Here is a 144179-nt window from a genome sequence, read left to right as displayed (position 1 = left end):
TGATCCCTGTATTACCTGTACACTGACATTAGCTATAGAGCTCCTGTGTATAATGTCACTGGTGATCCCTGTATTACCTGTACACTGACATTAGATACAGAGCTCATGTATATAATGTCACTGGTGATCACTGTATTACCTGTACACTGACACTATATACAGAGCTCCTATGTTTAATGTCACTGGTGATCCCTGTATTACCTGTACACTGACACTATATACAGAGCTCCTGTGTATAATGTCACTGGTGATCACTGTATTACCTGTACACTGACACTATATACAGAGCTCCTATGTTTAATGTCACTGGTGAGCCCTTTATTACCTGTACACTGACATTAGCTACAGAGCTCCTGTGTATAATGTCACTGGTGATCCCTGTATTACCTGTACACTGACACTATATACAGAGTTCCTGTGTATAATGTCACTGGTGATCACTGTATTACCTGTACACTGACACTATATACAGAGCTCCTATGTTTAATGTCACTGGTGAGCCCTTTATTACCTGTACACTGACATTAGCTACAGAGCTCCTGTGTATAATGTCACTGGTGATCACTGTATTTACCTGTACACTGACAATAAATATACAGAGCTGCTGTGTATAATGGCCTTAGTATTGCGTTTTTTTTTTTTTTTACTAATGATCAGTATTGTAATTATCGGTCACTATGTGGTGATAATATGTGGTTTGGTCATGGTGTGGCGGTATTTCTTCCTTGTATGTGGTAACATTCAGTCACTATGTGGTGGTAATATATGGTCTGGTCATGGTATTTGTCTCTTGTATGTGGTATTAATGGTCATTCTAATAAATATATGTGACTCATTTCCTTAAAGAAAAACACATAAAAATATACATAAAAAGAGTATTGGATATTTTAAGAACTGTTTAGTAGGATAGAGTAGAGTGGGGACTGGCCAAAAGAGTCTGCCTTGTCGTAGTGGCGGCTTAAAAATTCTTTTGGCCTAAACAAAAGCTGCTTGCTATGTATGTGATATGGTGCCTGCTGGGAACTGTTCATATCTGATTTGTGAGGACATGGTACAGAAGATGAGTTTTTCAAAGAGTGGACGGTGGGACTGTGAAAGGTTCGCGATGTGGAGGCGCCTTGCATGGCTCACATCCTCAACCTGGTGGTACAGTGTTTTCTCTGCCACTATCCTGGCATGGGTGAGCTGCTGCAGAAAGCACGAAAGATGTGTGCTCACGTTCCCCGTTCGCACTCCTCAGGTCATCAACTGGCATCGATACAGAGGTCTTTGTCCATGCCAGTTGCAGCGACTGTGGCAGCAGTAATGAGCCCTGACACAGTATGTCATGTGGTATAATCTGGGCTAACGCAGTACAGATCTGGCACATATCACGTGCCCACCCCTACTCCCTTTTTTGATATATTTATTTTTTATATACTTATTTGTGACATTCAAGTAGTGTAGATTTTTTAATCGTATGGTATCTATTCTAAATAAACAACAAAAAGCAACCATCAGATCTGTGACTTGTGGCCATCAGTCCCCTAATCCCGGTGTACTACTGGTATTTACTCCACACAATAGCCTACTGCTAGTGCTTCGGGTTGTATGCTACAGTGAGTTATTGAAATTGGTTTTCAAGCGCCATAGGATTCTATGTAGTATCTTGGCCATTATTATTTCTCAACAACAGGTGGTTATTGTCTTCCTAATAGGCTGCTGAAAGCCAGTACTTCATATACTGAGTATAGTGCCAGTGGATCTTTGATTTATATGTGGAATTGCGCGATGACACTGATATGGATTGGGGGGAGATCTCCCACCATCACTGATTGAAAAAAGTTTGTTAATGACATAATACCATATGAAAATATAGTATATATAGGAATAGAGGGTGTCCCCAAAAATTCCATAAAATTTGGGAGAAATGGTGAGATTCACCTCTAACACACTTATCTCCCAACGCACTGACTTACTCATTCTGCATTACATTCCCTGATGTGCTCCAGGTTCCTAAATACATGGGATGAGATTCCTGATATAAAACGGATGAAGACAAGTGTACTGTTTCCCTGAATTAATGCATAATTTGATCTCTGCCACATTAACCCCTTAATCTCCTGGTCATTTTCCGCTTTTTTCCAGAGCCATAACTGTTTTTATTTTTCAGTCAAAATGGCCATATGAGTGCTTGTGGTTTGCGGGACAAGTTGTACTTTTGAACACCACCATGGGTTTTAACATCACATGCACTGGAAATCATGAAAAAATTACAAGGGCAGAGAAATTGCAAAAAAATTTTTTTTTTTTTTTTTTTAATACTATGTTCACTAAATGCTAAAACTGACCTGTCATTATGATTCTCAAGGTCATTATGAGTTCACAGACACCAAATATTTATAGGTTCTTTATTATTCAAGTGGTGAAAAAAATAAAACATTTGTTTAAAAAATGCCATTTTTCGAGGCCTAGATGAGGACTTATTTTTTTTGCGTGCCGAGCTGACATTTTTATTGACACAATTTTGATGTACATACAATATTTCGATCGCCCGTTATTGCATTTTATTTCAAAACGTAATTCTGGTGTTTGAATTTTTTTAGCAATCGGGTTAATATTTTTTTTATATTGATAGGTCTGGCAATTCTGAACACAGCGATACAAAATATGTCTATATTTGATTTTTTTGTTGTTTTACTTTGAATGGGGGGAAAGAGGGTGATATGAACTTTTATATATTTTTTTTGTTAATATTTTTAAAAACATTTTTTTCAATTTTGCATGCCTTGATCGCCTCTGCTACATACAGGCAATGAGCACCGACCACGGCAATGACAACCACAGAGGCTGTTGCAGGGAAATGTCAGCTGTATAGATTAGCTGTCATGTGTCCGGAAAGGTGTGTGCTGATCATCGGAACCTGCACCAAACAGGAGGAGTCCGACATGTGCGTACTATTATGGCACATGTCGGAAAGGGGTTAACATAAATCCGATACTTCAGATGAGTGCAATATCCTACATATTAATGCATTTTACTGTATATGCAGTTACTATTGTTAAATGTACAATACAATACCTGCAGCATTGTTTTAAAACAGATATTTACAGATGTTTGTAATAGTATCTGGATTTATATCGCTGTTTGTTATATTACTGTTTGTTTGTAACGTTTATTATAAAGAATTCTTCATTAAAATAAGTTTTCAAACAAAACATTCTGCACACAGATATTCTCTTAAGAAACACAAAACCTCACTTTTATACTTATAAATAGTCAGAGCTGAGGTTTATTAACCTTTTGGGTTGACTGACAGCACTAGTTTTTCGATAATAAAACAAATAATCAAAAATACAAATTGTACACATATATACACATCAGTAAAAGTTTTCTTCAGCATCCTTCAAATTCGCTTTCTGTCTCTGTCATCTCTCTCATTGTGACATCATAATAAGACCGATGTTACAAGTGATGTGATGACATCATCACATTCTATATTCCAGTGTTACAGACTAAGGGAATCACTGCCTTACAGACTCCCAAGGGTGAGGTAGCCCCTTTTGTTTTTCGTGACGAACGAAGCAAAAATTGATTACAAAATGGATAAAGAGAGAAGAAGAGCCCAAAGAGATCGGGTTCTGAGAGAGAGGAGAGGAATAAATGAAGAGCAGGTACCATTGTTCGCTTTAGGGCGAAAAGACTTTACTCTACCGGACATGGACACTGACGCCTCAGAAATGGCGTCCAAACGTCAAACTCTGGAAAAAATGAGAATGACCAAAAGACATGAGATCCTTACAAAGAAAAGGAATATGGAGAACCTCATGGAGTCTCACTCTGCAGCCTCCGCTGAGCTTCAGAGGGCCATTCTTATCTCCTTGAAAAAAATTGGAGATCTGGTCCCTGAAATACGGAGGAGGAACAAAGATGCCATCCTCAATAAGCGGAGAAACATCAGCTCAGAGTTAGAGCTGGACGAGGTTCTCCAAGAAACACCGAGACATGTCACATCCTCCAGATCTGAACGTCTGGAGACACCAAACCTACAAAGAGCAGCATCCCAGAAGAGGATCATTATCAATGGGAATGATGCATTACAGAGGTCCAGGACATCAGCTGAGAACATCTCCATCCCAGAGAACAAACAGCTGAGTGATTCTCCACCTAAAACATCCCTGGATAAAGAGGAACCAGGTAAGATGGAAACTGCTCTGTATAATAAGACTGGGGTGAGGGGGATTATACTCCTAATATTATGTTCTGGCCTCAGTTATCAAAAGTGCAGAAAAACTGTCTTTGTCGTCCTTAGCAACCAATCACTATGCGGCTTTCATTGTTCCATAGAATGTTAATAAATGAAATCTGTGCTGTGATTCGTTGCTATGGGCAACATCGATGTTTTTGCTATTGTATAGTTTTGATAAATTGGAGCCAAAATATCAGACATTTCCTGCTCATTTACATAATTCTGTTTAAAATTGTAATATTTGCTCTGAAGCTATGTTTGTTAACCCCTTCTTGACCTTGAAACCTTCGGTTGTTTTTCTTCCCTCCTTTGAAAATCCATAACTATTTATTGCTTAACTTTTCTGCCAATTTAGCAGTATGTGGACTTGTGTTTTTTAGTGGACAGAGCTGTAGTTTTGTACACTATTCAATGTTCTGGAAAATGGAGAAAAATATTCAAAAAGTGGTAAAATTGTGGAAAAAAAGTCATTCTGCCATTGTTTTTTTTTTTACTGTGTTCATTGAGTGGTAAAAACGACCTCTCAAAATGTTTCTCGATGTCAGGTACAACTATGGTAATAATGAACACATCTATCGGGAGTTTTTTTAATTAAGTAGTGAAAGGAATTAAAGAATTTTATGTAAAAAAATGGTTTGTGTCCCCATATTGTGAGGCATTGTATCTTGGTGATTTTGATGGAGCTGTGTGAGGGTTTGTTTTTTGCGTGTCGAGTTGCAGCTTTCGTTGATACCTTTCCTGGGTAGAGCGGACATTGTGATATCTTTTTATTGCAATTATTTAGGTGGATACAGCGCCCTCAAAGAAATACAATTCTGATGTTTCAATTTTATTTTTCTCACTTTAGAGTTTACTGTTTGCATTAATTAATGTTATGTTTTAATACATCAAATTTATGAGGATGGGGTGATAATAGATATGCAAATTATTAGATAGAACTGTTTACAGCTAAATAAACGTTCTCATATGAAATTAAGCCAGACTGGTCTTAACAGAAGGAGATATGAAAGACAGGGGCTTCCAGCAGGCCCAGGTAGTCATTTCCAACAATTGTCCCTTTGCAGCCATGTTTTGGGGGAGGAGTAATGGGTGCTGGTCACACAAATCAGTAACGACTTCATTTAAATACCACTATGAGCACTGAAATGGTTAAGCAGCAATAATTGTAGAAAGTTCTGGTGGCTGCAGTTATAGGCAGATGGCCGCTATGTAATACAGCAGGCATATACCTGGCATGGTGCATGCTCAGCTCCTGAGCCCGCTCCATACATTTGCTGCACAACGTGACAAACATTTCCATTAGGTGTTCACTAAGGGTTAATAAATCTTGTATTATCTCTACAGATGGACTGGAGAAGACACTCCACGACACATCAGACATGCCGGCACAAGGCCTTGGTGATGCCAGTGTACAGTTTTCTCCACAAAGAGAACTGGTCTACATAGACCCACCTATGGACCTTTACAGTCTCGAGTTCTGGGAAGATCTTGGAAAAGGAAGCTATGGAAAAGTAAGTGTCAATTTATATTTGTCCATGTTCCTCAATGTATCCTGCACAGATACACAGGAGGGATGTACTTATTCATTACAGGATGTTCATATGTAATGATACTTGGGATAAACTAGTGACATATTACACAGAAATAGATGGGAGTTTGGTCTGATCTGTGGTGATTTTTCTACAGGTCATCTTGGCATCAGATCTGGTCAATGAAGGACTGCTGGCCGTGAAGTTCATGGACAAGAGTTCTTGTGAGGACATCATCTCCACAGAGCTAGAAGTCCTGAGAATGGCTGACGGGTGCCCCTACCTAATGTCCATGCGGGCGTTTATGGAGACACCGACGGAGTATGCAATAGCCATGGACTATATGGCCGGAGGAGACCTGCTTCACCACATGAAAGATTCAGTGCTGTTTAACTCAAAGACAATAAGGTAAATGTCTTAGGGTATGTTCACACGTTCCTGATTTCCATCCTTTTTTTTTCAGGACTGTTTTTTAAAAAACTGCAGCTCTTGGCAGGAAACGCAGGTCCTTTTTTTGGTCCTTTTTTTGTCCTTTTTTGATGCGTTTTTTTATCCTTTTTTTTATCCTTTTTTTTATCCTTTATTTATGTAGTTTTCTATGCAGTTAAAATGGCTGAAAATACCCTAACCCTACCCCTAACCCTAACCCTACCCCTACCCCTAACCCTACCCCTACCCCTAACCCTACCCCTAACCCTACCCCTAACCCTAACCCTACCCCTACCCCTAACCCTACCCCTAACCCTAACCCTACCCCTAACCCTACCCCTAACCCTATTCTAACCTTAGTGGAAAAAAAAAAATTTCTTAATTTTTTTTTATTGTCCCTACCTATGGGGGTGACAAAGGGGGGGGGGGGGTGTCATTTACTATTTTTTTTTATTTTGATCACTGAGATAGGTTATATCTCAGTGAGCAAAATGCACTTTGGAACGAATCTGCCGGCCGGCAGATTCAGCGGGCGCACTGTGCATGCGCCCGCCATTTTGCAAGATGGCTGCGCCCAGGGAGAAGACGGCCGGACGGACACCGGGACGCCGGGTAAGTATAAGGGGGAGAGATTAGGGCACGGGGGGGGCATCGGAGCACTGGGGGGGGGCATCGGAGCACGGGGCGGTGGGATTGGAGCACGGGGGGGCGGGATCGGAGCACGGGGGGGCAGCCACACTCCGCCCACACACTTCCGCCCGCTTCCCCGCACTTCCTGCTGCAGCGGTTCTGCACCACAAACCGCAGTAAAACCCGCAGATATTTTTTTCATCTGCGGGTTTTACTGCGGGTTTGACCTCACAATGGAGGTCAATGGGTGCAGAACCGCTGCGGCTCCGAAAAAAGAAGTGACATGGTACTTCTTTTTTCCCGCAGCTATTCAGCGCGTTTTTTTTTTTTTTTTCCGCATTGTGGGCACAGCAGTTCCTGTTTTCCATAGGGTACAATGTAATGTACCCTGCATGGAAAACAGCTGCGGACCCGCAGCGGGAAAATCGCGGCAATTCCGCATGAAAAAAAGGATCGTGTGAACATGGCCTTATACTGAATCTTAATAATCCGCTGCCCGCACATTGTAGTCCTAGAGCAGTGTTCCCCAACTCCAGTCCTCAAGAGCCACCAACAGGTCGTGTTTTTAGGATTTCCTTAGCATGGCCCAGGTGATGGAATTGATGCCTGTCTAGATTATGGAGTTCTCACCTGGGCATTACTAAGGAAATCCTGAAAACATGACCTGTTGATGGCTCTTGAGGACCGAACTTGGGGAACACTGTCCTAGAGCAATGGACAAAGACACAGGAGAAAATAATGACGTGAAAAGGACACGTGTGATCTCCTCATGTTCTCTGTATGATTGTGTATGTAACCACTGATCCACCCTTTACTTTCTACTCCACAGACTCTTTGCGGCAGAGATGGTGTGCGGACTCCAATATCTGCATGAACACGGCGTCATACATAGGTAATCATTTCACCTCCATAAATCTGTCACCTGTGACTCTCGCTTGTCTCCTTGCATATCTATTGTAGAAAGTTCTTGTCATGAATTATCCTCACAATCAGCGTCTGCTCCTTCTCCCTGCAGTGACCTGAAGCCAGATAACATCCTCATCCAAGACACCGGACACATCAAAATCTCAGACTTTGGCCTATCAGCCATTAATGTGTCTGAGGATGATATAGTGAAATACATTATTGGCACTAATTGTTACATGGCGCCTGAGGTAAGGAACATCTCTGTGTGATTGGTGCCGATAGTAGGACTGAGGGATAATCTGAGAACCAATGTATCCTGCTAACATCTAATCACAGACCGGTCCTCATAGTCTCTGTGTGTAATTCCCCTTCCTGGTATATTCAGCTTCTCTCCAACCTCATGTTCCCACAGATAATGGACGATAAAGGATACAACCATCTGGCAGACTCCTTTGCCTTTGGCGTCATCCTGTATATGATGAGTGTAGGGGACTATCCATTTTACAGCAGAGGCACACTGGACGAATACCACCAGTCTCTGTATGAAGACATACCTTATTTTCCACCAGGGATGTGTATTAATACCAAGGCCATCATTGAAGGGGTGAGTAACATCAGATGGATAAGGATGATGAGGGATTACAAGAATACCTAGAAGATAAGATGTGGACAGTCCATAGACATTGTGTAATGACTTCAGTAATAATATATGATATAATGACTAATGGTCTCTTTCATTTTTCAGCTTCTCTGCAAAACTCCATCTGCCCGATTGGCCATAAAATCATCTATCAGATCCCACCAGTTCTTCCACTCCATAGACTGGAATGATGTGGAGTGTGGCAGATCCGAGCCACCATTCCCATATTACTATGTAAGTACAACACATACAGACATCCATAGTGTTGTCACTACCCAGTAACACACTTACCCACTATACCCCTTATTGTTATATCCCCCCAGTACACTGTATATACTGAATGTGAGGAGCTGATTCTCAGACGTGTGTATTTCTCTTCTTACAGCAGGAGTATTAGGCTGATAACAATCAGCCCCATTCCAGTAACATCCAGGAATGAAGATTTACTTTAATCGGATAAGACAACGTAACTGGACTTTCTTATTTACCGGACTGTGACAAACCTACCGAGCTTCCACCACATAACATCCACGTAGATTTGAGCACCAAACATCCAGGGATTTATTCCGATCGCCATATTTGGGGTCAGGAAGGAATTTTTTTCCCTTAATATGAGGATAATCCAACAACGAGTCCTCAGGGTTATTTTTCGCCTTCCTCTGGAGCAACATAGCAAGTAATTAAAGGCTGAAATTGAAGGACTTCTTTCAGCCATACTTGCTATGTGACCATCTGGACGACTCATCTACAATGTGGTGGTAAGGAGAAGACTACAGGATATGGATGGAAAGAAGGCAGCGGCTGCTCCTTCACCCACCAGATATTTACAGAGAAAAGGAAGCGACTGCTCCTTCACCTACCGGATATGGACACAATGAAGGCAGCGGCTGCTCCTTCACCTACCGGATATGGACACAAAGAAGGCAGCGGCTGCTCCTTCACCTACCGGATATGGACACAAAGAAGGCAGCGGCTGCTCCTTCACCTACCGGATATTTACAGAGAAAAGGAAGCGACTGCTCATTCACCTACCGGATATGGACCACCTACTGGATATGGACACAAAGAAGGCAGCGGCTGCTCCTTCACCTACCGGATATGGACACAAAGAAGGCAGCGCCTGCTCCTTTATCTACTGGATATTTACAGGAAGGAGGCAGCGGCTGCTCCTTCACCCACCAGATATTTACAGAGAAAAGGAAGCGACTGCTCCTTCACCTTACGGATATGGACACAAAGAAGGCAGCGGCTGCTCCTTCACCTACCGGATATGGACACAAAGAAGGCAGCGGCTGCTCCTTCACCTACCGGATATGGACACAAAGAAGGCAGCGGCTGCTCCTTCACCTACCGGATATTTACAGAGAAAAGGTTCGACTGCTCCTTCACCTACCGGATATGGACACAAAGAAGGCAGCGCCTGCTCCTTTATCTACTGGGTATTTACAGAAAGGAGGAAGCGGATGCTCCTTCTCCTATTTGGCCATGTACATACAGGAGAAAGCGGCTGCTCCTTCTCCTACGTGGCCATGTACATACAGAAGGAAGCAGCTGCTCCTTCACCTACTCGGCCATGGACAGACAGAAGGAAGCGGCTGCTCCTTCACCTTCCTGCCCATGGTCAGACAGAAGGCCATACGGTTGATTGCAATGCTGTCAGAATCCAGGAAAACTCCAACTAAACAAATCACACATCACACATTCCTGCTCTTCTCACTGTCATGTGTGATCCAGACCTGGATGTCCAAAAACAGCACAAGTGCAAGCCAAGGCCCGAGGAGTGGAATCATCATCTGCTCCTTTTTACAGAAAGTCACTGTATCTACACACTTTCTTGCACAAATAAATTTATAAAGCATCTATGTTCCTTTTGGTTAGATTCTTCTCATATACAGACCTACATTTCAGTATTTTTATAAAGATCCCGATCAGGGTCAGGACAAGGTATTTGGTGCCTTAAGCAGATGGAGATAATGGTGCCCCCGAGCAAAGGAATGGGTTGTGTATTAGGGGTGAGACTTACCAGAGAGCACAATTTCAAAGTTATATGACAAATCATTCATTGTTTGTGAATCATTTACACATTACAACTGAAAATTTTGTCCCTGACAGCCTATATTTTAAATGTCAAAGAATGGTCTTGGAAACTAATATAGTTTAACTATAATCGGGGGCTGGTTGGATTCAATTAAGGTCATGAGACAGATGCAACTTGCAACAAAACTGATACTGGGGAGTGGATAGCATACTACACTCCCCATAGTCCTCCACATGGTATAATACACTCTCCATAGACCTCCATACAGTATAATACACTCCATATAGTCCTCCATACAGCATAATGCACTCCCCATGGTTCTCCATACAGCATAATGCACTCCACAGTCTTCCAAAAAGTATAATATACTCTCTACAGTCCTCCATATACTGTAGTATATGCACTCACCATAGTCTTCAATAGAATGGGCCCTGTAGTCTTCCATATAGTATAATGCACCCATAGCCCTCTGTATAGCATAATGCACTCCCCATAGTCCTCCATAAAGCATAATGCACTCCTCACAGTAATCTGCATAGTATAATGCATGCCATAGTCCTCCATATAGCATAATGCACATCATGTCCCTCCATATATTATAATGGACTCCATAGAACACCATATACAGTAGGTACAGAAAGTATTCATACCCCTTTACATTTTTCACTCTTTGTTTCATTGCAGCCATTTGGTAAATTTAAAAAAGTTCATTTTTTTTCTCATTAATGTGCACTCTGCACCCCAACTAGACTGGAAAAAAAAACAGATTATTTTTGCAAATTTATTAAAAAAGAAAAACTGAAATATCACATGGTCCTAATATGCAAATTGCCTCTTCTGAAAAAAAGAGGACTTAAACACATGGTCCTAAGCATTCAGACCCTTTGCTCAGCATTGAGTAGAAGCACCCTTTTGAGCTAGTATAGCCATGAGTCTTCTTGGGAATGATGCAAAAAGTTTTTCACACCTGGATTTGGGGATCCTCTGCCATTCTTCCTTGCAGATCCTCTCCAGTTCCGTCAGGTTGGATGGTGAACGTTGGTGGACAGCCATTTTCAGGTCTCTCCAGAGATGATCAATTGGGTTTAGGTCAAGGCTCTGGCTGGGCCAGTCAAGAATGGTCACATAGTTGTTCTGAAACCACTCTTTTGTTATTTTAGCAGTGTGCTTAGGGTCATTGTCTTGTTGGAAGGTGAACCTTCGGCCAAGTCTGAGGTCCAGAGCACTCTGGAAGAGGTTTTCATCCAGGATATCTCTGTACTTGGCCGCATTCATGTATCCTTCAGTGACAACCAGTCATCCTGTCCCTGCAGCTGAAAAACACCCCCATAGCATGATGCCGCCACCACCATGTTTCACTGTTAGTATTGTATTAGGCAGATGATGAGCAGTGCCTTGTTTTCTCCACACATACCGCTTAGGCTACGTTCACATTGGCGTTCCGCCAATGTGCGTCGCTGTTGCGCCGGCGACGCAGCGGCGACGCAGCGGCGACGCGCCCCTATGTTTAACATAGGGGACGCGTGCGTTTTTTGGGTGGCGTTTTTTGACACTTGCGTCGTTTACGACGCTAGCGTCGGACGCAAGAAAATGCAACAAGTTGCATTTTCTGTGCGTCCGATTCTCGTCAAAAAACGACGCACGCATCGCAAAACGCGCACGTTTTTGCGTGCGTTTGTGCGTGTTTTTTCGTGCGTCGCGCGTTGCGTCGCCGACGCAGGGCGGCGCAACACTAGTGTGAACGTAGCCTTAGAATTATCACCAAAAAGGTCTATCTTCATCTCATCAGACCAGAGAATCTTATTTCTCATAGTCTGGAAGTCCTTCATGTGTTTTTTTTTTAGCAAACTCCATGTGGGCTCTCATATGTCTTGCACTGAGGAGAGGCTTCCGTTGAGCCACTCTGCCATAAAGGCCCGACTGGTGGAGGGCTGCAGTGATAGTTGACTTTGTGCAACTTTCTCCCATCTCCCTACTGCATCTCTGGAGCTCAGCCACAGTGATCTTGGGGTTCTTGTTTACTTCTCCCACCAAGGTTCTTCTCCCACGATTGCTCAGTTTGGCAGGACGGCCAGGACTAGGAAGACTTCTGGTGGTCCCAAACTTCTTCTATTTAAGGCCTCTTTTACTCTTCCGTTTTTTGCCATCGGTCGCAATCCCTCGTTTTGGTAAAAAAACGGATCCTGCAAATGTGCCTGCAGGATGCGTTTTTTTGCCATAGACTTTTATTGACGACGGATTGCGATGGATGGCCACACGTCGCATCCATCGTGCAACGGATGTGTCGTGTTTTTGTGGTCCGTCGTGTCGAAAAAACGTTCAATGTAACGTTTTTTATTCCGTCGGATCCGCCATTTCCGACCGCGCATGCGTGGCCGGAACTCCGCCCCCTCCTCCCTGGACTTGATAATGCACAGCGGATGCGTCGGAAAACTGCATCCGCTGCCCACGTTGTGCACAATTTTGCACAACGTCCGTCGGTACGTCGGGCCGACGATTTGCGACAGCCCCGTTGACGGATATGTGAAAGAGGCCTAAGGATTATGGAGGCCACTGTGCTCTTAGGAATCTTGAGTACTGCAGAAATTCTGTTGTAACCATGGCCAGATCTGTGCCTTGCCACAATTCTGTCCCTGAGCTCCTTGGCGAGCTCAATTGACCTTATGATTCTCATTTGGTCTGACATGCACTGTGAGCAGTGAGGTCTTATATAGACAGGTGTGCGCCTTTCCAAATCAAGTCCTATCAGTTTAATTAAACACAGCTGGACTCCAATGAAGGAGTAGAAATATCTCAAGGAGGATCACAAGAAAATGGACAGCATGTGACTTAAATATGAGTGTCTGAGCAAAGGGTCTAAATACTTATGACCATGTGATATTTCACTTTTTCTTTTTAATTAAATATGCAAACATTTCTACATTTCAGTGCTTTTTCATTCAAGATCGGATGCAGTGTACATTAAAGGGGCACTGTCACCTGAATTTGGAGGGAACAATCTTCAGCCATGGAGGCGGGATTTTGGGGTTTTTGATTCACCCTTTCCTTACCCGCTGGCTGCATGCTGGCTGCAATATTGGATTGAAGTTCATTCTCTGTCCTTCATAGTACACGCCTGGGCAAGGCAAGATTGCCATGTGCAGGCATGTACTACGGAGGACAGAGAATGAACTTCAATCCAATATTGCAGCCAGCATGCAGCCAGCGGGTAAGGAAAAGGTGAATCAAAACCCCCAAAACCCCGCCTCCATGGCTGAAGATTGTTCCCTCCGAATTCAGGTGACAGTGTCCCTTTAATTTGAAAAAAAAACAAAACTTTTTTTTTAAATTAACCAAATGGCTGCAATGAAACAAAGAGTGAAAAATTTAAAGGGGTCTAAATACTTTCCTTACCCACTGTAAAGACACGGAATACAAAACAGGCAAAGTATAGCATCCCCTCTACACATGATGTCCAAACGCAATGTATGTGAGGGATAACTCACGCCTGTATGCGGAATAACACAGGACACACCAAAAATAGCTAAAGCAACAAACTACAAAAGAATAGGTGCAACAGATGTCCAAATATAACAAAATCTTTATTAAATATATACATAACAACACAAGGAGTACAAGAATAGTGGGTTAAAAATAGCAGATGTCATGTACTGAACGCACGGAGCATGACCACAAACCCAGACACATCAGCAGACTGGCAGAAGTACAGTAAAGGTGCCGGATACTCCGTAGTTTTTACATGCTCCATGCAAAAGTTCATGGAGCTACCTAATAAAATCATGCTCCATGTCAAAGATCTCGGGGCATGCTATATATACCACATAATACACACAGGAGCCCGTACCAGCCAATGGCAAAAAAGGGAGATATATCAATAAGCAGGAAAAAGCCAAATACACAGGGTATCTTACCAGCTGCTGACGGGGGAGAGTGTGTATACTCTGAACCCACCCCAACGCGCGTTTCGGAGATGTCCTTCCTCAGGGGGCGTGTCCTGTCAGTCACCAAGAGGGGTTTTTATATATGAAGCGTGGTCCCAAATAGCCAATGCGCACAAGCGCTAGATAATACGGGCGTCAGACCGACACCGGAAGGCACGGGCCCATGCGATCCGGCGCCAGGCCGCGACCCGGAAATATCAGGTAAACTAACTGCGCATGACCGGAAGTATGCGCGCGGCCATATTGAAACCAGGGACGCCGCAACATGGGCAGGATTACAACGCTATCCAGGACCGGAAATGCAGGTGCGGCCATATTACAGAAGGGAAAATGCTGCCCATACATAACGATACAATATAGCACCCTGTGCATACATAAAGTGAGGAGAACAAGAGTCAAAGAGTGCTATAGGACTCCACATAATGCCACCAATGACACCGGTAGCTAGATAATTACTATATCGCCGCCAATCTTATATGACATTCATTAATAAATGCAGAAAGAGCATACATTGTATGTACCTTACATATTGAACAATATCACGCACCCCAAGGATCATAGACCCCTGGTAAAAGATAACAGTATTACTACATAGTCCATTAATCCATACAGTGCGTAATATCCCCACCAACCAGAAATACAAAACACATCATAAATAGTAATCATATATACAGTATCTATCTGGTTGGTAACCAAACAGCAAGAGGGTTTTAGATGATACATATACAATGCAGCTGGAACAAAACGACACAGATATATACGATATGTAGATATAGCATACACACTGTACCTAACTATATCTAAGTACACACAAGGGATAATAATGAAACATCAGGTACAGGGTACAGAAAAAGCCACACACGAAGTCGATCCAACGTTGTTCATGCATCCCACTGGAACCGGATAGCAGATGAATGACAGGGCAACAAGCGTAATGGTGCTATAAAAATTAAAAAGCAAAATGAAAATATAATAGAACACAAATAAAAAACAGAATAAAAACCAGTACAGAGTTCCGCATATATAGCCAGCCCAAACAACCGATTCACAGAAAAGGGACAAATGAGAGACACTCATTAAGGCCATGTGGATGGACGGTGTTCAGCTGCCAGATCCATCTGATCTCCATCTGACTCAAACGTTTCGATAGATTACCATCACGTATATCGATCTTAATGCAATCAATCCCGCGTACTCGTAAAAGAGCACTATTGCAGTTATGTAATTGCTTGAAATGGCGGGGAATGGTTTTAAGAGTGGCCGGTTCCGCGTGGGTGGCCGCTGCCTCAATGCCCAAAACGTGTTCCCTGATGCGGACTTTGAGCTGTCTCGATGTGAGACCTATATATATAAGGCCGCACGGACATGTAGCAAAATATACAACATATCTAGTTGTGCATGTCATATGATGGTTAATTTTATAGGTCTTAGTCCCATCAGAATTACTGAACGTATCAGCTCGGTCCACGTTGGGGCAAGCGACGCAGCCCCCACACGGAACACAGCCAACCCTCCTGGGGAATCTATCAAGAAATGTTGTTTTATGATATTTGTCATAATGACTGGAGACCAGAAGATCACGCAGATTCCTACCTCGTCTATAAGCCACAGATGGTTTGTCTGAAATAATTTTGGCAAGTGTGGCATCCACTTTAAGTATAGGCCAAGCATTGAGAAGTAAAAGTAGTAACAAAGCGTGTCACTTGTTTATTTGAAGAGGATCGAGACCGTGAATTACCATATAGAAGGTCATGCCTGGAGGAGTGTTTGGCCCTATGATAAGCCCTTTTAAGCACACGACGGCTGTATCCCCTAGCAAGAAAGCGTTGTTTAAGTTCCTCCGCCCTATACTCAAAATCAGCCTCCGTTGTTATGACCTGGTGGTTAGGAGCACCCGACCTGATAGTTAAACTCATACAGGACGAGCTCTGGGATGTGGGAGCTCTGCTGACCGCAAGCCCTAATCCTATCGCACGCACTAAAAATAGCCGTGGAGCGCTCCTAACGCTTCCTAGGCGCCTCGTCACAGCCTCAGAGCTAGCTAGCCCTAGAGATAGAAAATAAAGCCTACCTTGCCTCAGAGAAATTCCCCAAAGGAATAGGCAGCCCCCCACATATCATGACTGTGAGTAAAGATGAAAGTCACAAAAGCAGAAATGAAATAGGTTTCAGCAAAGGGAGGCCAGACTTACTAAACAGACAGAGGATAGGAAAGGAATCTTTGCGGTCAGCACAAAAACCTACAAAAGACCACGCAGAGTGTGCAAAAGGGTCCTCCGCTCCGACTCACGGTGCGGGGTGCCACTCTGCATCCCAGAGCTTCCAGCTAGCAAGACAAAATCAGGATAACCAGCTGGACAAAGAAACAATGAGCAAAAATAACAATAAGGAACTTAGCTTCTGCAGGAGAAGACAGGTCACCAGGCAGATCCAGGAGCGAACTGAACCAATGCTAAAACATTGACAGCTGGCATGGAGTAACGATCTGAGTGGAGTTAAATAGAGAAGCCAACCAAAGGATAAACCACGTCACCTGTGTAAGGAACCTCAGAAGCAGCAGCTTCACTCATAGCCACCAGAGGCAGCCCATAGACAGAACTCGCCGAAGTACCATTCACGACCACAGGAGGGAGTTCAACAACAGAATTCACAACAGTACCCCCCCCTTGAGGAGGGGTCACCGAACCCTCACCAGAGCCCCCAGGCCGATCAGGATGAGCCAAATGAAAGGCACGAACAAGATCGGCAGCATGAACATCAGAGGCAAAAACCCAGGAATTATCTTCTTGACCATAACCCTTCCACTTGACCAGGTACTGGAGTTTCCGTCTCGAAACACAAGAATCCAAAATCTTCTCCACCACATACTCCAACTCCCCCTCGACCAACACCGGGACAGGAGGATCAACGGAGGGAACCATAGGCGCCACGTATCTCCGCAACAACGACCTATGGAACACATTATGGATGGCAAAAGAAGCTGGAAGGTCCAAACGAAATGACACAGGATTAAGAACCTCAGAAATCTTATATGGTCCAATGAAACGAGGCTTAAACTTAGGAGAGGAAACCTTCATAGGAACGTGAGGAGATGACAACCAAACTAAATCCCCAACACGAAGTCGGGGACCAACACAACGCCGGCGGTTAGCGAAACGTTGAGCCTTCTCCTGGGACAATGTCAAATTGTCCACCACATGAGTCCAAATCTGCTGCAACCTGTCCACCACCGCATCCACACCAGGACAGTCCGAAGGCTCAACCTGCCCTGAAGAGAAACGAGGATGGAAACCAGAATTGCAGAAAAAAGGAGAAACTAAAGTAGCCAAGCTGGCCCGATTATTAAGGGCGAACTCAGCCAAAGGCAAGAAGGACACCCAATCATCCTGATCAGCAGAAACAAAGCATCTCAGATATGTCTCCAAAGTCTGATTAGTTCGTTCGGTTTGGCCATTAGTCTGAGGATGGAAAGCCGAAGAAAAAGACAAATCAATGCCCATCTTAGCGCAAAAGGACCGCCAAAACCTCGAAACAAACTGGGAACCTCTGTCCGAGACGATGTTCTCCGGAATGCCATGCAAACGAACCACATGCTGGAAAAACAATGGCACCAAATCAGAGGAGGAAGGCAGTTTAGATAAGGGTACCAAATGGACCATCTTAGAGAAGCGATCACAAACCACCCAAATGACCGACATCTTTTGAGAAACAGGGAGATCAGAAATAAAATCCATGGAAATATGCGTCCAGGGCCTCTTCGGAATCAGCAAGGGCAAAAGCAACCCACTGGCACGAGAACAGCAGGGCTTAGCCCGAGCACAAATCCCACAGGACTGCACAAAAGAACGCACATCCCGTGACAAAGAAGGCCACCAAAAAGATCTAGCCACCAAATCTCTGGTACCAAAGATTCCAGGATGACCAGCCAATACTGAACAATGAATCTCCGAGATGACTCTACCAGTCCATCTATCAGGGACAAACAGTTTCTCCGTAGGACAACGGTCAGGTCTATCAGCCTGAAACTTTTGCAGCACACGCCGCAAATCAGGGGAAATGGCAGACAAAATTACCCCTTTTTTAAGAATACCCGCCGGCTCCGGAACACCCGGAGAGTCAGGCACAAAACTCCTTGACAGGGCATCCGCCTTCACATTCTTAGATCCCGGAAGGTATGAAACCACAAAATCAAAACGGGAGAAAAAGAGCGACCATCGAGCCTGTCTAGGATTCAACCGTTTGGCAGACTCGAGATAAGTCAAATTCTTGTGATCCGTCAAGACCACCACGCGATGTTTAGCTCCTTCAAGCCAATGTCGCCACTCCTCGAATACCCACTTCATGGCCAACAACTCCCGATTGCCCACATCATAATTGCGCTCAGCAGGCGAGAATTTTCTAGAAAAGAAGGCACAGGGTTTCATCACCGAGCCATCAGAACTTCTTTGCGACAAAACAGCCCCTGCTCCAATTTCAGAAGCATCAACCTCCACCTGAAAAGGGAGCGAAACATCTGGCTGGCACAACACAGGGGCAGAAGCAAAACGACGCTTCAACTCCTGAAAAGCCGCTACAGCCGCAGAGGACCAATTGACCACATCAGCACCTTTCTTGGTGAAATCAGTCAACGGTTTAGCAATACTGGAAAAGTTAGCGATGAAGCGACGATAAAAATTAGCAAAGCCCAGGAACTTCTGCAAGCTCTTCACAGATGTCGGCTGAGTCCAATCGTAAATGGCCTGAACTTTAACAGGGTCCATCTCGATAGTAGAAGGGGAAAAAATGAAACCCAAAAATGAAACCTTCTGAACTCCAAAGAGACACTTTGACCCCTTCACAAACAAGGAATTCGCACGAAGGACCTGGAACACCATTCTGACCTGCTTCACATGAGACTCCCAATCATCCGAAAAGACCAAAATGTCATCCAAATATACAATCATGAATCTATCCAGGTACTCTCGGAAGATGTCATGCATAAAGGACTGAAACACAGATGGAGCATTAGAAAGCCCGAATGGCATAACCAGGTACTCAAAATGGCCCTCGGGCGTATTAAATGCTGTTTTCCATTCATCGCCCTGTTTAATTCGCACAAGATTATACGCCCCTCGAAGATCTATCTTGGTGAACCAACTAGCCCCCTTAATCCGAGCAAATAAATCAGACAGCAGCGGCAAAGGATACTGAAATTTGACTGTGATCTTATTAAGAAGGCGGTAATCAATACAAGGTCTCAAAGAGCCATCCTTCTTGGCCACAAAAAAGAACCCTGCTCCCAATGGTGACGACGACGGGCGAATATGACCCTTCTCCAAGGATTCCTTTATATAACTCCACATAGCAGCGTGCTCTGGCACAGATAAATTAAACAGACGGCCCTTAGGAAACTTACTACCAGGAATCAAATTAATAGCACAATCGCAATCCCTATGAGGAGGTAGGGCACCGGATTTGGGCTCTTCAAATACATCCCGGTAATCTGATAAAAACTCAGGGACTTCAGAAGGAGTGGAAGGCGAAATTGACAACAATGGAACATCACCATGTACCCCCTGACAACCCCAGCCGGACACAGACATAGATTTCCAATCCAACACTGGATTATGGACCTGTAGCCATGGCAACCCCAAAACGACCACATCATGCAGATTATGCAACACCAAAAAGCGAATATCCTCCTGATGTGCAGGAGCCGTGCACATGGTCAATTGAGTCCAGTACTGAGGCTTATTCTTGGCCAAAGGCGTAGCATCGGGGGCGTGGCTTGAGCCTGAAGCATGAGGATGTAGTTTCAGGAGGTCCAGAGACAATCATCCCAATCCGACTAAAAAAGCGACATTAATCAAGCCATCCAGCCCCAAAAGTATGTGGGATTGATCCAAGACACAGTCTAGCCCCTTTTGGGCTGTTTATTTTTCATTTGTGAGGACTTTGGAAGCTGAGGCCTACAAAGCTGATGCAACACTGAGGCCGGGACCTAGATTTCCCCAGCCGGCCGGCTGCAGCGAAACCACGCCGCCTCACACACAGCAAGGCACTTCCAGAACTGAGAAGGTGCAAGCAGCCTAACCGGATCCCCCCCCTGGCACCGGGACCGCCGAGACTGAGGTGAGACAGCCGCTGCAGAAGCGTCTCCCTCCCTCCTTCACGGCGCTCGACAACGGTGAGCGGGAGATCAAAGGCCCCCAGCCCGCGCCGCGGCTAGACACAGTGAGCGTGGAGCCTTCTGACCCGTACCGCGGCTGGGCGCGGTGAAGAGGCAGCTAACCGGAGGCTCCGACTGGAGCAAGAAGCCCTGCTGGACCCCTGCCATGCCGGAGTCCCCGATCCATAAAGGAGACAGCCGCTGCGGGGAACGCCGCCTCCTTCTTCCCCCCACTCGCTGCGACAGACAGCGCGGCGGTCACAGATCCTCGCTGCCTGTGCCGCGGCCAGGCACAGCGAGGCGACACAACACCGGAGCTCCGGCTGGAGCTAGAAGTAGGTGCTGCAGAGAGCGATGTCTCCTCTTCCCCCCGCTGTGACCGGCGGAGCTGTACGGGGATTAAAAGAGCCTACCAGCCCATGCAGTACCTAGGCACGGTGAAGCGGCTGAAGTGCAGAGGCTGTATAATCATCGGCGAGGGTACTCACCGGAAGACACCCGCCTTAAGAGGTCCACAACCAGACACAGACATCACCGGAGCCCTTGGAACCGGAGGTAAGAGCCCCTCCTCCCGGTCCCGGCACTCAGCTAATAGACCCTCCTCAGACAAATAGCTGCAGCGTCGCGCTCGCAGCCAGTATTCACAATGCTCCAGCGCTTTAAGACGCCCCAGCAATTCACAACGCTCCAGCGCTTTACGACGCTCCTGCGACTTATTTTACAACGCATCAGCGACTTATTCATGACGCTCCAGCGATTCTCTTAAGACGCACCAGCGCACTACTCCACTCCAGCGCTATACTTATTACGCTATTACAGCTCAATTGGAGGTTTCCCTTCCCTCTCTCTGCAGGCACATATAAGTGTCACTGAGCCATATTACAGCCGCTAAAAGTGCAGCAATAGCGGCGGCTCCCACACCGGGTCATCCAGTATCAACTTGTTACTTCACAAAGTTTGTAGCAGAGAAAATACAATAACTGTGGCAGGATTGCCCTTAAGCTCATTCCTATAACACAAGAAGAAACCTACTGTCGACGACAATCACTATGAGTTCCTCTAAAGCAAAAGGGGGCTCCCAACCCCAATACTCACCAAAATCGTAAAGCACTGTTAAGCAGAATAAACTTTATAGCAGTTATAAGCCACACAGGGACCAAGCAAACCTTATCAGTCCTCTAAAATCTAGGTCTCCTCCAAGAGACCTAAATCATCGTCCAGAAATTAATAGGAAAACTAAAATGGACGGAAATCCCCACTCATCAGATAAAATGGATTCATCCTTTTCTTCAAAAAGAAACATGCCGGGAGCAACGGGTGAAAAATATGAGGACCTAAAAGATCTTAGTGAGTCAGAGGACTCCTCAAACGACTATAGCCCTAATAGGAGCCCAGACAAACAAAGAGCCAGAAGAGAGAGCCCAGTAAGAACTCAACCTACTATGAATCCGCAGAACCAAGACACCCAAGCAGATCTCATCGACAGGTTCAGTATAATGCTAGATAAAAAATTTCAAATACAGAAACAAGAAATTAATGAACAATTTGTGAAGTTCTGTGAGAAAGTTGATAAACAATTGGAAAGCCATGAAAAAAGGATTCAAAAATTAGAAAAAGGAGGTGCTGAATCATCAGTTGACTTAGAATATATTTCAGCAGAAGTCCATAAACTGAGAATAAAAATGGCAGACATCGAAGATAGGGGACGCCGGAATAATATAAAGATCAGAGGGCTTCCGGAGACAATAACACAGGAAGATCTTTCTAACCATATCCAAGATATTTTCAAAACTGCAATTCCGGACTTGACTCCCTCTGACCTCATCATTGATAGGGCACACAGACTCCCTCGACCTCCTAGAATAGCACCGGACATCCCAAGGGATACCATCTTAAGGATCCACTTTTACCATACTAAGGAGAAAATTCTTAACTACCTGAGAATAAATAAATTCTTCCCTGAACCGTACAAGGAATTAAAAGTTTTCCCGGACTTGTCTAAAGATACGTTAGAAGGCCGAAAGGAGTTCAACAGAGTTACCTCGATCCTCAGGGAGGAAAAGATACCCTACAAGTGGGGCTTCCCCCTAGAACTGTTGGTGAACTTTAGAGGACGGATCATCCCAATCCATTCTCCAGGAGATGGAATGGACTTCATTCATTCGATTAAAGAAACCTTCACCAAAGCCAAAGAATGAAAAAGCTGTTTGTATCGCTACAATTGGGGATATGCTGGCTTTGATTTTCAGCTATTTGGATGTTGTCTCTGTTTTCCTTTCACAGGAGTTCCTTGCTGAGAGGCGGTAGTACCTCTTTGGGTCTACCTGGGCATTTGTTTTATATTATTATACATTGTTAACTATTTTTTCTTTGCAGGTTACAAGTTAAATCGTTATATTCTGAACACCAAGATAGTTGTTACTGTTTATATTAACCTACTAATCTAAGCAACTTTACCACTGTTTATTTTTCAGTTATTTCACAGAAAAGATAATGGAGCTGAACGTAGTTTCATATAACGTCAGGGGTCTTAACAATCCGAGGAAAAGACACGCCCTCTGGAAAGAGCTGATCAGGTCCAAGGCTAACATCATATGCATTCAGGAATCTAAATTTCTCGAAGGTAACCATCCATACTTCACACACCACAAATTCCCTCATATCTTTGAGGCATGCAATACAAAGAAAAAAGCAGGGGTACTAACAATAATAGATAGCTCCATCCCATTCAAAGCATTAGAAGAATACAAGGACAATAAAGGTCGTTTTCACATCCTGACATGTAAAATTAATGACCAGGAATGCACATTAGCCAACATCTACGCACCGAACACAGGTCAAATACCTTTTTTGAATAAGGTCATGAGGAAAATTGAGGAAGTCAGGAGAGGGTACTTGTTTCTGCTGGGTGATTTTAATATTACCCCAGACAACAAATTGGATTCATCTTCAAAAACTAGGCCTAATGCGGATTGCCTGAATGCTTGGCTGGATAAGAATGAGGTATTTGACCCCTTCAGGTGCCTAAATTCAAATTCCAGAGAGTACACCCACTTCTCAGATGTACACCAGTCAGCCTCGCGAATTGACTTGATTCTTACCGATATTTATTCCTTGACCAGAATTAAAGAGGTTTCAATCGGGGATAGAACAATTTCTGATCATGCCCCAGTCACCGGTAAAACTATAGTAGGCCCCCCTCTTCTAAATACTAAACTCTGGAGATGCAGTTAAAAAATCCTGCACAATCCAGTAAGCAAAACAATAATACAAAAAGCCATAACTAACTACTTTGATGACAACAAACCTGAAATGACAAACCCCTGCAATAACTGGTGTGCCCATAAGGCAGTAATTAGAGGAGTGATTATGGGCTTAGCCTCAAAAGAGAAAAAAGAGTCCAGGAAAAAAATTCAAAACTTATCAAACAAAATCCGAGAAATGGAAAACAAATCACTTAAATTTACCCCCCCCCCCCCCCCAAAACTTTCAGACTGAATTATCTAAGCTGAGAACGGAACTTAGAGAGATACTATTCATATGATGCCATTGTGAAAATGTCGAACTACAAATATTACACTTCCCATAACAGACCAACTAAATTTATGGCCAACAAAATTAAAAAGAAAAGAATTAACAATAGGATTAACAGAATCAACAAATTGGACGGGACGGGCAAAATTTCACACCCAAAAGAAGTAGCGAACGAGTTCGCAAAATTCTACTCAGAACTCTATAACATCAATCCCAAACAAAACGACCCCACAGAGAAATTAGGAAAAATCAACAAAATCAAAACATTTTTGTCACAAATAAATCTTCCTACTCTAACATCAGACGAACTCACCTCCCTTAAAGCCCCAATTACCCCGGGTGAGATAGAAAGTGTAATCAAGGAAATCGGCCTTCATAAATCTCCTGGCCCTGATGGGTTCACAAACGCTTATTATAAAGCCTTCCCAAGTGTTCTTTCACCACACTTGGCCGAGGTCTTTAACTATGTTTTTCAAGGAGGATCCTTTCTTCAGGAGATGCTGATGGCTACGGTGTCAGTTATTCCAAAATCCAAAGGTGATCCCGAGGCTATAGAAAATTTCAGACCTATTTCCTTGATTAACGTGGACTTAAAGATATACTCAAAAATTTTAGCAGACAGGATTAGCCTTATTCTTCCAAGACTGATACCCAATGATCAGATGGGATTTGTGAAAGGAAGGCAACCGGCAGATGCAACTAGAAGGATTATTGACATTATGAGCTGGGCTAGGAAAAACAAGATACCCTTAGCCTTACTGTCTCTTGACGCCGAGAAGGCCTTTGACAGGGTCGATTGGGACTTTCTGAGAGAGAGCTTAACTAAATTTGTGTTCGACGAATCTATGATATCATACATCATGGCCCTATACTCGGAGCCTAAGGCTAGTATCTGCTGCAATTGCCAAATCTCGGATCCCTTCTTTATCAATAATGGTACCAGACAGGGTTGCCCCCTCTCACCTATTCTATTTAATATAGCTATAGAACCCCTAGCTGAACTAATAAGATCTAACAACAAAATTACGGGCATCTCCACCTACACTAGGCACCATAAAATTATACTTTTCGCGGATGACTTAATATTAACCTTGTCAAACCCAGAAACTTCTATCCCTGAGGTGTTACTAAATATTGAAAGATTCTCTGCACTTTCAAATTTCAAAATAAATGAAATCAAATCTAGTATCCTACCCTTAGGCCTAGACAAGGATTAAATTCAAACCATAAAAAACTCAACTATGTTGAACTGGTGTGATAAAGAATTTACATACTTAGGCATTTTGATAAACAAAACCATGAAAGGGACAATACAATCAAATTTCAAACTTTTAAGCGAGATAATAAGCAAAGAGAACATCGCTCATAGAGATAACACTTTATCATGGGGGGTAGGACTCTTACAATGGGACTTTTCATCTTACCAAAACTCCTCTACGTTCTTAGGTGTATTCCCCTTCCATTCTCAGACATCGGCATCACTCATCTACAAGCACAGATTAAGGCTTTCATTTGGAACTCAAAAAAACCAAGAACAGCCACTCAAACCCTATACAAAAGGAAAACCAATGGTGGGATCAATATCCCAAACCTCAAAGCACATTACCACACCCTACTGATAAAGCAAAGTATTCACTGGCTCCAAAATACAGACCCTCCGGTATGGATAGATTTAGAGATGGCAATAAATAACTGTCATCCAAAATCAATCATTCACAAAGCTCTTTTTAACAACCTTCCAGACTCTGTATCACACCCCCTTTTTCAGGCGGTGGCCAAAGCCTGGAATAAACTATCTTACCAGAAAAATGGCCTAAAACATTCAGATATCTTAAAAGACATTCCCATCTCCTTGGTATATTCTATAACCAATCAAACCCTCCCTAAGCTATGGGCAGACTCAAAAATTAAAAAAATAGGTGATATATATTCGGACCGGACATTTGTAAATTTTCAAATCCTAAAAAGCAAATTTGGCATACACACATCCTCCTTTATGGAGTTCATGATTCTTAAAAAGAACATAGGGTCTTTCTTGGAAGACAAACCAAAATTCTCAGAATCTTCAATCAAATTACTTAATAACATCGGTCACCGTATATTTTGGAGCCATAAATTTATTTATAATAACTTCAATTCAGACTTTAATTTATCCAAAAGCCCCCCAATGATTAAGTGGGAACAAGATTTAAAGGATACATACAAAATTGAGGATTGGGAGGAAGCTTTCACCACTTCCTATCAATCAACTCTCTCCATGTCTCTCCAAGAAACCCATTTTAAGGTGATCTCGCGGTGGTACTACACCCCAAGCAGGTTAGCACACATAAGATCAACAAACTCCTCTCAATGTTGGAGAGGATGCAGTCAAAAAGGAGACATGATGCACATATTCTGGAGCTGCCCAATGGTAAACCCTTTCTGGAAAAAACTTTCTAGAGAAGTCATCAGCAAACTTACCAATGCTCCCTTCACTTTACAACCTCAAAATGCTCTGCTGTCTATTGGACTTGATCAGCTCGACCATAACTTAAAATTAACTATAATTCATATATGTTTAGTGGTGAAAAACTATATTGCTTTTCATTGGAAGAGTCAACAGATACCATCACTAAAAGATATCATACTAAGAGTTTCTCAGCACAGATCCCATGAGTTTCATTTTTCAATAGCGAATAACCAGTGTCCAAAATTCATGAAAAAATGGTCCAGATGGGACGAAATATTCCCTACCCCGATTACTTGAAGTGTTAGTCAAGTTCAGGCTCCATTTATTAATCATAAAGTGATTACCTTGATTCCTGTTTTATGTGGTCCTAATTTACACTCTTGGTTTCATTCCAAGACGTTTATTAACATGCTTGTAAGAATCTGTATATAGTTCTTGTTATCATATTTGTCCTATACAATATTACTGTATGATCATCATTATACCCCATTGTTAGGGGTTTGTTTCTCCCTACCTCCATACTCCTCCCCCTCCCCTCCTCCCCCTCCTGATTTATCCCTCCCGGTTAAAGTTTAAAATTTAATAAAATATTTTGAAAGCAAAGGCGTAGCATCAATTCCTCTCAATGGAATAGGATACTGCAAGGGCTCCAAGAAAAAACCACAGCGCCTGGCAAACTCCAAGTCCATCAAATTCAGGGCAGTGCCTGAATCTACAAATGCCATAACAGAATAGGACGACAGAGAGCAAATCAGAGTAACGGACAAAAGAAATTTAGACTGTACCGTACCAATGGTGGCAGACCTAGCGAACCGCTTAGTGCGCTTAGGACAATCGGAGATAGCATGAGTGGATTCACCACAGTAAAAACAGAGCCCATTCCGACGTCTGTGTTCTTGCCGTTCAGCTCTGGTCAAAGTCCTATCACACTGCATAGGCTCAGGCCTATGCTCAGAGAATACCGCCAGATGGTGCACAGCTTTGCGCTCACGCAAGCGCCGATCGATCTGAATGGCCAAGGACATAGACTCATTCAGACCAGCAGGCATGGGAAATCCCACCATGACATCCTTAAGGGCTTCAGAAAGACCCTTTCTGAAAATTGCCGCCAGGGCACACTCATTCCACTGAGTAAGCACAGACCACTTTCTAAACTTCTGACAGTACACCTCCGCTTCATCCTGACCCTGACACAAAGCCAGCAAGATTTTCTCTGCCTGATCCACTGAATTTGGTTCATCATAAAGCAATCCAAGCGCCAGAAAAAACGCATCAACATCACGCAATGCAGGATCTCCTGGCGCAAGGGAAAATGCCCAGTCTTGAGGGTCACCACGCAACAAAGAAATAATGATTTTTACTTGTTGAACGGGGTCACCAGAGGAGCGGGGTTTCAAAGCTAGAAACAGTTTACAATTATTTTTGAAATTTAGGAACCTAGATCTATCCCCAGAAATAAATCAGGAATAGGAATTCTAGGCTCTAACATAGGATTCTGCACCACAAAATCTTGAATGTTTTGTACCCTTGCAGTGAGATGATCCACACAAGAGGACAGACCTTGAATGTCCATATCTACACCTGTGTCCTGAACCACCCAAAGGTTTAGGGGAAAAGAAAGACAAAACACAGTGCAAAGAAAAAAAAATGGTCTCAAAACTTCTCTTATCCCTCTATTGAGATGCATTAATACTTTGGGCCAGCTGTACTGTTATGGACCTGGTGGTTAGGAGCACCCGGCACGACCTGATAGTTAAAGTCACACAGGACAAGCTCTGGGATGTGGGAGCTCTGCTGACCGCAGGCCCTAATCCTATCACAACAACTAGAAATAGCCGTGGAGCGTTCCTGACACTCCCTAGACGCCTCTTCACAGCCTAAGAGCTAGCTAGCCCTAGAGATAGAAAATAAAGCCTACCTTGCCTCAGAGAAATTCCCCAAAGGAAAAGGCAGCCCCCCACATATATTGACTGTGAGTAAAGATGAAAGTCACAAATGCAGAAATGAAACAGGTTTCAGCAAAGGGAGGCCATACTTACTAAACAGACAGAGGATAGGAAAGGTATCTTTGCGGTCAGCACAAAAAACTACAAAAGACCACGCAGAGTGTGCAAAAAGACCTCCGCACCGACTAACGGTGCGGAGATGCCACTCTGCATCCCAGAGCTTCCAGCTAGCAAGACAAAATCATGATAACCAGCTGGACAAGGAAACAATGAACAAATAATAACTATCAGGAACTTAGCTTCTGCTGGAGAAGACAGGTCACCAGAAAGATCCAAGAGCGAACTGAACCAATGCAGGAACATTGACAGCTGGCATGGAGTAACGATCTGAGTGGAGTTAAATAGAGCAGCCAACCAAAGGATAAACCAAGTCACCTGTGTAAGGAACCTCAGAAGCAGCAGCTTCACTCACAGCCACCAGAGGGAGTCCATGGACAGAACTCGCCGAAGTACCATTCACGACCACAGGAGGGAGTTCGACAACAGAATTCACAACACTTTCTATAGCCAGCTAAGAGTCTTTTAATTCTTGTTTGAGGGATTTTCATCACTTGTTCCTTGGAAAATTCTTCCATTCCTGTGAGATTCCTGGGTTGTCTTGCAGGCACTGCTGTTTTGAGGTCTAGCCACAAATTTTCAGTGACGTTCAGATTAGGGGACTGTGAGGGCCATTGTGAAATCTTCAGCTTGCAACTTTTGAGGTTGTCTATTGTGGATTAACCTTTGTTTAGGATCATTATCCATTTGTAGAAGCCATTCTCCTTTCACCTTCAGCTTTTTTACAGATGGTGTTATGTTTGCATCAAGAATTTGTTGAAATTTCATTAAATCCATTATTTCCTCTAGCTGTGAAATGTTCCTGGTGCTATTGGCTGCAACACAACCCCAAAGCATCATTGAACCACCCCCATGCCTAATAGTTGGCAAGATGTTCTTTTCCTAAAATTCTGTGCCCTTTTTACTCCACACATACCTTTGATCATTATGGCTAAAGAATTCTATTTTAACCTCAACGGTCAACAGGACTTGTTTCCAAAATACATCGGGCTTGTTTTGCATATTTCTGATGCTGAATTTTATGGTGAGGAAGAAGGAGAGGTTTTCTTCCGACAACTCTTCCATAAAGGACTGATTTGTGCAGGCTAACTAAGGTCTGAAACCTTGGAAACATAGAATCATAGAATAGTAAAGCTGGAAGAGATCTTGTGGGTCATCGTGTCCAACCCCCTGCTCAATGCAGCATTCACTAAACCATCTCAGACAGATGTCTGTCCAGCCTCTGTTTGAAGTCTTCCGTTGCAGGAGAACTCACCACCTCTCGTGGCCACCTGTTCCACTCACTATTAAAAGTGTTTTCTAATAATATCTAATCTGTATCTTCTCCCTTTCAGTTTCATTCCATTGCTTCTCGTGTTTCCATGTGCAAATGAGAATAATGATGATCCTCTACATTGTGACAGCCCTTCAGATACTTGTAGACAGCTATTGAGTCACTTCTTAGCCGTTTTTGCAAGTTAAACATTCTCAGATCCTCTCACTATTCCTCATAGGACATTGTTTGCAGACTGCTCACCATTCTGGTCGCTCTTCTCTGAACTTTCCCCAGTTTTTCAATGTCTTTTTTTTTAAATGGACTCAGTATTTCAGATGAGGTCTGACCAAGGAGGAATATAGGGGGACAATTACTTCACGTGATCTAGACTCTATGCTTCTGTTTTCCAACCCAGAAATGTGTTTGCCTTTTTTGCTGCGGCATCACACTGTTGACTCATGTGCAGTCTTTGATCTATTAGTATACCCATGTCTTTTTCACATGTGCTGTTGCTTAGTTCTACTCCTCTCATTCTGAATATGCTTTTTTCATTTTTTTCTGCCTAGATGTAGTACTTTGCATTTCTCCCTGCTAAAATTCTGTTAGTTGCTGCCCACTGCTCCAGTTTGTTTAGATCTTAATGAATCCTCTCTATCTTCTCTACTATTAGCTATCCCTCTTAGCTTTGTGTCATCAACAAATTTAATCAGTTTTCCCTCAATTCCTTCATTTTTATCATTGATAAAGATGTTCAACAACACCTGGCCAGGACAGAGCCCTGTGGTACCCCATTTGAGACCTTCTTCCAACCGGATGTTCAGCCATTTATGACTACTACTTGGGCCAGATCACTGAGCCAGTTATGAATCCATTAGGCTATGTGCACACGTTGCAGATTTGACTGTGGAATTTTCTGTCCAGATTCTGCATTCCTTGGCAGAAAACGCAGGTCAGAATCTGCGCCTTCTAGCAGTTGCCTTGTCCATTCCATAATCGGTCAGTTTTTCAATAAGGATGGCATGTGATACTTTGTCAAATGCTTTGACCTTGGTCAAAGTCATCTGAGCACCCAAATCTCAAAGGATGGCCAAATTTTAGCATTTGCCCATTTTCCTTTATCTAATTTTTAAAATGTAAGAAACAACTCTAGATTTTTTTTTGCCTAAACTACAAAGGAAATGTGTCATATTTAACTTTAGATCTTTTAGAGATCATTTCATCTTCCTTAACTGTTCACAATAACAGTAATTTTGACCAGGGGTGCCCAAACTTTTACATGATACTCTATCTATCTACGATTGTTTTATTAGTTTTGCACACATAGAGGCTATTGTATGTAAAAGATGCTAAACACACATTGCATAAGGATTTTAATTGCCAGTATAAAATCGCATGGTCGCCTTGCACTCGGATTACACGCGGATTTCGATAAGGAGAGCACTCGGCCAACTCTCCTGGATGAGGCGATTTTGCCTGTGCTCGGGTGACTCCGGCCTACAGCTGCGGATCTGGGGGCTGGATTTTACACTGGGGTCTTCTGGACTTGAACCTCGTCACCTTACTTTGCACTGGAGCCGCTGATTTCTGGCAAGAATGGTTAGGAGATGGAGGCAGTGGTGTAACTTGAAACTCATGGGCCCCAATGCGAAAGCTCCAACGCGGCCCCCAAATATTGTAAATCTTTAATAGCCATAGTCTTTCTCTATAGGCCAAAGGGACGTTGAGGGCCCCCTAGGCTCCAGGGCCCGGTGCGACTGCAGCCCCCGGATGGAGGGTATAGCACAAGGAGATACATTGTATAATTTACTAATGCGATTGATTTTGTTGCAGCTCCTACAGTTACCAGATTGTGTGATCTGGTTAGTAACAGTTTGCCTGCAGAAGATCATTTGTATCCAAAAATGTCCGTCTAGCTGGGAACCCTGAGCCGCGGGTACAAGCTACACAGCGCACTGTGCTCCCAGGAGACCGACCACCTAGGACACACTGCAGAAGAGGCTGGTAACCTAGGCAACACGCACTAAAGCTGACCGCGGAGGTAACCGCAATGTGCGCCCCCTCCCCCGCACACAGCGCTATAGGAGCGGACCGGCCCCGGTATCCAGGATGTGACGTCACAGCGTCCCTGGAGCAACAAGATGGCGTCCAAAGGTGAGCGGCGACAGCTGCGGATTATGTAGCGGCTTATGGCAGCGGCCAGAGCTTGTCCTCCGGGCACCGCCGTGACTGAGGGGCGCTGGGACCCTCGGCCAGCTGTGCGCCGCCTCTACACGTAACGTGTGCTGTCCAGCTGCCGCAACTACAACTCCCAGCGTGGGCATGGAGAGCCTGCACCGCTGCAGACGGTCCGTGTCTGGGCACTGTGCACACTGCTGATATCACTGTTGTCTCTTCACCAGGGAGAAGACGTGGAGTCGTATCCTTTACTGCTCTCACTGCGGGCCTGGTGTGGAACTACAGGTCACAGCATGTCACCAGCTAGTGCTCCTGACCCAAATAGCAGTGCACATGTAGGATGCAGGCAGGGGAGGGTTAGCAACAAGCGCTGTCCTGTATCCTGTGCTGCCGGCGGTCGGTCGCCCCCCTCAGTCCTGTGCTGCCGGCTGTCGGTTGCCCCCCTCCGTCCTGTGCTGCCGGCTGTCGGTCACCCCCCCCCCCCCCCCTCCGTCCTGTGCTGCTGGCGGTCGGTCGCCCCCCTCCGTCCTGTGCTGCCGGCTGTCGGTCGCCCCCCAACGTCCTGTGCTGCTGGCGGTCGGTTGCCTCCGTCCTGTGCTGCCGGCTGTCGGTCACCCCCCCTCCGTCCTGTGCTGCTGGCTGTCGGTCACCCCCCCCTCCGTCCTGTGCTGCCGGTCACCCCCCCCCTCCGTCCTGTGCTGCCGGTCACCCCCCCCTCCGTCCTGTGCTGTCGGTCGCCCCCCCCCCCCCTCTGTCCTGTGCTGCCGGCTGTCGGTCGCCCCCCCCCCGCCCCTCCGTCCTGTGCTGCCGGCTGTCGGTCACCCCCCTCTGTCCTGTGCTGCCGGCTGTCGGTCGCCCCCCTCTGTCCTGTGCTTCCGGCTGTCGGTCGCCCCCCTCCGTCCTGTGCTGCCGGCTGTCGGTCGCCCCCCTCCGTCCTGTGCTGCCGGTCGCCCCCCCCCCCCCCCCTCTGTCCTGTGCTGCCGGCTGTCGGTCGCCCCCCCCCCACCCTCCGTCCTGTGCTGCCGGCTGTCGGTCGCCCCCCTCCGTCCTGTGCTGCCGGCTGTCGGTCGCCCCCCTCCGTCCTGTGCTGCCGGCTGTCGGTCACCCCCCCCCCCCTCCGTCCTGTGCTGCCGGCGGTCGGTCGCCCCCCTCCGTCCTGTGCTGCCGGCTGTCGGTCGCCCCCCAACGTCCTGTGCTGCTGGCGGTCGGTTGCCTCCGTCCTGTGCTGCCGGCTGTCGGTCACCCCCCCCTCCGTCCTGTGCTGCTGGCTGTCGGTCACCCCCCCCTCCGTCCTGTGCTGCCGGTCACCCCCCCTCCGTCCTGTGCTGTCGGTCGCCCCCCCCCCCTCTGTCCTGTGCTGCCGGCTGTCGGTCGCCCCCCCCCCGCCCCTCCGTCCTGTGCTGCCGGCTGTCGGTCACCCCCCTCTGTCCTGTGCTGCCGGCTGTCGGTCGCCCCCCTCTGTCCTGTGCTTCCGGCTGTCGGTCGCCCCCCTCCGTCCTGTGCTGCCGGCTGTCGGTCGCCCCCCTCCGTCCTGTGCTGCCGGTCGCCCCCCCCCCCCCCCCCTGTCCTGTGCTGCCGGCTGTCGGTCGCCCCCCCCCCCCACCCTCCGTCCTGTGCTGCCGGCTGTCGGTTGCCCCCCTCCGTCCTGTGCTGCCGGCTGTCGGTCGCCCCCCTCCGTCCTGTGCTGCCGGCTGTCGGTCGACCCCCTCCGTCCTGTGCTGCCGGCTGTCGGTCGCCCCCCTCCGTCCTGTGCTGCCGGCTGTCGGTCGCCCCCCTCCGTCCTGTGCTTCCGGCTGTCGGTCGCCCCCCTCCGTCCTGTGCTGTCGGTCGCCCCCCCCCCCTCCGTCCTGTGCTGCCGGCTGTCGGTCGCCCCCCTCCGTCCTGTGCTGCCGGCTGTCGGTCGCCCCCCTCCGTCCTGTGCTGCCGGCTGTCGGTCGCCCCCCTCCGTCCTGTGCTGCCGGCTGTCGGTCGCCCCCCTCCGTCCTGTGCTGCCGGCTGTCGGTCGCCCCCCTCCGTCCTGTGCTGCCGGCTGTCGGTCGCCCCCCTCCGTCCTGTGCTGCCGGCTGTCGGTCGCCCCCCTCCGTCCTGTGCTGCCGGCTGTCGGTCGCCCCCCTCCGTCCTGTGCTGCCGGCTGTCGGTCGCCCCCCTCCGTCCTGTGCTGCCGGCTGTCGGTTGCCCCCCTCCGTCCTGTGCTGCCGGCTGTCGGTCGCCCCCCTCCGTCCTGTGCTGCCGGCTGTCGGTTGCCCCCCTCCGTCCTGTGCTGCCGGCTGTCGGTCGCCCCCCTCCGTCCTGTGCTGCCGGCTGTCGGTCGCCCCCCTCCGTCCTGTGCTTCCGGCTGTCGGTCGCCCCCCTCCGTCCTGTGCTGTCGGTCGCCCCCCCCCTCCGTCCTGTGCTGCCGGCTGTCGGTCGCCCCCCTCCGTCCTGTGCTGCCGGCTGTCGGTCGCCCCCCTCCGTCCTGTGCTGCCGGCTGTCGGTCGCCCCCCTCCGTCCTGTGCTGCCGGTCGCCCCCCCCCCCCCTCTGTCCTGTGCTGCCGGCTGTCGGTCGCCCCCCCCACCCTCCGTCCTGTGCTGCCGGCTGTCGGTTGCCCCCCTCCGTCCTGTGCTGCCGGCTGTCGGTCGCCCCCCTCCGTCTTGTGCTGCCGGCTGTCGGTCGCCCCCCTCCGTCCTGTGCTTCCGGCTGTCGGTCGCCCCCCTCCGTCCTGTGCTGCCGGCTGTCGGTCGCCCCCCCCCCTCCGTCCTGTGCTGCCGGCTGTCGGTCGCCCCCCTCCGTCCTGTGCTGCCGGCTGTCGGTCGCCCCCCTCCGTCCTGTGCTGCCGGCTGTCGGTCGCCCCCCTCCGTCCTGTGCTGCTGGCGTTGACCCATGAAGCTGGGGCACAATTCCACCCTCAGATCCTGTGTAAGGTGCGGCCCCTCTCATACACGACGTGATAAGCACTCGGTGGTGTCTTCCCTGTACATTCGGCGGCAGCTTTCAGGGTGGGTGCTGGTAATATATATGATTGCGGATTGCTGCAGGACTCTGGAGGTTTCCTTGACCGCCCAGCTGTCCTCCACCCCACTGGAGGTCCTCTTCTTCCTCAATGGCTGGTACTGCGCCTCCTACTTCCTCATCGAGGCTCTGATATTCCTCTATAAAGGTGAGTGCGGGATGGCTGCTGTCTGTTACTGAGCGTACGGTAAGTGAGCGGCTGGGGCCTGTGGTTACACGAATTGTAGAAGCCGCAGCGTAATAGGTGATACACAATTTATGGACAAAAGTATCGGACCCCCCACATTCCACCTACAGGAGCCTTTCTGAGCCCCATCCTACAGCCACAGATATCAGTGGGCCCAGGGCTCGGCGCGGACAGCTAATGTCTTCATGGACACTGGGCAGAGTCATGAGGAACAGAAAATGGTCTTTGCCAAACTGTTCTCATAATTCTCCAAAATGTCTTGTATGCTGAAGCAATGAGATTTCCTTTCACTGGAACTAAGAGGCCGACCCCAGAAGACCGAGCCCATGGTAGTAGCCCTCCTCCATCGACCTGTACAGCGGACACACTGCAGTCAGGCAGGTAACGTTCTCCTGGCAGTCACCAACCCAGACCCGTCCGTCAGATGCCATATATAGGTCCAGTGGTGGTGGCTTCATACCACTTCTTGACATTGTGCTTGGTGATGTAAGGCTGCCTGCGGATCCTCAGCCACAGAGATGGTGGCACACAATCTTTGTACTGATGTTAATAGAGGACGAGGTTTGGACCCTGCAGCTCTGGAGTCAGCAGAGCGTCAGTGACCTTTCTGCCCTTTGCTCCTCAGCACTCGGCCCCCCGCTCTATAACGTTACGTGGTCTTCGCCTTGTGACTGAGTTGCTGCGGTTCCTTCCACTTCCTATTAATATCACAGGTGATGGGGAATATTTAGGGAGGTAGAAATGTCCTGGATGGACTTGTTACCCTGGTGGCTTCTATTACAGGACCGCGCTGGTATCGGTGAGCTCTACACTACCAGCCATTCTGTCACGTGGTAGGAAAGGCAGATGGCATGGCGGGGGGCCGGAGCTTGTACATTGGGGACAACGGGACTGAGCTAAGTCCCTAAATTCACGATGAAGAGTGCGTCCCAATACCTGGCCACAGAGTGTACGTCTGTGCAAGTGACAGCGTTACATTGTGCCAACAAACATGGGGCAAATACCGTAAAGGCCTAGGCGGCAAAGCCCTATACCTGGAGCGTGCCAGCTCCTGACAGCCATGATTGTACGGCACCCTGCATGGGGCGACAGGGGCAGCACAGAAGCTTTAAAGGGAACCTGATATGGGGTAAGACCACCACCATTCAGACCTGATGTAGAACATTCTATAATGCTGTATATCTGCCCCCGACCTGGAAGACAAGAAAAAAGCTTTTATCACGCTCACCTGTGGGGAGGTCCGGTCCGATGGTGTCGCAGGTCTTGGTCCAGTGCCTCCCTTCTTCTTGCGATGCCGTCCTCCTTCTTTCTTCATGGGGATGACGCAGGGACGTGTTAACCACATTGAGGACGGTGATCATAAGAAGATGGGGGGCGCCGGACCAAGACCTGCGACACCACCGGACCGCCCACAGGTGAGTAGAATATGAGGTCTTTTTCTTGTCTTCCAGGTCGGGTCGGGGGCTAATATACAGCATTATAGAGTGCTGTATATCGGGGCTGAATGGTGGTGGTCTTATCATATCGGCTAAACCTGGTTCACTGTAATATCAGTAATCAGATACAAGTCCATGAAAGAGATTTGTCCCATGTCCAGGACTAACTCCGCAGTATTGATCTCCTCTTAGGCGCCATGTTTTCTGACGCATTTTCTTGTTGCCTCCAGGCTTGATCTTGCCATACCCTACATCCAACCTGGTGCTGGAGGTGGCGATGCTTGTCCTTTACCTTGGTATTGAGGTCACACGCCTGTATCTCGGTGAGCAGTGAACACATATTGGGGGTCACACAGCCACGATATTATCACGGTACCTATGACTTCAGTGTGATATTAGCCGACCTCGCTACTATTCTGTTATCTGTAGAGAAGGAGGCGACAAGGAGCTGATATTCTGCAGATCTGAAGATGGAGCCCTTCCAATAATCTCTGAGCTACGTGCCGAATATTAACCTTAGCTCCCAACCCATCATCACCTTTGCGCCTGCTTTTTTTTTTTTTATATATAGTTTTGCACCTTTCTTTTTTTTTTTTTGCGCCCAATACATTCTTCTATTTGCCTATTTTGTAGTCATGGCCGAAAGTGTTAGCACCCTTGAAATCGTTCCAGAAAATGAAGTATTTCTCCCAGAAAATTATTGCAATTACACATGTTTTGTTATACACACGTTTATTTCCTTTTTGTGTATTGGAACAACGCAAAAAAAAAAGAACCAGATGTAAAAGTTCATTTTTAAATTTTTTCAATTTTCCCCCATAGACCATATGGTGACTTTCTAACCAACTAGTGACGCAAAAGAACAATCCTTCATACGGATGTATAAGTATAGACCAGAAAATAAAAGTTATGGCTCTTTGGAAAGGGGAAGGAAAAATGAACATGCGAAAAAATGAAATTGGCTGCGTCCTTAAAGGGGTTGTCCAGCCCAAATTGATAAGTCTGCAATCACTCTGTGTGACTGCAGATTTATGAATCTCCCCAGCGCATGCCCTGTGCGTTGTGGGGATTCGTCAATTTCTGACCTGGGACTGTAGTATACGTTATACATACCCCAGCCAGTGGGCACAGTCCCATTTCCATATACTCCCTCAATACAAGCGTATTGACTGTGGACACGGGTTAGGATTAGTGATGAGTGAGCGTGCTCGGATAAGGTGTTATCTCAGCATGCTCATGTGCTAACCAAGTGTCTTCAGCATGCTCGAACGATATGTTCCAGTTCTCGCGGCTGCACTTTATCCGAGCACATTCGCTCATCACTAGTTACATTGAATGGGGGTCCCCATATATCAGTGTGGTTCCCAGAGGACAGAAGCCTAGCTGTGCTGAGGGTAGGTGAGGCACATGAAACCATTAATAGTAGTGCTATTGACTCTGGCAGAAGAGAGATTTATCTGTGCCCTAGATCTATAAAATCGTGAGGCGCGATCATGACCGCAGCAGTGAGGATTCAGCTGCCATTATTAATTCATTAAAGCTCCACTAACATCAGAAACTCCATCTGATCCTACAATCGGCCGTGTAAAGGTGACTCTTCTCAGTGGGGGGCAGCATTAATTTATCATCAGTCATCCGCAAAGGCCCCTATAAAACAGACAGATAAGAAATGAGGACTACAGACCCATCACCTGGCATGCTGGATGGTACCAAGCTTTTTGGCTGAATTGGGATCTTACATTTTTACATTACAATATAGAACAAGCAGTAAAAATGAGATATTCTAGTTGCATAGTCATCGCATGGAGCTGAATGGGGATTTTTAACAAGTTGATAACTGGGGTATGTGGGGATATAATGTAGGGGGGGGGGCATTTTCATGATTTATTTCACTATACTGCTTCCCTATTTCATTATATCTTTGTGCTTCTGTCCCTTTATGCCATTTGTGATATCCGCTGACCCCCTTTTCTTTTCCCCATTGTTAGGCTGTCGGGGGAACCAGTGTGAGCGGAAGCTCCCTCTAGTGGTCAGTGTGGGTCTAACCATTCCAAGCGGTCTGCTTGCGTTATACTTCCTATTCCTTCAGACGTATGCGTTGAGGCTGGAGACCGTGCTGAGCTGTATCCTGCTGCTCTTCTATGGACTAGAGGCAATTCTGTGTTGTGTTGCTCTCATTACATTCTGCAGGTAATACTTTTCCTTTCTGATTTTTCCCATGTGATTGTTGCCGTTAATACACCTGTACATTTGTCCTGCTTATGGACATGGGTAATGTTCACTAACCTACATACATACAAATTTGTATCAAAATAGTGCAAGTTGCTTAAAAAAAAAAAAAAAAACCATAGTCCCCCTCCCTGATCTCCAGTAGGTCTCCGTCCCACATTGCCTGGTCCCTGCTCCTCTCTGATTTCTGCTGTGGCTCTCAGCATATCCAAAATGACCAGAAACACTCAACAAATCAATGGCCACGGCAATGTCCTGTTGCAGCCAGTGATTGGCTGAGCAGGCCGTTACAGTGTGTCAGTTATGGGACCAAGAAAGAGAGAGGACTAAATGGGAAATATGAGTATTTCCCTAAAAATGAATTTGCTTTTCGTATTCTGTATATTCTGATGGACAAGGTAAAAATCAATGATTTCTTCTTAGGCTACGTGCCCATGATCAGTGTTTTCTGGCCAAGCACAGGGGATGGGATTGATAGGATTCTCATGCCCCCTGTGCTTCCTTTTTAGGCTGCGTAAAATCAGCTGCGGTGCGGGTTTCCAAAGGGCAACATATCAATTCCTCTTGCGGGAACACTCAGTCTTCTGTGCAGAATATTCCCATAGACTTGCATTTGATGCTGTAAATACACAGTTTAAAAAAAAAAAAAAAAAAAAAAAAACAGCACGTGCGTTGTAAGTGTCATTACGAAGGTGTTTCTAACCTGGCTTTAATTAAAAAAAAAATAAAATGATTTATGTGGGGTCACATTTATTTTTGATAACCAGCCAGGGTAAAGCAGACAGCTGCAGGCTTATATTATCAGGCTGGGAAGGTCCCTGGTTATTGGGCCCTTCTCAGCCTAAAAATTCCAGCCCTCAGCTGCCCTAGAATTGACACGTCACATTAGATGTCCCAATTCTGGCCCTTTGCCCGGCTCTTCCCGATATCCATGGTGCGGTGGCAATTGAGGTAATAGTAGTTAGGGTTGATGGCAGCTGGTATTTGTCAAAAGTCACATCTGCCATCAACCCTAGGGTTAGTAATGGAGGGTCGTCTATCAGACTCCCCCACTACTAACCCAGTAAAGAAAAATAAACACAGAAATAAAGAACAACTAATTTGAATAAAGACTCCCCCACACTATCCCTAGTTCGCCAATTTATTGAAAAAAAAATCCTGTGCAGGTCTCCAGTGATCCAGAAAAAGATACCCGAAAAACAAAGACAAGAGACAGTCCATCGTTCACCAATTTATTACCCAAAATGTTCCCATGACGCTCAGCCATAGTCCACGTTTTCCAACGTCTCCGGGGACTGTGAATAGCAGTAAAGTGACCACTATTTACAAGTGCTGTTTTTTTGGGGAGGGGTTCAATAAATTGGTGACATTTCTGACACTGCGAGTAGTTCTGTCAGTAAGGTTACTGCGGTTCATCGGCTGTGAACTGCGATAACCTCGCTGAGGTCCGTGCTCGTCGCGGCAGCTGGATTCGCATTTTTTAATTATTTCCTTAAATAATTAAAAAAAAATGGTGTGGGGAGCCCTCTATTGTTGATAACCAGCCAAGATAAATCAGACAGCTGAGGGTTACAGCCCGCAGCTGTCTGTGTTACCTGTGCTTGTTATAAAAAATAAATGGGAATCCACATCTATTTATTTATTAATGCGCATTGTGCCAGCCAGTCAGACATGCCAATACTTGGCTGTGACGGAGCGGAAGAGCCTGCAACGGGAAAGCTTGTTGATTGAGCCTTGTGTATTCCCTATACAGTGTAATATAATGTATCTTTCCATTCTTGTTTCCTTCTCCAGGGAACCTAGTTACTGAGGGTCGGATCCCCCATTCCAGGATGACTCTTCCGGATTCCTGAATGTCCCATCTCTGTTTGCTGTGCAAATCTCCGGAGCCGTGAGCTTCGATCCAGGCTCCTATTCAGTGCAGTAAAGGGAAGAGTCCTGGTAGCATCGCTGAATAGCCGCCTTGGTTCATGTGTATTAGGGCAGGGGGGGTTGTGTGTTTATTCCGTTATGTGACTCCACAAAATAAAAAGACGTCTTTTTTTTAAGAGTGTTTATTGTGCGTGATACACAGGAGATAGCAGCTGCCATTCAGCAGTATGATCAATAGTAGCCCGGATTTTGCAAGTAATCGGCTTTTTCTACATGGATGAATCCACTTTGGAACATAGATTTTTTGATGAGTGCTGGGACTTACTCGTCATACCCTCCACATCTGCACTCCAATCTCCAGAATTCTTTCCAATATTTTAGGCTGCAGGTCTAGCATTGCGTGCATCACAATTTGTGCTGTCTACAACACTGTGTCAGAGTGTGTTAGCATCCGTCAGTGTGTCATGGCTTCTGCAGTCCATGAAAGTAATGACGCTAGTGTAAGCAGAGCTGTAGACTATGCAATGCAGAGAATGAGGCAGACCGTAGTCAAGGAGCTGGATTTACAGTGCGAACCAGTCACCATCCCGAGAAACTCGCAGCTCAGACTCCTTTTGGTCTTTCCTGATTGTTTTCTTCTATTTTTTTCCCTAAGTTTGTGCAATACTGAGCATCCTTAGGCTAGGTTCACGTTGCGTTAGTGCAATCCGTTTAGCGGATACGCTAACGGATTGCGCTAACGCAATGTCCAAAAAGGGATTGCGTTCGGCAATCCCGCTAGCGCAGATGCCCGATCTGCGCTAGCGAGGAACGGACCCTGAACGCTACAAGTAGCGTTCGAGGTCCGTCCGAAACTAACGGCACATCGTAGACGCATGCCAAAAATGGCATACGTTTGCGATGCGTTAGCACATTGCAGTCAATGGGTGCGCTAACGGATCCGTTACATAGCGTTAATTGCGCCATGTAACGGAGTCCGTTAGCGGACACCCACTAACGCAATGTGAACCTAGCCTTAGAAGAAAAGAGTCTTCTAGAATAAGTGGACATTAAAATGACACACAGATGTTTCTGCTTGAACTGCGGAGTTTTCTTAATTTTTAGTAATTCTGAGAATTGATGGAAGGAGGATTTATGGGATAAGTAAAAATGTTAGTTTCTCAGTAAGATGCTATGTACTTCCAGCATTGCCTGCCAGGAAATCATGTGCACAGTATGGCCCTGCTAATAAGCTCTGAACACTGACTTTTTCCAACTAGGGTGAATCCTTGGACATTGTGGCGCAGGAGCTTGATAAATATTGTGTTAAAGAAGACCTGTCGCTATATAAAAGGTGGTCAGTTTCTGCCCTTATTTTATTCTTGCTGCTCCTTTTTTTAATTATTTAATCCTCCATACGGTTTAAGAGATATAGGCTTTTTTATTTAGTGCTAATTTTTGTGTTCTTTTCCAAGGGGACATTCACAATATTTTCTGGGGGCATGTCCACAGGCTGCTCTGCATTGCTCTAGCAGTGTTCAGAATGCTGAGCTGTGTGTAACCCCGCCCACACACCACTGATTGGAGGCTTCCTGACAATGCACAGTGTACACAGGAAGCAGCCAATCAGTGATGGGGGAGGGGTTACACAGATCAGCCTGACTGGCCTGTTCCTGAGAACTAGTCCTGCAGTGATAATCTCCTGCTGATAAAACACTGATTGTATTAAAACTACAGCACAACGCCTAATAAGTGACATTGCTGGTATCTGGCATACATTATGCTGCTCTCAAATTAACTGGCAAAAACTTGCCGACAAATTCCCTTTTAAAATATATTTGTCAGCAGACTACTATTAAAACATGTTTGGCCCCATAACACTTTAACCTGTTTATAACATGTACAGTATAATTTAGAACATATACCGTATATAGGTAGGAATTATGTCATCATTTTTATCATGAGCTGTGAAACATTGATTCCTCGCCTCGTTATTTGACGTCTAAGGCTGAATTCACACTGCGGATCCGCAGCAGATTTTTCCCTGCAGAAACAACGCTGCAGTTCCGCGCAGTGATTTACAGTACAATGTAAATCAATAGCAAAAAAAAAAAAAAAAGCTGTGCTAATGGTGCGGAAAAATCCGCTGCGGAACAAAAGTAGCGTGCTGCTACTTTTGTGCGGAACTGCAGCGTTTCTGACCCCTTCCATAATAGAAATACGCAGGGGTAAAATCTGCATCAAAATCCGCGGCAAATCTGCACCTGCGTTTTCTGCCAGGAGATGCGGATTTTGTGCGGAAAATTCTGCACCCCAATCCGCAACGTGTGCACATAGCCTAAATCTCGCAGAGTCTTATCAGAAGGTCTGTATGGTCCCATGTGCTGCGGAAAAGAAAAAAATACTCACTGTTAGGTATGAGAGCGGTGGTGAATCTTGGAATGTGTCTTTCAGTTTATAGTCTCGGTGAAATATGGGTTGAAGAACAGCAAGAATATAATAATTTTATTTCTATAGCGCCAACATATTCCGCGGCAATTGACATGTTAGATGGGACTTGTGCAGACAATAAAAGACATTACAGAATAAAAATAATCACATAAATCAACAGATACCAAAAAGGGTGAGGGTCCTGCTGGGCAATCCCAGGATATGTGCGGTAATGACCCCACAGCCCCCAAGCACCTCCAACATCGGTCAGATGTAGAGGTAAAAAAAAAGCCGTGCCAAATAGCTGGTGTGTGATACCAATGCATCACAATGTTAGATTGGTCCTCCTTTTGTGTTATACAAAGAGACGATTTAGCCAAGATGACCAGCAAATAGCGAAAGGCAACTCCCTATCTAGATATCGTTCTCACTTGGCCATGTAAGCGTGTCTAAGAGGGGAACCCGAAGGATGAGCAGGCACAATACCATATCTGTAATAAGACCTTTCAAGGAGGGGTTTTGCTTACAGAGACGCTCAAATGTGATGGGAGCAAAGTCAGTGCTAGATGGCGGATTTAGAAGTAGGAGAAAAAAACTGAACTTGGAACTTTAAACCGTTCCCTGATGGTTTGAAAAGGAAGAATATCTCTAGTGAAGGGATCTATTGTGTCTGCATAATAGAAGGGCTTGAAACCATGGCTTTGTCATGTTTGCTGTGAGACTATCCTGTATCAAAGGTGTAAAGAGAATGGAGACCATATGGGACCTGGGTGAGATCAGAGGGAAAGCCTAAAGGTACCGTCACACTAGACGATATCGCTAGCGATCCGTGACGTTGCAGCGTCCTCGCTAGCGATATCGTCCAGTGTGACAGGCAGCAGCGATCAGGCCCCTGCTGTGCTGTCGCTGGTCGGGGAAGAAAGTCCAGAACTTTATTTGGTCGCTGGACTCCCCGCAGACATCGCTGAATCGGCGTGTGTGACACCGATTCAGCGATGTCTTCACTGGTAACCAGGGTAAACATCGGGTAACTAAGCGCAGGGCCATGCTTAGTAACCCGATGTTTACCCTGGTTACCATCCTAAAAGTAAAAAAAAACAAACAGTACATACTTACCTACAGCCGTCTGTCCTCCAGCGCTGTGCTCTGCACTCCTCCTGTACTGGCTGTGAGCGTCGGTCAGCCGGAAAGCAGAGCGGTGACGTCACCGCTCTGCTTTCCGGCCGCTGTGCTCACAGCCAGTACAGGAGGAGTGCAGAGCACAGCGCTGGAGGACAGACGGCTGTAGGTAAGTATGTAGTGTTTGGTTTTTTTTACTTTTAGGATGGTAACCAGGGTAAACATCGGGTTACTAAGCGCGGCCCTGCGCTTAGTTACCCGATGTTTACCCTGGTTACCGGCATCGTTGGTCGCTGGAGAGCTGTCTGTGTGACAGCTCTCCAGCGACCAAACAGCGACGCTGCAGCGATCCGGATCGTTGTCGGTATCGCTGCAGCGTCGCTAAGTGTGATGGTACCTTTACTACTTATTCTCCAGACACTTTGTGGAAATAATACAGTGGGGGAAATAAGTATTTGATCCCTTGCTGATTTTGTAAGTTTGCCCACTGACAAAGACATGAACAGTCTATAATTTTAATGGTAGGTTAATTTTAACATTGAGAGAGAAAATATCAAAAATAAAATCCAGAAAATCACATTGTATAACTTATATAAATTTATTTGCATTTTGCAGTGAGAAATAAGTATTTGATCCCCTACCAACCATTAAGAGTTCTGGCTCCTACAGACCAATTAGACGCTCCTAATCAACTCGTTACCTGCATTATTACTTATTTCCCCCACTGTATGGAACCCAGCAAGGGTTTTGTAAGGTTTAGTTTTGTGGTTGACCATATTAATAAATTAGGATGTATAGGAGGGGCTAGCCAAAGTTTTTCGATTTCTGACCACTTGGTGTATGCTTGTATTGAGGCCCTGGCTGGAATTCGCCTAAGGTGAATTGCTAGACAATATGGCCAAATATCTGGGAAAGCAAGACCACCCTGTGTTTTTGGAGAAATGAAGACTCATTTGGCTATATGGTGACGGTTATGTCTCCAGAAGAAATTAAGAAGATCAACTTGAAATGTCTTCAATACTGGATGCAGGATTGGTATAGGTAGGGTCTCTAACATACATAAAAATTTAGGTAGAATGGTCATTTTTATGGTGGCTACTCTCCCAAAAATTGAGAAGGGAAGTTTAGACCACTTCATAAGAAGAAAATTAATTTCCTGAAAGGGGACGTTATGTCTATACATAGAGGGCTGTTTACTTTGTGTTTCACTTTGGTTTATGCCACATCTAAACAAACAAAGTACATTCCTAAAGCCACAGTGTTCCCGTATCGCTCTCTGTACAGCCGAGTGAGCCGATCTACCACATGGGCCTTCTGACACACCTTCCACTACAGGCAACCCAACAGATGGAGACCCAACTTGAAGTCTTCATATTTCAAAAATTATTGTCACACACCACTAAAGTGGCATCAATTTCCACAGAGTAGAAACAGTGTAATGGACCTCTGACATCCCTTCCACAACAGGCAACCCACCAAATGGAGACGCAACTTGGAGTCTGCACATTTTAAAAAATTATCAAAATCAAAATGTAATTTTATACCTTTGAGCAGTGAAGAAAAAATACCATCAAAATTTAGTTTTAGCCCCAGATTTTACATTTTCACACAAGAAGTGGGTAAAAATGGCACCAAAATTTGTCCCCCAATTTCTACTGAACGTGGCAGTACCCCATCTGTGGCTGTAGAGTACTATTTAGCCATGCGGAGAGACTCGGGAGGAACGGAGCGCTATTTGCCTCCTGGAGGGCAGATTTTCCTAGAAGAGTTTGCGGACTCCATATACAGAGCCCCTAATTGCTAGAAGAGCAGAATCCCCCCTCAAGTGACCCCATATTGGAATTTTTACCCCTTGGGGAATTTATCTACAGGTGTAGTGCTGATTTTGACTCCATGGGTATATTCCAGAAACAAGCAGTAATGAATGTTGCCATTGTAGCGACCAGCACATTTTAGTGACCAGTAGGTTGCAGTCACCAGTACATTATGCCCAGCCCGTGCTTCTAGAGGCATGCACCCGTTACGTTAAGCAGGCTCTCATCACTTCAGAAATGCCAAACATGAATGCTATATGTGGTTTAGGTACACTGTGGGGCTCAGAAGGGAGGGGGCATTTGGATATGGGAGCACAGAATTTGCTGAATCTCTTTTGGGGTGTGAGGAGCCATTTCACTTTTCTAGAGCCTTTGTGTTACCAGTAATGTGGAAGCCGCCTATATTTCCGATAATAGATGAGAGACCTGAGCGGGGACTTGCTTTTTTTATGGATTGAGTTGAAACTTTTTTGGGAACATTTTACATAATGTTAGGGATCCCAGTTATCCGGCGCTCTACGCTGAGCGCTTCTAAATCTCTGAGTGACATGATTCAGATAAACCCCCCCAAGAGATCTCATTCACTATAACGAGGCAACAGAGTTACTCTGGACTCTGTCTGGCCTCTGTTTAGCGGTGTCCTTTTCTGAAGTACACAAAACTGTGGCCGACGACACTTTTATGCAATCCTAAAAAGACGGACACCACCGGATCACAGGTCAGACCGCGGCCACAGTGGCTCCATCTGCCTCATTATAGGGAATCTTCCGCCAGAGGTTCCGTCTGAATCACGTATTTCAGAGATTTACACATAAACCCTGGTATAAGCACTCAACGCAGAGCGCAGGATAAATGTACGCCAAGCCTTACTGCGATCTTTGGGAGGCAGAATGAAAAACAGTAGGTGAAGAATTGGTTTTATTTATTTTTTTACGCCATTCCTTGTGCTTTATAAGTGATTAGGCAACTTTATTCTTCGAGTTGGTGTGAGTACAGTGATACCAGATTTATTTTGGGTTTTTATGTTTGGCTGCTGTCACACACTATTCTGCCACCGATATACGTGGATGAGACGTGTCTGAGGGATGTGATCACGAATCTCTATATAAACAATGGCGGATAGCATTACTCGCCAACCTGTGCTCCTAGTGCTTATCAGCTGTGCGTGGTGGTCCGGAAGGATGATGCAGTGATGAATTCAACAGACTTTATTTACAGTACCTTGATGAGATGAGATGAGACATCAGGGAAGATGAAGGAATGAAGATGAGGTAGGAGTGAGGACTGTAGGTTAGAGCTGTTATAGCAGAACCAGGTTAGAGACAATAGAAGCTCCAGGTTAGAGGTAACAAGAGAATCCTTCTCCAGCTCTTGCAGCACATGTGTGTTCTAAGATAGCACAAAGTACAAACAGGAAGAGAAGGAGAAATATAGGAGGAGCTATAGACAGAGAGGTATTATGGGAAAGTACCATAACAAAATATTACAGAGTAATACAGCAATGGTCAGTAGATGGCAGCAAAGTATAACAAATACAATAGATGATAGAACTAAGTATATTACCATTACATAAATGTCCATGTATGGCTGAAAGTCTATCAGAATAAACTGAACAGCACACACACACTAAAAGATGCTTTTTATTGCAAAAAATAGTTTTTGCATCACCACATTTTGAGAGCTATAATTTTTCCATATTTCGGCTGACAGAGTCATATTGTAGCTTTTTGTGGGAAGAGTTGACATTTTTATTGGTACCATTTTCGGGCAAATGACATTTTTTGATCGCTTTCTATTCCAATTTTTGGGAGACAGAATGAAAAAAACAGCAATTCAGGAATTTCTTTTTTTGGGGAGGGGTTTATGTTGTTCCATGTGTGGTAAAATTGATAAGATAGTTTTATACTTTGGGTCAGTACGATTACCGCGATACCTCATTTATATTGTTTTCTTATGTTTTGGTGCTTTTATACAATAAAAACTATTATAGAAAAAATAATTCTTTTTATATCCCTTTATTCTGAGGGCTATAACTTTTTTATTTTTTCACTGATGGAGCTGTATGGCTTGTTTTTTGCGGGACAAGATGACGTTTTCAGCTGTACCATGTTTATTTATATCCGTCTCTTTGATCAAGTTTTACTGCACTTTTTGTTCGGCAGTTTAATGATGAAGCATTTTTTTGCATTGTTTTTTATTTTGTTTTTATGTTGTTCACTAAAGGGGTTAACTAGTGGGACATAGTAGTAGATAGCACAGCCACGTAGTATATAGCACAGCCTACGGAGTATATAGCACAGCCCACGGAGTATATAGCACAGCCCACGGAGTATATAACACAGCTCACAGAGTATATAGCACAGCTCATGGAGTATATAGCACAGTCCACAGAGTATATAGCACAGTCTACGGAGTATATAGCAGTCCACGGAGTATATAGCACAGCCACGTAGTATATAGCACAGCCCACGGAGTGTATAACAGCCCACGTAGCATATAACACAACTCACGTAGTATATAACAGCCCACGCACGCAGTAAACACAGCCCACGTAGTGTATAACACAGCCCACGTAGTGTATAACAGCCCACGTAGTGTATAACAGCCCACGTAGTGTATAGCACAGCCACGTAGTATATTGCACAGCCACGTAGTATATTGCACAGCCCACGTAGTATATAACAGCCCATGTAGTGTATAACACAGCCCACATAGTATATTGCACAGCCCACGTAGTATATAGCAATGTGGACACCATTATCCCTGTTAAAAAATAAATAAATGAAAAATAGTTATATACTCACCTTCCGTTGGCCCCCAGATTCAGGCGAAGCGTTTACCGATGCTCCTCGCGCGCTCCAGTCCCAAGAGTGCATTGCGGTCTCGCGAGATGATGACGTAGCGGTCTTGCGAGACCGCTACGTCATCATCTCGCGAGATCGCAATACATGGAGCGTCACCGGCGCATCGCGAGGAGCGGTAAAGGCCTGTTCTGGATCCGAGGGGACGACGGACGGTGAGTATATAACTATTTTTAATTTTTTTATTATTTTTAACATTAGATCTTTTTACTGTTGTTGCTGCATAGGCAGCATCAATAGTAAAAAGTTGGTCACAGGGTTAATAGCAGTGTTAACGGAGTGTGTTACACCGCGACATAACGCAGTCCGTTAACGCTGCCATTAACCCTGTGTGAGCGCTGACTGGAGGGGAGTATGGAGCGGGCACTGACTGCAGGGAGTAAGGAGTGGCCATTTTGCCGCCAGACTGTGCCCGTCGCTGATTGGTCGTGGCTGTTTTGCCGCGACCAATCAGCGACTTGGGATTTCCATGACAGACAGACAGACAGAAAGACGGAAGTGACCCTTAGACAATTATATAGTAGATATAATTGTCTAAGGGGTACTTCCGTCTGTTTGTCTGTCTGTCACGGAAATCCCGGGTCGCGGCCGTCTGGCCGCGAATTGGCCCCTCCCTACTCCCCTCCAGTCAGTGGCCCGTCCATAGTCCCCTCCAGTCAGCGGCCACATAGGGTTTTAGCAGTCCGTTAAATGGACTGCGTTACACCGCGGCATAACGCGGTGTAACGCAGTCCAGTAACGCTGCCATTAACCCTGTGTGACCAACTTTTTACTATAGATGCTGCCTATGCAGCATCAATAGTAAAAATATATAATGTTAAAAATAATTAAAAACAAAACATATTCACACCTTCCGGCCTCCGCGGCAGCCTGTCCCGCTCCTCGCAAGGCTCCGATCCCAAGAATGCATTGTGGCAATTACCGGAGATGATGTAGCGGTCTCGCGAGACCGCTACATCATCACGTGTTATTGCCGCAAAGCATCACTGGGAACGGAGCGTCACGAGGAGCATCGCTAAAAGCCTGGGCTGGATCCGGGGACCGCTGGAAGTTGAGTATATAACTATTTTTTATTTTAATTGTTTTTTTTTAACAGGGATATGGTGCCCACATTGCTATATACTACGTGGGCTGTTATATACTGCGTGGGCTGTTATATACTGTGTGGGCTGTGTTATATACTGCGTTGCTGTGGTATATACTACATGGGCTGTGCTATGTACTACGTGGCTGTGCAATATACTACGTGGCTGTTATATACTACATGGGCGGTGCTATATACTATGTGGGCTGTGTTATATACTACGTGGGCTGTCTTATAAACTGCGTGGGCTGTCTTATATACTGCGTGGGCTGTGTTATATAGTACGTGGGCTGTGCAATATACTACGTGGGCTGTGCAATATACTACGTGGGCTGTGCAATATACTACGTGGCTGTGCTATATACTACGTGGCTGTGCAATATACTACATGGCTGTGCAATATACTACGTCGGCTGTGCTATATACTACGTGGCTGTGCTATATACTACGTGGCTGTGCAATATACTACGTGGAAATCTTCATAAATAAACTACATACATATTCTAGAATATCCGATGCGTTAGAATCAAGCCACCATCTAGTATATCTATATATATAATTGTCTAAGGGTTTTTCTGTCTGTCTGTCCTGGAAATCCCGCGTCTCTGATTGGTCTAGGCCACCAGGCCTCGACCAATCAGCGACGGGCACAGCATGGTGACGATGATGTCATAAAGGTTGCCTCGACCAATCAGCGACGGGCACAGTCTGCCGCGAATTCGCCTCAACCAATCAGCGACGGGCACAGTATCGACGTACATGTCATAATGGTTGCCATGGCAACGATGATGTCATAAAGGTTGCCTCGACCAATCAGCGATGGGCACAGTCTGCCGCGAAGTCTGGAATCATCATTGTCCATATACAACGGGGACATGCATATTCTAGAATACCCGATGCGTTAGAATCGGGCCACAATCTAGTATATCTATATATATAATTGTCTAAGGGTTTTTCTGTCTGTTTGTCTGTCTTGGAAATCCCGCGTCTCTGATTCATCAGCGACGGGCACAGCATGGCAACGATGATGTCATAAAGGTTGCCTCGACCAATCAGCGACGGGCACAGCATGGCGACGATGATGTCATAAAGGTTGCCTCGACCAATCAGCGACGGGCACAGTCTGCCGTGAATTCGCCTCGACCAATCAGCGACGGGCACAGTATCGACGTAGATGTCATAATGGTTGCCATGGCGATGATGTCATAAAGGTTGCCTCAACCAATCAGCGACGGGCACAGTCTGCTGCGAATTCTGGAATCATCATTGTCCATATACTACGGGGACATGCATATTCTAGAATACCCGATGCGTTAGAATCGGGCCACAATCTAGTCTACTATATAATTGTCTAAGGGTCACTTCCATCTTTCTGTCCTTCTGTCTGTCTGTCACGGATATTCATTGGTCACGGCCTCTGTCTGTCAAGGAAATCCAAATCGCTGATTGGTCGCGGAAAAAAGCCACGACCAATCAGCGACGGGCACAGTCCGGAAGAAAATGGCCGCTCCTTACTCCCCGCAGTCACTGCCCGGCGCCCGCATACTCCCCTCCAGCCACCGCTAACACAGGGTTAATACCGGCAGTAACGGATCGCGTTATGCCGCGGGTAACACACTCCGTTACCGCCGCTATTAACCCTGTGTGTCCTCAACTTTTTACCATTGATGCTGCCTATGCGGCATCAATAGTAAAAAATCTAATGTTAAAAATAATAAAAAAACAAAAAACCTGCTATATACTCACCCTCCGTTGTCCGCTGAGCCGCTCGCGATGGCCGCCATCTTCCGTTCCCAGCGATGCATTGCGAAATTGCCCAGAAGACTTAGCGGCCTTGCGAGACCGCTAAGTCATCTGGATGATTTCGCAATGCATCCTGGGAACAGAAGATGGCGGCAGCCGCGCGCTCATCGCCTGCGCCAGATCCGAAGGTGAGTATGTTACAACTACAATGGGCCTTCGGATCTGAAGGTGAGTATGTTTATTTTTTATTTTTTAACCTGTGACATACGTGGCTGGGCAATATACTACGTGACTGGGCAATATACTACATGGCTGGGCAATATACTACGTGGCTCTGTGCTGTATACTACGTAGCTGGGCAATATGCTACTTGGCTGGGCAATATACTACGTCACTGGACAATATACTACGTGACTGGGCAATATACAACGTCGCTGTACAATATACTAAGTGGTTCTGTGCTGTATACTACGTCATTGTGCAATATACTACGTCGCTGTGCAATATACTACGTGGCTCTGTGCTGTATACTACGTCACTGTGCAATATACTACGTCCCTGGGCAATATACTACGTGGCTGGGCAATATACTACGTAGCTGGGCAATATACTACGTGGCTGGGCAATATACTACGTCACTGGGCAATATACTACGTGACTGGGCAATATACTACGTGGCTGTGCAATATACTACGTCACTGGACAATATACTACGTGACTGGGCAATATACTACGTGGCTGTGCAATATACTATGTGGCTGGGCAATATACTATGTGGCTCTGTGCTGTATACTACGTCGCTATGCTGTATACTACGTCGCTGTGCAATATACTATGTCGCTGGGCAATATACTACGTGGCTGGCCAATATACGTCACTGGGCAATATACTATGTGGCTCTGTGCTGTATACTACGTAGCTGGGCAATATGCTACTTGGCTGGGCAATATACTACGTCACTGGACAATATACTACGTGACTGGGCAATATACAACGTCGCTGTACAATATACTAAGTGGTTCTGTGCTGTATACTACGTCATTGTGCAATATACTACGTCGCTGTGCAATATACTACGTGGCTCTGTGCTGTATACTACGTCACTGTGCAATATACTACGTCCCTGGGCAATATACTACGTGGCTGGGCAATATACTACGTAGCTGGGCAATATACTACGTAGCTGGGCAATATACTACGTGGCTGGGCAATATACTACGTCACTGGGCAATATACTACGTGACTGGGCAATATACTACGTGGCTGTGCAATATACTACGTCACTGGACAATATACTACGTGACTGGGCAATATACTACGTGGCTGTGCAATATACTATGTGGCTGCGCAATATACTATGTGGCTCTGTGCTGTATACTACGTCGCTATGCTGTATACTATGTCGCTGTGCAATATACTATGTCGCTGGGCAATATACTACGTGGCTGGCCAATATACGTCACTGGGCAATATACTATGTGGCTGCGCAATATACTACGTAGCTGGGCAATATACTATGTGGCTGGGAAATATACTACGTGGCTGCGCAATATACTACGTCACTGGGCAATATACTACGTGACTGGGCAATATACTACGTGGCTGGCCAATATACTACGTCACTGGGCAATATACTACGTGGCTGCGCAATATACTACGTAGCTGGGCAATATACTACATGGCTGGGCAATATACTACGTGGCTGGGCAAAATACTACGTGGCTGGGCAATATACTATGTGGACATGCATATTCTAGAATACCCGATGCGTTAGAATCGGCCACCATCTAGTGTATATATATATATATATATATATATATATATATATATATACATATATATATGTATATGAATAGTAGCATATATACATATATATATATATATATATATACTAGATGGTGGCCGATTCTAACGCATCGGGTATTCTAGAATATGTATGTAGTTTATGTATGAAAATTTAAGAATAATGCAAAGAATACACAGGATTTTCTGAGTAAAATATATACATTATCAGTGAAGCGGTATTTAAATCCCGCGCCAATATCACTGATTGGTCGAGGCCAGCCGTGACCAATCAGCAATCTCGAGCCAATATTGCTGATTGGTCGTGGCCGGCTGGGCGCGACCAATGAGCGAAGCAGTGTTTAAATCCCACGCCAATATCGCTGATTGGTCACGTCCGGCCGGGTGCGACCAATCAGCAAAGCGTGGTTCAAATCCCGGGCCAATTCGCGGCTGGACTGCGCCAATATCGCTGATTGGTCGCAGCCGGCCGGGTTCGACCAATCAGCGAAGCTAGTTCAAATCCCGGGCCAATTCGCTGCCGGACTGCGCCAATATCGCTGATTGGTCGCGGCCGGCCAGGCGCAACCAATCAGCGAAGCGTGGTTCAAATCCCGCGCCAATTCGCGGCCGGACTGCGCCTGTGGCTGATTGGTCGCGGCTGGCTGGGCGCGACCAATCAGCGAAGCGTGGTTCAAATCCTGCCCCAATTCGCGGCCGGACTGCGCCTGTCGCTGATTGGTCACGCCCGGCCGGCCGCGACCAATCAGTGAAGCAGTGTTTAAATCTCACGCCAATATCGCTGATTGGTCACGTCCGGCCGGGTGCGACCAATCAGCAAAGCGTGGTTCAAATCCTGGGCCAATTCCCGGCTGGACTGCGCCAATATCGCTGATTGGTTGCAGCTGGCCGGGTTCGACCAATCAGCCAAGCTAGTTCAAATCCCGTGCCAATTCGCTGCCAGACTGCGCCAATATCGCTGATTGGTCGCGGCCGGCCGGGCACAACCAATCAGCGAAGCGTGGTTCAAATCCCGCGCCAATTCGCAGCCGGACTGCGCCTGTGGCTGATTGGTCGCGGCTGGCTGGGCGCAACCAATCAGCGAAGTGTGGTTCAAATCCCGTGCCAATTCGCGGCTGGACTGCGCCTGTCGCTGATTGATCGCGGCCGGCCGGGTTCGACCAATCAGAAAGCGTAGTTCAAATCCCGTTCCAATTCGCTGCCGGACTGCGCCAATATTGCTGATTGGTCGCTGCCAGCCGGGCGCAACCAGTCAGCGAAGCGTGGTTCAAATCCCATGCCAATTCGCATTCGGACTGCGCCTGTTGCTGATTGATTGGTCGCAGGCCGCTGGCGAGACCAATCAGCGACACGGGATTTCCGTTATAGACAAATGGAAAAAATTAGACGATTTTATAGTAGATACCCGATGCGTTCGAATCGGGCCACCATCTACTATTCATATAAACATTGGTGCTTACATTTATGTTTTAACCCATTGGACACACTGCCATTGTTTTTCTCCTGTCTTTATTTTAAGAGTCAAAACTTTATTAGTCATCTATCACTCTATGATAGCTTGTTTTCTACAGGATGACTTATAGTTTTCAAAGACACCATTTATTTTACCATATGATAAACTTAAAAACTGGGAAAATGTTTATTCTCTCCCTTACACACTGTCCTCCATGTTGTTCTCTCCCTCAAAGACTGTGCTCCATGTTATTCTCTCCCTCACAGACTGTCATCCATGTATTCTCTCCTTCACAGACTGTCCTCCAATGTTATTCTCTCTCTCACAGACTGTCCTCCATGTTATTCTCTCCCTCACACACTGTCCTCCATGTTATTCTCTCCCTCACAGACTGTGCTCCATGTTATTCTCTCCCTCACAGACTGTCTTCCATGTACAGGTCCATCTCAAAAAATTAGCATATAGTGTTAAATTTCATTATTTACCATAATGTAATGATTACAATTAAACTTTCATATATTATAGATTCATTATCCACCAACTGAAATTTGTCAGGTCTTTTATTGTTTTAATACTGATGATTTTGGCATACAACTCCTGATAACCCAAAAAACCTGTCTCAATAAATTAGCATATTTCACCCATCCAATCAAATAAAAGTGTTTTTTAATAACAAACAAAAAACCATCAAATAATAATGTTCAGTTATGCACTCAATACTTGGTCGGGAATCCTTTGGCAGAAATGACTGCTTCAATGCGGCGTGGCATGGAGGCAATCAGCCTGTGACACTGCTGAGATGTTATGGAGGCCCAGGATGCTTCAATAGCGGCCTTAAGCTCATCCAGAGTGTTGGGTCTTGCGTCTCTCAACTTTCTCTTCACAATATCCCACAGATTCTCTATGGGGTTCAGGTCAGGAGAGTTGGCAGGCCAATTGAGCACAGTAATACCATGGTCAGTAAACCATTTACCAGTGGTTTTGGCACTGTGAGCAGGTGCCAGGTCGTGCTGAAAAATGAAATCTTCATCTCCATAAAGCATTTCAGCCGATGGAAGCATGAAGTGCTCCAAAATCTCCTGATAGCTAGCTGCATTGACCCTGCCCTTGATGAAACACAGTGGACCAACACCAGCAGCTGACATGGCACCCCACACCATCACTGACTGTGGGTACTTGACACTGGACTTCAGGCATTTTGGCATTTCCTTCTCCCCAGTCTTCCTCCAGACTCTGGCACCTTGATTTCCGAATGACATGCAAAATTTGCTTTCATCAGAAAAAAGTACTTGGGACCACTTAGCAACAGTCCAGTGCTGCTTCTCTGTAGCTCAAAAGTGGCTTTACCTGGGGAATGCGGCACCTGTAGCCCATTTCCTGCACACGCCTGTGCACGGTGGCTCTGGATGTTTCCACACCAGACTCAGTCCACTGCTTCCTCAGGTTCCCCAAGGTCTGGAATCGGTCCTTCTCCACAATCTTCCTCAGGGTCCGGTCTCCTCTTCTCGTTGTACAGCGTTTTCTGCCACATTGTTTCCTTCCAACAGACTTACCATTGAGGTGCCTTGATACAGCACTCTGGGAACAGCCTATTTGTTGAGAAATTTCTTTCTGGGTCTTACCCTCTTGCTTGAGGGTGTCAATGATGGCCTTCTTGACATCTGTCAGGTCGCTAGTCTTACCCATGATGGGGGTTTTGAGTAATGAACCAGGCAGGGAGTTTATAAAAGCCTCAGGTATCTTTTGCATGTGTTTAGAGTTAATTAGTTGATTCAGAAGATTAGGGTAATAGGTCGTTTAGAGAACCTTTTCTTGATATGCTAATTTATTGAGACAGGTTTTTTGGGTTATCAGGAGTTGTATGCCAAAATCATCAGTATTAAAACAATAAAAGACCTGACAAATTTCAGTTGGTGGATAATGAATCTATAATATATGAAAGTTTAATTGTAATCATTACATTATGGTAAATAATGAAATTTAACACTATATGCTAATTTTTTGAGAAGGACCTGTATTCTCTCCTTCACAGACTGTCCTCCATGTTATTTTCTCCCTCACAGACCTACATCCAATGTCATTCTCTCCCTCACAGACTGTCCTCCATGTTATTCTCTCCCTCAGACTGTCCTCCACGTTATTCTCTCCCTCACAGACTGTCCTCCACGTTATTCTCTCCCTCACAGACTGTGCTCGATGTAATTCTCTCCCTCACAGACTGTGCTCCATGTTATTCTCTCCCTCACATACTGTCCTCCATGTTATTTTCTCCCTCAGACTGTCCTCCAATGTTATTCTCTCCCTCACAGACTGTCCTCCATGTTATTTTCTCCCTCACAGACCTACATCCAATGTCATTCTCTCCCTCACAGACTGTCCTCCATGTTATTCTCTCCCTCAGACTGTCCTCCACGTTATTCTCTCCCTCACAGACTGTCCTCCACGTTATTCTCTCCCTCACAGACTGTGCTCGATGTAATTCTCTCCCTCACAGACTGTGCTCCATGTTATTCTCTCCCTCACATACTGTCCTCCATGTTATTTTCTCCCTCAGACTGTCCTCCAATGTTATTCTCTCCCTCACAGACTGTCCTCCATGTTATTTTCTCCCTCACAGACTGTCCTCCATGTTATTCTCTCCCTCACACACTGTCCTTCATGTTATTTTCGCCCTCACAGACTGTCCTTCATGTTATTCTCATTCTAGTATATGTATGTAGTTTATTTATGAACGCTGATTGGTCAAGGCCAGCCGGGTGCAACCAATCAGCGACGCGGGATTTCGGTTACAGACAAACAGACCCTTAGACAATTATATATATACAGATTATATATATATTAATATATATACAATGATTTAAAAACATTTTTTTTACTTTGCCCCACTATGGGACATTCAATTTTTGCAGGCTGACAGCTTCTACAGCATGTAGATGCAGCAGCTGTATAAACCCTATGCTGTAGAAACTGTCAGCTCTACACTGACAGAGAGACTTGCTGATCATATACTGCGCATAATCATTATGTTACCTAGCTTTGGTGACCTGGATGTCGTTATGACGACATCCGGTCACCATGGCAATGATCGGGACTCCTTGTCAAAGGCAGAGGGGCTGTCAGCAGTCTCCACTACTCCCTGTATAGATCCCTGCGGTACCCCACTGCTCCCAGTACAGATCAATGTGGCCCCACTGTTTCCAGTGCAGATCCCTTCAGTCCCCACTGCTCCCAGTTCATAGCCCTGCGGTACCCCACTGCTCCTAGTACAGATCCCATCTGTCCCCATTGCTCCCAGTAGATCCCTGCGGTCCCCACTGCTCCCAGTACAGATCCCTTCGGTCCTCACTGCTGACTATATCCCATTTAGAGAACGTACCATTTATGATGACTCTTTGTTTCCTATCATTTAGCCAATTCCTTACCCATCTGCATATAGTTTCCCCCAGTCCTTGCTTCTGTAGCTTCAGTATAAGGCTGTTATATCGAACAGTATCAAATGCCTTTGCAAAGTCCAGATAAATTGCATCAGCCGCTTTACCTACATCCAGATTTGCAGTTACCTCCTCATAGAAACCCAACATGTTAGTTAGCCATGACCTACCCTTCATGAATCTGTGCTGGTTGTCAGTTATTATTTTATGCTCTGTAATATATTTCTGCAGGTCATCGCTTGCAATGAGCCAAAAACTTTGCACACTACTGATGTCAGGCTGTAGTTGCCTGGATTCACCTTCTTACCTTTCTTAAATATCGGTACCGCGTAAGCCATCCTCCAATCCTGTGGCACAACCCATGTTACAAGACAATCTAAAAATATAAAATACAGTGGTCTGTCAATTATTGAGCTCAACTCCCTCAGTATGGTGGGGATGGAGACAATAGGTTGAGGGTTGTAGGAGCTCCGGTGTTGGTGAGGCGGTAGCTACAGTGGTGATGAGGAGGCAGCGGGGTCAGTGCAGGCTGTAGGTTTTCCTGAAGAGGTGGGATTTTCAGGTTCCATCTGAAGGATCCATATGTGGTTGATAGTCGGACATGTTGGGGCAAAGAATTCCAGAGGATGGGGGATATTTGGGAGAAGTCTTGGAGGCGGTTGGGTGAGGAGCTAATAAGTGTGGAGGAGAGAAGGAGGTATTGGGAGGACTGGAGATTACGTGAGAGAAGATATCGGGAGATTAGTTCAGAGATATATGGAGGAGACAGGTTATGGATGGCTTTGTAGGTCAGTATTCGTAATTTGAACTGGATACGCTGAGGGAATGGGAGCCAGTGAAGAGATTTGCAGAGGGGGGAAGCGGAGGAGTAGTGAGGAGAGAGATGGATTAGTCGGGCAGCAGAGTAAAGAATGGACTGGAGAGGTGCAAGGGTGTTAGCAGGGAGGCCAGAGAAAAGGATGTTGCAGTAGTCGAGGCAGGAGATCATGAGGGCATGCACAAGAATTTTAGTAGATTGACAGTTGAGGAAAGGACGGATTCTGGAGATATTTTTGAGCTGGAGGCGACAGGAGGTGGAAAAGGCTTGGATGTGTGGTTTGATGGACAGGGCAAAGTCAAGGGTTACTCCGAGGCAGCGGACTTTCGGAACGAGGGAAAGCGTGATGTCGTTAATTGCGATAGATGGGTCAGGTAAGGAAGATCTATGAGATCGAAGAAAGATGATGAGTTCAGATTTGCCCACATTGAGTTTGAAGAAGTGAGAGGAGGATATGACTGATAGACGCTCCGGGATTCTGGAGAGCAGAGAGGTGACGTCTGGGCCAGAGCGGTAGATCTGAGTGTCATCAGCATAAAGGTGGTACTGGAATCCATGGGACCTTATGAGTTATCCCCAGCCAAGTTATAGATTGAGAAGAGTAGGGGTCCTAGAATAGAGCCTTGGGGGACTCCAACAGAGAGAGGGTAGGATGAGGAGGTAGTGTGGGAGTGGGAGACGCTGAATGTGCGGTTGGAAAGGTATGAGATTCAGGATAGGGCGAGGTCTTTGATGCCAAAGGAGGAGAGGATCTGTAGTAGGGGGCAGTGGTCAACTGTGTCGAAAACAGAGGACAGGTCTAGAAGGAGGAGTACAGAGTATTGTCCAATAGCTTTGGCTGTAAGTAGGTCGTTCGTCATTTTGGTCAGGGTGGTCTCAGTTGAGTGATGGGGGCGGAAGCCAGATTGTAGAATGTCAAAGAGCAAGTAAGATGAGAGGTGGGAGGAAAGTTCAGCGTGGACGTGCTGCTCCAGGAGTTTGGAAGCGAATGGGAGCAGCGATATTGGGCGATAGCTGGACATAGCAGTTGGTTCGAGGGTTGGCATTCGTGATTGTGGCATGTATGAAAGCAGAAGGGAAGGTGCCAGAAGTTAGTGATAGGTTGAGGTGGTGGGTTAGGGATGGGATAAGAGTGGCGGTGAGGTTGGGGAGGAGGTGGGATGGGGTCGAGTGCATAGGCGATGAGGTGCGATTTGGAGAGGAGACAATTAAGCCCCCCTTCGGTGATGTTGGATAAGGAGGTTATGGGGTTTGGGCATTGGTCTGGTACACAAAGGGGTTGTGGTGGTTGAACAATGAAGATTTGCCTCGTTTGGTCGATCTTATTTTTAAAGTGTGTGGCAAAGTCCTCAGCAGAGATGAGGTTGGAGGGTGCAGTGGAGGGAGTCAAAAGTATAAGTATCTTTATACTCCTAAAGAGCTATTTCTGTATTCTTGGCCTTCAAGATTTTGAATGCCCTTTGTTTTTGTCATATTACACTATGTCAGGCCTTTTTATCCATAATGCTTTCTTTTTATTCCTGGACATATTACCCTAGGGTATACATTTCCTACAGGATTCTAGTAGTATTTCCTTAAACACGTCCCATTTATGGTCGGTAGCCTCAGTTACCAGGACATAGTCCCAGTCTACTAGCTTAAGCTCTTCCTTTAATTTGTTGAAATCAGCTTTCCTAAAGTTCCAGGTTCTTGTTTTTTCCCCTTTGAAATGTTTAATTGAATATTACATTGAAACTTACCATGTTATGGTCACAGCTTCCCAAATGCTCCTTGACCCGTAGATCTAAAATAGTATCTGGTCTATTTGACAGAACCAGATCCAGCAGATTACCTTCCTTGGTCAGTTTATAATCTTATGTTATCTTTCCAGGCTCAGGCGTGTGCGGGGCCTGGACAAAATCATTGCCTCCCCACTTCATTATCATGGTACACCCCTCTCATCAGCATCATACTGACCTGGTCAGCGCTGTAATCCTGCTCTTGCGCTGTGCGATCATGGGGTTACGCGAGCACTGCCATCCTTGTATGGGCAGTGTCTGAATTGATGTTCTGTGCAGGCGCCGCAGAAGATATATACTTTAATTCACATACTTTAATTTGTAAAATCAACCAAATATTCTGGACTATGTGCGTATTGTTCTTGACACTCGTGTGTGTCCAGTGAGGCTTAGCCGCCACATACAAAAGTGATGCACGACAAAAGCAATCATGGTCTTCTATTATGGTGTGCTATCTTGTTTAACGGTTTGAATCTGGTGTAAAACTTTCCAAAGCCCCTGATTTATCAATGTGACAAATTTGAGGCAGACTGTCATCTGGCTGTTAAATATTTGTGTCTCTATTCCAGTATTTTTTGGCTCTTTAGAATGGTAGGTCTTGGGGATATGAATCTGGTCTAAAACCTACAGATGCTCCCGATTTACCTATGTGCCAAATTTGGTGTAGGTTAGTCATTTGGTTGTCAATTAATATTTGCTCACATATTCCAAATATCTCGTGAATGCTTTTATTTTCAATTTTTTTTGCTAATGTGACTGATTGGCCACTGGTCACTTAACCCCTTAGTGACAGAGCCAATTTGGTACTTAATGACCGAGCCAATTTTTGCAATTCTGACCACTGTCACTTTATGAGGTTATAACTCTGGAACGCTTCAACGGATCCCACTGATTCTGAGACTGTTTTTTCGTGACATATTGTACTTCATGTTAGTGGTAACATTTCTTCGATATTACTTGCGATTATTTATGAAAAAAACGGAAATATGGCGAAAATTTTTAAAATTTTGCAATTTTCAAATTTTGTATTTTTATGCCCTTAAATCAGAGCGATATGTCACAAAAAAATAGTTAATAAATAACATTTCCCACATGTCTACTTTACATCAGCACAATTTTGAAAACAAAATTTTTTTTTGTTAGGGAGTTATAAGGGTTAAAAGTTGACCAGCAATTTCTCATTTTTACACCTTTTTTTTTTTAGGGACCACATCACATTTGAAGTCATTTTGAGGGGTCTATATGATAGAAAATAACGAAGTATGACACCATTCTAAAAACTACACCCCTCAAGGTTCTCAAAACCACATTCAAGAAGTTTATTAACCGTTTACGTGCTTCACAGGAACTGAAACAATGTGGAAGGAAAAAATGAACATTTAACTTTTTTTTGCAAACATATTAATTTAGAACTATTTTTTTTATTTTCACAAGTGTAAAAACAGAAATGTAACCATAAATTTTGTTATGCAATTTCTCCTAAATACGCCAATACCCCATATGTGGGGGTAAACCACTGTTTGGGCGCACCGCAGAACTTGGAAGTGAAGGAGCGCCGTTTTACTTTTTCAATGTAGAATTGGCAGGAATTGAGATTGGACACCATGTCGCGTTTGGTGAGCCCCTGATGTGCCTAAACAGTGGAAACCCCCCACAAGTGACCACATTTTGGAAACTAGACCCCCCATGGAACTTATCTAGATGTGTGGTGAGAACTTTGAATGCCCAAGTGCTTCACAGAAGTTTAGAATGCAGAGTCATGAAAATAAAAAATATTTTTTTTTCCACAAAAAAGATTTTTTAGCCCCCAAGTTTTTATTTTCACAAGGGTAACAAGAGAAGTCAAAGAATGGCCTGCGGGCGTTGTTGCGTTTGCAGAGCCCCTGATGTACCTAAACAGTTAAACACCCTCAACAAGTGACCCCATTTTGGAAACTAGACCCCCCAAGGAACTTATCTAGATGTGTGGTGAGAACTTTGAATGCCCACAAAAAAGATATTGTAGCCCCCAAGTTTTTATTTTCACAAGGGTAACAAGAGAAATTGGACCGCAATAGTTGTTGTCCAATTTATCCCGAGTACACTGATGTGCCATATGTGGGGGTAAACCACTGTTTGGGCGCACGACAGAGCTCGGAAGGGAAGGAGCTGTTTTGGAATGCAGACTTTGATAGAATGGTCTGTGGGCGTTATGTTGCGATTGCAGAGCCCCTGATGTACCTAAACAGTAGTAACCCCCCACAATTGACCCCATTTTGGAAACTAGACCCCCCAAGGAACTTATTTAGATGTGTGGTGAGAACTTTGAATGCCCAAGTGCTTCACAGAAGTTTAGAATGCAGAGTCGTGAAAATAAAAAAATATTTTTTTATTTTATTTTGATTTTGTAGCCCCCAAGTTTTTATTTTCACAAGGGTAACAGGAGAAATTGGACCCCAAAAGTTGTTGTCCAATTTATCCCGAGTACGCTAATGCCCCATATGTGGGGGCGCACGGCAGAGCTCAGAAGGGAGGGAGCACCATTTGACTTTTTGAGCGCAAAATTGGCTGTCGTGTTTGGAGACCCCCTGATGTAACTAAACAGTGGAAACCCCCCAATTCTAGCTCCAACCCTAATCCCAACCCGATCCATAATCCTAATCACTAACCCTAACTATAATCACATCCCTTACCCCAAAACAACCCTGTCAACCCTAACCATAACCCTAATCAAAACCCTAAATCCAACACACCCCTAATCCTAATCTCAACCCAAACCTCAAACCTAACCCTAATCCCAATACACCCCTAATCACAACCCTAACCTTAACCCTAATCCCAAACCTAACCCTAATCCCAAGCGTAACCCTAATGCCAACCCTAACCCTAATACCAACTCTAATCCAAACCCTAACCCCAAATCTAACCCTAACTTTAGCCCCAACCCTTGCCCTAACTTTAGCCCCAACCCTAACCCTAGGGCTACTTTCACACTTGCGTCGTTTGGCATCCGTCGCAATCCATCATTTTGGACAAAAAACGGATCCTCCAAATGTGCCCGCAGGATGCGTTTTTTTGCCCATAGACTTATTGCCGATGGATCGTGACGGATGGCCACACGTCGCGTCCGTCGTGCACTGGATCAGTTGTGTTTTGGCGGACCGTCTGCACAAAAAAGTTCAATGTAACGTTTTTTGTACGTCGCGTCCGCCATTTCTGACCGTGCATGCGTGGCCGTAACTCCGACCCCTCCTCCCCAGGACATAGATTGGGCAGCGGATGCGTTGAAAAACTACATCCGCTGCCCACGTTGTGCACAATTTTCACAATGTGCGTCGGTATGTCGGGCCGACGCATTGCGACGGCCCCGTACCGACGTAAGCGTGAAAGAACCCTAACCCTGAATTTAGCCCCAACCCTAACCCTAAATTTAGCCCCAACCCTAGCTCTAACCCTAGCCCTAATTTTAGCCCCAACTGCTCTTCTCCTGTCGGCCGGCAGATGGCCATAGATGGCGGGTGCACGCGCATGCGCCTGCCATTTTCTTTTCCCCGGCAGCCAGGAGGAGCAGCAGGAGGATCCAGGGACACCGGTGAGTATTGTAGGGTCCCCGAATCCCCCTATTTCTCTGTCCTCTGATGTGCGATCACATCAGAGGACAGAGAATTACACTTTGATTTTTTTTTTTTTTGCGGTCGCCGGTAAACAGTTAATTACCGGCGATCGCAAAACAGGGGTCAGTTAAACCGACCCCGACCATGTTCTTTAGGATCTCGGCTACCCCCAGCAGCCGAGACCCCAAAGATTCTCCCGGTGCCGGCCGGCGGGCGCATGCGCCCGCCATCTTGAAGATGGCGGCGCCCACGAGGAGCATCGGGGGAGATAGCCCCCCGATACTCACCTATCTGGGACCCCTTTTCTCTGTCCTCTGATGTGCGATCACATCGGAGGACAGAGAAATTAAAAAGAGATTGCGTTTTTTGTTTTTTTTTGCGATCGCCGGTAAATGGTTAATTACCGGCGATCGCAAATGCGGGGTCGGTAAAACCTCCCCCCCCGAATCATGTTCTCTGGGGTCTCGGCTACTCCCGGCAGCCGAGACCCCGGAGAAAATCCGACTCTGGGGGGCGCTATTCACTTTTTCCACAGCCCCGTTAATTAACGGCGCTGTGGTTTAAGTACCCTTAGCGGCCGCCGTTAAAAGGCATATCGGCGGTCGCTAAGGGGTTAAATAGCGTTGTGTTTATAGTGCACCAGCCCCAGACAAAGCTTTTGTGAAGGCGAAACTTGAGTTGGGCACAATGGCTCCTGGTGTTCTTTTTGCTTTTGTTTTCAGTAATAGTAAATTTTGTGCAAGGGTGAATTTGTTCTTCTACAATGCAGCTGTTTGTAGATTGTATGTCCACAGCATTGCTCTTTCACTGCCCTTGTTGTTATGGAATATACTCCAGCTTTTGAATGTTGTTATAAGGCCTTTTTGTCTATTAGAGGAGGAGTATGCTACAGTGGGGAAAATAAGTATTTGATACACTGCCGATTTTGCAAGTCTTCCCACCTACAAAGAATGAATAGATCTGTAATTTTTATTGTAGGTACACTTCAACTGTGAGGCAGAATCTTAAAAAAAAATCCAGAAAAATCACATTGTATGATTTTTACATACCGTAATTTGCATTTTATTGCATGAAATAAGTATTTGATACAATAGTAAAACAGATCTTAATATTTGGTACAGAAACCTTTGCTTGCAATTAGAGCTCAGACGTTTCCTGTAGTTCTTCACCAAGTTTGCACACACTGCAGCAGGGATTGTGGCCCACTCTTCCATACAGATCTTCTCCAGATGTTTCAGGTTTTGGGGCTGTCGCTGGGCAACACTGAGATTCATCTCCTTCCAAAGATTTTTTTTATTGGGTTCAGGTCTGGAGACTGGCTAGGCCACTCCAAGACCTTGAAATGTTTCTTATGGAGCAACTTCCTTAGTAGCCCTGACTGTGTGTTTTAGATCAGTCATGCTAGAAGACCCAGCCACGATCCATCTTCAATGCTGAGGGAAGAAGGTTGTTGGCCAAAATTTCACTATACATGACTCCATGCATCCTCCCTTCAATATGGTGCCCCAAAGTATGTTTCTCCCACCATGCTTCATGGCTGGGAAGGGTGTTCTTGTGGTTGTACTCCTCCTCCTCCTCCAAAAACAGCAAGCCCCAATGTTTCTCCCACCATGCTTTATGGCAGGGAGGGTGTTCTTGTGGTTGTACTTCTCCTCCTCCTTCTTCCTCCAAAAACAGCAAGTGTAGTTTATAACAAAAAGTTCTATTTTGGTCTCATCTGACCACAGGACTTTCTCTGGATCATTCAGATGGTTATTGACAAACTTCAAAAGGGCCTGGACATGTGCTGGCGTGAGTAAGGGGACCTTGAAACACACCCCCAAAGGAAGAAGCTAACGCAAAACGCGCATCTGGGCGTCTCATCTGCTCACAGGTCAGGTATATGGGCTGGTGAACTCATACTCACACAATTGAAAGCTGCTTTATTTTGACACAGCCTAATGCTCTTCACGGCTATGCACTCTTGCACCTTACGAGGCAGCTATTATGTTTGGTAATTCTGGGCACAGGTCTCTTATCTAACTTAATTTGGACAAAGTATTTACTCCCATTTACTCTATGCACATTTAAGCATATACACCATAATTAAGAGATACGTATGACCCTAAACTCAGCCAGAGTAGCCCAAGTTATGCATTATATATATATATATATATATATATATATATATATATATATATATATAATACATATTATACACCAGCCCAATGTCCATATACTGAACACATACAGTACTTTCAGGGATTCATTATTTGCTATACCCCTATGCAGGTCAATATTTGGAAATTACCGTATTGAGTTTTTCTTCTGTAGGTCTTTGTGACCACTTGTACTGTTTGTTATTTTTTTCATAATATGAATTTATTACGCTATACCTGACTTGTTTATCTGTAGCAATTGTTTTGCTTCTGTATCGGTTATTAACTTTTAAACCATAAATTTCAATAAAGATTATTATTTTTATACTATTTGGCGTTAACTTCCAGTATTAGTAGGATTTATCTGCGATTTGGGAAGTGCTATAGCTTAGGCCTATTTTTTCTTGATTTTGAGGGAAGAAGGTTGTAAGCCAAAATTTCACGATACATGAATCCATCCATCCTCCCTTCAATATGGTGCCCCAATGTTTCTCCCACCATGCTTCATGGCAGGGAGGGTGTTCTTGTGGTTGTACTTCTCCTCCTCCTCCAAAAACAGCAAGTGTAGTTTATAACAAAAAGTTCTATTTTGGTTTCATCTGACCACAGGACTTTCTCTGGATCATTCAGATGGTTATTGCCGAACTTCAAAAGGGTCTGGACATGTGCTGGCGTGAGTAAGGGGACCTTAAGCACCCTGCAGGATTTTAATGCGTGACAATGTGGTGTGTTACTAACGGTAATGTTGGGAACTGTGGTCCCAGCTCTCAAGGTAAATGACCAGGACCTCCCATGTAGTTCTGGGCTAATTCCTGACCTTTAAACAAATCATCCTTACCTCACGAGGCAAGATCTTGGATGGAGCCCCAGATCAAGGAAGACTGACAGTCACCTTGTGTTTCTTCAGCTTTCTAATAATTGCACCAACAGTTGTTGCATTCTCAAGCTGCTTGCCTTTGTCCTGTAGCTCATCCCAGCATGTTGCAGGTTTACAATTTCGTCCCTGGTATCCTTAGGCTATGTTCACACTTTGCAGATTCCACTGCGGATTTTTCCGCAGCAGATTTCCAAAATCCGCAGTGAAAACCCGTTGCGGTTTTTACTGCGGATTTATCGCGGTTTTTACTGCGTTTTCTTCTGCGGATTTTCATCTGCAGTTTTCTATTGGAGCAGGTGAAAATCCGCAGAAAAGAAGTGACATGCTGCGGAATGTAATCCGCAGCGTTTCCGCGCGGTTTTTTCCGCAGCATGTGCACTGCGTTTTTTGTTTCCCATAGGTTTACATTGTTCTGTAAACTCATGGGAAACTGCTGCGGATCCGCAGCGGTCAAATCCGCTGCGGATCCGCAGCAAAATCCGCAGCAAAATCCGCAAAGTGTGAATATAGCCTTAGACAGCTGTTTGGTCTTGGCCATGGCGAAGAGGTTGGAGTGTAATTGAGTGGATGGACAGTTGTCTTTTATAGAGGTAACAGCATCAAACAGATGCAATTAATACAGGTAATGAGTGTAGAGTAGGAGGGCTTCTTACAAAAAACTAACAAGTCTGTGAGAGCCAGAATTCTAACTGGTGGTTAGGTAAACAAATACTTATTTCATGCAATTTAATTATTTTAAAAAAAAATCATACAATGTGATTTTCTGCATTTTTTTTAGATTCTGTCTCTCACATTTGAAACATACAGTACAGACCAAAAGTTTGGACACGCCTTCTCATTAAAATATTTTTCTGTATTTTCATGACTATGAAAATTGTAAATTCACACTGAAGGCATCAAAACTATGAATTAACACATGTGGAATTATATACTTAACAAAAAAGTGTAAAACAACTGAAAATATGTCTTATATTCTAGGTTCTTCAAAGTAGCCACCTTTTGCTTTGATGACTGCTTTGCACACTCTTGATGAGCTTCAAGAGGTAGTCACCGGGAATGGTTTCCACTTCACAGGTGTGCCCTGTCAGGTTTAATAAGTGGGATTTCTTGCCTTATAAATGAGGTTGGGACCATCAGTTGTGTTGTGCAGAAGTCTGGTGGATACACAGCTGATAGTCCTACTGAATAGACTAAGAATTTGTATTATGGCAAGAAAAAAGCATCTGCGCCTACCGCCTCAATGCATTAACCTAACGATCCCTGTGTGGCCTATTTATATAAAAAAAACAAACAAAAAAAAAACAGGTTCCTCGCATCATGTTCTCATTCACTTTATGCAGTTAATAGCCCTCTGTGTCTGCACTGCTACATACTTAGGCAGTTAACTGGTTCATGCAGCTTTACATGAACACCCGAGCCTTACACTATGGCCGGTCCGAATAACTAAAGCAATTGTTACCATCCACCTCTCGTGTCTCCCCTTTTCCCCATAGTTTGTAAGCTTGCGAGCAGGGCCCTCACTCCTCCTGGTATCTGTTTTGAACTGTATTTCTGTTATGCTGTAATGTCTATTGTCTGTACAAGTCCCCTCTATAATTTGTAAAGCGCTGCGGAATATGTTGGCGCTATATAAATAAAAATTATTATTATTATATCTTAGTAAACAAAAATGAGTGGCCATTATTACTTTAAGAAATGAAGGTCAGTCTGTCCGAAAAATTGGGAAAACTTTGAAAGTGTCCCCAAGTGCAGTGGCAAAAACAATGAAGCGTAAGAGAAAACCATCAAGCGCTACAAAGAAACTGGCTCACATGAGGACCGCCCCAGGAAAGGAAGACCAAGAGTCACCTCTGCTTCTGAGGATAAGTTTATCTGAGTCACCAGTCTCAGAAATCGCAGGTTAACAGAAGCTCGGATTAGAGACCAGGTCAATGCCACACAGAGTTCTAGCAGCAGACACATCTCTACAACAACTGTTAAGAGGAGACTTTGTGCAGCAGGCCTTCATGGTAAAATAGCTGCTAGGAATCCACTGCTAAGGACAGGCAACAAGAAGAAGAGACTTGTTTGGGCTAAAGAACACAAGGAATGGACATTAGACCAGTGGAAATCTGTGCTTTGGTCTGATGAGTCCAAATTTGAGATCTTTGGTTCCAACCACCGTGTCTTCGTGAAGCATGGAGGAGTAGGTGTGATGGTGTGGAGGTGCTTTGCTGGTGACACTGTTGGGGATTTATTCAAAATTGAAGGCATACTGAACCAGCATGGCTACCACAGCATCTTGCAGCGGCATGCTATTTCATCCGGTTTGCATTTAGTTGGACCATCATTTATTTTTGAACAGGACAATGACCCCAAACACACCTTCAGGCTGTGTAAGGGCTATTTGACCAAGAAGGAGAGTGATGGGGTGCTACGCCAAATGACCTGGCCTCCACAGTCACCAGACCTGAACCTAATCGAGATGGTTTGGGGTGAGCTGGACCACAGAGTGAATGCAAAAGGGCCAACAAGTGCTAAGCATCTCTGGGAACTCCTTCAAGATTGTTGGAAGACCATTTCCGGTGACTATCTCTTGAAGCTCATCAAGAGAATGCCAAGAGTGTGCAAAGCAGTCATCAAAGCAAAAGGTGGCTACTTTGAAGAACCTAGAATATAAGACAATTTCAGTTGTTTCACACTTTTTTGTTAAGTATATAACTCCACATGTGTTAATTCATAGTTTTGATGCCTTCAGTGTGAATGTACAATTTTCATAGTCATGAAAATACAGAAAAATCTTTAAATGAGAAGGTGTGTCCAAACTTTTGGTCTGTACTGTACCTACGACAAATTACAGGCCTAGTCATTCTTTGTAGGTGGGAAAATCTGTAAAATCGGCAGTGTATCAAATACTTATTTTCCCCACTGTATATGCTCTCCTGTGGCCATTATTGAAATGTAATAGTATATATTAGAATTTCACAGTCTCTCACTGATTTTTCTGTGACTGTGTCCTGCATTTTAGGACTTGTTTTACGTTGGTGATTTTTGAAAAAATCTGAACTAAACCGTTTTCTTCTCTTAACCTTGACATAGTTACGTTTTTTTACAATTGTAAATCAACTGAGATCAAGTTGGCAAAAAGTACAATCTACTACATCTGAGTGTCAGCCTCCAGTGGTCGTGCATGCCACAAAATGAGGCCCCATTGGCGCATAAGTCCGAATCCCATTTTGCAGGGGGTAGGGGTGGTATGTTTCGAGATATGCCCCGACGTGACCACTGAGCGTGTACTAAACATAATGTGAAAGCACCCTACGTTAGGTCAAGCAATGGTCTGGAGCCTAGTTCTTAAGTTGACCTGAGGATTTAAAGAGAAAGTGTGTAGCTGGCATTAAGACATACAAGTCAAGATTGAGTGTTTTCGATTCGCTCTTTGGCCACCCCTTGCGAACTCGATCTGCAAACGTTAATGAGTCCTACATAATCTTGATATGTGTAGTGCTTTCTTTTCTACATTCAGCACATCATATTATCTTGGTATAATGAAAAAGAAGAAGACTCATGTAAAATATTGACAACGTTATCAAGTTTATTCACAATTCCCAGATAGAGATAATGAATGTTTGGTGGAAGGGGTGAATTCCTCACTGCTCTAAGGCAAGGGTATTAAATGGTGCCTTGTAAGCTACAATATCCCACTGCAGATGCGCAACTAAAAAAGTCTTGATACAGTTTTCATTTTTTTAATTAAAAAAAAAAGTTATAATTTTTAGACCAAGCACTGAACTCACCTCTCTCACACCCAACCAGGTTAATCCACTCCCTCCATACAACCTAAAATACTATGGTATTAAGATCATGGGGCAGGGAGTTAGTTAAGTTATCCAGTTCCCCTCATACAACACATTCTGCAGCATTTTCCAGCACACCTTACCCATTCTGGCAACCATGAGACAAAAGGGGGAAGGGGGGGGATCAAAACAGGCGGTATTATGTCAGTGCACTTACAGAACAGAGATGGAACTTACACGTGTCACTGTATAGAAGTTAGATCCACTTTAGATAAATAATAATCTCTATATGAACAGAACTGTAACAAGAACAACAAGAGAACACACGGAGGAGTAGAAAGAAATTTGTTATTGTCTGGTGAAACCATGGAAATATTTCCAAAGCAAAAAAATATTCATCTTGGGAAACAGACAGAACGGCCTGCACAGACGAGAGGCTGCATCTTCTGAGTTTCCGGGGCAGATGTGTTGATTTGGGAACGGATGGAGAGAGCTGTGCTTTGTAATGGAGAGATGATGGTCCCTGCATGAAATGGAATAAATCCCAGGGAAGGGGTGCAACAATTTGAAGCTGGAGGGTCAAGCATCAGCTGTAGGTCACAGCAACAAAATTGTCCCTCTTATTAAAAAGAAAAAAAAAATATGTGCATCATCCTGGAGACCTGAAAGAAGAGATCATTGCCGTTACATAGTTCTTTACTATAGACTAAATACATCTCAGTGCTGGGTGTTGGTCTTGTATGACCAATTGTTATACTGCATTATGTTTCTGTTTTACCTTGATCTGTTCAACCTTAAATGTAATTAAAAAAAATGATATAATATAATGTCCAATATATTTACCCTTTTTTTCGGACTACAAGATGCACCCCAGGTTTAGACAGCAGAAAATAGGAAAAACATTTTTCCTATTAATTGAAACTTCCCTGTCTGCTAAAGTGGAAGCATCATTATCACTAATTTTTAAGGGAATCTGCCACCACTTTTTTGGCATATCAGGTAAAAATAAAATTCAATTCAGTGCCAACTCTGCATTATATCAGTACTTTAGATACCCCTTGACTCCCCACCTTTGATCAATAAATACCGTTTATATTCCTCCCACGGTGTATGTAAATCAGCTTGGCCCTATCCAATGGGCAGGGCTTAGTGTCCATCTCTCCCCCCTCCTGGCTTACTCTACATATCATTTTCAATGAATAACACAGATCGCGTATAGTTTTGGCGCGTGCGCATGCAAATGGCCTCTCGCGCGTGCGCAGTATGCTTTGCCCAACTGTGGGCAAAGCATACAATCATTAATGCGCATACGCCATGGCTTTCATTGGTCCGTAAGTATGCTTCCAGGCCATAAAACACAATTGCGTATGCTAGGGCATGCCCAATACTGTTTTTCAGCTTCGCGCACATGCGAGAGGCCATTTGAATGCGCACGTGCCAAAACTGTACGCGAATGCACAAATTCCCCAAAAAGAATGCGTAGAGCAAGCCATGAGAAGGAAGGAGAGACAACAATAAGTCCCGCCCATCGGACTGGGCCAAGCTGATTTACATACACCGCGGGAGGAATATAAACGGTATTTATTGATCAAAGGTGGGGAGTCAAGGGGTATCAAAAGTACTGTTATAATGCAGAGTTGGCATTGAATTAAATGATATTTTTACATGATATGCCAAAAAAGTGGTGGCAGATTCCCTTTAATGTACTGGGGGTAATAGATCTATTGTTAGTGTGTGTTATACACAGCTCTGCTACAGGGGAGAGCAGGAGGAGAGAGGGCATTCTCTGTGATCGAGAACGACGTGGTGTCAGCGTGGTCCTCCATCACAGGAAATTTCCTCCGGGCTGTAAGACACACACACTTTTCAGCAAATTTTTTTGTTAAAAAATGTGTCCTAGAGTCCGAACAATATGTTATGTAATGTCAGAATATGATTATACACACACATTTACATGATATCAAGTGAACAAAAATCAATGAAAAAAAAATTAAACAACAAAAACACAGGAATGGCAAAAAACGTATCCTCTATAATCCATGTGAAAATTTTACACCAAACATCGAACCCCCAAAAAAGGATGTATATAGGGTAAAAACAGTTTATTTTCAATGATACGAAATGATTTAACCCTTTGACCAGGCTACAAAAAATTATATATTACATTATAAATAAATAAATATATCTATCTATCTTGGTCAAGGAGCTAAATCACTGTGCATCACTGATTAAAACCGTTTCTGCTAGGAAATGATCTTTCAGCAATACCTCTCTCCACTATTACCTGTACTAACGATGACGATCTTTGTCGCGATGCCGGTCATGATAATAATCATCTGATCGATCTTCATGTGGGTCTCTGTGACGTCGACTGCTGCCTTCCCGTGACCGGCTAGGTGATCTCTCTCTGGAGCGGTGTCGCTTCCTGTTGGAGTAATATGTCAGTTGTGTGAAATGGTATGGTGGATAACGTCTTGTGCTGTCACATGCAACCCACACAGCAAAGCTGATTTATCCAGTCCCCCGTTTGCCATAGAGTCCCAATTAATAATACACTGCTCAAAAAAATAAAGGGAACACTTAAACAATAGAATATAACTCCAAATAAATCAAACTTCTGTGAAATCAAACTGTCCACTTAGGAAGCAACACCGTTCGACAATCAATTTCGCATGCTGTTGTACAAATGGAATAGACAACAGATGGAAATTATTGGCAATTATCAAGACACACTCAAAGGAGTAGTTCTGCAGGGGGGGACCACAGACCACATCTCGGTACCAATACTTTCTGGCTGATGTTTTGGTCACTTTTGAATGTTGGTTGTGCTTTCACACTCGTGGTAGCATGAGATGGACTCTGCAACCCACACAAGTGGCTCAGGTAGTGCAGCTCATCAAGGATGGCACATCAATGCGAGCTGTGGCAAGAAGGTTTGCTGTATCTGTCAGCGTAGTGGCCAGAGGCTGGAGGCACTACACCAGAAGATACGGAGGGGGCCGTAGGAGGGCAACAACCCAGCAGCAAGAACGCTACCTCAGCCTTTTTGCAAGGAGGAACAGGAGGAGCACTGCCAGTGCCCTGCAAAGTGAACTCCAGCAGGCCACAAATATGCATGTGTCTGCACAAACGGTTAGAAACCGACTCCATGTGGATGGTCTGAGTGCCAGACGTCCAGAGATGAGGGTTGTGCTCACAGCCCAACACCGTGCAGGACGCTTGGTATTCTCCACAGAACACCAGGATTGGCAAATTCGCCACTGTCGCTGTGCTCTTCACAGGTGAAAGCAGGTTCACACTGAGCACATGTGACAGACGTGACAGAGTCTGGAGACACCGTGGAGAGCGATCTGCTGCCTGCAACATCCTTCCGCATGACCGGTTTGGCAATGGGTCCCTAATGGTGTGGGGTGGCATTTCTTTGGAGGGCCGCACAGCCCTCCATGTGCTCGCTAGTGGTAGCCTGACTGCCGTTATGTACCGAGATGAGATCCTCAGACCCCTTGTGAGACCATATGATGATGCGGTTGGCCCCCGGTTCCTCCTAATGCAAGACAATGCCAGACCTCATGTGGCTGGAGTGTGTCAGCAGTTCCTGCAAGATGAAGGCATTGAAGCTATGGACTGGCCCGAACGTTCCCCAGACCTGAATCCGATTGAACACATCTGGGACATGTCTTGCACCATCCACCATCACGATGCACCACAGACTGTCCAGGAGTTGGCGGATGCTTTAGTCCAGGTCTGGGAGGAGATCCCTCAGGAGACCATCCGCCGCCTCATCAGGAGCATGCCCAGGCATTGTAGGGAAATTATACAGGCAAGTGGAGGCCACACACACTACTGAGCATCATTTCCTCGTCTTGAGGCATTTCCACTGATGTTGGATCAGCCTGTAACTTCATTTTCCATTTGGATTTTGAGCATCATTCCAACTACAGACCTCCGTGGGATTAGTTGTGATTTACAGTGATCATTTCTAAGTTTTATTGTTTTCAACACATTCCACTATGTAATGAATAAAAATTTACAACTCTGGTTGGAGACACAATGTTCCTGAAAATTGAGAAACTCCTTTAACCTACTTAAGGAGACTTAGCTGCTTCTAAATGCTTAATCTACGATTCTCACTACTTACACTGCTCACAGCAGACCTCCGCCTGCAGCTCCATAATACACAGGAATCCATTTTTATACAGCACTATGTTAAGTATTAAGCCCACACACAGTCTCCCCCACACAGTGGTATCTCTGAGAGCAAAGGCAGTAAGTCTCCCAACTGTCAAGATAGTGAGACAGTGGAGAGCCCAACTTTAGCCTCCTTCTATGAAAGAGCCATCTGTGGCGGAGCCAGACTTGTCTCGTCACTGATTATGGTCTTCATCTGGATCTTTAAAGTATGTATGTGTTCTCTGATATGCCAGAGAATGTAACAGAGAAATATACATGTGTGCAGCCAGGTTCAGAGTCATGAAGCCCAGCAGTAATCAGATGACAGCTTATTTTTATATAATATGACTGACACGAATGTTGCACAGTCTGTCTTGGATATATATATATATATTTTTTTTTTTTTTTTTTTAAATGCTCAAATACAGCAACTAAAGCAGTAAACCAGCAGGATTGCTAGAGGTCTGGATCTCCAGGTACTCAAGCATCTATAAAATGTGGTCTGTCGTATCCCGGTGGATGATGAAATTAGCTCACATTGCTTGCCTGGAAGAGATGGCCTTGTCCTGTATTCCATGTAGGCAATCTCTGAGGGAGGTCAGGAGGACACGACATCGATCATCGTTGGCTACACGAGACTCCTTGATAACTGCAATAGCTGTCTCTAGGGTTTTTATGGCATTTGCATAATCTCCTGAAAGGTAAAAAATATAAAAGGTCAACTACTATAGGGGAAAATCAACCTATGTCCATATTGTGCTATGGGCACTTCACAATAATGCAACAACGAATCCCAAAATCATGCGTAGAGGGCCATATTCTACCATAGTCAATCAAATTTAGAATATTCACAAATATATGGGCTCTCTCGTAAGTATCCAACAATATAAATAACTCAAACAGTATTATAGGTGGCAATTCCCAATAAAAATAACCCATTCTGACTACGGTAAAGGACTGAAAGCTCCAGAGAATCACCAGGTATATATAACTAAGGTCAAGTGAAAATCACCGTGTCCCCGTGCATGGTGACACAAAGGTACATAGGAGCTAGGTCACAAAAGTTAAACCTCAAATCTCAACTGCATTCCACCTGGTAATAATTTTCTCCACTATGATCTATTTCTCGGTATAGTCATATTGATTATCTTAATTTATTTGTTATGGAGATTTGAGGTTTAACTTTTGTGACCTAGCTCCTATGTACCCTTGTGTCACCATACACAGGGACACTGTGATTTTTCACTTGACCTTAGTTACCTGGTGATTCTCTGGAGCTTTCAGTCCTTTACTGTATTCAGAAGGCGTTATTTTTATTGGCAATTACCACCTATAATACTGTTTATGGAGTTATTTATAAATATTGTTGGATACATACGAGAGAGCCCATATATTTATGAGAATATTCTAAATTTGACTGACTATGGTAGAATATGGCCCTCCACTCATGATTTTGAGATTTTGTAGCTAATTTTTGTTTTATACTGTTTAATACCCCTTTTGGGATTCTATCTATTTATGCAGTGTGTCCTAGCGTCCCCTAGATGGCATTTTGGTTTTTTTACACATATGTTCTTTTTAAATGATGATCAATAAAAAATTTTGTTTTTATATTTTAATTTTTGGGATCTCTTCTTTGTCCTCTATGTATATTATATGGGATTCGTTGTTGTACTATAGGGGAAAGCAAAACTATGACAAAAGACAAACAAAGCAAAAAAAAAAAAAAAAAAAAAATCGGAAACAAAAAGGCAGAAGATGAATTTATACCCGACGTTGCTCCACAAACTGCATTGGAAAGAGCACTCCTTGATATTGCTCGGTTTCTGTTCATTAACTCTTCAAATTCTGCGTCACTGACAGGGGGTTGGTGGAGTTTCATGTCACTAAAACATTACAAAAAAAAAAAATTTGTTTCACTGTTTTAACTAAATCCCAGAGGATAAGCAAATGCAAATAGCTCTTTATCTCTATAAAGGGCAGCACGGTGGCTCAGTGGTTAGCACAGCAGCCTTGCAGCGCTCAAGTCCTTGGGTTCAAATCCCACCATGGACAACATCTGCAAGGAGTTTGTATGTTCTCCCTTTGTTTGCGTGGGTTTCCTCCGGGTTCTCGGGTTTCCTCCAGGTTCTCCGGTTTCCTCCCACATTCTAAAAACATACTGATTATGAGCTCTATCGGGGACAGCAATGATAAAGTGTGCAAACTGTAAAGCGCTGCGGAATATGTTAGCGCTATACAAGAATAAAGATAATTATTACCTAGACAGACTGTGCAACATTCATGTCAGTCATATTAAATAAAAAGAAGCTGTCATCTGATTACTGCTGCCCAAACCTTGGGCTTCATGAATCAGAACCTGGCTGCTCACATGTATATTTCTCTGTGAAATTCTCTGGCCTCGCTGTGAAATTCTCACCTCTCTGCTGCCCAGAATCCAGGAGTGTCTATTAGCCATATCCTTCTTCTCCTCTCGCTTCTTCAAACTCAATGTGGACAAATCTGAACTCATCATCTTTCCTCCATCTCATAAATCTTCCTTACCTGACCTATCTATCGCAATTAACGACATCACGCTTTCCCCAGTACCGGAAGTCCGCTGCCTCGGAGTAACCCTTGACTCTGCCCTGTCCTTCAAACCGCACATCCATGCTCTTTCCACCTCCTGTCACCTCCAGCTCAAAAATATCTCCAAAATCCGTCCTTTCCTCAACCGTCAATCTACTAAAATGCTTGTGCATGCCCTCATCATCTCCCGCCTTGACTACTGCAGCATCCTTTTCTCTGGCCTCCCTGCTAACACCCTTGCACCTCTCCAGTCCATCCTTAACTCTGCTGCCCGACTAATTCATCTCTCTCCTCACTACTCATCCGCTTCCCTCTCTGCAAATCTCTTCACTGGCTCCCATTCCTTCCGTGTATCCAGTCTAAATGACTAATTCTGACCTACAAAGCCATCCATAACCTGTCTCCTCCATATATCTGTGAACTAATCTCCGAATATCTTCCCTTATTGTAATCTCCGGTCCTCCCAAGACCTCCTTCTCTCCTCCACACTTATTCGCTCCTCATCCATCCGCCTCCAAGACTTCTCCCGAATATCCCCCATCCTCTGGAACTCTCTGCCCCAACACGTCCGATTATCCACCACCCTCTGATCCTTCAGACGGAACCTGAAAACCCACCTCTTCAGGAAAGCCAACAGCCTGCACTGACCCTGCTGCCTCCTCACCACTACCGAAGCTACAGCCTCACCAACTCCAGAGCTCCTGCAACCCTCAACCTATGGTCTCCTTCCCCACCACCCTGTAGAATGTAAGCCCGCAAGGGCAGGGTCCTCGCCCCTCTGTATCAGTCTGTAATTGTTTGCTTACTGTAAGTGATATCTGTAATTTGTACGCAACCACTTCTCATGTTCAGCACCATGACTCAATGGCGCTATATACATAATAATAAAAATAATAATAATTTCAGAGAACACATACATACTTTAAAGATCCAGATGAAGACCATAATCAGTGACGAGACAAGTCTGGCTCAGCCACAGATGGCTCTTTCATAGAGGGAGGCTAAAGTTGGGCTCTCCACTGTCTCACTATTTTGACAATTGTGAGACTTCCTGCCTTTGATCTCAGAGATATCACTGTGTGGGGGAGACTTAGTGTGGGCTTAATACTTAACATAGTGCTGTATAAAAATTGATTCCTGTGTATTATGGAGTTGCAGGCGGAGGTCTGCTGTGAGCAGTGTAAGTAATGCGAATCTTAGATTAAACATTTAGAATCGGCTAAGTCTCCTGTAGTAGGTTAAAGGAGTTTCTCAATTTTCAGGAACCTTGTGTCTCCAGCCAGAGTTTGTTGTATAAAAATGATAAAAATTGTGCTTAACTCACACACCCGCTGCCCAGCAATTATTCTACGATGCTGCGCTGGTTAGTTGTTGCCTGCAGTGTTGACATCATGTTGACAGCTCTGCAGCCAAACACTGAACTCAGTGGCTCTGTCCGTGTAGGCAGCATAAGCGCTGCTGCCAGAAACCGGAGGCCGCAGAAGCAGAGATTTAGTACCAAGACCCGTGACGTGTGAGTAAAGCACCGTTGTTTTTTTTAACATAAAGGAGATTGGGACATTGGTGTGCAAGACAGGAGGGACAGGTTGATTCTATGACTTAATGCACATACAGCTTTGCATAACATCTTATATTCAGTGTACTTAACACTCACCGTCCTTGTAGATATGGATTGGAAATCATCTTGTATGGATCAGGTGGAGGACCAACCATGGAATTTGGTGGAGGGAAAAACGCAGGGTTTAAGTGAAGAGCTGGAGGCACACCTCCTGGAGGAGGCATGCCTAGTGGAGGTGGCAGCCTTGGGGGAGGGGGCATGAGGTGAGAGTAATGCAGAGGAGGAATAGGAGGAGCGCGGTATACAGCTGGCAAGGCAGATGAAAGAGGTGGAGGAACAGGCATTGGGGGATGAGGGATGCTCATAAGAGGGATGCGGGAATTGTTCTCAATGAATGGTGGCCGTGTAAAGTATGGGATAACATTTTTGGGGGTCTCTATCCGTGGTGATGACACAAGCTCAGGTGGGCTAAAGAAGCCATCTGCAGGATCCACAGAGTCCTTTGAATTAGGGACACCCTCCGCTGTAAAAATAATAAGATAGTAGATCACTTATTAACTTATGCTAAGCCCATTATTCTGACTAGTTGCCCTTAAAACATGAAAATCCCAATTTTTTTTCTTTTTGGAGGGGTGGAACTGTTCTTTGGTTACTACCACCTTAAAGGTATAGTCCAGTTAAAACAAATTGGATCCTGCACTGTTCAGCAAAGCAAGAAACGTTTCACCCAGATAGAAATGGCATGCTGGACCGCCACTACATTCATTCACTATGGAGCTATCGAGCGCTGCGCTAACAGCAGCCTAACAGTGAAAGAATCAAGCGTCTGATTCTGCTGATACATTTTGGAACAGGTGATCAAAGTCGCAATTCTGCTAACCAATGCCGTACTCCGCTAGCGGACACCCACCGATCAATTTATCACACCCCCTGTGGATAGGTGATGTCTGACTAATACAAGATAACCCCTTTGATCCATTATGTGGAAATATGGTGACTAAGATGTGACTATCAGAATACGCAAACTTAATCCATGACCACCATTTTTTTGTTTTGTATGGAAATGCATATGTTCTTACTTTTTCGTGCAATTGCCTCAAAGAATGATAGGTTCTGCCTGTTAGCCGGTCGAACATCAAGCTTCTTTCCATTTACTTTCTTTGTAGGCAACTGCTCCAAAACGTGACTTAAAGAGGCTTCAGAAGAAACGATCACCTCCGCGTACCTACATTACAGAGACCGTCCGTTACCAATGGTGCACACGGGGTGAAGTCCAGGACAAGACTGTGCATTACGCTCTTATGTGAGGAAGCATTTGGTAACATTCACAAACGTATGTGTTCTCGTTTCCATACCAGAAATAGGAAACTCTGTGTGGCTTCCAGACCGAAGTCAGGCAAGGGGAAGGGGTTTCCTTTGCACTTCTCACTGGGCACTTTATTCATAGGCTCTTGCTTGAGAAGGATAAAGGAACATTGCTTCCTCTGTGTTCAATTGCCTTAAAGCACAATTAAACGCAAAAATAAAAACACTTTAGTTCAATCTATAGACTGATTTTGGAAGGCTAAAAAAAAATAAATCTATATATATTTCCTGCCTCAAGTAAAAACCTAGAGCTTGTTAACACAGCCGTCCAACTGTCTTTAATTTACAGATAAACAGCTGTGCATTGCAAATGCGATAGCTAAAGGGGTTGTGATAAAAAGCTCTTCAGATACTTAAGTCAGCATAGAAAACAGTAATAAATACCAGCCATAACAGTGAATGGCTCACCATTGACAAGGCCATAGAAGCACCTCTGGCTAGTAGATATGGTCCCCTAACAGGATATATAGTATATAGACAAAATTATTGGGACGCCTATGAATTACACCTACACGAGCTTTTCTGACTTCCCATTATATAATCATAGCCATTAATAGGAGTTAGTCCCACCAGTGCTGTGGAGTCAGAGTTCATTTTGGTGGAGTCGGTATAAAATGGAAAATAAGTGGGTACAGTAGTTCAGTGCAGGATGTGCTGTAAATGTTTTCATAATTTGGGAAAGTTATAAAATGTCCTATAAATGTCTGTTCTGTTCCTGATCTAAGGATCTAGGCTTTTAGTTGAGATGAATCTGTGCTGCACTTTATGTACATGCTCAGTAGTGACCAGTGCTGTGGGGTCGTAGATGAGATGAATCTGTGCTGCACTTTATGTACATGCTCAGTAGTGACCAGTGCTGTGGAGTCGTACATGAGATGAATCTGTGCTGCACTTTATGTACATGCTCAGTAGTGACCAGTGCTGTGGAGTCGTAGATGAGATGAATCTGTGCTGCACTTTATGTACATGCTCAGTAGTGACCAGTGCTGTGGAGTCATAGATGAGATGAATCTGTGCTGCACATTATGTACATGATCAGTAGTGACCAGTGCTGTGGAGTCGTAGATGAGATGAGTCTGTGCTGCACTTTAGGTACATGCTCAGTAGTGACCAGTGCTGTGGGGTTGTAGATTAGAGGAGTCTGTGCTGCACTTTATGTACATGCTCAGTAGTGACCAGGGCTGTGGAGTCGTAGATGAGATGAATCTGTGCTGCACTTTATGTACATGCTCAGTAGTGACCAGTGCTGTGGAGTCGTAGATGAGATGAGTCTGTGCTGCACTTTATGTACATGCTCAGTAGTGACCAGTGCTGTGGAGTCGTAGATGAGATGAGTCTGTGCTGCACTTTATGTACATGCTCAGTAGTGACCAGTGCTGTGGAGTCGTAGATGAGATGAATCTGTGCTGCACTTTATGTACATGCTCAGTAGTGACCAGGGCTGTGGAGTCGTAGATGAGATGAGTCTGTGCTGCACTTTAGGTACATGCTCAGTAGTGACCAGTGCTGTGGGGTTGTAGATGAGAGGAGTCTGTGCTGCACTTTATGTACATGTTCAGTAGTGACCAGTGCTGTGGGGTTGTAGTGGAGATGAATATGTGCTGCACTTTATGTACATGCTCAGTAGTGAATGCTGTGGAGTCGGGGGTCAGGGAAATTGAGGAGTGGGAGATTTGGCTTACTGACTCCACAACCCTGTGTTCCACCTTTGCACCAAACTCCCCCAACCATCTCCTTATGGACCTTGTGCATTGAGCAGTCATGGGGAACTGAAAAGAGCGTCACCGCTCTGCTTTCCGGCCGCTGAGCTTACACAGGGCAGAGAAGCAGAGCGCCGAGGGACAGACAGCGGAAGGTAAGAATGTAGTGTTTTGTTTTTTTTTACTTTTACGCTGGTAACCAGGGTAAACATCGGGTTACTAAGCACGGCCCTGCACTTAGTAACCCGATGTTTACCCTGGTTACCAGCGAAGACATCGCTGAATCGGCATCTCACACGCCGATTCAGCAATGTCAGCAAGAAGTCCAGCGACGAAATAAAGTGCTGGACTTTCTGCAGCGACCAACGACATCACAGCAGGATTCTGATCGCTGCTGTGTGTCAAACTGAACGATATCGCTAGCCAGGACGCTGCAACGTCACGGATCGCTAGCGATATCGTTCAGTGTGACGGTACCTTTACACTGCAGTGGAAACCGTAGTTGATGAATTTAGGGATGAGTTTCTTGAAGAGTGCATGCCCATTATCTATGGGCAATGTACACAATCATCTCATTTTATTTAATACATTTTGACCCAGATCACATCCATGAAAACACTTCCAATTCGCAAACTTTATAAGCAGGCTTAAAAAGGTTGTCCACTACTTTTACATTGATGGCCTACCCTTAGGAAAGGTCATCAACGTCTGATCAGCTGGAATCTGACACCCCGCCGATCAGCGGTTATCTGTTGGCATCCGCCGGCTGAAAGTACTCACTCGCTGTTCTGTCTAGTTCTAGTGGTTGCCGGAGGGTACTGCACAGTGGCCTCCTATTTAAGTGAACAGGAGGCGGATGTGCAGTACCCTGGGGCAGCCACTACAATCAGACGGAGCAGCTCGGCAAGTGAGTACTTTCAGCCGGCGGCTGCCGACACGATAACAGCTGATCAGCGAGGTGTCGGGTGTGGGATCCTGGTCGATCATACATTGATGAACTATCCTAAGCATAGGCCACCAATATAAAAGAATCGGACAACCTCTTTAAACATTATAAAGTAATTAGGCAATCGAGAGCTTATTTCTAGTGATGTCTGTGGGGGGGGATTTCTGTAGACTCACTGCATTACTTTTCTTTCAAGGCAGACTTTTGCTAACCATGCACAAGAACTGTACTTCTTTTGCCAAGGACATGAAAGTCGCATCATTCTCACCAGACCAACCTTGAATGTCAAGAATGCCTTATAGTCCTGGACACAACCAGTTTCCCTGTGGACACAACCAGTTTCCCTGCAGTGTATGTTCAACTATGATGGAGGATAACAATGCCATGTTAGAGAACTGCTATTAAAGCAATTCCCTGATATAAGGAAGTTTTCTTGTCATTGACAGGTCTATGAGGGCCTACACATTAAGGTATAGAAACTTATTTGTGAATGTTACAAAATGTACTTTAATTGAACAGGGAGTTAAAAAAAAAATGTAAGGCGTCCCCATTCTCACCCTTTTGATTTGCCATTTGCTCGATTTTCTGCAAACTTCAGCTCCACAGGGTCATGGACGCCAACAGAACGAATGGCGGCGAGGAGCTGCTGATCTGTTGTCCACTGGTAAATGAAAGAGCGAATAAAGTCAAGTTCAATCTATCATTGCTTATCAGAAGCATTCTGAATCTGAGCCCAGTGGCAGTCGGTTTGTTGCTAACATTATTTTGCCAGGACAAAAATGAGTCCATCTAAGCATGATCCCTTACCAGTTTTCAGTCCTAGGCCCTAAAACCACCAATCCATTGTCCTCTGGCTGAACCGACCTCATGGCTGCTACATGGTAGTTATATGGTTTCCAAAATTACACCATTGCAATGCTTCAGACCCATAGGGGTCAAATGCAGTGTGATCAGACCATAACACACTGTTCGCTAACTGAGCTTAAAAGGGTGGTCCAAAACTAACACTGATTTAATACTAAATGTCTATTTAATGTAATATAATAGCTTTTCCAATATACAGTGGGTACAGAAAGTATTCAGACCCCTTTAAAGGGAACCGGTCAGCAGTTTTGGCCAATATAAGATACGGCCATTGACTTCCAGGGCTTATCTACAGTATTCTATAATGCTGTAGATAAATTCTCGGTCCGACCTGAAAGATAGGAAAAATAAGTTTTATTATACTCACCTGGGGGCGGTCCGGTCTGATGGGTGTCGCAGGTTCGGCGTCTCCCATCTTCTTGCGATGCCGCCATCCTGTTGCTTCATCACTCCAGGTTGGATGGTGGACAGCCATTTTCAGGTCTCTCCAAAGATGCTCAATTGGGTTTAGGTCATGGCTCTGGCTGGGCCAGTCAAGAATGGTCACAGAGTTGTTCTGAAGCCACTCCTTTGTTATTTTAGCAGTGTGCTTAGGGTTATTGTCTTGTTGGAAGGTGAACCTTCGGCCAAATCTGAGGTCCAGAGCACGCTGGAAGAGGTTTTAATCCAGGATATCTCTGTACTTAGCCGCATTCATGTTTCCTTCAATGACAACCAGTCATCCTGTCCCTGCAGCTGAAAAACACCCCCATAGCATGATGCTGCCACCACGTTTCACTGTTGGGATTGTATTGGGCAGGTGATGAGCAGTGCCTGGTTTTCTCCACACATACCGCTTAGAATTATCACCAAAAAGGTCTATCTTCATCTCATCAGACCAGAGAATCTTATTTCTCATAGTCTGGAAGTCCTTCATGTGTTTTTTTGTTTTTTTAAGCAAACTCTATGTGGGCTCTGAAATGTCTTGCACTGAGGAGAGGCTTCCGTTGGGCCACTCTGCCATAAAGGCCCGACTGGTGGAGGGCTGCAGTGATAGTTGACTTTGTGGAACTTTCTCCCATCTCACTAATGCATCTCTGGAGCTCAGCCACAGTGATCTTGTGGTTCTTCTTTACCTCTCTCACCAAGGCTCTTCTCCCACAATTGCTCAGTTTGGCTGGACGGTCAGGTCTAGGAAGACTTCTGGTGGTCCCAAACTTCTTCCATTTAAGGATTATGGAGGCCACTGTGCTCTTGGGAACCTTGAGTTCTGCAGAAATTCTGTTGTAACCTTGGCCAGATCTGTGCCTTGCCAAAATTCTGTCTCTGAGCTCCTTGGCCAGTTCCTTTGACCTCATGATTCTTATTTGGTCTGACATGCACTGTGAGGTCTTATATAGACAGGTGTGCGCCTTTCCAAATCAAGTCCTATCAGTTTAATTACGCACAGCTGGACTCCAATGAAGGAGTAGAACTATCTCAAGCAGAATCACAATGAAATGCACAGCATGCGACTTAAATATGAGTGTCTGAGCAAAGGGTCTGAATACTTATGACCATGTGATATTTTAGTTTTTCTTTTAATATATATGCAAACATTTCTACATTTGTTTTATCCCAGTAAAGATGGGGTGCAGAATGTACATTAATGTGAAAAAACTGAACTTTTTTGAATTTACCAAATGGCTGCAAAGAAACAGAGTGAAAAATTTAAAGGGGTCTGAATACTATCCGTACTCACTGTACTTTAATTAAAAATGCTTTACCATTCCTTTTCTACTATAACTGCTTTATCTTATTTTTTTATGCATGCCGAGATACTCAAACAAGACGTGATAAGGGGGCATCATCGCAGTCTCTGACCCCACCCTCAAATGAAGCATCACCTCCGTTTCAGAAGCTGGGCTAGTTCCTGCTCTACTGAGCATGCGTCGCTTGTCTATTCTGACGTATGCGCAGTAAGATCTTGTCACTGCAATATTCTTTATAATGCACAGTGACAGTGCGCTTGCTCACCAGCTATGATGAGAAGTGATGAGCCAGCAAGAGAGCACTGTCTGTGCACATTGTAAGGAAATAAACCAGTGAGCAGAAACTAGCCTTGTTCCCAAAAGTAACATAGGTTAACTGGCCACATGTAGGCTAGTCCAAAACCACCCGCAACACTAATTAGCAGTTCTCACCCACTACACAATGTACACAGAAAGCAGTGGTGTGGATGGGGTTAACACCTGAGATCTGCAAAAGCTGCAGCAGAGAAAATGATAATTTCAAAATAGCTGCACCCACTTAAGTGGTACATCTCTGGAATCTGGGTCTTTGCCTCCCTACTCCATGCTGCTGTCGTATTACATAGCAAAAACCTGCTGACAAATTCCTGTTAATAATTATTTGATCAGTTAATTAAATGACTAATGCTAATTACTTGTGCAAAAGCATTAAGATTGGTATTTCCCTCCTGTGCAGCATCATTAGATGTGGCTGTAGCAATCCCGCAGTAATACAATTCACATTTGAATGAATGGATGCAATAGAAAACTAGTTATAAAAAAAGTAAAATCATCTTACCCATGTAAAGTTTCCAATATATACAGATGCCTTCTTTTTTACATTCTTGTATGTGTACAGTACGGCAGGCGTCTTTTTTGATTCAGCATTGACCTGTACAGGGGAGGTCGGCTCAGATTTCCCATCATGGTGAGACGAGCCAAGAGATGCGACGGCCAAGACATCATCATACAAATCTACCTGCTCAGCAACTAAATCAGCTTCCTAGGAAAAGAGACAATCAACATTAATTCTGAAAAGCAAACAAACAAAAAACAACAATGCGACATGCAGAGGGATGGTGATCATGCCACAGAAATCAAGACATTCGGAGTCTAAGGCTACATTCACAAATCTGTGAATTTTACCATCCATGAGAAATAGACCAATCTTTTCACAGGTGTCATTCTGGTTTCATAATTTTTCTTTGATTGAAAAGAAGTAGTTTTCCTTCCCATATTAAAAATAACACCCTTGAATTTTTTATTTTTAACTAAAAATATATTCAAAATCAAGTACTAAACAACAGAAAGCAAGCATGGATCAGATTATGAACATTCCAGAGTCTCCCTCTCAGATCCATGGTTCTCATGGATAGGTGAACAGATCCATGACACTTTATAGATCCATGTGCTATCCGAGAAAAACAAAAGAAATTGAACAACACATGGACATTTCACAGATGTGTGAACATAGCCTTAGTATGAGGAAGGGAAAAAAAATCATGCACAATTCTAAAGAGTGTTCCCACCAGGCAGTGGAGTCAGAGTCGGTATAAAATGGACTGACTCCAACTCCTATATATAATAAATTGCGCACAGTAGTACAATGAAGGAGGTGCTGTGAATGTTTTCATAATAATTTGGAAAAGTTATAAAACGTCATAAATTAAGGATCTCGGCTTTTAGTGGAGATGAATCTGTGCTGCACTGTATGTACATGCTCAGTAGTGAGCAGTGCTGTGGGGTCGTAGTGAAAAATCTTTGCTGCACTTTATGCACATCCTCAGTAGTGACCAGTGCGGTGGGGTCATAGATGAGATGAATCTGTGCTGCACACTTTATTATTTATTTATATAGCACCATTAATTCCATGGTGCTGTACATGAGAAGGGGTTACATACAAAGTTATAGATATCGGTTAAAGTAAACAAATTTACGATGACAGACTGGTTCAGAGGGGAGAGGACCCTGTCCATGCGGACTTACATTCTACAGGATAATGGGGAAGAGACGGTTATTGCAGGCTTTACTGAAGAGATGGGCTTTCAGGTTCCGTCTGAAGGATCCGAGGGTGGTGGACAGTCGGACGTGTTGAGGCGTGGAATTCCAGAGGATGGGGGATATTTGGGAGAAATCTTGGAGGCGGTTGTGTGAGGAACGAATAAGTGTGGAAGAGAGAAGGAGGTCTTGGGAGGATCGACGATTACGTGAGGGAAGGTATTGGGAGATTAGTTCAGAGACATAGGGAGGGGACAGGTTGTGGATGGCTTTGTAAATCAGTGTTAGTAGTTTGAACTGGATTCGTTGGGGAATTTGCAGCCAGTGGAGGGATTTGCAGAGAGGAGAAGAAGGGGAGTAGTGAGGAGAGAGGTGGATTAGTTGGGCAGCAGAGTTGAGGACAGACTGGAGTGGTGCAATAGAGTTAGCGGGGAGACCACAGAGGAAGGTGTTGCAGTAATCAAGGCGGGAGATGATGAGGGCATGCACAAGAGTTTTAGTAGATTGAGGGCAGAGGAAGGGACGGATTCTGGAAATATTTTTGAGTTGGAGGCGACAGGAAGTGGCAAGAGTTTGGACGTGCGGTTTGAAGGAGAGGGCAGAGTCGAGAGTTACTCCAAGGCAGCGAATTTCAGGTGCGGGAGAGAGCGTGATGCCATTTACCATAATAGATAGGTTGGGTAAAGGAGATACACGAGATGGAGGAAAGATGATGAGTTCGGTTTTGTCTACATTGAGTTTTAGGAAGCGAGAGGTGAAGGAGGAGGATATGGCTGATAGACACTCTGGGATTCTGGACAGCAGAGAGGTGACATCTGGGCCAGAGAGGTAGATCTGAGTGTTGTCCGCATACAGGTGGTACTGGAAGCCATGGGACTTTATGAGTTGTCCTAGGCCAAGGAGATAGAAGGAAAAGAGTAGGGGCCCCAGGACAGAGCCTTGAGGGACTCCAACAGAGAGAGGGCGGGATGAGGAGGTGGTGTGAAATCCCGCTAAATGTGCGGTTGAAAAGGTATGAGGCAATCCAGGACAGGGCAAGGTCTTTGATGCCATGGGAAGAAAGAATCTGTAGCAGTAGTCGACTGTGTCAAAGGCAGATGACAGGTCGAGGAGGATGGAGAATTGTCTGTTAGATTTGACTGTGAGTAAGTCATTAGTAATTTTGGTCAGGGCAGTTTCGGTGGAGTGGTGGGGGCGGAGGCCAGATTGGAGGTCATCAAGGAGAGAGTTCGATGTGAGGTGGGCGAAAAGTTGAGCATGGACATGCTGCTCAAGGAGTTTGGAAGCAAACAGGAGCAGTGATATGGGGCGATAGCTGGGCATAGCAGTTGTGTCAAGGTTAGTTTTTTTTTTGAGGATGGGTGTGATGGTGACATGTTTGAAGGCAGAGAGGAAGGTAACAGAAGATAGTGATAGGTTGAAGAGATGGGTTAGGGCTGGAATGAGCGTATTAGTGAGGTTGGGGAGCAGGTAGGAGGGGATGGGGTCAAGTGCACAGGTGGTGAGGTGTGATTTGGAAAGGAGATAAGTAAGCTCTCCTTCAGTGATGTTGGAGAGGGAGGTTATTAGGGAAGGGTAGAGGTCTGGTATATGAAGTGGTTGGGGTGGTGGAGCAGTAAAGGTTTGCCTTGTTTGGTCGATCTTATTTTTGAAGTAGGTGGCAAAGTCCTCGGCAGAGATTAGGGAAGTTGGAGGTGGCAGTGATGGGCGGAGGAGAGAATTGAATGTGCTGAACAGTTGTTTTGGGTTGTAGGATAATGAAGATAAAAGGTTTGTGAAATAGGTCTGTTTAGCAGATGGGAGGGCTAATTTGAAGGCAAGTGTAGCTTGTTTGAAAGCGCTGAAGTCGTCTGGCAGGCGTGTTTTCTTCCAATGCTGCTCCGCAACCCTGGATGCTTGTCGAAGTTTTTTGTTGAGACTGTTGAGCCATGGTTGCCTATTGATTTGCCTTTATGTACATGCTCAGTAGTGACCAGCACTGTGGGGTTGTAGTGGAGAGGAATCTGTACTGCACTTTATGCACATGCTCAGTAGTGACCAGTGCTGTGGGTTCGTAGTTGAGCTGAATCTGTGCTGCACTTTATGCACATGCTCAGTAGTGACCAGTGCCGTGGGGTTGGCATCGGAGTCAGGGAAATTTAGTAGTTGGAGGTTTGATCCAAAATGCAGGACAAGGTAGGTCATGTAAACTGCTTAAATTTGCATCCATTTTATCCTAATAATTGCTACCAATACCCATATTACAAATCTGCACTATTTTTGGAGAAAGCTGATGTAACAGTAGCCAATTCGTCATCACACATCTTTCTCTAGAAAAAACCACTGCCAGACCTCACCAAAAGTGATGTGGCATAGCTCAGGTTTAATAAATTCAAGTTTTGCAATTTTTTTTTTAATCCTGTTATCCCTTTGAGACAGCCATAGACCTAAACCAACAGTTCACCTGACAGCCTTTTATCCAGACCCCACCATGTTGTACATGCTCACGTTTATTCAAATCAGGAAAGCTGAAAGAGTAGCCTGTATGGGTTCAATGAATGGAACCCCCATTGAACACCAAATTAAGGGTCTCAAGTCCATTGTTTGACTGTAGTGCGCAAAAAACAGGGCAGTTTTTTTCAGAGGGCACTTTCGGAAACTAATTCTTGGAATAAGTGGGGGCCACAGCAGTCAAATCCAATCATATACTTGTCATCTTCCCTGTGAATGGCTGATTAGTGAACACATATAACAAGAATATAAAAGATGTTCTACACTTTTTTCTGATGAATACTGCCACCTGAGATAGGGACAGGAGTGACTGCCGCTGAGCCGTTTCCACCTTTGTGGTCAGCTTCATACATCATACAGGTGAAATTCATCTTGGAGACTCCTGTCTGGAAAGACGCGCCGCATGTCCGTCTCTGCGGGCGTCTCTGGACGGATAGTGGACATGGGATTTCTTTCTTCTTTCTCTTTCCAGACCACAGCACGTCGACTTCTCTTGGAGATCCACTAGAGAAATCCCCCCATAGAATGTATTGGATGCAGTGAATCCGCATGGTTCAGTGAACACATGCGGATTCAACAGAAGGCAGCGCTTCGGACGCAATAAACATGTCATGTGTCCAAAGAACTGCTACTTCCGGATCGTGTGCACCCACCCTTATTCTTGAGGATTTCTAATAAGATGCAATTGGCTAAGTTGATGGTATGTATAATTTTACCAAGAAGAGATAACCCCTTTCCAGTTTTTATATATATATATATATATATATATATATATATATATATATATATATACACATACATACACACATGCACACACACCGTACATACTCGAGTATAAGCCGAACCCCTAATTTTGCATCAAAACACTAGGAAAACTTATTGACTCAAGTATAAGCCTAGGGTGGAAAATGCAGCAGCTACCGGTAAATGTCAAAAATAAAAATAGATACCAATAAAAGTAAAGTTAATTGAGACATCAGTAGGTTAAGTGTTTTTGAATATCCATATTGAACCAGGAGCCCCATATAATGCTCCATACAGTTCATTATGGCCCCATAAGATGTTCCATATACAAATATGCCCCATATAATGCTCCATGCAGTTCTTTATGGCCCCAAAGAACGCTCCATGCAGTTCTGTATGGCCCCATAGATGCCCCATATAATGCTCCCTACAGTTTTTATGGCCCCATAGACGCCCCATATAATGCTCCATGCAGTTCTTTATGGCCCCATAGATTGCTCCATGCAGTTCTTTATGGCCCCATAGATTCCCCATATAATGCTCCATGCAGTTCTTTATGGCCCCATAGATGCCCCATATAATGATCCCTACAGTTTTTATGGCCCCATAGACGCCCCATATAATGCTCCATGCAGTTCTTTATGGCCCCATAGATTGCTCCATGCAGTTCTTTATGGCCCCATAGATTCCCCATATAATGCTCCATGCAGTTCTTTATGGCCCCATAGATGCCCCATATAATGCTCCCTACAGTTTTTATGGCCCCATAGACGCCCCATATAATGCTCCATGCAGTTCTTTATGGCCCCATATAATGCTATATGCAGTTCTTTATGGCCCCATAGATTGCTCCATGCAGTTCTTTATGGCCCCATAGATTCCCCATATAATGCTCCATGCAGTTCTTTATGGCCCCATAGATGCCCCATATATTGCTCCATGCAGTTCTTTATGGTCCCATAGATGCCCCATATATTGCTCCATGCAGTTCTTTATGGCCCCATAGACGCCCCATATAATGCTCCATGCAGTTCTTTATGGTCCCATAGATGCCCCATATATTGCTCCATGCAGTTCTTTATGGCCCCATAGACGCCCCATATATTGCTCCATGCAGTTCTTTATGGCCCCATAGATGCCCCATATATTGCTCCATGCAGTTCTTTATGGTCCCATAGATGCTCCCTATAATGCTCCATACAGTTCTTTATGGCCCCATAGACGCCCCATATAATGCTACATGCAGTTCTTTATTGCCCCATAGATGCCCCATATATTGCTCCATGCAGTTCTTTATGGCTCCATATATTGCTCCATGCAGTTCTTTATGGCCCCATAGATGCCCCATATAATGCTTCATGCAGTTCTTTATGGCCCCATAGATGCTCCATATAACATTGTGCCACATGTAATGCTGCTGCTGCACTAAAAAAAAAAAAAAAAAATGACATACTCACCTCTCGTCGCTGCTCCTCAGCGTCCCGTCTCTCCGCAGTGACTGTTCAGGCAGAGGGCGGCGCGCACACTAATACGTCATCACGCCCTCTGACCTGAACAGTCACTGCAGATGATGCAGAAGACGGAGCGTCTGTGGAACGGGGAAAGGTGAGTATGACATACTCACCTGCTCCCGGCGCTCGTGACGCGGCCCCTGCCTGTCCCACGGTCTTCGGGAGCGGCAGCTTCTTCCTGTAGTGGGCAGCCACATGGTACCGCTCATTACAGTAATGAATATGCGGCTCCACCCCTATGGGAGTGGAGTCCATATTCATTACTTTAATGAGCGGTACCAGTGACCGCTGAACAGGGAAAAAAGCTGCAGGCGCCCGAAGACAGTGGGACAGGCAGGGACCGCATCAGGAGCAGGTATTTGACAGGCGTCGCTCCCCCTCACCCACCGACCCCCCGCCTTCCATAACTGTCAATGTCGACCCTTTAACGAGCCTTGTCACATGACTTAGGATAAGGGTCGACATTGACTGTTAGGATTGCTACTTCCAATAGGTGGCACTAGAGTTCTAGTCCTCTTCCTCTCTGTAGAGACAATTTGCATATTTCCCAGAGGAGCATTGCGGCTTTAAGTCTCCTCACCTCGACATGCTTATCATGTTACTCTCTGCAAGGAGAAACGATACTTCTTGGATCCCGGTCACACGCCTCTCAATCAGCCAAACCACATCTCCACTTTGCACTGACCAGGGGCAGTACCCCGAAACACAGTGTCTGCAAATTGAGATTCTGGTTTGGCTATTATCCTAAGTCATGTGACAAGGCTCGTTAAAGGGTCGACATTGACTGTTAGGATTGCTACTTCCAATAGGTGGCACTAAAGTTCTACTTCTCTTACTCTCTGAAGAGACAATTTGCATATTAAAGCATAAAACTTTAACAAGTTGAACCTTGAATGTTCTAAAAGAATCCACAGCCTTAAACTGTATGATCCGTATGAGTGGTGGACAGTATTAGTACTATTTCCGGGACTCATCGCCCGTGTATTCGGTGAGTGGTGGCAGCATGTATGAGCGGGTGTGTGGCCTGGGTTGGTGTGTGATTTATGCTCCCATTACAGCATAGGACAGAGGTTGAATGCTGGACAGAGTGGGGAGATAGATTGACCCTTGCAGGCACAACCCCAAGTCACGTGCTGAGAGCGGGTACGTGACAAATTAGTGACACCACAGAGAGGGATCCGTGACACTCTTTAAGAAGCTTTTCCAAGTATGAACATTCAAATTAGAACTCTACTAACAGAAAAGGGAATCCTGCTAACCCCACCTATTGGCGTATTCGATTACTTACAAGTATATACCCTGTAAGAAATATTAGGGTGCTTTCACATTGCGTCTATGGACACATTTTCTGTTGGGTATACATCCGAACCCCCAGCAAAACAGGATCTGATCACATGCGCAGGCAAGGCCATACATTAAAGGGAACCTGTCACCCCCAATATCGAAGGTGAGCTAAGCCCACCGGCATCAGGGGCTTATCTACAGCATTCTGTAATGCTGGAGATAAGCCCCCGATGTATCCTGAAAGATGAGAAAAAGAAGTTAGATTATACTCACCCAGGGGTGGTCCCGCTGTGGTTCTGGTCCAATGGGTGTCACAGTCCGGGGCCTCCCATCTTCTTACGATGACGTCCTCTTCTTATATTCATGCTGCAACACCGGCATACTTTGTCTGCCCTGTTGAGGGCAGAGCAAAGTACTGCAGTGCGCAGGCACCGGGAAAGGTCAGAGAGGCCCTCAACAGGGCAGACAAAGTACGCCTGCTCCAAACTTGAAGACAAGAGGACGTCATCGTAAGATAGGAGACCCTGGACCGGACCGCGATGCCCATCGGACCAGAACTGCAGCGGGTATGCCCCTGGCTGAGTATAATCTAACCTCTTTTTCTCATCTTTCAGGATACATCGGGGGCTTAGCTCACCTTCAATTTTGGGGGTGACAGGTTCCCTTTAATGGGGATGGCAGAGTGAATGTGTCCCTAGATGCAATGTGAGAGCACCCTTAGCCGGATTAGACACCCATCTACAGATAACTGTAATATGGGGTACTTTCTGTATCCAAAATCAATTAAACCAGCTCCCCAGTGTAGATATGCACCACTAAAGGTACCTTCACACTAAACGATATCGCTAGCGATCCGTGACGTTGCAGCGTCCTGGCTAGCGATATCGTTGTGTTTGACAGGCAGCAGCGATCTGGATCCTGCTGTGCCATCGTTGGTCGGAGCAGAAAGTCCAGAACTTTATTTCGTCGCTGGACTCCCGCAGACATCGCTGAATCGGCGTGTGTGACGCCGATTCAGCGATGTCTTCACTGGTAACCAGGGTAAACATCGGGTTACTAAGCGCAGGGCCGCGCTTACTAAACCCGATGTTTACCCTGGTTACCAGCGTAAACGTAAAAAAAAAAACACTACATACTTACATTCCGGTGTCTGTCCTCTCCGGCGCTGTGCTTCTCTGCACTGTGTAAGCGCCTGCCGGAAAACACAGCGGTGACGTCACTGCTCTGCTTTCCGGCCGGCGCTTAGTGCAGAGAAGCAGAGCGCCGGGGGACAGACACTGGAATGTAAGTATGTAGTGTTTGGTTTTTTTTACGTTTACGCTGGTAACCAGGGTAAACATCGGGTTACTAAGCGCAGCCCTGCGCTTAGTAACCCGATGTTTACCCTGGTTACCAGGGGACTTCGGCATCGTTGGTCGCTGGAGAGCTGTCTGTGTGACAGCTCTCCAGCGACGCTGCAGAGATCGGGATCGTTGTCTAGATCGCTGCAGAGTCGCTTAATGTGACAGTACCTTAAGCGTTCCAACAGGAACAACAAAGAAACATCCATAGTCCAGCCAAATGGTTTAAACAATTAATTCTTAATTTATTGAAAAGCCAATAAAGTCCCAGCAGACAAGGCAACATGCACACTGACTATGTTTTAAGCAGTTAGACCGCCTTTTCTATATGCAGCGGAGGAAGACACAGAATAAGTTGATTAGAATTATATATAGGATTTTTGGAAAAGATTCAGTAAAACTTGCATTTTATTCATTGACATCCCTGGTGTTTTCATGTATATGAGTCCAGTGGACGGGCCTACTAGTGACTGACAGCTATATCTGCAGGCAGTGATACGTTAACGACTGTCAACTAGAGAATAGAACCGCCCACTGGACTAATACATACAAAACACAAGGGGTCTCAAGTAATAAAATGAATCTTTTACTGAAAATAAAGAACCCAAATAAATAACTACAAAATAATACAAATATAGTACAACTGAAGAAGGCTATGGAGGGAGCATAGTCAGGTGTGAAAAGGAAGACGGCCGCACTATGGAGGGAGCACAGTCAGGTGTGCATAGGAGGCCGCACTATGGAGGGAGTACGTTACGTATAGGTGGCCGCACTATGGAGGGAGTACGTTGGGTATAGGAGGCCGCACTGTGGGGGGGAGTACGTTACGTATAGGAGGCCGCACTGTGGGGGGGGGGGGGGGGAGTACGTTGGGTATAGGAGGCCGCACTGTGGGGGGAGTACAGTGTGTATAGGAGGCCGCACTGTGGGGGGGAGTACGTTACGTATAGGAGGCCGCACTGTGGGGGGGAGTACGTTACGTATAGGAGGCCGCACAGTGGGGGGAGTACGTAGGGTATAGGAGGCCGCACTGTGGGGGGAGTACGTTACGTATAGGAGGCCGCACTGTGGGGGGGAGTACGTTGGGTATAGGAGGCCGCACTGTGGGGGGAGTACAGTGTGTATAGGAGGCCGCACTGTGGGGGGGAGTACGTTGGGTATAGGAGGCCGTACTGTGGGGGGAGTACATTGTGTATAGGAGGCCGCACTGTGGGGGGGAGTACAGTGTGTATAGGAGGCCGCACTGTGGGGGGGAGGGGGGGAGTACAGTGTGTATAGGAGGCCGCACTGTGGGGGGGAGTACAGTGTGTATAGGAGGCCGCACTGTGGGGGGAGTACAGTGTGTATAGGAGGCCGCACTGTGGGGGGAGTACAGTGTGTATAGGAGGCCGCACTGTGGGGGGGAGTACGTTGGGTATAGGAGGCCGTACTGTGGGGGGGAGTACATTGTGTATAGGAGGCCGCACTGTGGGGGGGAGTACAGTGTGTATAGGAGGCCGCACTGTGGGGGGGGGGGAGGGGGGGGGAGTACAGTGTGTATAGGAGGCCGCACTGTGGGGGGGAGTACAGTGTGTATAGGAGGCCGCACTGTGGGGGGAGTACAGCGTGTATAGGAGGCCGCACTGTGGGGGGAGTACAGTGTGTATAGGAGGCCACACCGTGGGGGGAGTACAGTGTGTATAGGAGGCCGCACTGTGGGGGGGGGGGGGGGGGAGTACGGTGTGTATAGGAGGCCGCACTGTGGGGGGGAGTACGGTGTGTATAGGAGGCCGCGCTATGGAGGGAATACAGTGTGTATAGGAGGTGGCACTGTGGGGGAGTACGGTGTGTATAGGAGGCCGTACTGAGGGGGGAGTACAGTGTGTACAGGAGGCCGCACTGTGGGGGGAGTAGAGTGTGTATAGGAGGCCGCACTGTGGGGGGAGTACAGTGTGTATAGGAGGTGGCACTGTGGGGGAGTACGGTGTGTACAGGAGGCCGCACCGTGGGGGGAGTACGGTGTGTATAGGAGGCCACACCGTGGGGGGAGTACGGTGGGTATAGGAGGCCGCACTATGGAGGGAGCACAGTGTGTAGGAGGCCACACCGTGGGGGGGGGGGGGGGGGGGAGTACGGTGGGTATAGGAGGCCGCACTGTGGGGGGGAGCACAGTGTGTATAGGAGGCCGCACTGTGGGGGGAGTACGGTGGGTATAGGAGGCCGCACTGTGGGGGGAGCACGGTGTGTATAGGAGGCCACACTGTGGGGGGAGCACGGTGTGTATAGGAGGCCACACTGTGGGGGGAGTACGGTGGGTATAGGAGGCCGCACTGTGGGGGGAGTACAGTGGGTATAGGAGGCCGCACTGTGGGGGGAGCACAGTGGGTATAGGAGGCCGCACTGTGGGGGGAGCACGGTGTGTATAGGAGGCCACACTGTGGGGGGAGCACGGTGTGTATAGGAGGCCACACTGGGGGGAGTACGGTGGGTATAGGAGGCCGCACTGTGGGGAGAGTACAGTGTGCATAGGAGGCCGCACTGTGGGGGGGAGCACAGTGTGTATAGGAGGCCGCGCTGTGGGGGGAGTACGGTGGGTATAGGAGGCCGCACTGAGGGGGGAGCACGGTGTGTATAGGAGGCCGCACTGTGGGGGGAGCAGTGTGTATAGGAGGCCGCATTGTGGGGGGAGCAGTGTGTATAGGAGGCCGCACTGTGGGGGGAGTACGGAGTGTATAGGAGGCCGCACTGTGGGGGGAGTACGGAGTGTATAGGATGCCGCACTGTGGGGGGAGTACGGAGTGTATAGGAGGCCCCACCGTGGGGGGAGTACGGTGTGTGTATAGGAGGCCACATTGTGGGAGGAGTACAGTGTGTATAGGAGGCCACACCATGGAGGGAGCACAGTGTGTATAGGAGGCCGCACTGAGGGGGGAGTACGGTGTGTATAGGAGACCACACCGTGGGGGGAGTACGGTGTGTATAGGAGGCCACACCGTGGGGGGAGTACGGTGGGTATAGGAGACCACACTGTGGGGGGAGTACGGTGTGTATAGGAGGCCGCACTGTGGGGGGAGTACGGTGTGTATAGGAGGCCGCACTGTGGGGGGAGTACGGTGGGTATAGGAGGCCGCACTGTGGGGGGAGCACGGTGGGTATAGGAGGCCGCACTGTGGGGGGAGCACGGTGTGTATAGGAGACCACACTGTGGGGGGAGCACGGTGTGTATAGGAGACCACACTGTGGGGGGAGTACGGTGTGTATAGGAGGCCACACCGTGGGGGGAGTACGGTGGGTATAGGAGACCACACTGTGGGGGGAGTACGGTGTGTATAGGAGGCCGCACTGTGGGGGGAGTACGGTGTGTATAGGAGGCCGCACTGTGGGGGGAGTACGGTGGGTATAGGAGGCCGCACTGTGGGGGGAGCACGGTGTGTATAGGAGGCCGCACTGTGGGGGGAGCAGTGTGTATAGGAGGCCGCATTGTGGGGGGAGCAGTGTGTATAGGAGGCCGCACTGTGGGGGGAGTACAGTGTGTATAGGAGGCCACACCGTGGGGGGAGTACGGTGTGTGTATAGGAGGCCGCATTGTGGGGGGAGCAGTGTGTATAGGAGGCCGCACTGTGGGGGGAGTACGGAGTGTATAGGAGGCCGCACTGTGGGGGGAGTACGGAGTGTATAGGAGGCCGCACTGTGGGGGGAGTACAGTGTGTATAGGAGGCCACACCGTGGGGGGAGTACGGTGTGTGTATAGGAGGCCACATTGTGGGAGGAGTACAGTGTGTATAGGAGGCCACACCATGGAGGGAGCACAGTGTGTATAGGAGGCCGCACTGAGGGGGGAGTACGGTGTGTATAGGAGACCACACTGTGGGGGGAGTACGGTGTGTATAGGAGGCCACACCGTGGGGGGAGTACGGTGTGTATAGGAGGCCGCACTGAGGGGGGAGTACGGTGTGTATAGGAGACCACACTGTGGGGGGGGAGTACGGTGTGTATAGGAGGCCGCACTGTGGGGGGGGGGGGGGGGGGGAGTACGGTGTGTATAGGAGGCCGCACTGTGGGGGGAGTACGGTGTGTATAGGAGGCCGCACTGTGGGGGGAGTACGGTGGGTATAGGAGGCCGCACTGTGGGGGGAGCAGTGTGTATAGGAGGCCGCATTGTGGGGGGAGCAGTGTGTATAGGAGGCCGCACTGTGGGGGGAGTACGGAGTGTATAGGAGGCCGCACTGTGGGGGGAGTACAGTGTGTATAGGAGGCCGCATTGTGGGGGGGGAGTACAGTGTGTATAGGAGGCCACATTGTGGGAGGAGTACAGTGTGTATAGGAGGCCACACCGTGGGGGGAGTACGGTGTGTATAGGAGGCCACACCGTGGGGGGAGTACGTGTGTATAGGAGGCCACACCGTGGGGGGAGTACGGTGTGTATAGGAGGCCACACTGTGGGAGGAGTACGGTGTGTATAGGAGGCCGCACTGTGGGGGGAGTACGGTGTGTATAGGAGGCCACACCGTGGGAGGAGTACGGTGTGTAAATGGAGGCCACACCGTGGGGGGAGTACGGTGTGTATAGGAGGCCACACCGTGGGGGGGGGGGGGGGTGGAAGTACGGTGTGTATAGGAGGCCGCACTGAGGGGGGAGTACGGTGTGTATAGGAGACCACACTGTGGGGGGAGTACGGTGCGTATAGGAGGCCGCACTGTGGGGGGAGTACGGTGTGTATAGGAGGCCGCACTGTGGGGGGGAGTACGGTGTGTATAGGAGGCCACGCCGTGGGGGGGAGTACGGTGTGTATAGGAGGCCGCACCGTGGGGGTGGGGGTGGGGGGGGGAGTACGGTGTGTATAGGAGGCTGCACTGTGGGGGGAGTACGGTGTGTATAGGAGGCCGTACTGTGGGGGGAGTACGGTGTGTATAGGAGGCCGTACTGTGGGGGGGGGGGGGGGGGGGGGAGTACGGTGTGTATAGGAGGCCGCACTGTGGGGGGAGTACGGTGTGTATAGGAGGCCGCACTGTGGGGGGGGGGGGGGGGGAGTACGGTGTGTATAGGAGGCCGCACTGTGGGGGGGAGTACGGTGTGTATAGGAGGCCGCACTGTGGGGGGAGTACGGTGTGTATAGGAGGCCGCACTGTGGGGGGAGTACGGTGTGTATAGGAGGCCGCTGAGTGGGGGGAGTACAGTGTGTATAGGAGGCCGTACTGTGGGGGGGAGTACGGTGTGTATAGGAGGCCGCACTGTGGGGGGAGTACGGTGTGTATAGGAGGCCGCACTGTGGGGGGGGGGGGGAGTACGGTGTGTATAGGAGGCCGTACTGTGGGGGGAGTACAGTGTGTATAGGAGGCCGTACTGTGGGGGGAGTACAGTGTGTATAGGAGGCCGTACTGTGGGGGGAGTACAGTGTGTATAGGAGGCCGCACTGTGGGGGGAGTACGGTGTGTATAGGAGGCCGCACTGTGGGGGGGGGGGGGGGAGTACGGTGTGTATAGGAGGCCGTACTGTGGGGGGAGTACAGTGTGTATAGGAGGCCGTACTGTGGGGGGAGTACAGTGTGTATAGGAGGCCGTACTGTGGGGGGAGTACAGTGTGTATAGGAGGCCGTACTGTGGGGGGAGTACGGTGTGTATAGGAGGCCGCACTGTGGGGGGGGGGGGGGGAGTACGGTGTGTATAGGAGGCCGCACTGTGGGGGGGAGTACGGTGTGTATAGGAGGCCGCACTGTGGGGGGAGTACGGTGTGTATAGGAGGCCGCACTGTGGGGGGAGTACGGTGTGTATAGGAGGCCGCTGAGTGGGGGGAGTACAGTGTGTATAGGAGGCCGTACTGTGGGGGGGAGTACGGTGTGTATAGGAGGCCGCACTGTGGGGGGGGAGTACGGTGTGTATAGGAGGCCGCACTGTGGGGGGAGTACGGTGTGTATAGGAGGCCGCACTGTGGGGGGAGTACGGTGTGTATAGGAGGCCGCTGAGTGGGGGGAGTACAGTGTGTATAGGAGGCCGTACTGTGGGGGGGGGGGAGTACGGTGTGTATAGGAGGCCGCACTGTGGGGGGAGTACGGTGTGTATAGGAGGCCGCACTGTGGGGGGAGTACGGTGTGTATAGGAGGCCGCACTGTGGGGGGAGTACGGTGTGTATAGGAGGCCGCTGAGTGGGGGGAGTACAGTGTGTATAGGAGGCCGTACTGTGGGGGGAGTACGGTGTGTATAGGAGGCCGCACTGTGGGGGGAGTACGGTGTGTATAGGAGGCCGCACTGTGGGGGGAGTACGGTGTGTATAGGAGGCCGTACTGTGGGGGGGAGTACGGTGTGTATAGGAGGCCGTACTGTGGGGGGGGGGGGGGAGTACGGTGTGTATAGGAGGCCGCACTGTGGGGGGGAGTACGGTGTGTATAGGAGGCCGCACTGTGAGGGGAGTACGGTGTGTATAGGAGGCCACGCCGTGGGGGGAGTACGGTGTGTATAGGAGGCCGCACTGTGGGGGGAGTACGGTGTGTATAGGAGGCCGTACTGTGGGGGGAGTACGGTGTGTATAGGAGGCCGTACTGTGGGGGGAGTACGGTGTGTATAGGAGGCCGTACTGTGGGGGGGAGTACGGTGTGTATAGGAGGCCGTACTGTGGGGGGGGGGGGGAGTACGGTGTGTATAGGAGGCCGCACTGTGGGGGGGAGTACGGTGTGTATAGGAGGCCGTACTGTGGGGGGGGGGGGGGGGGGAGTACGGTGTGTATAGGAGGCCGCACTGTGGGGGGAGTACGGTGTGTATAGGAGGCCGCTGAGTGGGGGGAGTACAGTGTGTATAGGAGGCCGTACTGTGGGGGGGAGTACGGTGTGTATAGGAGGCCGCACTGTGGGGGGAGTACGGTGTGTATAGGAGGCCGCACTGTGGGGGGAGTACGGTGTGTATAGGAGGCCGTACTGTGGGGGGGAGTACGGTGTGTATAGGAGGCCGTACTGTGGGGGGGGGGGGGGGGGGGGGGAGTACGGTGTGTATAGGAGGCCGCACTGTGGGGGGGGAGTACGGTGTGTATAGGAGGCCGCACTGTGAGGGGAGTACGGTGTGTATAGGAGGCCGCTGAGTGGGGGGAGTACAGTGTGTATAGGAGGCCGTACTGTGGGGGGGAGTACGGTGTGTATAGGAGGCCGCACTGTGGGGGGAGTACGGTGTGTATAGGAGGCCGCACTGTGGGGGGAGTACGGTGTGTATAGGAGGCCGTACTGTGGGGGGGAGTACGGTGTGTATAGGAGGCCGTACTGTGGGGGGGGGGGAGTACGGTGTGTATAGGAGGCCGCACTGTGGGGGGGAGTACGGTGTGTATAGGAGGCCGCACTGTGAGGGGAGTACGGTGTGTATAGGAGGCCACGCCGTGGGGGGAGTACGGTGTGTATAGGAGGCCGCACTGTGGGGGGAGTACGGTGTGTTTAGGAGGCCGCACTGTGGGGGGAGTACGGTGTGTATAGGAGGCCGTACTGTGGGGGGAGTACGGTGTGTATAGGAGGCCGTACTGTGGGGGGGAGTACGGTGTGTATAGGAGGCCGTACTGTGGGGGGGGGGGGGGGGGAGTACGGTGTGTATAGGAGGCCGCACTGTGGGGGGGAGTACGGTGTGTATAGGAGGCCGTACTGTGGGGGGGGGGGGGGGGGAGTACGGTGTGTATAGGAGGCCGCACTGTGGGGGGAGTACGGTGTGTATAGGAGGCCGTACTGTGGGGGGAGTACGGTGTGTATAGGAGGCCGTACTGTGGGGGGGAGTACGGTGTGTATAGGAGGCCGTACTGTGGGGGGGGGGGGGGGGAGTACGGTGTGTATAGGAGGCCGCACTGTGGGGGGGAGTACGGTGTGTATAGGAGGCCGTACTGTGGGGGGGAGTACGGTGTGTATAGGAGGCCGTACTGTGGGGGGGGGGGGGGGGGGAGTACGGTGTGTATAGGAGGCCGCACTGTGGGGGGGAGTACGGTGTGTATAGGAGGCCGTACTGTGGGGGGGGGGGGGGGGAGTACGGTGTGTATAGGAGGCCGCACTGTGGGGGGAGTACGGTGTGTATAGGAGGCCGCTGAGTGGGGGGAGTACAGTGTGTATAGGAGGCCGTACTGTGGGGGGGAGTACGGTGTGTATAGGAGGCCGCACTGTGGGGGGAGTACGGTGTGTATAGGAGGCCGCTGAGTGGGGGGAGTACAGTGTGTATAGGAGGCCGTACTGTGGGGGGGAGTACGGTGTGTATAGGAGGCCGCACTGTGGGGGGAGTACGGTGTGTATAGGAGGCCGCACTGTGGGGGGAGTACGGTGTGTATAGGAGGCCGCACTGTGAGGGGAGTACGGTGTGTATAGGAGGCCGCTGAGTGGGGGGAGTACGGTGTGTATAGGAGGCCGCACTGTGAGGGGAGTACGGTGTGTATAGGAGGCCACGCCGTGGGGGGAGTACGGTGTGTATAGGAGGCCGCTGAGTGGGGGTGACCGTGGGACCATCACCCAGGACTTCCCATCTCTGGCCTCATTGATACCCCGGCCCCTCCCCCCGCCTTTGTGGCGGATAACAGACCCCAGCAGCACATCGCATGCAGACAGCCCCATGCCCCCCACTCCGCCCGCGCCCATCATGCGCCCCACAAACAAGAAGTAAATAAATGCTGTACATCTCTCTTGGCGGTGGCGGCCCGGGTCTCTCCCACCTGCATGAACTCTTCATCGGCGTAAATATCTATAAGATCCGCCCCGTCCGCCATACCCGGCCCGGAACCCCGGATGTACGTGTCCGGCGCTGTGTCCCCGTGTGTGACGTCAGTCCGGGCTGCAGTCGTTCCTGGATCCCGCGCGCGTCTCTCCGCACTGAGAATGGAACTCCACAGCTCCCACAATCCCGCGCTCACCGGAACTTCCGGCCTGCAGGGTCCCTGCTCTCAGCAGCTTCCGGTTCCGAGGGTCGGATTGTGTGAGTGACGTCAGAGGCGCGCAGGATGCTGTCGGGGAGCAGAGCCCGGGTGAGGACCTCCAGCTCTCTGATAGGGGGCGCCCGGGGACCTCCGGCCTCCTCTGTTACATGTACTGCTCGACCACCTGTGTGTGCGCGACTATTGTGTGTGTCTGAGAGTAGTCTGGACATCTGTGCTCTGGAAACTACACTTCCCAGCATGCCCTGGCTAGCTGCAGATATTGGGGCATGCTGGAAGTTGTAGTTTCGCTACATGTAGGTGCTATGGGCTGCTGTTCCGATCTTTGGCTCATTGCAGCGTGTTCTGTGGGTTGTTGTACGGCAGCATTCACACTCTGCAGATTTACATGTAGATATTGATATGCGGTGAGGACTTTAAAGGGGTTGTTGGTTAACCGGTGGGGTCCGGCCGCTCGGCAGAATGGGAACTTTTATTGATTTCCTATGGGGCTGACACATAAGCCGGGTCCAGAGCTGCGCTTGGGTCTGTGCACCTCCATTCCAGTCTGTTGTGCTGGTCGGTGCAGGACACAGCCCCAGCAGTCGGACCGCCAACTATCCGTAAATTGTCACGTATCCTGTGGACATGTGACGACTTGTTTTCACTGGACAACCCCTTTAAATCCACAGAATGTCAATTCCTTTTGCAGATTTCGCCCTTTGCAATGTGGATTTTTGCCATCATGTGTGACCGTCCTCTTAGACCGTGTGTAAATGAGGCGTGAAGCAGCAGCTGGACATATCCAGCTTTCTGTATGGCCGGACCGGAGCACGCACACAAGGGAGTAAATCCATTCCCCACCATGGGCAGTTCCCAATGTGCGTGCGCCGGGCCCAGTTTGGGGAAGAATGTGGGTGAGGCAGGAGACGCCATCTTCAGTAATCAATACCTGATCACAATAATCAAGTCCGCCTTCTAAGAATGTGATTGGTTTCTGTTACATTTGAGGCATGATGCTTGATCACCCTGTGCGGAAACTCAAGAACTTCCCCATTTATTTAACCCCTTCATGACATCCGCTGGACAAGTACGGGGCGAGTCGGAAGGGTGTGCATGGAGCAGACTCACGGGGTGAGCCGCACTATACACAGCAGGAGATGGCTGTGTGATACAGCCAGGACCTGCCTCTAACAATCACTAGTGGAGGACACTGACGGCGTCATTTAATACATGCTGGCATTGGTGCACTTTAATCAACGCGCCCATCAATTCCGTGTTCTGATTGTGGCAATCCGATGGGTTGCTATGACAGCTGGGGGTCTGCTGAAGACCCCTGTGCTTATCACTATGAAGTTCCTTTGAAACCCTGCATGAGTCCAGGCTTCAAAGGAGACCGTGAGTTATGCAGCAGTGATGTGGCATCGCTGGATATAGCACATGTGGTCAGACGATCGCAGCTTCAAGTCCCCGAAGGGACTAACAAGAATAGTGAAAGTGTAAATGAAAAAAGGCCAAAAGCTCCTTTTCCCCCATTTAAAAATAAAGTTATTGAAAAAAAAAAACACTACTCAGAAAAGGTTAGGGGTATTTGGCTTTTGGGTGAAATTTCAGGATTATCCTAATATGCGTTTTAAACCAAAGACTGAGGAGAAAATTAGTATCCAAGTAAATATACGTAACAAAAGTTCAAGACACCACAACACTGTTTTAGAAAAAAAAAACTACTTGAGAAACTAATAACCAAAAATCATTCAATGTAATACATTTTCATTTTATTAAATAAAGACACCGATAAGGACAAAAGTATATTCAAACATTTGACAAGACATAATGAGAGGAAAAAACCTGCAATAAAAACCAAGGGGAGCAGGTCAGCACATACAGCAGTATTGGTGATCACCATATATCAAATGTAAACACTAAAGATTGGAAACCATAGTATGAACACGAAGGAAAAAAAAAATATATATAATCCCAAGATAATATAAAGTGCAGTGCAGCGTAATTATATATATATATATATATATATATATATATATATATATATATATATATATATATATATGTATCATCCCAAAAAAGAATGTGCAAAAAAAAGACAGTGTATAAAATTATTTTATTAGAAATATTATAAGATATAAAAAGACTAATTTAATCAAATATAGCTGATAAACATGAGCACACTGTAATAGTAAAAAACGACGCCAACCAGTATTTACAAAAATAGTCATCAAATAATGTATAAACCTCCACAATAATACGGTATATACCAGCACTATTCCAAAACAAATAATTAAATAGCAACCATATAAAAGTGCATAGTGCATTAAATGTGCAATTAGTACAAAAATATGTGCAAAAATATTCTAATAAAAATTATTTTGAAATATATAATTTTATTAAAACAATGTGCAAAAGAAGCAAAAAATAAATGTGTAACCAATAATTTAACATAAATGCACAACAAATTGCAAAAGGCCAAAGTGCAAAGCTACAATGTGCTAGATAAAGTGCCACAAAATTTCAAAACCAGGCCTATATTTCACAATTTATTTAGTAAAGCAATTACACATAAGCTCATATAGATATAATGCCACTATGGCTATGATAGAAAGTGCTAAGTGGAACATTAAGGCCATGTTCACACTATGCGTTTTTTACTGCGGAACCGCCGCGATTTTGCCGCTGTGGGTCCGCAGCTGTTTTCCATGCAGGGTACAGTACAATGTTACCCTATGGAAAACAGGAACCGCTGTGCTCACATTGCGGAAAATCCCGAAAAAAACCGCGCTGAATTGCTGCGGGAAAAAAGAAGGACCATGTCACTTCTTTGTGCGGAACTGCAGCGGTTCTGCACCCATAGAAATGCATTGTAAGGTCAAACCGCAGTAAAACCCGCAGACGAAAAAATATCTGCGGGTTTTCTGCGGTTTGTGGTGCAGAAACCGCTGCAGCAGGAAGTGCGTGGGCGGAGTGTGGCTGCCCCCCCGTGCTCCAATCCCACCCCCCCATGCTCCGACGCCACCCCCCGTGCTCCGACGCCCCCCCCCCCCGTGCCCTCATCTCCCCCCCCTTATACTTACCGAGCCTCCCGGTGTCCGTCCGTCCATCCGTCTTCTCCCTGGGCGCCGCCATCTTCCAAAATGGCGGGCGCAGATTCGTTCCAGGCATATTTTGATCACTGTGATAACCTCACAGTGATCAAAATAAAAAAAAAAGTAAATGACCCCCCCCCTTTATCACCCCCATAGGTAGTAACAATAAGGGTATGTGCACACGTCAGGTTTTTTTCCTGACAAAATCCTGAGAATTCTGCCAGAAATCCGCATCTTTTTTCGCGCGGATTTTTTGCGGAATGTTTGCGGATTTTTTTTTTTTTTCCCGGAATGTCCTTTTTGACATGGAATCCGCAAAAAGAATGAGCATGTCCGTTCTTTTTGCGGAATGCCTTTTTTTTTGCAGAAAAAAACGCTAACATATGCACAAAAAATGCGGAATGCATTCTAAAAGATAGGATGCATAATGTTAGCGTTTTTTCCCCGGATGTATAGCGTTTTTATAGCGAAATTCCTAAAAAAAAAACGCTAAAAATCCGGATGTGTGCACATACCCTAATAAAATAAAGAATTTTTTTTTCCCCCCACTACAGTTAGAACTAGGGTTAGGGGTAGGGTTAGGGTATTTTCAGCCATTTTAACTCTTACTTCCTAGCAAAAAAACTTCCTAGCAAACACACAGACAATCTGCAGAGAAAACCGCACTAAAAACCGCATCCAAAAACGCACCAAAAACCGCACCTGCGTTTTCTGCCAAGAGCTGCGGTTTTTAGTGCAGAAAAATCCGCAGCGAAATCTACTAAGGCTGCCGTCACACTATCAGTATTTGGTCAGTATTTTACATCAGTATTTGTAGCCAAAACCAGAGGTGGAACAATTAGAGGAGAAGTATAATAGAAACATATGCACCACTTCTGCATTTATCACCCACTCCTGGTTTTGGCTACAAATACTGATGTAAAATACTGACCAAATACTGATAGTGTGACGGCAGCCTAAGGTGAAAACCCTCGTCAAAGCTCAGGCGAAACGCGCGTCGGGCAGGCCCAGGCTCTCACAGGCTCTCATACTGGTTGGTATTCCACTTAATCCTGCTACATACTTATGGCACTATGACACTTTTTAGGAGCATTTCCTTATGTTTACATAATATATTTATTTAAGGGTGATATTATTTATATACTTATTTTAGTATGCACAGCACTTTACATGGTATTATATATTAATTTACTCACCCTGTATGCCATTGCCATATCATAGGTTTGGGAGTATTTAATGTGGTTATTTAACATGAGAGATTACATTGGCTGTATTGTCCACACAATAATACATTTTGTAATGTAATTCTTTACATAGTTTTGAATATATTTGCTATTTTATACAGTGTGACAATTTACAGATATCCTGTGTTATCCTGTTTTTATCTACCGTGTTTGTTATCCCCTACATTATCCATTTTATAATTTTCTTCCAATAAGATTATGATTTTCTATATATACTGAGTCGTGCATCATATTTATAGGTTATATAGTATCTGGTGGATGCACTCCATTTATTATATGTTGTTTTGGTTTGTGTACTACCTGATGTTGGCTTTTGTTTCAATAATTTGTTTGGGATAAGGAAATCGCCATTGCTGCTTCTACTTAAATGTCCTTCGTTCATAATAAAATATCACTGTAGCGTGAACTTTTTAAGTTATCCATAAATTTCACCCAAAAGCCAAATATCCCTAACATTTTATAACCAGTGTATATGTGGTATCGCCACATCGAGAAAAGTCCGATCTATCAAAATAATTAACCCTATCAGTAAACACCATAAACGGAAAGAAAAAAAATCAAGAACTCCCAAATTCCATTTTTTGGTCTCTGCAATTCCACAAACAATGTAACAAGCCATCAAAACCACATATATTTCACAATGATATCAATTAAAACGTTGTTTCGTCCTGCAAAAAAATAAGCCATCACACAGTTCCATCCACTGAAAAATAAAACGTTACTGCTCTCGGAAAATAGCAACACAACCCTAAATGTTTTTTTATGTTTAAACTTCTGATTTTTTTTCATAAATGATAAAAAACTGGACATGATTGGTATCACCATTATCGTACTGATGAGCAGAATCCTATTTTTATGGTAATTTTTAGTACATAATGTACGCCATAAAAACAGTTCACAAAAAAACAATGTAAGAATCATTATTTTTTTTTAGACAGTTTTTTCCCACTTGGAATTGTTTTCCAATATTCCACGCCCCACTTTTCAGTTTTTGAATTTCCACAAAATATTAAGATAACCAATAAATTTCCTTCAACTTCACCATTGTGTTCCACTTGTTGATTCTTCACCAAAAATTTACATTTGGTATTTTTATGTTTGAAGAATGATATGTGGGTAGAGATTGAAAAGTTCCAAGGGGCCAAATACTTTCACAAGGCACTGTATGTTTGTCGACAGAAAAATAAGAGTTATGGCTCTGGGAAGAAGGGGAGGAAAAAACGAAAATGCTAAAGTGAAAATTGGCCGTGTTGTGAGGGGGTTAAAGGGAGTCTTTCAGCCCAAACTGACAGTATAAGCTCAGCACATAGCCTTGTAGGGTATATAGTAGGGATGTGCGAGTGTGCTCGGAATTCGTGTAAGGCTGGGGTCACACATGCGAGAAACACGTCCGTGTCTCGCATGTGAAAACCAAGCTCTGGCGCCGGCACTGTGGAGCGGAGCGTGCGGCCGCATAGCAACACATGGAGCCGCACGCTCCGCTCTGGAGTGCCGGTGCCAGAGTTTGGATTTCACATGTGAGACATGGACGTGTTTCTCGCATGTGTGATCCCGGCCTTATCAGAGCACTCTCGCTCATCACTAGTATACAGCTAGTATATAGGATGCTCGGTGCACCCATGGTGTGGCCAAGATACTCCATGCACTGCTATGCTCAATGGCTTTCCATGGCCTTGCCTCCCTCTCTGATGGTTGTCAGTGCTGGCTTTCCTAGAACTGCACTCTGCAGACAAAGCTCAGGAAAGCTGTTAATCAGCAGCAAGGGAGGACAGGACACGGAAAGACAGTGAGTATTGCAGTACACTGTGCCGCTTGGGCACACCCAGGGTGCACCAAGTAGCCTACTTAGCATATGTCATTAAACCTTAGTTCCTGCAGATCAGAGGCAGTGATTAGAGCACTAATGTTGTGATCATTATCCCCTACAAAGCTATTGTGCTTAGTTGTCATGATCAGTTGGGGCTGACAGTCTCCGTTTAAAATTAGGCTTCTGTAAGAAATGTCAGCTTTTCATGCTCTTGAGCAGATTTGTCTTTTCGAACCTTTGCATTACCGCTCTTCTTGTTTTTTGTTATAGTTTGCACTTCTCTCATCTGTGTTAATACGCCAAGGACCACGGTACATGACATCTGGTGATACCGGAAGGAATGCCGGAGAGATACATTTGCCTGTTTGGAAGGAGCGAAAAAATGAAAGTACAGAAATAAAGAGAGCAAGATTATTATATGAGAGCCGCAAGAGAGGCATGCTGGAAAACTGCATACTGCTCAGGTACGGTGTGTGTCTCTGCTTGGGCTTGCTCAGGTTTTCTCCCCGACTGATTGGAGGTGAAGGTGAGAACTTTGCTACAATCCACTATCACACCTACAGTTTCCCCCTTCCTGATTTCCTATTCGTTTACATGTTTGTCACACATAAATGTTTCAGATCACCAAACAATTGTAAATGTTAGACAAAGATTACACAAGTAACCACAAAATACAGTTTTTAAATGAAGGTCTTTATTATTAGGGGAAAAAGAAATCCAAACCTACAGGGAAAAAGTGATTGCCCCTAAACCTACTAACTGGTTGGCCACCCTTAGCAGCAACTACTGCAATCAAGTGTATGCGATAACTGGCAATGAGTCTTTTACACGCTCTGGAGGAATTTTGGCCCCCTCATCTTTGCAGAATTGTTGTAATTCAGCCACATTGGAGGATTTCAGAACATGAACCGCCTTTTTAATGTCATGTCATGGCCTCTCAGTCGGATTAAGGTAAGGACTTTGACTAGGCCACTCCAAAGTCTTAGGGTATGTGCAGATGTTGCAGATTTGCCTGTGGAATTGTCTGCGCAGATTCTTCATCTCTTGGCAGAAAACGCAGGTAAAAATCCACGTGTATTTGATGCTTTTTTTATGCGGATTTTCATGCATTTTTTCATGCGGATTTGTATGCATTTTTGTAGGCTAAATAAAGATCTATTATTTAACAAAAAAAAAAAATTGTGATGTAATTTCTAGTCCAACCTCTTCATTTACATACTCCACTGAAGAGTAGTGTTTACACACACAGAAAGATAGATAGATCTATAGATAGATAATAGATAGATCTATACATAAATAGATCTATAGATAATAGCTATATAGATAGATACAAACATACATCTATAGATAGATAGGGACTGAAAAAATGGAAGGCAGCACTCCAGGTTTTAGCAAAAATATAAATGGACTTTATTTGGCCCACATGGCGTGGTGCAGCGTTTCGGCTTCTAAAAGCCTCTCAAGCAGATCTATAGATAGATAGAGCTATAGATAGATGATCGATAATATATAGATTATAGATAGATACATATATAGATAGATACATCTATAGATAGAAAATACCAAGCCCAATGTTTAGTAATAAACATAATAAAATGGTACATAAAGAGTTAAAGACACACACCCACAAAATCTGTGTTAGGCTGGGGTCACACTTGCGAGAAACTCGCACGAGTCTTGTACCTCAGTACCCAGAGCGTTCAGCTATATAGAAATACATGGAGCCTCATACTCCGGTCCCGAGTGCCAGGTATTGAGGTGCGAGTTTCTTTCTAGTGTGACCCCGGCCTTAAACGCAATATCTGTTTAAGTTATAAAAAAAAAAAAAAAAAAAAGTTGAAAAAAAAATGCAGTGGGCTCCCGCGCAATTTTATGCGCCAGAGAGGGAAAGCCAGCCACTGGGGGCAGATGTTGATAGCCTCGGAAGGGGTTAATACCCATGAATACCAGCCCGCAGCTGTATATTTAGCCTTTACTGGCTATTAAAATAGGGGGACCCTGAAAAATAAAATGACATGGGGTCCCCCTATTATTAATAGCTAGGAAAGGCTATGCAGACAGCTGCGGACTGATATTCATAGCCTAGGAAGGGACCATTGTTATTGGCCCCCTCTGGCTACAAACACCAGCTCTCAGCTGCCCCAAAAATGGTGCATCTCTAAGATGCACCAATTCTGGCACTTCGCCTCTCTCTTCCCACTGCCATGTTGTAGCCGTGGCATATGGGGTAATAGGGAGTTAATGTCATCTTTGTATTGTAAGGTGACATCAATCCCGCTTAGTAATGGAGAGGCGTCAGTAATACACCTATCCATTACTAATCCTATAGTTGTTATAGGTTAAATAAAGACACAGCCAGAATAAAGTATTTTAATGAAATAAAACACCACACCGTTTTCCCATATTTATTGTTCTGCTAATCCATGCAACGCCCTCGATCACCTGTAAAAAATAAAATAAACCAACACAAATATTCCCTGGTACGGCTTAGTCCATTTGTTAACAAGTGTCCCACGACGATCTCCCCTATAGAGCTGTCACATAAGGAGATGTGACTGCTCTATAGGCCTGCCACGATGCATTGACTGGAGACAATGGCTCTTACAGTGCATCACTGAAGAGGTTACCCGAGTTCAAGCTTTCACTTTCACGCAGCGTTGCCAGTGACAGCAACCTCTGACGGAGGAGTGATACTCTGCAGAAGGATACCTTCTGTCATTGTATCACTGGAGCCCCTGGAGAGCGGTCACATCTGCTGATGTGACAGCTCTCCATGGGAGATCATCGTGGGGCAGTTGTTATTAAATGGATTACATTGGAATGGAGTATACTGTTGTTTTATTTTTTACAGGTGATCGAGGGCGTCGGGGATTAGCTGTATGGTGAGTATATACTATATATGTGTGTATGTATTTTGTTTTTCTTTTACACAGTAGCCAGATGATGGGACTACTACTGTCCCATCATCGACTAGCTGTCTCTGTGGCAGGCATAGTCGGATGGGACTAGTAGTCCCATCGGACGATGCCTGCCTACATACAGATCCACACACACACACACACACAAACAGATACACACAGACACCTGCACACAGCCCCGCACAAACACAGATACACAGACACCCGCACACAGACACACACATCTTCTCCGCACATGCAGTCTCCACCCACACACTCTTCCTCCTTCCCGATCTGCAGCGTTTCTCGCACCCAACTCCGCAGCAAAACTGCAGATCTTTTGAACCTGCAGTTTTCTGCGAATTTGTCTGAATCAATGGAAGTCAATGGATGCAGAAACGCTGCAGATCCGCAAAAAGAATTGACATGCTTTGGAAAATAAAATGCTGCAGATCCACGCGTTTTTGTGCATGTGCACACCAAATGTCAATTTCCCATTGACTAACATTGCTTATGCACTACACTGCAGATTTGATGCAATTCTGCACGTGCAAAAACGCTGCGGAAACGCATCAAAATCCTCAGCGAGTGCACATAGCCTTAATTTTGTTTTTCTTAAGTCTTTCAGAGGTGGGCTTGCTGGTGTGTTTTGGATCATTGTCCTGCTGCATAACCCAAGGGTGCTTCAGCTTGAGGTCATGGGCAGATGGCCGGACATTCTTCTTCAGGATTTTTTGATAGACCGGAGAATTCATGTTTCCATTTACCACAGGAAGTCATCCAGGTCCTGAAGCAGCAAAACAGCCCCAGACACTACCACCATCACAAGATGTAATGGGACATACAACTTCCAAAAAGTTAAACTTTTATCTCGTCAGTCCACAGAGTATTCTCCCAAAGTCTTGAGGATCATCAAGATGTTTTCTGGCAAAACTGAGATGAGCCTTTATGTTATTGCTCAGCAATGGCTTTAGTCTTGAAACTCTGACATGCAGGCCATTTTTGCCAAGTCTCTTTCTTATGGGTGAGTAATGAACACTGACCATAAGTGAGGCCTGCAGTTCTTTTGATGTTGTTGTTGGGTCTTTTGTGACCTGGATGAATCATTGCTGTTCTCTTGGGGTAATTTTAGTCAGGCAGCCACTCCTTGGAAGGTTCACCACTGTTCCATGTTTTCGCCATTTGTGGATAATGGCTCTCACAATGTTTCGCTGGAGTGCCAAAGCTTTAGAAATGGCGTTATAACCTTTTCCAGACTGATAGATTTCAAGTTACTTTGTTTCTCATTTGTTCCAGAATTTCTTTGGATCGCGGCATGATGTCTAGCTTTTGAAGATCTTTTGGTCTACTTCACTTTGTCAGGCAGGTCCTATTTAAGTGGTTTCTTGATTGTAAACAGGTGTGGCAGTACTCAGGCCTTGGTGTGGCTAGGGAATTTGAATTCAGCTTCCCAAAGATGTGATAAACCCCAATTAATTTATATTGTAAGGGTGTGGCAATCACGTTTTCACGCAGGACCCTGTAGGTATGGATTTCTTTTCCCTTAATAATAAAAACTTAAATTTAAAAACTGCATTTTGTGATTACATGTGTTTCTTAGTCTAATAATTTATTTGTTGATCTGAAACATTTAAATGTGGCAAACATGCAAAAGAATAGGAAATCAGGAAGGGGGCAAACACTTTTTCACACCACTGTAGATGCCCTAATAGACTGTATTCTGTATTTTTCTATATGCCATATATTCTGCTGAGTAGAGAAACATATGCTGATTTTTCTCTCTTTGTAGTTTATTTGCCAAAAAATACCTGAACACCATGACAGAGGCACAGATGTCCCAGTATGATCGCCTTATCAATGAGCCGAGCAACGACTGGGATATTTACTACTGGGCCACAGGTACAGATGCTGCGAGAAATAGATTAAACCCTTCATACTATAACTTGGAATAGAAAGCGATGCTCAGTGTTTACAGCTACAGTGAAGTCCAGGCATATTTGCACAGTGACACAAGTTTTTGCATTTTAGCTGTTTACCAAAACATATTAAAGGCAGAGTTCTATAATCTGTATGGGCTTAAAGTGCAGACTCTCCGCTGTAATTTTAGGGTAATCACATCCTAATTAGAGTAAGGGCTGTTTCAGATGTCTGTGATAATTGTTCCTATGTAGGATCACCATGCACGGGCCGGCCGCACATGTCCTGACCAGAGCATGGTATATTTCTATATGAAGCTGTCGCCCTCGGGTGAGTAGATGTGCAGCGGCCGGCCTGTGCATTGCTTTCCAACATCGGAGCGATTATCAGACATCTGAAAACGCCCTAACGGGTTAGGAATTACCGCTGTTTAATATGCAGCTGCCACTTTTTAAGGGGACCAAAAATATTTGGACAATTATCTCAAAAGCTCTTTTTTTTCTAATTGAATTTTTATTGCGTTTTCAAAAATAGAATTACAGAGCAAAAGCATAAAACTCAAGATGGTAACATTCAGTTCATATCTGTGTAACATAGAAAACTATCACAGAAGAAGATACAGCCTTACCAACACCAAGTCAGATTATAAATGCACTAGCAAGATGCAGGAGACCCCCCCAAAATACTGATGAAAACGATCACTCACTAACCTACCAATTTAGGGAGGGGGTGGCTGCCTCGTATATAAAATGCACACAGATGAGGCTTGTATAGGACACCTGACACACAGGTACATGTGAGGCACAGTGTCTGGGTTACAGCCCGTTGATGACCCCCATACTATTAGATCAGACGGGCTGCCCAGCACTATATTAGTGCACCCCACAAGGACAGACGCCCCAGTACACCCAGCCAACACTAAAGGGCCTGGCTGCATCCTGCATAAAGTTGGAAAATAATGTACAAAATGCATTACATGAGGTTGTGGTCGATATTTTGGCCAAAATACGTAAGCTCGCAACCCACGTCAACGGTCCTCATGCTTGCAAGTCCAAAGACCTAAAATTAAAGCATAGAAAACTGACATGAAAATAAGTGGATTGTACACTGAAAAGTCCTTTAGTTGAGACCCAGGTTCTGCATAATTTTTAAAAAGAGTAGGGTGGGAGACTTTAAAGGAGGAGAAAAGAGAATACATATAGTGGGGTGGCTCAGTGGTTAGCATTGTAGCCGTGCTGCGCTGGGGTCCTGGGTACAAATCCCACCAAGGACAACATCTGGAAGGAGTTTGTATGTTCTCCCCATGTCAGCGTGGGTTTCCTCCTACACTACAAAGACAGAATGATAGGGAATTTAGATTGATCCCCAATGGGGACAGTGATGATAATGTCTGGAATTAATGGCGCTATATAAGTGAGTAAAATAAAAAAAAAATAGTGTCTAATTTGTAGAGAGCGTTAGTGGGAATTGGAGTCTAAGTCCTAGCGAGATTATGTATCAAAAGGTAATAAAACCCTAGAGTGTGTAACAACTATATCTGCAAAACAAAAAGTTTTTTGTTAAATCACGGTTTAGTCAATATTATTATGAAACTATCAAGTAATGCAGGATTAACCCCTTTCTGACATCGGACGTACTATCCCGTCCATGTGGGGTGGGCCCCTATGACCATGGACGGGATAGTACGTCCAGCGCGATCGGCGGCGCTCACGGGGGGAGCGCCGCCGATCACGGCCGGGTGTCAGCTGCCTATCACAGCTGACATCCGGCACTATGTGCCAGGAGCGGTCACGGACCGCCCCCGGCACATTAACCCCTGGCACACCGCGATCAAAGATGATCGCGATGTGCCGGCGGTGCAGGGAAGCACCGCGCAGGGAGGGGGCTCCCTGCGGGCTTCCCTGAGCCCCCCGCAGCAACGCGATGTGATCGCGTTGCTGCGAGGGTCTCACCTCCCTCCCTGCTCCCTCCAGCCCCGGATCCAAGATGGCCGCGGATCCGGGTCCTGCAGGGAGGGAGATGGCTTCACAGAGCCTGCTCAGAGCAGGCACTGTGAAGGCTGCAGCGCTGCATGTCAGATCAGTGATCTGACAGAGTGCTGTGCACACTGTCAGATCACTGATCTGTGATGTCCCCCCCTGGGACAAAGTAAAAAAGTAAAAAAAAAAATTTCAAATGTGTAAAAAAAAAATTAAAAAAAATATTCCAAAATAATGAAAAAAAAAAAAATATTATTCCCATAAATACATTTCTTTATCTAAATAAAAAAAAAAAACAATAAAAGTACACACATTTAGTATCGCCGCGTCCGTAACGGCCCGACCTATAAAACTGGCCCACTAGTTAACCCCTTCAGTAAACACCGTAAGAAAAAAAAAAAAAAAACGAGGCAAAAAACAACGCTTTATTATCATACCGCCGAACAAAAAGTGGAATAACACGCGATCAAAAAGACAGATATAAATAACCATGGTACCGCTGAAAACGTCATCTTGTCCCGCAAAAAACGAGCCGCCATACAGCATCATTAGCAAAAAAATTAAAAAGTTATAGTCCTGATAATAAAGCGATGCCAAAATAATTATTTTTTCTATAAAATAGTTTTTATCGTATAAAAGCGCCAAAACATAAAAAAATGATATAAATGAGGTGTCGCTGTAATCGTACTGACCCGAAGAATAAAACTGCTTTATCAATTTTACCAAACGCGGAACGGTATAAACGCCTCCCCCAAAAGAAATTCATGAATAGCTGGTTTTTGGTCATTCTGCCTCACAAAAATCGGAATAAAAAGCGATCAAAAAATGTCACGTGCCTGAAAATGTTACCAATAAAAACGTCAACTCGTCCCGCAAAAAACAAGACCTCACATGACTCTGTGGACCAAAATATAGAAAAATTATAGCTCTCAAAATGTGGTAACGCAAAAAATATTTTTTGCAATAAAAAGCGTCTTTCAGTGTGTGACGGCTGCCAATCATAAAAATCCGCTAAAAAACCCGCTATAAAAGTAAATCAAACCCCCCTTCATCACCCCCTTAGTTAGGGAAAAAATAAAAAAATGTATTTATTTCCATTTTCCCATTAGGGTTAGGGCTAGGGTTAGGGTTAGGGCTAGGGCTAGGGTTAGGGTTAGGGCTAGGGCTACAGTTTGGGTTGGGGCTAAAGTTACAGTTAGGGTTTAGATTACATTTACGGTTGGGAATAGGGTTGGGATTAGGGTTAGGGGTGTGTCTGGGTTAGAGGTGTGGTTAGGGTTACTGTTGGGATTAGGGTTAGGGATGTGTTTGGATTAGGGTTTCAGTTATAATTGTGGGGTTTCCACTGTTTAGGCACATCAGGGGCTCTCCAAACGCGACATGGCGTCCGATCTCAATTCCAGCCAATTCTGCGTTGAAAAAGTAAAACAGTGCTTCTTCCCTTCCGAGCTCTCCCGTGTGCCCAAACAGGGGTTTACCCCAACATATGGGGTATCAGCGTACTCAGGACAAATAGGACAACAACTTTTGGGGTCCAATTTCTCCTGTTACCCTTGGGAAAATACAAAACTCGGGGCTAAAACATATTTTTTGTGGGAAAAAAAAAGATTTTTTATTTTCACGGCTCTGCGTTATAAACTGTAGTGAAACACTTGGGGGTTCAAAGTTCTCACAACACATCTAGATTAATTCCCAGGGGGGTCTAGTTTCCAATATGGGGTCACTTGTGGGGGGTTTCTACTGTTTAGGTACATTAGGGGTTCTGCAAACGCAATGTGACGTCTGCAGACCATTCCATCTAAGTCTGCATTCCAAATGGCGCTCCTTCCCTTCCGAGCTCTGCCATGCGCTCAAACGGTGGTTTCCCCCAACATACAGGGTATCAGCGTACTCAGGACAAATTGGACAACAACTTTTGGGGTCGAATTTCTTCTCTTACCCTCGGGAAAATACAAAACTGGGGGCTAATAAATCATTTTGGGGGGAAAGATTTTTTTTTTTAATTTTCACGGCTCTGCGTTATAAACTGTAGTGAAACACTTGGGGGTTCAAAGTTCTCACAACACATCTAGATTAGTTCCCAGGGGGGGTCTAGTTTCCAATATGGGGTCACTTGTGGGGGGTTTCTACTGTTTAGGTACATTAGGGGCTCTGCAAACGCAATGTGACACCTGCAGACCATTCCATCTAAGTCTGCATTCAAATGGCACTCCTTCCCTTCTGAGCCCTCCCATGTGCCCAAACAGTGGTTCCCCCCACATATGGTGTATCATCGCACTCAGGACAAATTGGGCAACAAATTTTGGGGTCCAATTTCTCCTGTTACCCTCAGGAAAATACAAAACTGGGGGCTAAAAAAAATTTTTGTGGGAAAAAAATTTTGTTTTATTTTTACGGCTCTGCATTATAAACTTCTGTGAAGCACTTGGTGGGTCAAAGTGCTCACCACACCTCTAGATAAGTTCCTTAGGGGGTCTACTTTCCAAAATGGTGTCACTTGTGGGGGGTTTCAATGTTTAGGCACATCAGTGGCTCTTCAAACGCAACATGGCGTCCCATCTCAATTCCTGTCAATTTTGCATTGAAAAGTCAAACGGCGCTCCTTCCCTTCCGAGCTCTCCCATCCACCCAAACAGTGGTTTACCCCCACATATGGGCTATCAGCGTACTCAGGACAAATTGTACAACAACTTTTGGGGTCCAATTTCTTCTCTTACCCTTGGGAAAATAAAAAATTGGGGGCGAAAAGATAATTTTTGTGAAAAAATATGATTTTTTATTTTTACGGTTCTACATTATAAACTTCTGTGAAGCACTTGGTGGGTCAAAGTGCTCACCACACCTCTAGATAAGTTCCTTAGGGGGTCTACTTTCCAAAATGGTGTCACTTGTGGGGGGTTTCAATGTTTAGCCACATCAGGGGCTCTCCAAACGAAACATGGCATCCCATCTCAATTCCAGTCAATTTTGCATTGAAAAGTCAAATGGCACTCCTTCGCTTCCGAGCTGTGCCATGCGCCCAAACAGTGGTTTACCCCCACATGTGGGGTATTGGCATACTCAGGACAAATTGTACAACAATGTTTGGGGTCCATTTTCTCCTGTTACCCTTGGTAAAATAAAACAAATTGGAGCTGAATTAAATTTTTTGTGAAAAAAAGTTAAATGTTCATTTTTATTTAAACATTCAAAAAATTCCTGTGAAGCACCAGAAGGGTTAATAAACTTCTTGAATATGGTTTTGAGCACCTTGAGGGGTGTAGTTTTTAGAATGGTGTCACACTTGGGTATTTTCTATCATATAGACCCCTCAAAATGACTTCAAATGAGATGTGGTCCCTAAAATAAAATGGTGTTGTAGAAATGAGAAATTGCTGGTCAACTTTTAACCCTTATAACTCCCTGACAAAAAAAAATTTTGGTTCCAAAATTGTGCTGATGTAAAGTAGACATGTGGGAAATGTTACTTATTAAGTATTTTGTGTGACATATCTCTGTGATTTAATTGCATAAAAATTCAAAGTTGGAAAATTGCGAAATTTTCATAATTTTCGCCAAATTTCCGTTTTTTTCACATATAAACGCAGGTACTATCAAAGAATTTTTACCATTGTCATGAAGTACAATATGTCACGAGAAAACAATGTCAGAATCACCATGATCCATTGAAGCGTTCCAGAGTTATAACCTCATAAAGGGACAGTGGTCAGAATTGTAAAAATTGGCCCGGTCATTAACGTGCAAACCACCCTTGGGGGTAAAGGGGTTAAATAAAAAATAATTCATATGGGAAAGCTCAGACATTAGTGGTAACTTTTTTCAAACCTGTTTCCTTAATTGTTTTAGTGAAGGATATTGGTCCTAAAATGTGGAGTCTAGTTTATTTGAAGTGGTCCCCTGTTATGGCTGGCAATCAGGCAACACAGCGTGCAGTAATCAGCGCACATACCGAGATCTGGCAATAACCAAAAACAATAGGACGAGCTCTGAGACGTGGAATCTCTGTAGACTGCAGTACCTGATCTATCCTCACACAACTATAAGCAGCAGTGGATTGCGCCTAACAACTACCTATGCAACTCGGCACTGCCTGAGGAGCTGACTAGCCTGAAGATAGAAATACAAGCCTGACTTACCTCAGAGAAATACCCCAAAGGAATAGGCAGCCCCCCACATATAATGACTGTTAGCAAGATGAAAAGACAAACGTAGGAATGAAATAGATTCAGCAAAGTGAGGCCCGATATTCTAGACAGAGCGAGGATAGCAAAGAGAACTATGCAGTCTACAAAAAACCCTAAAACGAAAACCACGCAAAGGGGCAAAAAGACCCACCGTGCCGAACTAACAGCACGGCGGTGCACCCCTCTGCTTCTCAGAGCTTCCAGCAAAAGACAATAGCAAGCTGGACAGAAAAAAACAGAAAACAAACTAGAAGCACTTATCTAGCAGAGCAGCAGGCCCAAGGAAAGATGCAGTAGCTCAGATCCAACACTGGAACATTGACAAGGAGCAAGGAAGACAGACTCAGGTGGAGCTAAATAGCAAGGCAGCCAACGAGCTCACCAAAACACCTGAGGGAGGAAGCCCAGAGACTGCAATACCACTTGTGACCACAGAAGTGAACTCAGCCACAGAATTCACAACAGTACCCCCCCCTTGAGGAGGGGTCACCGAACCCTCACCAGAACCCCCAGGCCAACCAGGATGAGCCACATGAAAGGCACGAACAAGATCTGGGGCATGGACATCAGAGGCAAAAACCCAGGAATTATCTTCCTGAGCATAACCCTTCCATTTGACCAGATACTGGAGTTTCCGTCTAGAGACACGAGAATCCAAAATCTTCTCCACAATATACTCCAATTCCCCCTCCACCAAAACAGGGGCAGGAGGCTCCACAGATGGAACCATAGGTGCCACGTATCTCCTCAACAACGACCTATGGAATACATTATGTATGGAAAAGGAGTCTGGGAGGGTCAGACGAAAAGACACCGGATTGAGAATCTCAGAAATCCTATACGGACCAATAAAACGAGGTTTAAATTTAGGAGAGGAAACCTTCATAGGAATATGACGAGAAGATAACCAAACCAAATCCCCAACACGAAGTCGGGGTCCCACACGGCGTCTGCGATTAGCGAAAAGCTGAGCCTTCTCCTGGGACAAGGTCAAATTGTCCACTACCTGAGTCCAGATCTGCTGCAACCTGTCCACCACAGAATCCACACCAGGACAGTCCGAAGACTCAACCTGTCCTGAAGAGAAACGAGGATGGAACCCAGAATTGCAGAAAAATGGAGAGACCAAGGTAGCCGAGCTGGCCCGATTATTAAGGGCGAACTCAGCCAACGGCAAAAATGACACCCAATCATCCTGGTCAGCGGAAACAAAACATCTCAGATATGTTTCCAAGGTCTGATTGGTTCGTTCGGTCTGGCCATTAGTCTGAGGATGGAAGGCCGAGGAGAAAGATAGGTCAATGCCCATCCTACCACAAAAGGCTTGCCAGAACCTCGAGACAAACTGGGAACCTCTGTCAGAAACAATATTCTCAGGAATGCCATGTAAACGAACCACATGCTGGAAGAACAAAGGCACCAAATCAGAGGAGGAAGGCAATTTAACCAAGGGCACCAGATGGACCATTTTAGAAAAGCGATCACAGACCACCCAAATGACCGACATTTTTTGAGAAACGGGAAGGTCAGAAATGAAATCCATCGAAATATGTGTCCAAGGCCTCTTCGGGACCGGCAAGGGCAAAAGCAACCCACTGGCACGTGAACAGCAGGGCTTAGCCCTAGCACAAATTCCACAGGACTGCACAAAAGCACGCACATCCCGTGACAGAGATGGCCACCAGAAGGATCTAGCAACCAACTCCCTGGTACCAAAGATTCCTGGATGACCGGCCAGCACCGAACAATGAAGTTCAGAGATAACTTTACTAGTCCACCTATCAGGGACGAACAGTTTCTCGGCCGGACAACGATCAGGTTTATTAGCCTGAAATTTCTGCAACACTCTCCGCAAATCAGGGGAGATGGCAGACACAATGACTCCTTCCTTGAGGATACTCGCCGGCTCAGATAACCCCGGAGAGTCGGGCACAAAACTCCTAGACAGAGCATCCGCCTTCACATTTTTAGAGCCCGGAAGGTATGAAATCACAAAATCAAAACGAGCAAAAAATAACGACCAACGGGCCTGTCTAGGATTCAAGCGCTTGGCAGACTCGAGATAAGTCAAGTTCTTATGATCAGTCAATACCACCACGCGATGCTTAGCACCCTCAAGCCAATGACGCCACTCCTCGAATGCCCACTTCATGGCCAGCAACTCTCGGTTGCCCACATCATAATTACGCTCAGCAGCAGAAAATTTCCTGGAAAAGAAAGCACATGGTTTGAACACTGAGCAACCAGAACCTCTCTGTGACAAAACCGCCCCTGCACCAATCTCAGAAGCATCAACCTCGACCTGGAACGGAAGAGAAACATCAGGTTGACACAACACAGGGGCACAGCAAAAACGACGCTTCAACTCCTGAAAAGCTTCCACGGCAGCAGAAGACCAATTAACCAAATCAGCACCCTTCTTGGTCAAATCGGTCAATGGTCTGGCAATGCTAGAAAAATTACAGATGAAGCGACGATAAAAATTAGCAAAGCCCAGGAATTTCTGCAGACTTTTTAGAGATGTCGGCTGAGTCCAATCCTGGATGGCCTGAACCTTAACCGGATCCATCTCGATAGTAGAAGGGGAAAAGATGAACCCCAAAAATGAAACTTTCTGCACACCGAAGAGACACTTTGATCCCTTCACGAACAAGGAATTAGCACGCAGTACCTGGAAAACCATTCTGACTTGCTTCACATGAGACTCCCAATCATCTGAGAAGATCAAAATGTCATCCAAGTAAACAATCAAGAATTTATCCAGATACTCACGGAAAATGTCATGCATAAAAGACTGAAAAACAGATGGAGCATTGGCAAGTCCGAACGGCATCACCAGATACTCAAAATGACCCTCGGGCGTATTAAATGCCGTTTTCCATTCATCTCCCTGCCTGATTCTCACCAGATTATACGCACCACGAAGATCAATCTTAGTAAACCAACTAGCCCCCTTAATCCGAGCAAACAAGTCAGAAATCAATGGCAAGGGATACTGAAACTTAACAGTGATCTTATTAAGAAGGCGGTAATCAATACACGGTCTTAGCGAACCATCCTTCTTGGCTACAAAAAAGAACCCTGCTCCCAATGGTGACGACGATGGGCGAATATGTCCCTTCTCCAGGGACTCCTTCACATAACTGCGCATAGCGGTGTGTTCAGGTACGGATAAATTAAATAAACGACCCTTAGGGAATTTACTACCAGGAATCAAATCGATAGCACAATCACAATTCCTATGCGGAGGTAGGGCATCAGACTTGGACTCTTCAAATACATCCTGAAAGTCCGACAAGAACTCTGGGATGTCAGAAGGAATGGATGACGAAATAGACAAAAATGGAACATCACCATGTACTCCCTGACAACCCCAGCTGGTTACCGACATAGAGTTCCAATCCAATACTGGATTATGGGTTTGTAGCCATGGCAACCACAACACGACCACATCATGCAAATTATGCAGTACCAGAAAGCGAATAACTTCCTGATGTGCAGGAGCCATGCACATGGTCAGCTGGGCCCAGTACTGAGGCTTATTCTTGGCCAAAGGTGTAGCATCAATTCCTCTCAACGGAATAGGACACCGCAAAGGCTCCAAGAAAAATCCACAACGTTTAGCATAATCCAAATCCATCAGATTCAGGGCAGCGCCTGAATCCACAAACGCCATGACAGAATACGATGACAAAGAGCACATTAAGGTAATGGACAAAAGGAATTTGGACTGTACAGTACCAATAACGGCAGAGCTATCGAACCGCCTAGTGCGTTTAGGACAATTAGAAATAGCATGAGTAGAATCACCACAATAGAAACACAGTCTGTTCAGACGTCTGTGTTCTTGCCGTTCTACTTTAGTCATAGTCCTGTCGCACTGCATAGGCTCAGGTTTACTCTCAGGCAGTACCGCCAGATGGTGCACAGATTTACGCTCGCGCAAGCGACGACCGATCTGAATGGCCAAGGACATAGACTCATTCAAACCAGCAGGCATAGGAAATCCCACCATTACATCCTTAAGAGCTTCAGAGAGACCCTTTCTGAACAAAGCCGCTAGTGCAGATTCATTCCACAGAGTGAGTACTGACCATTTCCTAAATTTCTGACAATATACTTCTACATCATCCTGACCCTGGCATAAAGCCAGCAGATTTTTCTCAGCCTGATCCACTGAATTAGGCTCATCGTAAAGCAATCCGAGCGCCAGGAAAAATGCATCAACATTACTCAATGCAGAATCTCCTGGTGCAAGAGAAAACGCCCAGTCCTGTGGGTCGCCGCGCAAAAAAGAAATAATAATCAAAACCTGTTGAATAGGATTACCAGAAGAATGAGGTTTCAAGGCCAAAAATAGCTTACAATTATTTCTGAAGCTCAGGAACTTAGTTCTGTCACCAAAAAACAAATCAGGAATCGGAATTCTTGGTTCTAGCATCGATTTCTGATCAATAGTATCTTGAATCTTTTGTACATTTACAACGAGATTATCCATTGAGGAGCACAGAGCCTGAATATCCATGTCCACAGCTGTGTCCTGAAGCACTCTAATGTCTAGGGGAAAAAAAAGACTGAAGACAGAGCTAAGAAAAAAAAAAATGATGTCAGGATTTCTTTTTTCCCTCTATTGGGAATCATTGGTGTGGCTCCTTGTACTGTTATGGCTGGCAATCAGGCAACACAGCGTGCAGTAATCAGCGCACATACCGAGATCTGGCAATAACCAAAAACAATAGGACGAGCTCTGAGACGTGGAATCTCTGTAGACTGCAGTACCTGATCTATCCTCACACAACTATAAGCAGCAGTGGATTGCGCCTAACAACTACCTATGCAACTCGGCACTGCCTGAGGAGCTGACTAGCCTGAAGATAGAAATACAAGCCTGACTTACCTCAGAGAAATACCCCAAAGGAATAGGCAGCCCCCCACATATAATGACTGTTAGCAAGATGAAAAGACAAACGTAGGAATGAAATAGATTCAGCAAAGTGAGGCCCGATATTCTAGACAGAGCGAGGATAGCAAAGAGAACTATGCAGTCTACAAAAAACCCTAAAACGAAAACCACGCAAAGGGGCAAAAAGACCCACCGTGCCGAACTAACAGCACGGCGGTGCACCCCTCTGCTTCTCAGAGCTTCCAGCAAAAGACAATAGCAAGCTGGACAGAAAAAAACAGAAAACAAACTAGAAGCACTTATCTAGCAGAGCAGCAGGCCCAAGGAAAGATGCAGTAGCTCAGATCCAACACTGGAACATTGACAAGGAGCAAGGAAGACAGACTCAGGTGGAGCTAAATAGCAAGGCAGCCAACGAGCTCACCAAAACACCTGAGGGAGGAAGCCCAGAGACTGCAATACCACTTGTGACCACAGAAGTGAACTCAGCCACAGAATTCACAACAGTCCCCCATAGGTAAGAATTTGGGTGAATCAGGAATAACCATAAGTTTTCAACTTCCATCCATCTCGAGGATGCTCTAAGACCAGGCTGGGATGTGGTCAAGATGGGTTGCCCAATAGTATTTGCTAAGTAATCTACTGACACTGTCAGGTTGGCAGTGTTAACCCCTTTCTGCCATCGGACGGAATAGTACATCCGATGGCACAATCACCCCCCTTTCACCCCATTCAAAATACAACAATTAAAAGAAATCAAACATAAACATATTTGATATCGACTCGTTCAGAATCGCCCGATCTATCAATAACAAACATGGATTAACTTGATCGCTAAACGGCGTAGCGATAAAAAAAATCAAAACGTCAGAATTACTTTTTTTTGGTTGCCGCGACATTTAATTAAAATGCAATAACTGGCAATCAAAAGACTGTATCTGCACCAAAATGGTATCATTAAAAACGACAGCTCAGCACGCAAAAAATAAGCCATCACCCGACCTAAGATCACGAAAAATGGAGACGCTATGGGTCTCGGAAAATTGCGATTTTTTTTTTTTTTTTCTTAACCCCTTCATGACCCAGCCTATTTTGACCTTAAAGACCTTGCCGTTTTTTGCAATTCTGACCAGTGTCCCTTTATGAGGTAATAACTCAGGAACGCTTCAACGGATCCTAGCGGTTCTGAGATTGTTTTTTCGTGACATATTGGGCTTCATGTTAGTGGTAAATTTAGGTCAATAAATTCTGCGTTTATTTGTGATAAAAACGGAAATTTGGCGAAAATTTTGAAAATTTCGCAATTTTCACATTTTGAATTTTTATTCTGTTAAACCAGAGAGATATGTGACACAAAATAGTTAATAAATAACATTTCCCACATGTTTACTTTACATCAGCACAATTTTGGAAACAAAATTTTTCTCTAGTAACCCCCCACGACAGCACACCTGGAGGATGTTACCCCTTTCCTAATAGGGACAGGAAATGACAAGAGGTTAAATAACCCCTCCCTCATCCTCCCCTCAGTGTTCTTTCCTGTCCCTACTAGGGATGAAGAGGTCATCCCAGGTGCACTGTGCCGGCAGCGGTCACCGGGGGGAATACAGATAATCTGGCCGGGCAGCTGGGATCAGACTTACGTACATTCCCTGTCGCTGCTCCCGTCTCCTCCGACTCGGGACTCTTCACCGCCGCCATTCCGCGCCTGCGGGTAAGGTCTGGGGCGTTCTTCGGCTGGAGGCCTCTCGGAGCTCTCCAGCCCTTCTCCTCCTCCGCACCGCGCGCGCGTGTGTGGGTACTTCCGGTCTGAAGCCGGCGGCCGGATATGACGTCAGACGCCGGCCGGCTTCTCTGAATCAGGAAGTTCCTCGTGCGTTCCAGCCAGGAACGCTAGGAGATAGCATGGAAGACGTCGGTGTTCTCCCCCCACGTACTTCCGGACACCGGAGGAGGAGGTCCTCATCCAGGAGGACAGGTGCTGCGTCCGGTCGCCTATATATTCAGGCCCTGGACAGGAAGACATTGCAGGTAGGACCACTGTGTGGTGAAGACTATGGAGATGTCTGCTTCCTCGCGCTCTGCACCTGCAGAACACAGCACCATCCCGGCCCCAGTGAGTAGTCTGGCCCCGGGTGTCCATTCCCTGATGTGGGTTGTAGTCTTATGATTCCTTCTCCCCTTTTTTTTTTTTTAGGGGGACAAGGAACCCACATCAGGAAGCAAAACAAAAACTACCCGCAAATGCGCAGTTTGTATAAAGAAGCTGTCCTCTTCATACAAGAAATCATTGTGCAAAGAATGCACAGACAAAATTATCAGCGAGGAACGGCCATCCCTGATAGAGGAGATTAAAACATCTTTGGCCACTCTTTCCCAGCCTACACCATCTCCTAGTGCCCCTCCTGAGGCTAAGAAAAGGAAACTTAATCCATAGGAGGAAGAGCAGGAGGACTCTCAGGGAGAGACGTCTGACGAACCCCCAGAGGAGGGTGAATTATCCCTGGACTCTGAAACTGTCCAGCAAGAGAGATACTACTTCTCTTCATCTGATATAGAAGAACTCCTTACGGCTGTAAGGAAAACTATGGAGGTTGAGGAAGAGAAGACGGCCCAGTCAGTGCAAGAAGAGATGTTTGGAGGACTTCGTTCTAGGAAGCGTCAGGTGTTTCCTATTCACCAAAACATCCGAGATTTAGTTCTGGACGAGTGGGAATCCCCAGAAAAGAAGCTGACTACTCCAGCGGAAATTAAAGACAGATTTCCTGTGGATGCCGAGACAGCGTCATGCTGGTCAGAAGTCCCAAAAGTGGACGTCCAGATTGCCAGAGTAGCCAAAAAGACCACGCTACCATTCGAGGATGCCTCCCAACTGAGAGACCCTCAGGAACGTAAGATGGACGGACTACTAAGGAAGTCGTGGGAAACGTCAGCATCTTTACTGAACATCAATTCAGTATCCACTTGTGTGGCTAGATCGATGCATTGCTGGCTGGGGCAGCTAGAGGAGCACTTGTCCTCAGGTACTCCGAGAGAAGATATTCTGGCCTCCTTGCCTATCTTCCAGAAAGCAACAGGCTTTTTAGCAGATGCTTCTGCAGAATCCGTGAGAGTGACGGCGAGATCATCCGCACTGTCAAACTCGGTAAGGCGTGCACTCTGGCTAAGATCCTGGTCTGGGGATATGACTTCCAAAATGAGGCTGTGTTCTATTCCTTTTAAAGGAAAGTATATGTTTGGACCATCCTTGGATGACCTTTTGGAGAAGGCTTCAGACAAGAAAAAGACCTTACCAGAACCTAGAAACCCTAGGAAAAGACCCTTCCGCGCTCAGCAGGAGCATACTCCTCAATACAGAGGAAAGGGTAAAACAGGTCGCTGGAGCTATCCGAAAGGAGGGAAAGACAGGAATCTTTTTCTTTCACAACCCCAAAACCAGAGAAAGCAATGACGCCGTCATAGTGGGGGGTCGGATTTCGAACTTCCTCCCAGTCTGGCAAGAGATCGGTGTGGATCAGTGGACCTTAAGATTGGTCAAAGAGGGGATGAAAATAGAGTTTACATCATATCCCCAAAAAAGAATGAAAACTACAACGTTATCAACACCGAAGCTACAGTCCACCCTGATAACTGGGATAGAAGATCTCTTAATCAACAATGTGATCTCCACAGTCCCAAAAGACGAAAGAAACAAGGGCCATTATTCCAGCCTATTTCTGATAAGGAAACCAAACGGAACCCATCGGATGATAATCAATCTGAAACCGCTGAATCAATATGTAACCTACAGAAGATTCAGAATGGAGTCCGTCAGATCGACAGTACCCTTAATAGGGCAAGACTTCGTCATGGCAACCATCGACTTACAGGACGCATATTATCACGTCCCAGTCCATCCAACCTATCGGAAATTTCTAAGGTTTGCAGTCACCAGAGGAGAAGTTATAGACCACTTCCAGTTCAATGTCCTCCCATTCGGACTATCATCAGCTCCAAGGATCTTTACAAAGGTCATGTCCGAGGTGATGGCGTACATCAGAAGTCGACGGATATGCATAATCCCATACCTCGACGACCTCTTGGTAGTGGCTCCCACGGTTCCAATTCTACAGGAACATCTTCAAACAACAGTCCAGATCCTGTCATCTCTGGGTTGGGTGATAAACCCCAAAAAATCGGATATGGTTCCGTCCACAACAAAGATCTTTTTAGGGGTCTTATTAGACTCCCACAGACAAACATCTTTCTTGCCCGAACAAAAACGGTCCCTGCTTACATCAAGGATAAGAACATTGCGGGACAAGAAGAGAGTATCTCTAAGATGGGCCATGTCGGTTCTAGGTACCATGACATCTTGCATCCAGATGGTGGCATGGGCTCAAGCCCACACCAGGATACTTCAGACTCATATTCTGTCAAGCTGGGACAGATCCCCAGGTTCTCTAGACAAAAAGATCCGGATACCACCGCATGTAAAGTCCTCATTAACATGGTGGCTACAAAAAGAGAACTTAATGAGAGGAGTTCCCTGGTTGCAGGTCCCAGCAGTGACCATAACAGTAGATGCCAGTGGAAAAAGTTGGGGAGCTACGGTAGACCAGCACATATTCCAGGGATTCTGGTCAGCCGAAATAGCACAACAATCCTCGAATTTCAAAGAGCTAAAAGCAGTAGAAGAAGTTCTCAAAGCGGCGGTAACTCTTGTACAAAATTCCCACTTAAAAATATACTCAGACAACATGACAACAGTTGCCCACCTTCGCCACCAGGGAAGTACAAGACACGAAGATCTAAAAAGAATATCAGCAAGAATATTTTCGTGGGCCGAAGAACATGTTCTCTCCATATCCGCCCTACACATAAAAGGGGAGATAAACGTACAAGCCGACTTCCTGAGCAGAACAGAGGTCCATCCAGGAGAATGGAGCCTAAACCCAGAAGTCTTTCAGATACTAGTCAAAAGATGGGGACAGCCAGAAGTGGACTTGTTCGCGAACAGTCAGAACGCAAAGGTAGACCAGTTCTTCTCGCTAGATCCGATGAATCCGGGGTTAGCTGTGGACGCATTGGTCCAGCCATGGACATTCTCGCTAGCATAGGCGTTCCCGCCATTGCCGATCCTACCAAAAGTCCTGCAGAAAATAAGGGCAGAAAAACTCAAGGTGATCCTAGTGGCTCCACTTTGGCCCAAAAGAGGTTGGTTTGGGGCCCTCATCAGTCTAAAGATAGATGGGCCAATAGCACTTCTACCGGTCAAAGACCTTCTCTACCAGGGGCCAATACTGCATCCAGATCCCGAGAGGCTACACCTAAATGCCTGGCTTCTGAATTCTCAATTCTGAGAACTAGAGGACTATCAAAGAGAGTAATTGAAACATTACAAAAAAGTCGCAAAACGGTAACTAATTCTATTTACCAAAAGATCTGGAAGACGTTCATCACGTGGTGTGCTCCTGAGCAACCTAACCCAGATAAACCAAACCTAGCCAAGATCCTGGATTTTCTACAAGATGGGCTGGAGAAGGGTCTCAGACCCAGCACCCTCAAGGTACAAGTGGCAGCGTTGAGCTCTTATTTTGACCAGTCTTTAGCCAACCATAGATGGGTAAGAAGATTCATGACGGCGGCATCCCGCATATCTCCAAGACCCATAAATATAGTTCCATCCTGGGACCTGAATATAGTCCTGAAAGGACTTACACTGCCACCATTTGAACCCTTATCTTCCATAACCATGGATAAGCTCGCTTGGAAAACCACCTTCCTGGTAGCTATAACAACAGCCAGAAGAGTGGGTGAACTACAAGCCCTGTCAATCAACGAGCCCTACATGAAGATTCTTCAGGACAGGCTTATCCTACGATTAGACCCATCCTTTCTCCCAAAGGTCGTCTCCGATTTCCACAAATCGCAGGAGATAATTCTTCCATCATTCTATCAAGAACCAAAGAATGAGGAAGAGGAACATTTCCATACTTTGGATGTTCGAAGAATGGTACTCTATTATCTTCATGCATCAGAAAAGATTAGAAAAGATCAAAATCTGTTTATTCATCTTCTCGGCCAGAATAAGGGGAAGAAGACTTCCAGATCCACAATTGCAAATTGGATCAAAAGAGCAATCCTGGAGGCTTATCAAATTCAAGGCCTTCCACCACCAGGAAAGCTTACAGCCCATTCTACTAGAGCAACAGCTGTCTCCTGGGCCGAGAAAGCCAGTGCTTCCATCGAGCAAATATGCAGAGCGGCTACATGGTCCTCGGTCCATACGTTCTCCAAACATTACAGGCTTGACCTGATGTCAAAAGAAGACTTAGCCTTCGGAGAAAAAGTCCTTAGTGCTGTAGTCCCTCCCTAAAAATTACTCTTGGGTACTGCTCCAGGTGTGCTGTCGTGGGGGGTTACTAGAGAAAATAGAATTATTCTTACCGTTAATTCGGTTTCTAGTAACCCACCACGACAGCAGGAGTAATCCCTCCCTTTGCTTAATATACGTTCTGAAAAGAATAAATATAATTTGAAGCATTCATTCTCCTGTGGTCCTTTATAATAACACTGAGGGGAGGATGAGGGAGGGGTTATTTAACCTCTTGTCATTTCCTGTCCCTATTAGGAAAGGGGTAACATCCTCCAGGTGTGCTGTCGTGGTGGGTTACTAGAAACCGAATTAACGGTAAGAATAATTCTATTTTTTTTGTTAGGAAGTTATAAGGGTTAAAATTTGACCAGCGATTTCTCATTTTTACAACGAAATTTACAAAACCATTTTTTTTTAGGGACCACCTCACATTTGAAGTCAGTTTGAGGGGGGTCTATATGGCTGAAAATACCCAAAAGTGACACCATTCTAAAAACTGCACCCCTCAAGGTACTCAAAACCACATTCAAGAAGTTTATTAACCCTTCAGGTGCTTCACAGCAGCAGAAGCAACATGGAAGGAAAAAATGAACATTTAACTTTTTAGTCACAAAAATTATCTTTTAGCAACAATTTTTTTATTTTCCCAATGGTAAAAGGAGAAACTGAACCACGAAAGTTGTTGTCCAATTTGTCCTGAGTACGCTGATACCTCATATGTGGGGGTAAACCACTGTTTGGGCGCACGGCAGGGCTTGGAAGGGAAGGAGCGCCATTTGACTTTTTGAATCAAAAATTGGCTCCACTCTTTAGCAGACACCATGTCACGTTTGGAGAGCGCCCGTGTGCCTAAAAATTGGAGCTCCCCCACAAGTGACCCCATTTTGGAAACTAGACGCCCCAAGGAACTTATCTAGATGCATAGTGAGCACTTTGAACCCCCAGGTGCTTCACAAATTGATCCGTAAAAATGAAAAAGTACTTTTTTTTTCACAAAAAAATTCTTTTAGCCTCAATTTTTTCATTTTCACATGGGCAACAGGATAAAATGGATCCTAAAATGTGTTGGGCAATTTCTCCTGAGTACACCAATACCTCACATGTGGGGGTAAACCACTGTTTGGGCACATGGTAAGGCTCGGAAGGGAAGGAGCGCCATTTGACTTTTTGAATGAAAAATTATTTCCATCGTTGGCGGACACCATGTCGCGTTTGGATAGCTCCTGTGTGCCTAAACATTGGCGCTCCCCCACAAGTGACCCCATTTTGGAAACTAGACCCCCCAAGGAACTTATTTAGATGCCTAGTGAGCACTTTAAACCCTCAGGTGCTTCACAAATTGATCTGTAAAAATGAAAAAGTACTTTTTTTTCACAAAAAAATTCTTTTCGCCTCAATTTTTTCATTTTCACATGGGCAGTAGGATAAAATGGATCATAAAATTTGTTGGGCAATTTCTCCCGAGTACGCCGATACCTCATATGTGGGGGTAAACCACTGTTTGGGCACTCGGCAGGGCTCGGAAGGGAAGGCGCGCCATTTGACTTTTTGAATGGAAAATTAGCTCCAATTGTTAGCGGACACCATGTCGCGTTTGGAGAGCCCCTGTGTGCCTAAACATTGGAGCTCCCCCACAAATGACCCCATTTTAGAAACTAGACCCCCAAAGGAACTAATCTAGATGTGTGGTGAGGACTTTGAACCCCCAAGTGCTTCACAGAAGTTTATAACGCAGAGCCATGAAAATAAAAAAAAAAATTATTTTCTCAAAAATGATCTTTTAGCCTGCAATTTTTTATTTTCCCAAGGGTAACAGGAGAAATTTGACCCCAAAAGTTGTTGTCCAGTTTCTCCTGAGTACGCTGATACCCCATATGTGGGGGTAAATCACTGTTTGGGCACATGCCGGGGCTCGGAAGTGAAGTAGTGACGTTTTGAAATGCAGACTATGATGGAATGCTCTGTGGGCGTCACGTTGCGTTTGCAGAGCCCCTGATGTGGCTTAACAGTAGAAACCCCCCACAAGTGACCCCATTTTGGAAACTAGACCCCGAAAGGAACTTATCTAGATGTGTGGTGAGCACTTTGAACCCCCAAGTGCTTCATAGAAGTTTATAATGCAGAGCCGTGAAAATAATAAATACGTTTTCTTTCCTCAAAAATAATTATTTAGCCCAGAATTTTTTATTTTCCCAAGGGTTACAGGAGAAATTGGACCCCATAAGTTGTTGTCCAGTTTCTCCTGAGTACGCTGATACCCCATATGTGGGGGTAAACCACTGTTTGGGCACATGCCGAGGCTCGGAAGGGAAGTAGTGACTTTTGAAATGCAGACTTTGATGGAATGGTCTGCGGGCGTCACATTGCGTTTGCAGAGCCCCTGGTGTGCCTAAACAGTAGAAACCCCCCACAAGTGACCACATTTTAGAAACTAGACCCCCCAAGGAACTTATCTAGATATGTGGTGAGCACTTTGAACCCCCAAGTACTTCACAGACGTTTACAACGCAGAGCCGTGAAAATAAAAAATCATTTTTCTTTCCTCAAAAATGATGTTTTAGCAAGCATTTTTTTAGATTCACAAGGGTAACAGGAGAAATTGGACCCCAGTAATTGTTGCACAGTTTATCCTGAGTACACTGATACCCCATATGTGGGGGTAAACCACTGTTTGGGCACACGTCAGGGCTCGGAAGTGAGGGAGCACCATTTGACTTTTTGAATACGAGATTGGCTGGAATCAATGGTGGCGCCATGTTGTGTTTGGAGACCCCTGATGTGCCTAAACAGTGGTAACCCCTCAATTCTACCTCCAACACTAACCCCAACACTAACCCCAACACACCCCTAACCCTAATCCCAACTGTAGCCATAACCCTAATCACAACCCTAACCACAACCCTAATTCCAACCCTAACCCTAAGGCTATGTGCCCACGTTGCGGATTCGTGTGAGATATTTCCGCACCATTTTTGAAAAATCCGCGGGTAAAAGGCACTGCGTTTTACCTGCGGATTTTCCGCGGATTTCCAGTGTTTTTTGTGCGGATTTCACCTGCGGATTCCTATTGAGGAACAGGTGTAAAACGCCGCGGAATCCGCACAAAGAATTGACATGCTGCGGAAAATACAACGCAGCGTTTCCGCGCGGTATTTTCTGCACCATGGGCACAGCGGATTTGGTTTTTCATATGTTTACATGGTACTGTAAACCTGATGGAATACTGCTGCGAATCCGCAGCGGCCAATCCGCAGCCAAATCCGCACCGTGTGCACATAGCCTAATTCTAAAGGTATGTGCACACTGCGGAAAACGCTGCAGATCCGCAGCAGTTTCCCATGAGTTTACAGTTCAATGTAGACCTATGGGAAACAAAAATCGCTGTACACATGCTGCGGAAAAACTGCACGGAAATGCAGCGGTTTACATTCCGCAGCATGTCACTTCTTTGTGCGGATTCCGCAGCGGTTTTACAACTGCTCAAATAGAAAATCGCAATTGTAAAACCGCAGTGAAATGCGCAGAAAAAAACGCGGTAAATCCACCATAAATCCGCAGCGGTTTAGCACTGCGGATTTATCAAATCCGCAGCGGAAAAATCCGCAGAGGACCAGAATACGTGTGCACATACCGAAGCCCTAACCCTACCCCTAGCCCTACCCCTAACCCTACCCCTAACCCTACCCCTAACCCTAACCCATAAACCCATATTCTAACATTAGTGGGGAAAAAAAATTTCTTTATTTTCTTATTGTCCCTACCTATGGGGGTGACAAAGGGGGGGGGTCATTTATTATTTTTTTTATTTTGATCACTGAGATAGATTATATCTCAGTGATCAAAATGCACTTTGGAACGAATCTGCCGGCCGGCAGATTCGGCGGGCGCACTGCGCATGCGCCCGCCATTTTGGAAGATGGCGGCGCCCAGGGAGAAGACGGACGGGACCCCGGCAGGATCGGTAAGTATGATGGGGTGGGGGGGGATCACGGGGGGGGGATCGGAGCACGGGGGGGGGGGAATCGGAGCGCGGCAGGCGTGGAACGGAGCACGGGGGGCGTGGAACGGAGCACGGGGGGGCTGTAACGGAGCACGGGGGGGTGGATCGGAATGCAGGGGGGGTGATTGGAGCACGGGGGGGTGATTGGAGCACGGGGGGAGCGGACAAGAGCACGGGGGGAGCGGAGCACTGGATGGAGGGGAGCCGGAGCAGTGTACCGGCCAGATCGGGGGGCTGGGGGGGCGATCGGTGGGGTGGGGTGGGGGCACATTAGTATTTCCAGCCATGGCCGATGATATTGCAGCATCGGCCATGGCTGGATTGTAATATTTCACCCGTTATAATAGGTGAAATATTACAAATCGCTCTGATTGGCAGTTTCACTTTCAACAGCCAATCAGAGCGATCGTAGCCACGAGGGGGTGAAGCCACCCCCCCTGGGCTAAACTACCACTCCCCCTGTCCCTGCAGATCGGGTGAAATGGGAGTTAACCCTTTCACCCGGCCTGCAGGGACGCGATCTTTCCATGACGCCACATAGGCGTCATGGGTCGGATTGGCACCGACTTTCATGACGCCTACGTGGCGTCATGGGTCGGGAAGGGGTTAAAGTTTGGATTTTTTTTTTACCACTTAGATTAAAAAAAACCTAGACATGTTTGGTGTCTATGAACTTTTAATTTAAAAAACCTGACCGGCACATCCAAACATAGACTCAGTGTGAACAGGTGCTGAACCTAGAGTCGCCAACTCGTATATAGTTAAGTAAATAAGGCAGCACACTGCAGCGCTAGAACATACAAACTTGAAAAACGAAATTTGAACTGCATTACTGCACTAGAAATATGAAAAATGAGAGCTTTTAGCGCATAAAAATGGCCAATTTTATGTGTACCTGGTAGCCCCGTTACGGCATCTCTCTTATACCAGGTCCTAAACTTGCCTTACCTCGCTGAGAATAAACGTCTCCATCTGAATGGGTACATGTGAAAACCTCTTACTAGACTAAAATTCTCTCTCTCTGTGGAGGGGTATTGGACCTGCTGTAATTAAAACACCTGAAGCTAGGAGGCGGGGAGTGCACGATCAGAAGGCTAGAGAATACATTTCAAAAACCTGACCGGCACATCCAAACATAGACTCAGTGTGAACAGGTGCTGAACCTAGAGTCGCCAACTCGTATATAGTTAAGTAAATAAGGCAGCACACTGCAGCGCTAGAACATACAAACTTGAAAAACGAAATTTGAACTGCATTACTGCACTAGAAATATGAAAAATGAGAGCTTTTAGCGTATAAAAATGGCCAATTTTATGTGTACCTGGTAGCCCCGTTACGGCATCTCTCTTATACCAGGTCCTAAACTTGCCTTACCTCGCTGAGAATAAACGTCTCCATCTGAATGGGTACATGTGAAAACCTCTTACTAGACTAAAATTCTCTTTCTCTCTGTGGAGGGGTATTGGACCTGCTGTAATTAAAACACCTGAAGCTAGGAGGCGGAGTGCACGATCAGAAGGCTAGAGAATACATTTCAAAAACCTGACCGGCACATCCAAACATAGACTCAGTGTGAACAGGTGTTGAACCTAGAGTCGCCAACTCGTATATAGTTTAGGACCTGGTATAAGAGAGATGCCGTAACGGGGCTACCAGGTACACATAAAATTGGCCATTTTTATGCGCTAAAATCTCTAATTTTTCATATTTCTAGTGCAGTAATGCAGTTCAAATTTCGTTTTTCAAGTTTGTATGTTCTAGCGCTGCAGTGTGCTGCCTTATTTACTTAACTATATACGAGTTGGCGACTCTAGGTTCAGCACCTGTTCACACTGAGTCTATGTTTGGATGTGCCGGTCAGGTTTTTGAAATGTATTCTCTAGCCTTCTGATCGTGCACTCCGCCTCCTAGCTTCAGGTGTTTTAATTACAGCAGGTCCAAAACCCCTCCACAGAGAGAGAGAATTTTAGTCTAGTAAGAGGTTTTCACATGTACCCATTCAGATGGAGACGTTTATTCTCAGCGAGGTAAGGCAAGTTTAGGACCTGGTATAAGAGAGATGCCGTAACGGGGCTACCAGGTACACATAAAATTGGCCATTTTTATGCGCTAAAAGCTCTCATATTTCTAGTGCAGTAATGCAGTTCAAATTTCGTTTTTCAAGTTTGTATGTTCTAGCGCTGCAGTGTGCTGCCTTATTTACTTAACTATGAACTTTTAATGACCTGGAGAATCATACTGGCAGGTCAGTTTCAGAATTTATTGAACCTAGCAGAAAAGCTAAACAAAAAACAAGTGTGGGATTGCACTTTTTTGCAATTTCACCGCACTTGGAATTTTTTCTCCGTTTTCCAGTGCAAGACATGGTAAAACCAATGGTGTCATTCAAAAGTACAACTCGTCTGCAAAAAATAAGCCCTCACATGGCCATATTGACGGAAAAATAAAAAAGTTATGGCTCTGTGAAGGAGGGGAGCGAAAAACAAAAACGCAAAACTGAAAAAAGCCCCAGGAGTTACGGGGTTTAACTGATAAAACTGACACCTGGGGTGAAAAAATCCATCTTGTAGTTCTTGTGCTACTAGTGTTAGAATTTTTCAGTTAATGAGATGCCTGTGCTCCTGGGCGGGACTGTAGGCAGAATCTTGTTTTCCTGCTCTAAGCCAGAGATACCAAGGAAAGACCTCACATCAGGCCACCCTGCAATGCTTGTAGTTTACGTAGCAAAATCCTGCTGACAGGTTCGCTTTACATTGATAACAATCCTGTCCTGAGGATGCCAATACTGTTAACAGTATAGCGGACAATGCTGACCACGGTCAGACGAGTCCATCTTGCATTTGCACGTATGCCAACCGGATGTACACTACACAACTCACATATGCCAACCTGATTCACTCTACACAATTTACATATATGCCACCACATTATAAAATTCACATACCAGGAAAACAATAGATCAATTCCAATATAGGGTCACTTGTGGGTGATTCTGTTAATGCACATAAAGGCTCTGCAAACGCAACATGACGCACGCAGACCATTCCTTCAAAGTCTGCATTCCAAAAGGTCACTTTTTCCCTTCTGAGCCCTGCTGTGTGCCAAAACAGTAGTTTTCTCCCACTTATGGGGTATCATTGTACGCAGGAGAAATTGCACAACAGATTTAGAGTTCCAATTTCTCCTGTTACCCTTGCAAAAGTTAAAACATTGTGGCTAAAATTGCATTTTTGTGGAAAAAAAAATAGATTTTTTTTATTTTCACAACCCAACGTCATAATTTTTTGTGAAGCACCTGGGGGATCAAAGTGCTCACCACACATCTAGATAAGTTCATTGAGGGGGTCTAGTTTTTAATATTGCGTCACTTGTGGGGTTTTTTCACTGTTTAGGCACATCAGGGGCTCTGCAAATAGGACATGGCTTCCGCTAATGAGTCCAGCAAATTTTGCATTCAAAAAGTCAAACGACGCTCCTTCCCTTCTGAGCCCTGCTGTGCACCCAAACAGTGGTTTTTCCCCACATATGGGCTATCAGCGTACTCAGGAGAAATTGCACAACAAATTTTGTTTTCCATTTTTTTCATGTGTTTTGTGAAAATAAAATGGAGTCTAAAATAAAATTTTAGTGAAAAAAGTTAAATGTTCATTTATTTCCTTCCATATTACTTCAGACAGTGTAAAGCACCTGACAGGTTAATAAACTACTTGAATGTGTTTTTGAGCACCTTGAGGGGTGCTGTTGTGAATTCTGTGGCTGAATTCACTCCTGTGGTCACAAGTGGTACTGCAGCTTCTGAGCTTCCTCCCTCAGGTGTTCTGGTGAGCTCGTTGGCTGCTTTGTTATTTAACTCCACCTGATTCTGTCTTCCTTGCTCCTTGTCAATGTTCCAGTGTTGGACCTGAGCTTCTGGATCTTTCCTGTGGCCTGCTGCTCTGCTTAGATAAGTGCTTCTTTGCTTTTGTTGCTACTTTTTCTGTCCAGCTTGTCTATTCGTTTTTGCTGGAAGCTCTGAGACGCAAAGGGTGCACCGCCGTGCCGTTAGTTCGGCACGGTGGGTCTTTTTGCCCCCTTTGCGTGGTTTTTTGCTTTAGGGTTTTTTGTAGACTGCAAAGTTCTCTTTGCTATCCTCGCTCTATCTAGAATATCGGGCCTCACTTTGCTGAATCTATTTCATCCCTACGTTTGTCTTTTCATCTTGCAAACAGTCATTATATGTGGGGAGCTGCCTTTTCCTTTGGGGTATTTCTCTGAGGCAAGTCAGGCTTGTTTTTCTATCTTCAGGCTAGTCAGCTCCTCAGGCAGTGCCGAGTTGCATAGGTAGTGACAGGCGCAATCCACAGCTGCCTTTAGTTGTGTTTAGGATAGGTTCAGGTATTGCGGTCTACAGAGATTCCACGTCTCAGAGCTCGTTCTATTGTTTTTGGGTTATTGTCAGATCACTGTATGTGCTCTGATTGCTGGCACACTGTGTCACTGGATTGCCTACATAACAGGGTGCAGTTTTTAGAATGGTGTCACATTTGGGTTTTGTTCTGTTATATAGACCCCTCAAAGTCACTTGAAATGTGAGGTGGTCCCTAAAAAAAATTGTTTTGTAAATTTTGTTGTAAAATGAGAATTCACTGATCAACTTTTGACCCTTATAACTTCCTAACAAAAAAAAAATTGTTTAAAAAATTGTACTGATGTAAAGTAGACGTGGGAAATTGTATTAACTACTTTGTGCGACATGACTCTCTGATCTAAGGGCATAAGAAATCAAAGTTTGAAAATTGCAAAATATTCACCAAATTTCCATTTTTTTCACAAATAAGCACAAGTCACATCGAAGAAATGTTATCACTATCATAAAGTACAATATGTCACGGAAAAAAAACATTCTCAGAAATAGTGGGATACATAGAAGCGTTCTAGAGTTATTACGGCATAATGTGACAGTGGTCAGAATTGTAAAATTTGTTCTGATTATGAAGTGGAAGACAGGCTCAGGGGTGAAGGGGTTAAAGAGGTTGACCATTACTTTAACATTGGTGGCCTTTCCTTAGGGTAGGTCATCAATATCTGATGGATGGGGCTGTGACACTCAGCACACCTGATGTTCCGCTGTTTTCGGTGTCGGCAGCAGTCTACTGTATAGTCGATTTGGCCAGGTACCACACATCTGACCTCTATTGATTAGGTCATAAACGTTAAAGTAGTGGACCACCTCTTTAATGACGTAACTCATCCATATGAGATCACCTGTCACCCGGCCTTCCATTTAAGCGAATAATAATCTGCAGCTCTCAGCAGCGACTAATAAACACTGGACATCCCCTTTAAATATGGCTGTAAGGACTCTCCTCCCCCAGGGGCTAACATTAAATATTATAAAGCGATGACTTGTCGCTCTGGGACCCCCACAATGTGATAAGCCATCACTTTATGGAGATGTGAATTCGCCATTAACACCATTTTACAGTACTGAGTCGGGGGTTGCATCGTATGGACAGTGGACTCATCTGCCGATCATTATTTTTACAGGGGCACAGGACCCCCCTGAGGACTTCAATAACGAAATTATGCACTTACTTAAGGAGTTTGCCAAAAATCGCAATATGGAGCAACGTCTGAGGCAGCCGGACCTGGAATATTTATTCCCAGAGGCGCAGTAAGGATCACCGTGTACATCGGAGTGACAGCAGCTGAGTCTGTCCATCCAGTGGTAATGAAATGTATGGTGGATGTTTGCCCCCATACGTCAGAGGCTGGGGTGGGTGATCAGGAACATTGCATTTCACTATGCCCTACCCTTCCTTCTTACGGGAGGCAAGCCTCTACCAAAGACGTATTTTACAGACATCAGTATAAAATATATAATATTGATAATAAAGGAAAGCCCGCTGTGAAAATGTATATTACTGTTAGAAATAAAATAAATGTTGAACTTGGGAAACAATTGTATTTATTGTAGAATTATTACTGAAAGGGTTTTTCTGATTAAGAAATCCACAAATCATCTTCCTGCCTAGATTACACACAGCCCGTTCATTTCCTGGGTAATGCGCCATTTCTTCCTTGTGCTGCAAGTTCTCCTGCAAATCCCAGATGATCCCTGAAGCTCTGAAGAACCCCTTGTAATGAGATGTCAGTGAGACCCTTATTCCCCACCACAGGCTGCAGCACAGAAAACACTTCCCAGATCCCTCATTTGTGTAGAGTTCACAGTGTATGAAGCCAGACAAAGGCATTCGTAATAAAGAAGGCCATGTTATTGGGGTTTTCCCACAAACAAAATACCTTTCAATCAATAGATCTTGGAACAATAATCATTTCCACAATTGGGTGTGTCAAAAAATAATGTTCCTGTGCTGAGATAATCTTATAAATGTGCCCCTGCTGTGTACTGTGTAATGGCCGTGTCTGACCGTGCAGGAACATGGTCTGATCATGTCCACCACCCACAGCACTTGCAGCTCATTAGCACATAATTTACACTATGGATTTCTCTAAAACCGCAAAATGAAACTCTACAGGAAAGATAAGGATTTAATCACCCATGAGGGACCTTTTATATACATGCCATTTATTTGGTGTATAAAATCCCGATGACAGGTTCTCTTTAAACCTGACACATCACAACAGCTCTCCTTGTATGAGACCCCCACTGTACCGCGGATCCACGAAAATGTTTCATATTTCCCCTACTAATCAACGCTGACCAGTCCAATGTGTGTCCCAGGTCTTGGCTCAGTGCCCACTATCTCCATAATCACTGGCATTCTGGTCTTCATAGACAGAAAAGTAATCTGGGGGGATGACATACTAATTATTGTTTTTTAGCACTATGTTAGGGTCTATCGCAGTGATCAAAATGAACCAATAGGAATAATCCCAGCTGTTGCCAGTTGCATGCCAGCGTAGGATCAGGGGATTGCGGAAGTAACGGGGGGAATTGGGGACCTCATTTCTCTCTCCTATAAGATATAATGTCAGAAGAGAATTTTTTTAATAGCCGGCACACTTTTTTATTACTTGATCGCCGTTATTCATTGAAAAGCGGTAATCACTTAATAGTTGACCGGAAAAAAACAGCCCTGATCATATTCTCCAGGGTCTCGGCTACCCCTTGTAGCTGAAACCCCAGGTAATTTTTTTACTCTTGGGACGCGATTTATCCTTATTCTCAGTCACTGTTTCAATAAGGGGTTAAAGATGAGCGGATCAGACAAAATTCAAGTTCACCTGTTCCTGTGAAATTCTCCCTGGAAATTTAATTCACGGATAAGTTATTCTTCAGGAATTTATTGTTCCT

At 45.7% G+C, this 144179-nt stretch overlaps 3 protein-coding genes across 7 annotated transcripts; 2 read left to right on the top strand and 1 right to left on the bottom strand.

The window, feature by feature from the left end:
* The first annotated feature begins 31885 nt into the window (after positions 1–31885).
* On the top strand, positions 31886–40854 carry TMEM216 (transmembrane protein 216). Its single transcript, XM_069738583.1, has 6 exons — positions 31886–31941; positions 32190–32206; positions 35009–35102; positions 36808–36900; positions 38566–38767; positions 40601–40854. The coding sequence occupies exons 1-6, from the start codon at positions 31929–31931 to the stop codon at positions 40614–40616; spliced, it is 435 nt and encodes a 144-aa protein (XP_069594684.1). The 5' UTR covers positions 31886–31928; the 3' UTR covers positions 40617–40854.
* Positions 40855–71147: 30293 nt separating this feature from the next.
* On the bottom strand, positions 71148–104507 carry CPSF7 (cleavage and polyadenylation specific factor 7). 5 transcript variants are annotated; one of them, XM_069739397.1, is made up of 9 exons: positions 104262–104507; positions 87093–87296; positions 84239–84342; positions 80750–80895; positions 79767–80193; positions 77315–77430; positions 76082–76238; positions 73659–73799; positions 71148–72036 (listed from the first exon to the last, which is right to left on the bottom strand). In XM_069739397.1, the coding sequence occupies exons 1-8, from the start codon at positions 104349–104351 to the stop codon at positions 73664–73666; spliced, it is 1380 nt and encodes a 459-aa protein (XP_069595498.1). In that variant the 5' UTR covers positions 104352–104507; the 3' UTR covers positions 71148–72036; positions 73659–73663. The 5 variants fall into 5 exon arrangements, with proteins under 5 accessions (XP_069595498.1, XP_069595493.1, XP_069595494.1 ...); XM_069739392.1 differs by having other exon boundaries at positions 76091–76238; positions 104262–104485; XM_069739393.1 differs by having other exon boundaries at positions 104298–104485.
* On the top strand, positions 104476–142814 carry SDHAF2 (succinate dehydrogenase complex assembly factor 2). Its single transcript, XM_069739398.1, has 4 exons — positions 104476–104606; positions 110915–111108; positions 115331–115440; positions 142409–142814. Exons 1-4 carry the CDS (start codon positions 104583–104585, stop codon positions 142537–142539), a joined length of 459 nt encoding a protein of 152 aa, XP_069595499.1. The 5' UTR covers positions 104476–104582; the 3' UTR covers positions 142540–142814.
* The last annotated feature ends 1365 nt before the right edge of the window (positions 142815–144179 follow it).

Source organism: Ranitomeya imitator, chromosome 9, assembly GCF_032444005.1.
Source record: "Ranitomeya imitator isolate aRanImi1 chromosome 9, aRanImi1.pri, whole genome shotgun sequence".
Lineage (NCBI taxonomy): Eukaryota > Metazoa > Chordata > Amphibia > Anura > Dendrobatidae > Ranitomeya > Ranitomeya imitator.
The sequence above is the reverse complement of the archived record's forward strand: the minus strand, read 5'-3'. Positions and strand labels throughout refer to the sequence as shown.

Coding starts and splice junctions, on each gene's coding strand:
- TMEM216 (XM_069738583.1), top strand. Junction 35,103..36,807: donor TCTGATATTCCTCTATAAAG/GTGAGTGCGGGA, acceptor TGTTGCCTCCAG/GCTTGATCTTGCCATACCCT. Junction 36,901..38,565: donor GGTCACACGCCTGTATCTCG/GTGAGCAGTGAA, acceptor CCCCATTGTTAG/GCTGTCGGGGGAACCAGTGT.
- CPSF7 (XM_069739397.1), bottom strand. CDS start 104,351: ATGGCGGACGGGGCGGATCTTATAGATATTTACGCCGATGAAGAGTTC. Junction 87,297..104,261: donor CCGCCACCGCCAAGAGAGAT/GTACAGCATTTA, acceptor CTCTTTTCCTAG/GAAGCTGATTTAGTTGCTGA. Junction 76,239..77,314: donor AGTTTGTGGAGCAACGTCGG/GTATAAATTCAT, acceptor TTTACCTTTCAG/GAGATTATGCAAATGCCATA.
- SDHAF2 (XM_069739398.1), top strand. CDS start 104,583: ATGCTGTCGGGGAGCAGAGCCCGG. Junction 104,607..110,914: donor TGTCGGGGAGCAGAGCCCGG/GTGAGGACCTCC, acceptor TTTTTGTTATAG/TTTGCACTTCTCTCATCTGT. Junction 115,441..142,408: donor TATTTACTACTGGGCCACAG/GTACAGATGCTG, acceptor TTATTTTTACAG/GGGCACAGGACCCCCCTGAG.